This window comes from Pseudophryne corroboree, chromosome 1, assembly GCF_028390025.1.
Source record: "Pseudophryne corroboree isolate aPseCor3 chromosome 1, aPseCor3.hap2, whole genome shotgun sequence".
Lineage (NCBI taxonomy): Eukaryota > Metazoa > Chordata > Amphibia > Anura > Myobatrachidae > Pseudophryne > Pseudophryne corroboree.
The window spans coordinates 1,027,876,718-1,028,020,896 of NC_086444.1; the positions used below are offsets into that span (position 1 = coordinate 1,027,876,718).

At 46.0% G+C, this 144,179-nt stretch overlaps 1 protein-coding gene across 2 annotated transcripts; it reads right to left on the minus strand.

Annotated features, from left to right (window-relative positions):
- Positions 1-18,619: 18,619 nt before the first annotated feature.
- LOC134922766 (cytochrome P450 3A24-like) lies at positions 18,620-95,529 on the minus strand. Of its 2 annotated transcripts, XM_063920692.1 has the most exons (13): positions 95,250-95,528; positions 90,295-90,388; positions 74,136-74,188; positions 47,415-47,514; positions 47,132-47,245; positions 45,730-45,818; positions 44,346-44,494; positions 44,075-44,202; positions 40,232-40,319; positions 38,153-38,313; positions 37,305-37,531; positions 20,567-20,729; positions 18,620-19,335 (listed from the first exon to the last, which is right to left on the minus strand). In XM_063920692.1, the coding sequence occupies exons 1-13, from the start codon at positions 95,318-95,320 to the stop codon at positions 19,240-19,242; spliced, it is 1,533 nt and encodes a 510-aa protein (XP_063776762.1). In that variant the 5' UTR covers positions 95,321-95,528; the 3' UTR covers positions 18,620-19,239. The 2 variants fall into 2 exon arrangements, with proteins under 2 accessions (XP_063776762.1, XP_063776763.1); XM_063920693.1 differs by lacking the exon at positions 74,136-74,188 and having other exon boundaries at positions 95,250-95,529.
- Between the last annotated feature and the right edge of the window lie 48,650 nt (positions 95,530-144,179).

The following is a 144,179-nucleotide window of genomic DNA, read 5'->3' on the forward strand; positions in this document are numbered from 1 at the left end:
AAACTGGTGGTCACTTATCAGCAAAACTCTGCACTGTACTCCTAACAGCTGCTCCCCAATCCTCCCCACTAATAAGAAATAAAGTAAACCAATCAACTTCTACAATAAACGGAGAGGACGCCAGCCACGTCCTCTCCCTATCATCTCCAATGCACGAGTGAAAATGGCGGCGACGCGTGGCTGCTTATATAGAATCCGAATCTCGCGAGAATCCGACAGCGGGATGATGACGTTCGGGCGCACTCGGGTTAGCCGAGCAAGGCGGGAAGGTTCTAACCTGCCTCGGACCCGTGTGAAAAAGGTGAAGTTCGGGGGGGTTCGGTTTCGGAGAAACCGAACCCGCTCATCACTAATATACACAGACAAATAAGCCCGGCACTCCCTCTGGGTAATTCAGATTACTGGCTGCTTTTCTTTCTGTAGATCACTGAATAGCCTCATAATAGTAACGGGAATGGGCGGCACTCCACAGACTGTGACTGATTCAAAGCAAATCTCTTTATTGGTCCTACGTCATTTTGGGTGTTACCCCGTCGTCAAGCATTTAACAGTACAACACACAAATACCCGTATAAATACTAGAGATGAGCGGGTTCGGTTTCTCTGAATCCGAACCCGCACGAACTTCATGTTTTTTTCACGGGTCCGAGCAGACTCGAATCCTCCCGCCTTGCTCGGTTAACCCGAGCGCGCCCGAACGTCATCATGACGCTGTCGGATTCTCGCGAGACTCGGATTCTATATAAGGAGCCGCGCGTCGCCGCCATTTTCACACGTGCATTGAGATTGATAGGGAGAGGACGTGGCTGGCGTCCTCTCCATTTAGATTAGGGTTGAGAGAGAGAGAGAGAGATTGACCTGAGGCTGTGATACTGTAGAAGAGAGTGCAGAGTTTAGTGACTGACGACCACAGTGACCACCAGACAGTGCAGTTGTTTGTTTTATTTAATATATCCGTTCTCTGCCTGAAAAAAACGATACACACAGTGACTCAGTCACATACCATATCTGTGTGCACTGCTCAGCCCAGTGTGCTGCATCAATGTATATATATATCTGACTGTGCTCAGCTCACACAGCTTATAATTGTGGGGGAGACTGGGGAGCACTGCAGTGCCAGTTATAGGTTATAGCAGGAGCCAGGAGTACATAATATTATATTAAAATTAAACAGTGCACACTTTTGCTGCAGGAGTGCCACTGCCAGTGTGACTAGTGACCAGTGACCTGACCACCAGTATATATAATATTAGTAGTATACTATCTCTTTATCAACCAGTCTATATTAGCAGCAGACACAGTACAGTGCGGTAGTTCACGGCTGTGGCTACCTCTGTGTCGGCACTCGGCAGCCCGTCCATAATTGTATATACCACCTAACCGTGGTTTTTTTTTCTTTCTTTATAGTCATACTAGTTACGAGTATACTATCTCTTTATCAACCAGTCTATATTAGCAGCAGACACAGTACAGTGCGGTAGTTCACGGCTGTGGCTACCTCTGTGTCGGCACTCGGCAGCCCGTCCATAATTGTATATACCACCTAACCGTGGTTTTTTTTTCTTTCTTTATACATACATACTAGTTACGAGTATACTATCTCTTTATCAACCAGTCTATATATTAGCAGCAGACACAGTACAGTGCGGTAGTTCACGGCTGTGGCTACCTCTGTGTCGGCACTCGGCAGCCCGTCCATAATTGTATATACCACCTAACCGTGGTTTTTTTTTCTATCTTTATACATACATACTAGTTACGAGTATACTATCTCTTTATCAACCAGTCTATATATTAGCAGCAGACACAGTACAGTGCGGTAGTTCACGGCTGTGGCTACCTCTGTGTCGGCACTCGGCAGCCCGTCCATAATTGTATATACCACCTAACCGTGTTTTTTTTTTCTTTCTTTATACATACATACTAGTTACGAGTATACTATCTCTTTATCAACCAGTCTATATTAGCAGCAGACACAGTACAGTGCGGTAGTTCACGGCTGTTTGGGGAGGGTTTTTTGGAAGGGACATCCTGCGTGACACAAAACCCGAAAAATTTCCGGCGCTCATCTCTAATAAATACTAGAGATGTGCACCGGAAATTTTTTGGGTTTTGTGTTTTGGTTTTGGGTTCGGTTCCGCTGCCGTGTTTTGGGTTCGAACGCGTTTTGGCAAAACCTCACCGAATTTTTTTTGTCGGATTCGGGTGTGTTTTGGATTCGGATGTTTTTTTCAAAAAACTCTAAAAAACAGCTTAAATCATAGAATTTGGGGGTCATTTTGATCCCAAAGTATTATTAACCTCAATAACCATAATTTCCACTCATTTTCAGTCTATTCTGAACACCTCACACCTCACAATATTATTTTTAGTCCTAAAATTTGCACCGAGGTCGCTGGATGACTAAGCTCAGCGACCCAAGTGGCCGACACAAACACCTGGCCCATCTAGGAGTGGCACTGCAGTGTCACGCAGGATGGCCCTTCCAAAAAACACTCCCCAAACAGCACATGACGCAAAGAAAAAAAGAGGCGCAATGAGGTAGCTGTGTGACTAAGCTCAGCGACCCAAGTGGCCGACACAAACACCTGGCCCATCTAGGAGTGGCACTGCAGTGTCAGGCAGGGTGGCCCTTCCAAAAAATACTCCCCAAACAGCACATGACGCAAAGAAGAAAAAAAAGAGGCGCAATGAGGTAGCTGTGTGACTAAGCTCAGCGACCCTAGTGGCCGACACAAACACCTGGCCCATCTAGGAGTGGCACTGCAGTGTCAGGCAGGATGGCCCTTCCAAAAAACACTCCCCAAACAGCACATGACGCAAAGAAAAAAAGAGGCGCAATGAGGCAGCTGTGTGAGTAAGCTCAGCGACCCTAGTGGCCGACACAAACACCTGGCCCATCTAGGAGTGGCACTGCAGTGTCACGCAGGCTGGCCCTTCAAAAAACACTCCCAAACAGCACATGACGCAAAGAAAAATGAAAGAAAAAAGAGGTGCAAGATGGAATTGTCCTTGGGCCCTCCCACCCACCCTTATGTTGTATAAACAGAACATGCACACTTTAACCGACCCATCATTTCAGTGACAGGGTCTGCCACACGACTGTGACTGAAATGACGGGTTGGTTTGGACCCCCACCAAAAAAGAAGCAATTAATCTCTCCTTGCACAAACTGGCTCTACAGAGGCAAGATGTCCACCTCATCATCATCCTCCGATTCATCACCGTGTACATCCCCCTCCTCACAGATTATCAATTCGTCCCCACTGGAATCCACCATCACAGCTCCCTGTGTACTTTGTGGAGGCAATTGCTGCTGGTGAATGTCTCCATGGAGGAATTGATTATAATTCATTTTAATGAACATCATCTTCTCCACATTTTCTGGAAGTAACCTCATACGCCGATTGCTGACAAGGTGAGCAGCGGCACTAAACACTCTTTCGGAGTACACACTTGTGGGAGGGCGACTTAGGTAGAATAAAGCCAGTTTGTGCAAGGGCCTCGAAATTGCCTCTTTTTCCTGCCAGTATACGTACGGACTGTTTGACGTGCCTACTTGGATGCGGTCACTCATATAATCCTCCACCATTCTTTCAATGGGGAGAGAATCATATGCAGTGACAGTAGACGACATGTCCGTAATCGTTGGCAGGTCCTTCAGTCCGGACCAGATGTCAGCATCAGCAGTCGCTCCAGACTGCCCTGCATCACCGCCAGCGGGTGGGCTCGGAATTCTGAGCCTTTTCCTTGCACCCCCAGTTGCGGGAGAATGTGAAGGAGGAGATGTTGACAGGTCGCGTTCCGCTTGACTTGACAATTTTCTCACCAGCAGTTCTTTGAACCCCTGCAGACTTGTGTCTGCCGGAAAGAGAGATCCAAGGTAGGTTTTAAATCTAGGATCGAGCACGGTGGCCAAAATGTAGTGCTCTGATTTCAACAGATTGACCACCTGTGAATCCTTGTTAAGCGAATTAAGGGCTCCATCCACAAGTCCCACATGCCTAGCGGAATCGCTCTGTGTTAGCTCCTCCTTCAATGTCTCCAGCTTCTTCTGCAAAAGCCTGATGAGGGGAATGACCTGACTCAGGCTGGCAGTGTCTGAACTGACTTCACGTGTGGCAAGTTCAAAAGGTTGCAGAACCTTGCACAACGTTGAAATCATTCTCCACTGTGCTTGAGACAGGTGCATTCCACCTCCTATATCGTGCTCAGTTGTATAGGCTTGAATGGCCTTTTGCTGCTCCTCCAACCTCTGAAGCATATAGAGGGTTGAATTCCACCTCGTTACCACTTCTTGCTTCAGATGATGGCAGGGCAGGTTCAGGCGTTTTTGGTGTTGCTCCAGTCTACTGTACGTGGTGCCTGTACGCCGAAAGTGTCCCGCAATTCTTCTGGCCACCGACAGCATCTCTTGCACGCCCCTCTCATTTTTTAAATAATTCTGCACCACCAAATTCAAGGTATGTGCAAAACATGGGACGTGCTGGAATTTGCCCATATTTAATGCACACAATATTGCTGGCGTTGTCCGATGCCACAAATCCCCAGGAGAGTCCAATTGGGGTAAGCCATTCTGCGATGATCTTCCTCAGTTGCCGTAAGAGGTTTTTAGCTGTGTGCGTATTCTGGAAAGCGGTGATACAAAGCGTAGCCTGCCTAGGAAAGAGTTGGCGTTTGCGAGATGCTGCTACTGGTGCCGCCGCTGCTGTTCTTGCGGCGGGAGTCCATACATCTACCCAGTGGGCTGTTACAGTCATATAGTCCTCAGTCTGCCCTGCTCCACTTGTCCACATGTCCGTGGTTAAGTGGACATTGGGTACAACTGCATTTTTTAGGACACTGGTGAGTCTTTTTCTGAGGTCTGTGTACATTTTCGGTATCGCCTGCCTAGAGAAATGGAACCTAGATTGTATTTGGTACCGGGGACACAGTACCTCAAACAAGTCTATAGTTGGCTCTGCAGTAATGATGGATACCGGAACCACGGTTCTCACCGCCCAGGATGCCAAGGCCTCAGTTATCCGCTTTGCAGCAGGATGACTGCTGTGATATTTCATCTTCCTCGCAAAGGACTGTTGGACAGTCAATTGCTTGGTGGAAGTAGTAAAAGTGGTCTTACGACTTCCCCTCTGGGATGACCATCGACTCCCAGCAGCAACAACAGCAGCGCCAGCAGCAGTAGGCGTTACACGCAAGGATGCATCGGAGGAATCCCAGGCAGGAGAGGACTCGTCAGAATTGCCAGTGACATGGCCTGCAGGACTATTGGCATTCCTGGGGAAGGAGGAAATTGACACTGAGGGAGTTGGTGGGGTGGTTTGCGTGAGCTTGGTTACAAGAGGAAGGGATTTACTGGTCAGTGGACTGCTTCCGCTGTCGCCCAAAGTTTTTGAACTTGTCACTGACTTATGATGAATGCGCTGCAGGTGACGTATAAGGGAGGATGTTCCGAGGTGGTTAACGTCCTTACCCCTACTTATTACAGCTTGACAAAGGCAACACACGGCTTGACAAATGTTGTCCGCATTTCTGTTGAAATACTTCCACACCAAAGAGCTGAATTTTTGGGTATTTTCACCAGGCATGTCAATGGCCCTATTCCTTCCACGGACAACAGGTGTCTCCCCGGGTGCCTGACTTAAACAAACCACCTCACCATCAGAATCCTCCTTGTCAATTTCCTCCCCAGCGCCAGCAACACCCATATCCTCCTCATCCTGGTGTACTTCAACACTGACATCTTCAATCTGACTATCAGGAACTGGACTGCGGGTGCTCCTTCCAGCACTTGCAGGGGGCGTGCAAATGGTGGAAGGTGCATGCACTTCACGTCCAGTGTTGGGAAGGTCAGGCATCGCAAACGACACAATTGGACTCTCCTTGTGGATTTGTGATTTCGAAGAACGCACAGTTCTTTGCTGTGCTTTTGCCAGCTTGAGTCTTTTCATTTTTCTAGCGAGAGGCTGAGTGCTTCCATCCTCATGTGAAGCTGAACCACTAGCCATGAACATAGGCCAGGGCCTCAGCCGTTCCTTGCCACTCCGTGTGGTAAATGGCATATTGGCAAGTTTACGCTTCTCCTCCGACAATTTTATTTTAGATTTTTGAGTCCTTTTTTTACTGATATTTGGTGTTTTGGATTTTACATGCTCTGTACTATGACATTGGTCATCGGCCTTGGCAGACGACGTTGCTGGCATTTCATCGTCTCGGCCATGACTAGTGGCAGCAGCTTCAGCACGAGGTGGAAGTCGATCTTGATCTTTCCCTATTTTTGGAACCTCAACATTTTTGTTCTCCATATTTTAATAGGCACAACTAAAAGGCACCTCAGGTAAACAATGGAGATGGATGGATACTAGTATACTTATGGATTGACGAGCGACTGCCGACACAGAGGTAGCTACAGCCGTGGACTACCGTACTGCGTCTGCTGCTAATATAGACTGGATGATAATGATATAAAAAATATATATATATATCACTACTGCAGCCGGACAGGTATATATTATATAATGACGGACCTGCTGGACACTGTCAGCAGAATGCGTTTATAGAATAAAAACACCACACGACGAGTGTTTAACTTTTTCAGGCAGACAATCACAATATACTGGTGGTCAGTGGTCACTGGTCAGTCACACTGGCACTGGCAGTGGCACTCTGGCAGCAAAAGTGTGCACTGTTAAAATATGTACTCCTGCTATAACTGCTCCCCAGTCTCCCCCACAATTAAGCTGTGTGAGCAGTGAGCACTCAGCACAGTCAGATATACAGTATTACATAGATGATGCAGCACACTGATGGCACACTGAGGCTGAGCACAGATATGGTATGTGACTGTGTCACACTGTGTATCGTTTTTTTTCAGGCAGAGAACGGATTAATTAAACTGGTGGTCACTGGTCACACTATCAGCAAGTAGTAGTGGTCACTGGTCAGTCACACTGGCACTGGCAGTGGCACTCTGGCAGCAAAAGTGTGCACTGTTAAAATATGTACTCCTGCTATAACTGCTCCCCAGTCTCCCCCACAATTAAGCTGTGTGAGCAGTGAGCACTCAGCACAGTCAGATATACAGTATTACATAGATGATGCAGCACACTGAGGGCACACTGAGGCTGAGCACAGATATGGTATGTGACTGTGTCACACTGTGTATCGTTTTTTTTCAGGCAGAGAACGGATTAATTAAACTGGTGGTCACTGGTCACACTATCAGCAAGTAGTACTCCGTCCTAATATGCTCCCCAAAATTAGTAAATCAAGTGTCTCTACTCTCTACTACTCTCTAGTCTACTCTAAACGGAGAGGACGCCAGCCACGTCCTCTCCCTATCAATCTCAATGCACGTGTGAAAATGGCGGCGACGCGCGGCTCCTTATATAGAATCCGAGTCTCGCGATAGAATACGAGCCTCGCGAGAATCCGACAGCGGGATGATGACGTTCGGGCGCGCTCGGGTTAGCCGAGCAAGGCGGGAAGATCCGAGTCTGCCTCGGACCAGTGTAAAAAGCGTGAAGTTCGGGGGGTTCGGTTTCCGAGAAACCGAAACCGCTCATCTCTAATAAATACCTGGCTAACAAACAATCATTACATCAATTTGACTCACCTGTCCTGTGCTGCTTCTCCCGCCTAGCCCTCGCTCGTGTGACTGAGACTTCGGGAAAAGACGTCAGCAAAAAGCGTCGGATCACGTGTACCAATAGGAAGGCGCAACTAGCGTTGCTAGGCGACTATGAAAAACATACACAAAGAAAAAAATACACATAATGAAACCTTCCACCGAATAAGACATACAGTTACGTAAAAATAACCATGGAATATAACAACCTGAATAATAAGCTCACTTGTTTTAAAGTACATTCATTATTACGCTGTGTATTAATGCTGGCTCAGATGCTGATTATCAATATAAGCTGGTATATGCTATAAAAAGCATTGGAGACCAAGAGTTTCATCGAGACCCTTTGGGGATACTGTATTTAACGTATATATCCACATGCTTTCTCGCTGTAAGAGAATCTTGTTACAATCGCCACTCATATGTGATAGCGGTACACATACCTCCCAACATTGAATCCTGTGGAAGAGAGACATCAGCGCGGCAAAGCCGCGCACATTTTTGAAAAGGAGGTGTGGTCTGTGAAAAGGGGCATGGCTTCATGGGGTTGCCGCGATCACAAGCCACTCCCCCTGTTTTCATCACTGAGGGGGTATGCCCAGCGCTCTCTGAGCTGCTGGCATGCCCCCTCTCCCTCTGTCTTCAGTGAATAGACACTGTGTGCATGCACACAGCGTCTATTCACCGCTGCTCTGCTAAGCAGAGCAGCGGTGACGGGAGCCTCCCAACTGCCCCCCCCCCCTTTCCCCCCGTGGGACACTGTGGCCCGTGCGTGGGACAGCGGGACAGTACCCAAAAAACGGGACTGTCCCGCGAAAATCGGGACAGTTGGGAGGTATGGCGGTACATGATCTATTATTATTGCTCGCATGCTGGTGATATTGTATCTAGCTTGTAAGCAATGACATGCTACTGATTGTTTACTATTACCTTTCTCAAAAGCTTGTTTAATTAATTCTCGAAACTGCCTCTGCATTTTGCCCACATATGTTAAACCTCAAGGGCACTTTTGCATGTAAATTACATGCGTGTTGGTACAGTTGACTCTATGTTGTATTTTATAAGTTCTACCTGTATGGGAGCGGGTTGTAAAGGTGGTATTACATATGGAACAACCAAGGCATTGATAACAGCCTAAGTTAGGTCTCAGAAAATGTGTCTGTTGTTTCATTAAAGGAAATACATCCAATATAACTACCCTATCTGCTATGCTCTTGCCTTTAGTATAGCTTGGAAGTAAACAAGTGCCTTGTAAAGCTGGTAATTCACTGTCTGAGTTCACTATTGACCACAGCTTCTTGGATTGTTTGTAATGTCATCTATGGCTGTAGTGTACCTATTCACCCATGGAATACAAGGGATTACCCTTTTATGTTTAAAGCCACTGTATTAGTTTGTGTCAATAAGGATTCTCTGGTTTTACTCATTGCTTTTGCTTTACTTTTTAACAATTCCTTCCTGGGATATCCCCTGACCACAAACTTCTCCAGCATTAGATCTATAGCTGCCTCCACCTCCACTGTCTCAGAGGTAATCTGCTGTGCCCGAAAAAATTGTGAATACGGCAGACCCCTCCAAAGTGGTAGGGGATGGAAGCTGTCATGACTCAGTAAAGAATTCCTATCCGTAGTTTTGACATATAAGGCAGTTTTCACTTTGCCATTAAACACAGTAATAGCCACACCCAAAAAATGTATACTCCATTTGATAAGTAAACTTCACCACACTATCTGTTTAATTGTGATCATCAACCAATTGTTTCAAATCATCCTGAGGGCCCTGCCACACAATTAAGAGATCATCTATGTACCTCCTATAGATGTACATAGATGATCCTTTATGGGTATTGAACAACATGGTTTCCACCTTGTACATGAAGGCATTGGCGTACAATGGGGCCACCGGGGACCCCATCGCACAGCCAGTGTGCTGTAAGTACATGTGCCCATTAAAAACAAAATAATTGAGACTTTCAGTGGGCAGACCTCTCTGATGGCCACATTTTAATAGAGCTCATTGCTCCCCACTGAGACTGATGCTCTAAACTGCCTTTTAGCACCACATGTGAAGCCCCAATTCCACCTGGGCAAGTGTAAGAGATAGTGGTGGGTAAGCGGGTGGTGGTCCTAGCTCCCCACCTTACATACAGCACCAGAACTGAGGCGTTTGTTAAATGCCAGCTCTCCCATGGCCGCCATCTTAGGTCCTTACCCCGCTGATGCAACACTGCATCTGCTGGCCGCCGCAGTCTGTGGTCCCCTCCTCACCTACCTGCTCTCTCCCTCTACTCCGCTGCTGGGACCGCTACCCCCGGCTGCTGCCCCCAGCACTAGCAGCTGACGGCTTCTTGCAGTCTCCTGTGGCTGCCAGCTGGAGCCCTCCCTGCATGCTACATGTGCTTCACTGCGGAGATTGCTACCCCCGGCTGCTGCCCCCTGCCCTAGCGGCTGACGGCTACCCGTGGTCTCCTGTGGTAGCCGGCTGGAACCCTCCATGCACGCTACGTGTGCTTCACTGCGGAGATCGCTACCCCCGACTGCTGCCCCCTGCACTGGCAGCTAAAGGCTTATCACAATCCCCTGTGCCTGCAGGCTGGAGACCTCCTCACAGCACACACTGGACAGAGGCACTCGTCCTGTAGCCACACAGTGGAGCTCAGCCTACAGAGATCCTGGCCTCAGTGTGTCAACGATCAGCTAGTTGATCCACTTCCCACCTGCTGTTCCCTGCCACAGGAGCTTCCATACTGCAGCACCTCATCAATCCTGGGCCTTTCAATAAAGGGGATTTTACGATCTGTGCCCCCCCCTGTTCAGGTCAAACACTAGATTCATGAGTGCACTGATGTGGTACATACAATACTGTGACTGTCAGGCTCACAGTATATTCTAATTAATTTCCCCCATGCCACTTCTCTTTGATCAGCTTATCCCTGCTCCTTCAGTGCTTGGACAGAGTTGGTATTACCCTTCCTCACAAAACTGCACTGCCCATCCTTACTACTTGTTATTTGCTGCTTGGGACCTGTTTGAGTGTTTCTGTGGATGTTTTACTGCTTATAGCCGACATTGACTCTCCATTATACGTCTACTCCCCTTGCTGGTCGAGATCACATATTTCCAGCATTATACAGTTGTTTTCCACAGTCCCATAATCCACTGTTGTTTGGCATGTCTCCTGTTTACCTGCACCCCTCTGCATATGTGTGAATGGAGAAGTTTATTGCTAAAGCGCCAAAAGGGGGCAAAGTGCCCCTCACCCCAAACAGAGGGAAAAGAGAGCCACATCACCGATGACGGCGAGTCCACCAGCTTCCCTGGCTGGTGATGATGTCCTCCTTGGGGTATCTGATCCCGCTGTCTACAGCTCGACCTCGTGGCCAAGGCTCAGGAGATATCCGATTTGCTGTAACCTTTTTTAGATTAAAAGTTAGCAGGCATAAAAGATGCTATAGAATCTGCCCTTACACAATTGAAGGAGCATGATGCCCATTTTGATGAGGCAGAGCAACGTATCTCTAACGCGGAGGACGATTTCGTCAAGGCTATAGCCACTATTGCTTCTCAATCGGCCTTGATACAAGCTGTCCATGACAAATTGGATGACCTCGAAAACCGCAGTCGCCATAATAATTTGAGGCTCATTGGCTTACCTGAATCACTCAAACAACGTGATCTGCTGGACTTGGTGTCCATTTGGCTCCAGAAAGAACTGGGCTGCTTACCAGAGTCAGGCTTCATGCTGGTGGAATGTGCTCACCGCATTGGTCCCGATCACCTAACAAACCGCTGTAGAACCCATCTGGTTATCTTTAAATTACTCAACTACACTGACAAAATACGCCTATTGGATGCCTACAAGAAATCACAAGGTCTGCATTATCAAAGTGACAAACTTCTTTTCCAGGATGTCTCATACCAAGTGGCAATGAAGCGTAGGGAATTCTCCCCAGTCTGCAAAGTGTTATTCGATGCGGGAGTACGTTTTGCCTTGCTTTATCCTGCTAAATTGAGAGTGCAACACAATGGCAAGCAGTACTACTTTGATTCGGTGTCCCCGGCGAAATCGTTTGCTGCTTCCTTAATGGATCCGCATTACATCTCACAGGATGAAGCTGATTGACTCTAGAGTTCACCTGCAAGTATTTTGCTTTCCTCATGCAATAATGTATCTTTTCTTGATAACGTTATAGTTTTGTTTCTTTGATACTGATATGCATACTTATTTTGTTCCGTGTAGATTCTTAGATGTATTCATGTTTCTTCAGTGCCGATTGCTTCCTATGTTTTTTTTTTCTATGTTACTGGGCCTCCTGTGCCACTTTTTTTGTTTCCTCTCCCCTTTACTCGACTCCTATATGTTTCTAGTAAGAGCAATTGGCCCTTCGGGCCTTTTGCTTGGGCTTGAAATAACAGAAAAATGGACTGCACTGCATACCACACTTATTGTTTAAAGTTGTTATTGCTGTTACTGATTCTCTAGAGAGAACACACACTATGTTTGCTAATGGTGCCCCTACTAGCTGGGATAAGGAAACCCATTGTTTTTTCTTTGCTCATTTTCCATGATATGTTTCCAAAATCAGGTATAGGTTGACATGACTCTTTCACATTCTGTATCGTCCTCCACACAGAACAACATTAAGTTCTTGACATGGAATGTAGAGGGTCTTAACACATCGTTGAAATGCAGAAAAGTTTTACAGCATTTAAATAGATTTAAACCTGATGTGGCAGTGCTGCAGGAGACGCACTGGAGGGAATGGGACCCAAACACTTTACGGGACACGTGGTTTACTGATTATTTATCTGCTTTTTATCACTCTAAACATAGGGGTGTCCATCTCCTTATTAATAGGTCTTTACATTATACGGTTTTGGGCAAATTATGTGACTCTGAGGGTAGATTTTTGATTATGAAGTTATATCTAGAAGGGATAATATACATGATAGCCACCATTTATGCTCCCACAGGTCCCAATAATGAGTTCTATACCGATTTATATATTGGACTACAAGACTGGGCTGAGGGACATATTATACTGGAAGGGGATTTTAATACCACCCTTAACCTCCAGCTTGATAAATCCATGGTGTCTGCTCGTACTACTCCACCGTATGGCCTTCCCTACTTCTCTTCTCGTTGGATTTGTCTGATCCCTGGTGGTTTCAACACCTGGTGGACAGAAACTACACATTTTATTCTCATCCTCATCATACCTCCACTAGAATAGATTATTGGCTTATTCCCACTACTCTATTATCTAGGGTTTGCTGGTCCAAAATAGAAAATATTGCTATATCCGACCATGCCCCAACTTGGTTCCCCTAGATCACTCTCCTTTAATTGGAGATTCCTGTCTCACCTTGACGATTCCCCAGATTTTAAATTGGCGTTAGAACACCATTTCTTGAACTACGTTACTGATAATGCACAGCATGTAGAAGATATAAATCTATTTTGGGCCACATCGAAGCCAGTACTTCGTGGCCATGTTATATTATAGCGCTACGTCTGCAGGCTCTACTTCCAAAATTGTTACATCCCTCCCAGACAGGTTTTGTAAAAGGCAAGTCCTCAGTACACAACATCCTTTAAGTTGTGTCTGCTTTTACTTATTCCTTTTCTACTCCTTCGGGTAAATCTCTATTAGTTAGTTGTGACGCTGATAAAGAGTTTGATAGGGTATCTTGGACGCATTTGCTAAGGGTATTTTATTTATATAACTTTGGCACAGGATTTATTTCCTTCTTTTGTAGACTATATGACAGCCCCCCAAAGCATTCCTTACTATTAATGGTTTAAATACGGCTTGTTTTTCCCTTTTCCATGGTGCTCGACAGGGCTGTCCTCTCTCCCCTCTCCTTTATAATTTAGCCCTGGATCCACTGATTAGACGTTTTTACTTATATACCCCATGGCGAGGCGTGGTGCTCGGTACCAACACCTTAAAAGTCTCTGCATATGCAGATGATTTACTATCGTACTTTTCTAATCCACAGGAGGCATTTCCGTGTTTTTTGAGTCTCTTAAATGACTGAGAGCATCTCGGGATGCCTAATAAATAAATAAATAAATAAATCAAAGACTAAAGCTTTAGCCTTACATACAGGTACTTCTGAAGGTTGGTCCTCTAATTTCCCTTTTATTTGGGCTGACTCCTCATTGCAATATCTTGGCATTAATATCCCAGTGAACCCAGCTGAATTGTATAGGTTTAACTTCCCTAGGATGATAACGCGCACATTGTCAGACTTTCAATCTTGGTGTCATTTACCACTATCCTATATTGGTAGGTGCCACCTCATTAAGATGATTTCCTTCCCACGTTTATTGTACTTCATTCAAATGCTTCCCTTATTGCTGAAGGACTCAGATTTAAAAACACTCAACCAGGCAATTAGCACTTTTATTTGGGGTGGCAAAAAACCCAGGTTTTCTTTGTTTAAACTTTGTCAACCTGTCACTTCTGGTGGTATAAATTTACCTTGTATATGGAGTTACTCGTTAGCAGCAAACTACAGATATGTGGTAGATTGGATTGGTGCCACAAATGTGACTGTCCACTGGAGGAGCTTTAAGACATTACATTTAGCACATCTATGATCATTTTCTCAGACATGCGGGGAGACGCCCAGCACAGTGCTAGTCCGCCCCACATGTCTGTCTATGCCCTCCCTGCACGAGTACGAAAGTATCGCACAGCAGCGATGCCTTCGCACCCGATGAGTAGCTCCCTGCCTGCGCAGCTAGTGCTCATCCTAGCTGTGCACCCAGGTTGCTACCTGCTGCAACCTGGGTGCAGCGGCTGCATGTGGCATCATGCTGCCGCCGATGATGCTATTGCTATTGTCTGTGGGACACCAATTTGTTTTAACCACTTGCCTGGCATGGTCGCATCAGATGCGACCATGCCTGCAAGTGCTCTATCTGACCTGGTTGCACAGGATGCGACCAGTCAGATAAACAGTGTTAGCAGCGGCAGGGAAGAGAAACTTCCCTCCGCTGCGGCTGTCAGAGGGACCGGAAGGTCCCTCTGCCTCCCTGCACTCTCCCCGTGTGTCTGCCGTGCTGCCGATCACTGCTGATCAGTCAGCATGGCAGGATTTCCCCCTCCAGCGGCTGCAGACTATGGCAGCCGCTGGGGAGTGTAAATGAAACCTCCCAAGCCACCCCCAGACCCCCCTGTATACCTGGAGGCTGTCCCGGATTTCAAAATGAAAGCCACAATGTTCCCGATGTTCCAATGGTCGCGATGTTCCCGATCGATGTTTCAATGTTTGAAAAAATATTTTTAAAAGATGAAAATAAAAAAAACATGTTTTTTTTCCTCTTTTTTAACTAAAATCATTAGGGTTAAATTCATGTTCTTCACCTAATTCACTCATAAAAAACCTGACAATTTCGGAGCGGTTTTTGGCGAAATAAATTGTCAGTTAAGTGGTTAATGATATACAGCATAATTAAATGTTATGTTTTATCTTAACTAAACTTCACACGGTATTTACTGAACAAACAAGAGTGCCCCCACACAAGAGTCTTCTTTTTTCTCCCTATGTTGTATGCATACTTACCTCTGACTCTGAGCGCACCACCAAGTGGACTAACTAATGAATTCATGTTGTTTCCATATACACTGCTCAAAAAAATAAAGGGAACACTAAAATAACACATCCTAGATCTGAATGAATGAAATATTCTTATTAAATACTTTGTTCTTTACATAGTTGAATGTGCTGACAACAAAATCACACAAAAATTATCAATGGAAATCAAATTTATTAACCCATGGAGGTCTGGATTTGGAGTCACACTCAAAATTAAAGTGGAAAAACACACTACAGGCTGATCCAACTTTGATGTAATGTCCTTAAAACAAGTCAAAATGAGGCTCAGTAGTGTGTGTGGCCTCCACGTGCATGTATGACCTCCCTACAACGCCTGGGCATGCTCCTGATGAGGTGGCGGATGGTCTCCTGAGGGATCTCCTCCCAGACCTGGACTAAAGCATCCGCCAACTCCTGGACAGTCAGTGGTGCAACGTGGCGTTGGTGGATGGAGCGAGACATGATGTCCCAGATGTGCTCAATTGGATTCAGGTCTGGGGAACGGGCAGGCCAGTCCATAGCATCAATGCCTTCGTCTTGCAGGAACTGCTGACACACTCCAGCCACATGAGGTCTAGCATTGTCTTGCATTAGGAGGAACCCAGGGCCAACCGCACCAGCATATGGTCTCACAAGGGGTCTGAGGATCTCATCTTGGTACCTAATGGCAGTCAGGCTACCTCTGGCGAGCACATGGAGGTCTGTGCGGCCCCCCAAAGAAATGCCACCCCACACCATTACTGACCCACTGCCAAACCGGTCATGCTGGAGGATGTTGCAGGCAGCAGAATGTTCTCCTTGGCGTCTCCAGACTCTGTCAAATCTGTCACATGTGCTCAGTGAGAACCTGATTTCATCTGTGAAGAGCACAGGGCGCCAGTGGCGAATTTGCCAATCTTGGTGTTCTCTGGCAAATGCCAAACTCCCTGCACGGTGTTGGGCTGTAAGCACAACCCCCACCTGTGGATGTCGGGCCCTCATACCACCCTCATGGAGTCTGTTTCTGATTGTTTGAGTAGACACATGCACATTTGTGGCTAGCTGGAGGTCATTTTGCAGGGCTCTGGCAGTGCTCCTGTTCCTCCTTGCACAAAGGCGGAGGTAGCGGTCCTGCTGCTGGGTTGTTGCCCTCCTACGGCCTCCTCCACGTCTCCTGATGTACTGGCCTGTCTCCTGGTAGCGCCTCCATGCTCTGGACACTACACTGACAGACACAGCAAACCTTCTTGCCACAGCTCGCATTGATATGCCATCCTGGATGAGCTGCACTACCTGAGCCACTTGTGTGGGTTGTAGACTCCGTCTCATGCTACCACTAGAGTGAAAGCACCACCAGCTTTCAAAAGTGACCAAACCATCAGCCAGAAAGCATAGGAGCTGAGAAGTGGTCTGTGGTCACCACCTGCAGAACAACTCCTTTATTGGGGGTGTCTTGCTAATTGCTTATAATTTCCACCTGTTGTCTATTCCATTTGCACAACAGCATGTGAAATTGATTGTCAATCAGTGTTGCTTCCTAAGTGGACAGTTTGATTTCACAGAAGTGTGATTGACTTGGAGTTACATTGTGTTGTTTAAGTGTTCCCTTTATTTTTTTGAGCAGTTAAGTGTTCCCTTTATTTTTTTGAGCAGTGTATTATCCAATTTTGGTTGCTCTTTGACTACTTATAGTATCACAACTGGTGCCAAATCACCTTTGCCTCCTGTGATAGAGAAAAGGTGATAAGACTAGTGACTGCGGCTCCAATGAGAGAGACCTTGAGAACAAACCCAAGTTCTTTATCCATTACACACAAAGCGGTAGGTAGAAATGTAAATGTTCTGAGAAGCTTGTGCCTAGCCTGCTATTTAGGTTTTTGGGTATATCACTGTGAGAATTTTTGAGGTACTATCAGTTATAGTAAAAGGAGGAATGACACAATATATAATCTGTCAATAAATATTATACTAAGTTGTAATGATCAAACCCAGGTCCAACATTTCAGCTGATCGGTGCACCACTGTATTCATGGTCATTAGTCACAGACTTAAGTATAACTCCATTGTTGTTCACATATTTACATGAATACAGTAAATAACACTGTAAATGTCTGGTGTGAGTGTAGGGTAACTGGGGTTAAGTATTTTATCACTCAATAAGGATGTAGATAACAGTATATTGATTTTGGAGTCATGGTTATAAATCAAAGTGTTAAGTTAGAGATAATGTATTACTTGGAAAATACAAAATTGTGTTCATAGCCCTAGTCTATAATAATGTAAACATATTGTATGTAAGGGAAGTGTACTATTATTGAGAATAATTATTAGCTTAGTAATTAAAATAAATACAAGGAAAGAGTAAAGTGTGTTATGATTTAGGGGTATTTGATTGTTCTGATTATATCATAACTTTCACTTGTTCCCTAATTCCTTTAAATAAAATGTTAACCAAACCTCTAAATGGTTAATTCATGGGCATAGCTATAGTGGGTGCAGGGGGTGCCCTTTCTATGGGGCCAAGGTAATTTACCCAGATTTGTCCATTAGGCAATTGGCCCATTGCCCAGCCTGAAAAGGGGAACTAGTCAGCGCTAATATGTGTGGCGGTCTTTATCTCTCCTTTTCAGTAAAGCTCCATACTCATATGATCCATCTATCATGCTCTAGTTTAACCCTCATAGGCACAGTTGATCTAATCATTCATTTTGACACTGTCAGGCAATAGACTTCTCCTTGATTACAGCCTTTGTAATGTAAGTTGGAGACATAAATAGTAAGCAATGTGGCATAATATAAACTGGGGGCAGTACAATGTGGAATAATATGAACTGTAGGCACTTCAGTGTAAACTCGGGGTACTGTTTGGGATAATGTGTACTGGCAGCACTATGATGTGACATTCAGGGAAATGGATTCAGTATGATTTCCCAGCTGACGGGATGCCAGCTGAATGCCAGGATCCCGACAGCCGGTATATTAATTACATCCCGAGGAAATAGCTGCATTACAATGTGGCATAGTATGAATTGAGTGTAATGTGATCTTAGGCACTAGTATGGGGTATAAATTGAACTAGGGCACCACAGTGGGGCAATACATTAACTATGGCACCACTAAGGGGCATAAAATTAACAACCGATGTGGAGAGATGTGTCTCTATGCATTGCGATGGGGGTTCCTTCAAAATGTTGCTATGGGGCCTTCAAAGCTTTGGCTAAGCCACTGGGCTAATCACTTATTTCCAATCGACATTCAACCGATGGCTGCAGTGGCCAAAAGTAGTGTGCTAACCATGAATTTAAATTTTGCAATGTTAATGATACGAGTGTCCGTTCATATCTCAATTGACCTGAAGTTTTGATCACTTTATCTATCATTCAGAAATAAATACATAACACTTGAGTAAACAATGTATTCTTTATTTGTTTCCTTACATTGAACTGGGCTAAGACAATGTAGGTTCATACATGTGGTACACAGTTAGTTTCCTTCTAAACATACTGAATCATCAAAATTAGTTTGTGTAAAATTAAATACAACTGACCTAAACAATATTTTATTGTAGTGTTAATTACCACTACATAGCAATATGCTTGGTAGCGCTGTTTAACAACCTGTAGGTGTCACTGTTGCTGACTTTCAAGAGCTTTTATTTACTGTATTGCCAGATAACCACTCACCATATCAGATAATGTATTATATCAAAGCAACAGAATTAACCAAATCTGTATTGCAGAAGATCAGTATTTAATTTTAAACAACATATTGAACCATTTTTTCTTTTGATGACAGTTCTTCTTTAAAGCAAACAAATTCTTTATAATCCTAATATAGCTTTTATATAAACGTAAGCAGAATTCTAATTTGAGATTTGCAAAGCAGTTTTTTAGGCTTATGTAACCAATAACAACTGCTACTGTTACTTTTTGGTTCATGAGTGATAGTATGAACTACAATTTATTTGCTTTCCCCAAGGAAGTACATCAGATATCACAATGTCCAACCAGTGGTGGCTACCCCCATCTAGTCATCTGTCGTTTGGGTGTCTCTAGGCACTAGATTGAGCATAACAGGTTTTGTTGTCTTTAGGTAACCTCGTGTGTCAATTTCCAGTGGGATCTGTTAAATAAATGATAATGTTAGTATTTCAAATACATTGGATTCAACCAAAAAAAGTAGACAGTAATTTTTGTATGGTTGTTTTTAAAGTTTGGTTTAAATACATTATGTAGCATGACCTGTTCTAACGGGATGCAGTCATGTTACCGATGCTCGGGATCCTGGAGGTCAGCATGCCGGCACCGGGATCCCGAACGCTAAAAATGCCGGCAATCAGAATGCCGACCCACAGGGTCTATTCCCACTCTTGAGTGTCCACGAGACCCATAGATTGGGAATAGAACCTGTGGCGATGTTCTAACATGTACAAGCTGCTCCCAAACTTCCCAGTTATTTTTCTATCTTAATTAACTATGTTGAATTCATTAATTGATAAGAAAGATGTTTTAGTAATCAGATAATTAATTAAGAACAGGTACTTATGACTATTGCTGGAATGTTCGGGAGTAGAGCATTGTTTACCTCATGGAATGTGTCCCCACAGAGGCCCTGCCATCTTGTTGAAAAGTGGTGCTGATTATTTTAAATTTTGCAAATATGCATGCAAAAAATGTTCGAAGGCTGCACATTGCTAGTTGCTGATTCATCCGTATGAGGCCTATGTTGACTAATGCATAGAAAAGAACACAACATTTTTGGGATAGTCCCCTATCCTCAGGTGTAGAAGTAGGTAGTGTCTGAAAGTCATGTTGTTTTATGTGCTTGCATCACTCAACATATGGGGATTTATCAATCTTACATTTGTTCATCCAATCCCCCCTCCACCATTGTACATTGATGTAAAATAGAGAAATAGAGAACTTGTTAGCTGTAAACAAGGGACATAGTGGGGGTGGAACTACCGAAGCATATGCTCTGTACACCAGCAGGCGAGTTGAGTGCTACTCAGGCATCAGTCAATCTATTTTCCTGCTCGGTTGTGATTCTGACTCACACCTGAGCACATACAACTGCAGTGCTCAGAATTCTCATTTCCGCACTGAGCGCCCCCTTACTCCTCATTATTTTTCACCATTGGCTAATGATGCAGCATGACCCCCCCACCCCCCTCCCAGTAAGGAGGTCACTGTGATCCGAGCTTATCAATGACAGTCACTTATTTTAAGTATGTGATAGAGAAGGCGGCCATGTGTAGTCCTGAAGATATAATTCTATTCCGAAAATTGTGACCAGACCAAAAAGCTACATTGCTAAATGAACACGTTAGAAAAGTAGCTGCTGTGATTCTTACCGGAGTGTCTTTGCAAGTGCGGAAAGAGAAGTTCTGCAGCAGTAAGGTGAGGACTGATTTCATGTTGATCATAGCAAATCTCATCCCTATACAGTTACGTGGTCCAGTTCCAAAAGGAAGGAAAGTATATGAGTCTTGTACATCTCTATTCTCTTTACTGAACCTGTGAGTATAAAGGAACAATATTAGTTTTCTAGACTAGCAACAGTCATATACATGGCCATGATTTATTACAGGGAAATCTGGTGAGAGTGGCCCACTACTGATTCTCCGTTAAATGTATGGAATACTGGTCTTACATGTTTTATTACATCATATGTCATAAAAAGTTGATACAGTCCATTTATTATTACCGTATATACTCGAGTATAAGTCGACCCGAATATAAGCCGAGGCACCTAATTTTACCACAAAAACCTGGGAAAACGTATTGACTCGAGTATAAGCCTAGGGTGGGAAATGCAGCTCTAGCCGTACACAGCCCTCATACTGCCAGATATGCCCCCACAGTGCCAGATATGCCCTCATAGTGCCAGATATGCCCTCATACTGCCAGATATGCCCCCACAGTACCAGATATGCCCCCATAGTGCCAGATATGCCCCCACAGTGCCAGATATGCCCTCATACTGCCAGATATTGCCCCACAGTGCCAGATATGCCCTCATACTGCCAGATATTCCCCCACAGTACCAGATATGCCCCCACAATGCCAGATATGCCCTTATAGTGGCAGATATGCCCCCACAGTGCCAGATATGCCCTCATAGTGCCAGATATGCCCCCACAGTGCCAGATATGCCCTCATACTGCCAGATATGCATTCCCCCTCAGTGCCACATATGCCCCCCCCCCCACCCCCCCAAGTGCCAAATATGCTCCCCCAGTGCCTGGTATAACTTACCCTCCGCTGCTCCCGCGTTGTCTTGTGAAGGAGGGACATGGAGGGCACAGCGCGCGCCTCTCCTGTGTCCCTCCTGCGTCTCCGGCGGCCGCGGCGGGTCTGTTAAATTAAGTGCCGGTTCATGAGCCAATCAGAGCTCACGAACGGGTACTTCCTTTAATAGACCCGTCGCTGCCGCCGGAGAAGCAAGAGGGACACAGGAGAGGCGTGCGCTGTGCCCTCCGTGTCCCTCCTTCCCACTGCACTGCACTGCCACTGCACTGACTCGAGTATAAGCCGAGGTGGCTTTTTCAGCACAAAAAAAAGTGCTGAAAGAGTCGGCTTATACTCGAGTATATACGGTAAGCATATTTATATAGTGACAATATATTACACGGTGCTTTAGGGAGACTGTTTATTCATTCACATCAGTCCTAGCATGTCCCCCTACAACACATACGGACATGTTTCTGGACTTTTTAGAACGTACTTAAAAAATCCATTGCACTGTGCATAAATGTGTTGTAACCCTAAGAAGCCAGTCAGATTGTAACTCATTTATTCATTTTTTTAGTGTAGTTTATAAAACTACCTTCACAAATAAATAAGTCTCCTGTGTTTATCCCAATCCTAACTAAAAAAAACTGAATTCTTACCTAAACACTCTCTCAAACTACTACCCCATCTCTCAGCTCCCATGCCCCTCCAAGCTACTTCAGAGACTTGCCTACACACGCCTCACAAACTTTCTTAGATCACACAACTTATTGGACCCACTGCAGTCAGGCTTTCATTCTCGACACTCCACAGAGACATCACTGACTAAAGTAATGAATGATCTGGTCACTGCTAAGTCCAAAAGCCATTACTCACTTCATTTTCTTCTCCATCTCTCTGCTGCTTTTGACACACTTGACCTCTCCTCATACAAACACTACAATCCCTAGGTCTTCAGGACACAGTCCATTCTTGGTTCTCATCCTATTTATTCGCTCTTTCAGTGTCCACTTCTCTGAATCCACAGCCTCTTGGCTCCTTCTATTAGTAGGAGTATCACTGTTTTAGGTCATCTGCTTTTCTCAATTTATACCACATCTCTTGGTAAACTAATTAGCTTTTTCAGATTTCAGTATCATCTGTATGCGGATGATACTCTATAATATACATATCCTTCGCAGATTTGTCACCATCTGTATTGGCCCGTGTAACTAAATGCCTTTCTACCGTTTCCTCTTCCACCTCAAACTTTATATATCCAAAACCGAATCAATTATTTTTCCACCGATCAATAGTAGTTACCATCCTGATATCTCTATCACTGTTGCTAACTCAACAATCAATCCTACTACACAAGCTCACTGCCTGGGTATCATTCTTGACTCTAAACTGTCTTTTGTTCCCCATATGCAATCTGTCTCTAAATATTGCTACATGCATATAAAAAACATATCCAAAATATGACCATACCCTACATAAGACACTGCTAAAACTGTAATCTATGTTCTCATTATCTTCTGCACTGATTATAGTAATAGTCTTCTTACTGGTCTTACCAAAAATGAGACTCTCACTACTATAACTCATTCTGAATGCTGTTGCGAGCCTAATCTTCCTTGCTAGATGTTCATTGTCTGCAGATCCACTCTGTCAGTCCCTCCATTGGTCACCTGTATTCTATCGTATTCAATATAATATACATTTACTCACACACAAGGGCATTAACCAAACGACACCAACGTACATCTCTTCACTTATCTCTATATCTCTCAACCCGACCTCTTCGCTCTTCACATGATCTATGTCTCTCATCAACACTCATTTGAGTAACCTTCAGGATGCTCAGGATGTCTGTCAAAATCATGCTGCCGGGGCCAATAAAGCTGCATGCAAGGATGCAGTGACTGGCTTCAGCATGCCCAGAAAAATTGACGGTCATACCCCACTGTTTTTTTTAGAAATGCTCCCCCGTTGCCACTTCTAAAATAAAAAATGCCAGCAGCATGTCACTGTACTACGGCTTTTGGGGAACTGAGAGCGACATCACAGGACCTGTTCTGCACATGCACAGATCATGAAACATCAGAGATTTATGTAAATAGCATATATACGTCAATCTCTGAATCAGGGCCATAATGTAAGGCTGCTACTGGACCACGCGCTTAGTTGGTCCTTTAGTAGGAATAATAGTAAGTTTGTCACATACGGTACTCACCTCTGCCAGCTCTTGGAATGCATAATTCTAGAGCCATGACAGTCTGAATTATCTTGAATATAAGGGATGCAGTTCATTTGCCGCTTGTTGGGATCCCGGTGATCAGGATACCGATGCCGGAATCCTGACAACCGTCACTGCCGACAGCCGGAATCATGGCTCACAGGGGCTATTCCCACTCGTGGGTGTAACCCACTCACCACCCTGCCGGCATACTGGCGGCCCGGGATGCTGCTGTCTGTATACTCACAGCAGAATCCCATCTGCCGGTAAAGCATACTGAGCCCAATTATAAACATTACTGTTCAAAACTGTCAGAGAGAAGCAGATTGGGTATGCCATGGCTCTGTATAATCAGTTTTACTCTGACATGGTACCATGGAGACTTGTGCACTAGCAGGGATAACACCTCCCATATGACAGAAGCAACCTAAGTATGGAACCCTCTCAGTTAAACTGTTTATATATATTTCTCATACGTCCTAGAGGATGCTGGGGACACTATAAGAACTGTAGGGTATAGACGGGATCCGCAGGAGACATGGGCACTTTAAGACTTTGAAAGGGATGTGAACTGGCTCCTCCCTCTATGCCCCTCCTCCAGACTCCAGTTTAGAATCTGTGCCCAGGCAGACTGTATGCACACTGAGGAGCTCTACTGAGTTTCTCGGAAAAGACTTTATGTTAGGTTTTTTATTTTCAGGGAGCACTGCTGGCAACAGTCTCCCTGCATGGTGGGTCTTAGGGGAGAGAAGTCAGACCTACTTCTAGTGAGTTTAAAGGCTCTGCTTCTTGGCTACATCATTAGCTCCTGAGGGTTTGGAACACTAGGTACGCCTAGGGGTTCATTCCCAGAGCCCGCCGTCACCCCCTTTGCAGAGCCAGAAGTCAGAAGACAGGTGAGTAGAAGAAGATAGAAGACTTCAGTGATGGCTTCTGAGGTACCGCACAGCGATCGCGCTGCGCGCCATGCTCCCACACACAGCGGCACTACAGGGTGCAGGGCGCGGGGGGTGGGGGGATGCCCTGGGCAGCATAAAAATTCTCATTTGAGACTGGCACAGTGCGATTGGAGTGCCTAGGCACGAAATCCTTCCCCCCGCCAGTATAATTATTTTGAAAAATAGCGGGGCTGAAGCGAATCATGAAGGGGGCGGGGCTTAGCCCTCACAGCTCTCATCAGCACCATTTTCTCATCACAGAGCTGCAGAGACGCTGGTCCTTCCTCCCCACTGCTATACAAGTAACAGGGTTCAAAACGGGGGGGGGGGGGGCAGTTAATTTGGTGCTAAAACAAGTTATTATAAAAGCGCTGCAGGGTCTGAGGCATTATATTAAAGTTTCAGAACCGGGATAGGCGCTGGGTTGTGAGCTGGCAAACTCCTTCTGTGTTTCTCTGACAGGCTTTGCTGTGGGTCTGTCCCCTATTTGCCCAGTGTGTTTGTGGGTGGCGGTACACGTGTGTCAGCATGTCTGAGGCGGTGTGCTCTTCCCAGGAGGAGACTGTGTTAGGGGCAGAAACGGCTGTGGGAGTGACCCTGTCGGTACCGCTGGCTCCTGATTGGGTAAATGTGTTAAATGCTTTGAATGCTAATGTGGCTCTTATTAATAAGAGATTAGAGAAATCTGAGTCTCAGAACTAGGCATGGAAGAAATCTGTGGAGGAGGTGTTATCACAGGTTCAGACCCCCTCGGGGTCACATAAACGTTTGTTTGCTCAGTTGGCAGACACAGATACCGACACGGACACTGACTCCAGTGTCGACTATAGTGATACCAGATTAGACCCAAAATTGGCAAAGAGCATTCAGTACATGATTGTGGCAATAAAAGATGTGTTGCATATCACGAGGACCCTGCTGTTCCTGATACTAGGGTCTTTATGTATAAGGGAAAGAAACCTGAGGTAACGTTTACTCCCTCTCATGAACTGAATACCCTTTTTGAAAAAATGTGGGAAAATCCTGACAAAAAGTTTCTGATTCCCAAAAGGATTCAAATGGCGTATCCGTTCCCCTCTGGGGATAGAGAAAAGTGGGAGTCCCCTCCCATTGTGGACAAGGCTCTATCACGGTTGTCTAAAAAGGTGGCTTTACCGTCTCCTGACACGGCAGCCCTTAAGGATCCTGCGGATCGTAGACAGGGAAATACGTTAAAATCCATTATCGTCACCACAGGTATACTACTCAGACCAACTATTGCATCTGCGTGGGTGAGTAGTGCTATCGAAAAGTGGGCAGAACTTGTCATCTGATATAGATACCCTAGATAGGGATAGCATCCTTTTAACGCTGGGTTATATCAGGGACGCTGCAGCCTACCTAAAGGAAGCGGCAAGAGATATTGGCCTCTTGGGATCAAGGGCCAATGCCATGGCAGTCTCAGCTAAGAGTGCATTGTGGATTCATCAATGGAATGCTGATGCTTACTCTAAGAAAGCTATGGAGTCTCTACTGTATAAAGGTGGTGTATTGTTCGGTGAAGGTCTCGCTGATTTGGTATCTACGGCTACCGCGGGTAAGTCGTCATTTTTGCCTTATGTCCCTCCACAACAAAAGAAAGCTCACCACTTGCAGATGCAGTCCTTTCGGCCAAATAAATACAGAAAAGGCCGAGGTTATTCCTTCCTTGCTAATAGAGGAAGAGGAAAAGGTAAAAGATCTCTGGCCGTGGCAGGTTCCCAGGAGCAGAAGTCCTCCCCGGCTTCTGCCAAATCCACCGCATGACGCTGGGGCTCCTCTGCGGGAGTGTGCACCGGTGGGGGCATGTCTCAAGCTCTTCAGTCAATTCTGGGCTCATTCGGCCCTAGACCCATGGATTTTAGAAATAGTGTCCCAGGGGTACAAACTGGAGTTTCAAGACGTTCCCCCTCGACGTTTTTTCAAATCAGCCTTATCAGCTTCTCTTCCGAACAGGGAGGTAGTATGCGATGCAATACAAACGTTGTGTTTGCATCAAGTAATTGTCAGGGTTCCCCCGTCACAACAGGGAGAAGGCTTTTATTCAAGCCTGTTTGTGGTCCTGAAACCGGACGGCTCGGTCGGACCAATTCTGAACCTAAAGTCCCTCAATCTTTACCTAAGAAAATTCAAATTCAAGATGGAATCTCTCCGAGCAGTGATCTCCAGTCTGGAGGAAGGGGATTTCATGGTGTCGGTCAACATAAAGGATGCCTACTTACACGTCCCCATATATCCTCCGCATCAGGCTTACCTGAGGTTTGCTATTCAGGATTGTCATTACCAATTTCAGACGTTGCCGTTTGGTCTGTCCACGGCTCCGAGGATTTTCACCAAGGTAATGGCGGAAATGATGGTTCTCCTTCGCAAGCAAGGAATCACAATTATCCCTTACCTAGACGATCTCCTGATAAAGGCGAGATCCAAAGACAAGCTGGAGCAGGACATTGCGCTCTCCCTGACAGTTCTACAACAACATGGTTGGCTTCTAAACTTGCTGAAGTCACAGTTGAATCCGACGAAGCGGCTGTTGTTTTTGGGAATGATTCTGGACACGGAATTACAGAGAGTTTTTCTTCCAGAAGAGAAGGCTCTGGAAATTCAGAGTTTGGTCAAACAAATTCTGAAACCAGCGAGAGTATCAATTCATCAATGCACTCGAGTGTTGGGGAAGATGGTGGCGGCCCACGAGGCCATTCAGTTTGGCAGATTCCATGCCAGAGTGTTTCAGTGGGACCTCTTGGACAAGTGGTCCGGATCCCATCTGCACATGCACCGGAAAATAATCCTGTCCTCCAAGACCAGAATCTCACTCCTGTGGTGGCTGCACAGCTCTCACCTCCTAGAGGGATGCAGGTTCGGAATCCAGGACTGGATCCTAGTAACCACGGATGCGAGTCTCCGAGGCTGTGGAGCAGTCACACAGGGGGAAACCTTCCAGGGAAAATGGTCAAGCCAGGAAGTTTGTCTACACATAAACGTCCTGGAATTAAGGGCCATTTACAACGGCCTTCTTCAAGCGGAACGTCTTCTTTGCAACCTGCCCATCCTAATACAGTCGGACAATATAACAGCAGTAGCGCACATAAACCGCCAGGGTGGAACAAAGAGCAGGGCGGCAATGGAAGAGACCCCAAAAGTTCTCCGCTGGGTGGAAAGACATACAAGCGCTCTGTCAGCGATCTTCATTCCAGGAGTGGACAACTGGGAAGCAGACTTCCTCAGCAGACACGATCTCCATCCAGGAGAGTGGGTTCTTCATCAAGAGGTCTTCACAGAAGTGACAAGTCTTTGGGGAATTCCTCAAATAGACATGATGGCGTCTCGCCTAGACAAGAAACTTCAGATATTGTTCCAGGTCGAGGGACCCTCAAGCAATAGCACTGGACGCGCTGGTGACACCATGGGTGTTTCAATCGGGGTACGTGTTCCCTCCGCTTCCACTCATTCCAAAGGTGCTAAAGATCATAAGAAGAACAAAGGTACAGGCGATCCTCATTGTTCCGGACTGGCCAAGGAGGGCTTGGTATCCAGATCTTCAGGAATTACTCGTAAGAGATCCCTCGCCTCTTCCTCTACGAGAGGATCTGTTACAGCAGGGGCCATGCGTGTATCACGACTTACCGCGGCTATGTTTGATGTCTTTGCATTGAACGCCGGATCCTAGCCCGAAAGGGTATTCCCAGTGAAGTTATTCCCACACTTCTTCAGGCTAGAAAAGGAGTAACGTCTAAACATTATCACCTTATTTGGAGAAAATATGTGTCTTGGTGTGAATCTAAGAAGGCTCCTATGGAAGAATTTCAGCTAGGACGTTTTCTCCATTTCCTGCAAGCAGGTGTGGATGCGGGCCTAAAGTTAGGCTCGATTAAAGTACAAATTTCGGCCTTATTGGTTTTCTTTCAAAAACAATTGGACTCCCTTCCAGAAGTTCAGACTTTCGTGAAAGGAGTTTTGCACATCCAACCTCCATTTGTGCCCCCAGTGGCACCATGGGATCTTAACGTGGTGTTGCATTTCCTTCAATCACATTGGTTTGAACCTTTACAGAAGGTAGAGTTGAAATTTCTCACTTGGAAAGTGGTCATGCTATTGGCCTTAGCATCCGCAAGGCGGGTGTCTTAGTTAGCGGCTTTGTCTCACAAGAGTCCTTATTTAATCTTCCATGAAGATAGAGCAGAGTTGAGGACTCATCAACAATTTCTGCCGAAGGTGGTTTCATCGTTCCACATGAACCAGCCTATTGTGGTACCGGTGGCTACTGACGCCTTTGCGGAGTCAAAATCTCTCGATGTTGTCAGGGCCTTAAAAATTTATGTCACAAGAACGGCTCAACTTAGGAAAACGGAAGCTCTGTTTGTCCTGTATGCTGCCAACAAGATTGGGACGCCTGCTTCCAAGCAGACTATTGCGCGCTGGATCTGTAATACGATTCAGCAGGCTCATTCTACGGCTGGATTGCCGTTACCGAAATCAGTGAAAGCCCACTCTACCAGAAAGGTGGGCTCATCCTGGGCGGGTCTCGGCATTACAACTCTGCCGAGCAGCTGCTTGGTCGGGTTCAAACACTTTTGCAAAATTTTACAAGTTTGATACCCTGGCTGATAAGCACCTCATGTTTGGTCAATCGGTGCTGCAGAGTCATCCGCACTCTCCCGCCCGTTCTAGAGCTTTGGTATAAACCCCATGTTTCTTATGGTGTCCCCAGCATCCTCTAGGACGTATGAGAAAATAGAATTTTAATATCTACCGATAAATCCTTTTCTCTTAGTCAGTAGAGGATGCTGGGCGCCCGTCCCAGTGCGGACTCAATCTGCAGTTATTAGTTATGTTTACACACGGGTTGTGTTATGTTATAGTCAGCCTGTTGCTGACGTTGTTCATGCCGTTGACTGGAGTTCTGTTAAATGCCATGTTGTACGGCGTGTTGCGGTGTGAGCTGGTATGTGTCTCACCTTAGTTAACAATAAATCCTTTTCCTCTAAATGTCCGTCTCCCTGGGCACAGTTCCTATAACTGGAGTCTGGAGGAGGGGCATAGAGGGAGGAGCCAGTTCACAACCCTTTCAAAGTCTTAAAGTGCCCATGTCTCCTGCGGATCCTGTCTATACCCCATGGTTCTTATGGTGTCCCCAGCATCCTCTACGGACTAAGAGAAAAGGATTTACCGGTAGGTATTAAACTCCTATTTTATATATATATATATATATATATATATATATATAGTCAAGGAAATCCCTCCAGCAAACCGATACATTACCGGGTGGAAGAAAAGCAGGCGGCACTCCAAGGTCTTTCAAAATAAACTTTGTATTAAAGATTTACAGCATAATGCAGTGGCAACGTTTCAAGACCATGCTGGTCTTTTCGTCAGGCTGTGCATTTAGAAAACGAAAACAAATACAATTGGCAGAACAGTGATTAAAGTGCTTACCTGCCTTATATATCAGTGTGCATAACATGCGGTGTCTCGCGGAGTCCCGGGCCGTCGGCTTCTGGGTGCGTCAGTCCGTCGCTCCGTTCGTGACATCATGGTTGCTGGGCAACCCTGTGAAGCCTCGGGTCCCGTCGCGCCGGGAGAGCTCGCAGTGCTAGAAGGATAATTAAATTGTGAATTATTGGTGCAGTGACATAAAGTAATATGACAGTGGTGTATAATACTATGACAGTGATATATAATAATGTGAAGCATTGATATTAACCAAATAAACTGTGCTTTTAAAATCACAAGATTGTAGCTCTATCTGATTGGCTGGTAATTGCATGCAAATTAATTGAACTCTTAATGAAAACTGTTATGTATACTTCTAATTAATAATTATAATTATTTTAGTAATAGATGCATGCTAATATATTATATGATGAGCTGTTATCAAGTTAAAAAGGTGTTCCAGGTGAATTTTTCATTTAGTCCGTTTGGTGCAAGAGCTCCCAATAGGAATATCCATTTGGATTCACACTTGTTTAGTAGTTTCTGACGGTCTCCTCCTCTTGTCAATGGTGGAATATGGTCTATGATCTTACATCGAAGATCTGATAGATGGTGTCCCTGTTGACGATAATGCCTTGCTACAGGTTGGTCTATATTCTTTCCTTCCAATGCAGCCTTAACCGCTGATCTATGAAGAGCCATACGGTCACGTAGATTTCTTATAGTTTGTCCTACATAGATGAGTCCACAAGGACACGTGATGGTGTACACTATGAAGGCTGTGGTGCATGTTATCACGTGTTTTATTTTATATTCTTGTCCTGTTAGTTGGTTGACAAAAGAGTTTCCTGGTTCCATGTATTTGCAGGTAGTGCATGATATGCATTTATAACATCCTGGTTTTTTGGTCGTGCCAAAAAGTGTGGTATTTGATTTTGAAGTGACATAAGTTTTTACTAAGCGGTCCCGGATGCTTCTGCCTCTTCTATAACTGGGCATGATGCGAGTATTCTTAAAAATTGGTAGCTCATTGTCTCCTGTGACAATAGGCCACAGGGCTTTAGTTGCTTGTGGGATCACTACGCTGGCTGTGTTGAAGGTTGTCACAAATGGTATCTTGTTTTCAACTTCTTTTCTTTGTTTATTCTTGGGTTGCAACAGATGTTCTCGTGACATTCGCTGTACTTTGTTTTTTGTTTCTATTAATTCCTTGTGGTGGTACCCTCTAGAGGCAAATTTATCCACCATGGTTAACAAGGCTTGTTCTAAATCTTTTGGATCGCTTGAAATCCGGGCTGCTCTGATCATTTGTGAGCGTGGTAATCCTTTAATCAAGGCCGGTGGATGACAACTGCTGTGTAATAACATGGTGTTTCGGTCTGTACTTTTGGTGTATAGGGAAGTTTTCAGTGTTCCCTCCTTGATGCTTATAGTGACATCTAGGTAATTGATGCTAGATGTACTAACTTGATGTGTGAATTTTATTGGATGGTCCATTTGATTGATGTTAGAAATTAATGAAGTTAAGGTTGATAACGGACCTGTCCATATTATCAGCAGGTCATCAATATATCTAGTATATAATGATATATATTTTGAAATTTCTGGATCCGAGAAAAAGAAAATTTGTTCTTGCTGAAACATATATACGTTTGCAAATGACGGGGCCACATTGGACCCCATAGCGCAACCTTTGGTCTGAATGTAATATTGACCATTATGTAAGAAATAATTTTTAACCAGGGTGCTTTGCAGCAACTCTAAAAATAACGGAATGGGGATCTCTGTGAACTTATGTTTGTGTAGGAACAATTCCATGGCTATGAGTCCTTCTTGATGAGGGATCACCGTATATAGACTTTTTACGTCTAATGTACACAATATGGTGTTTTCTGGCAATTGCGTTAGGGATTGTAACTTTAGTAAAAGTTGTGTGGTGTCTTTCAAGAAGGTAGATTGTTTGGAGATCAGAGGTTGAATAAGGCCATCTAGGAATTTGGATACTGGCTGCAACAAAGACCCTCTGGCTGAGATAATGGGGCGTGGGGGTGGATTGTTCGCATCCTTGTGAAGTTTTGGTACTGTATATATTATAGGAGTGATGGGGTATTCTGTACTTAATGCAAAGTTTATTTTGAAAGACCTTGGAGTGCCGCCTGCTTTTCTTCCACCCGGTAATGTATCGGTTTGCTGGAGGGATTTCCTTGACTGTATGCACAAATAGGAGGGCACCCGGGCACAATCAAGTTTATCATCCAGAGTGCCGGATAAACACAATCCTATACAATTGAGGTACATGCCTGTACCCCTAAGGATCAAGGCACCGGAACAATATCAATTTTCCCGTTTTTCACACGGGTATATTACATTACAATATTTGGACATATACAATTGCTTTCAGTTTTTTCCGGCTTACCATCGATACCATCGGTAACTATTTCCAGGTGAATTTAATCATCCAGCAACAGGATCCACGTTTACAAAAAAAGATCCACTAATGGCTTACAGCGAGGTTAAATCATTTATAGACCTCAAATCACATTTGGATGAAACTCTGACACTCACACAGGAACATACAGACACCGTATTATTTGGTGCTGATCTACACCCTGTGCAAAATGCCCCTACAGTGGATGAAATATATAACACCATTTTGAAATTAAGAAACAAAGAAACTGACTATCTTCTACATGGGACATCGCTCTCCAATTATTTTAGAGCAAAAATGATACCACGGGGTTTTCGCATCAGAAACACCCCCACCATCGGCCGCAACAATGCAAGCTTTTGCCACAAATGGATATCCATATTAAATAAATGCAGCTTCGATCTTATGCTGCTCGTGATCGAGGAGTCGGGCAGAATCCTCAAAGAAACAAAAGAAAAACTGGACATCTCAACTACCACATACAAGCCAATACTAGATGATAAAAAACATCAAACCATGTGGGCCAAAATGGAGACCCAATGCAATAATTATAGACAAGAGCTCCTGAAATTTAAAAACAAAAAGCTCACTACTGTACAAACAGACTATGAAGAATTCAGAGTGTACAGATGGTTAAGTGGTACTGATTTCAACACAGGCCGCTCCAGATCTCGTTCAAAAGTATCGTGGAGAGATAAAAGAGATTCCAGAAACACTAATCTTCGACATCGCTCTCAATCAAACAGCGACAGCGACTTCCACATCAACGACTCTGATGACCCCACCAAAACTCCGGACATCCCTTTAGATCGGGCTTCAAGAACAAGGGCAGACCATCGGTCTACAGAAGAACCAGGAGAGGTGGTCAAAACCAAAGAATCTACCAAGCCGCCAATAAATACAAAAAAGAAGAAATAGTGTTTAACTTATCGTCTCATTCTTTAACTGCAGCACAATCAGCGGTCCTAAACAAAGGATTATCATTTATCCCCACGACATACCATAATCAATTGAATTGGAAAATAGATCTCTATGGACACCATAGGACGTTAAAAACTAAAGAATTCTTCCAACATCAGATCACTCCCACCCAAGTGGACCCCAAACAACAATTGATATATAAGAGATCTTCCTTTGATCCGGTTTCCAACAATCCCTCCTTAAAAACCTATAATAGACTCTTGGATGACTCAGTAAGCAAATATCAAGGGGCAAAACCTAAAATTTGCTCGAATCTTACCAAACAAGAACACCAGGCTCTCAAAGAACTGTCGGCCCTAAACAACATCACAATCCGCTCAGCGGACAAAGGAGGAGGCATTGTGCTGCAAGACACAGACATTTATATTAACAACATAGACAAGTTATTATTGGACACAAGCACTTACAGTAAATTGTCCAACAACCCGACTGAGAAGTATAAAACACAACTGGACGACATTTTAAAACAAGCCCACGATACACAACAAATCAACAACAGAACATTCAAAGCATTAAGTACAGAATACCCCATCACTCCTATAATATATACAGTACCAAAACTTCACAAGGATGCGAACAATCCACCCCCACGCCCCATTATCTCAGCCAGAGGGTCTTTGTTGCAGCCAGTATCCAAATTCCTAGATGGCCTTATTCAACCTCTGATCTCCAAACAATCTACCTTCTTGAAAGACACCACACAACTTTTACTAAAGTTACAATCCCTAACGCAATTGCCAGAAAACACCATATTGTGTACATTAGACGTAAAAAGTCTATATACGGTGATCCCTCATCAAGAAGGACTCATAGCCATGGAATTGTTCCTACACAAACATAAGTTCACAGAGATCCCCATTCCGTTATTTTTAGAGTTGCTGCAAAGCACCCTGGTTAAAAATTATTTCTTACATAATGGTCAATATTACATTCAGACCAAAGGTTGCGCTATGGGGTCCAATGTGGCCCCGTCATTTGCAAACGTATATATGTTTCAGCAAGAACAAATTTTCTTTTTCTCGGATCCAGAAATTTCAAAATATATATCATTATATACTAGATATATTGATGACCTGCTGATAATATGGACAGGTCCGTTATCAACCTTAACTTCATTAATTTCTAACATCAATCAAATGGACCATCCAATAAAATTCACACATCAAGTTAGTACATCTAGCATCAATTACCTAGATGTCACTATAAGCATCAAGGAGGGAACACTGAAAACTTCCCTATACACCAAAAGTACAGACCAAAACACCATGTTATTACACAGCAGTTGTCATCCACCGGCCTTGATTAAAGGATTACCACGCTCACAAATGATCAGAGCAGCCCGGATTTCAAGCGATCCAAAAGATTTAGAACAAGCCTTGTTAACCATGGTGGATAAATTTGCCTCTAGAGGGTACCACCACAAGGAATTAATAGAAACAAAAAACAAAGTACAGCGAATGTCACGAGAACATCTGTTGCAACCCAAGAATAAACAAAGAAAAGAAGTTAAAAACAAGATACCATTTGTGACAACCTTCAACACAGCCAGCGTAGTGATCCCACAAGCAACTAAAGCCCTGTGGCCTATTGTCACAGGAGACAATGAGCTACCAATTTTTAAGAATACTCGCATCATGCCCAGTTATAGAAGAGGCAGAAGCATCCGGGACCGCTTAGTAAAAACTTATGTCACTTCAAAATCAAATACCACACTTTTTGGCACGACCAAAAAACCAGGATGTTATAAATGCATATCATGCACTACCTGCAAATACATGGAACCAGGAAACTCTTTTGTCAACCAACTAACAGGACAAGAATATAAAATAAAACACGTGATAACATGCACCACAGCCTTCATAGTGTACACCATCACGTGTCCTTGTGGACTCATCTATGTAGGACAAACTATAAGAAATCTACGTGACCGTATGGCTCTTCATAGATCAGCGGTTAAGGCTGCATTGGAAGGAAAGAATATAGACCAACCTGTAGCAAGGCATTATCGTCAACAGGGACACCATCTATCAGATCTTCGATGTAAGATCATAGACCATATTCCACCATTGACAAGAGGAGGAGACCGTCAGAAACTACTAAACAAGTGTGAATCCAAATGGATATTCCTATTGGGAGCTCTTGCACCAAACGGACTAAATGAAAAATTCACCTGGAACACCTTTTTAACTTGATAACAGCTCATCATATAATATATTAGCATGCATCTATTACTAAAATAATTATAATTATTAATTAGAAGTATACATAACAGTTTTCATTAAGAGTTCAATTAATTTGCATGCAATTACCAGCCAATCAGATAGAGCTACAATCTTGTGATTTTAAAAGCACAGTTTATTTGGTTAATATCAATGCTTCACATTATTATATATCACTGTCATAGTATTATACACCACTGTCATATTACTTTATGTCACTGCACCAATAATTCACAATTTAATTATCCTTCTAGCACTGCGAGCTCTCCCGGCGCGACGGGACCCGAGGCTTCACAGGGTTGCCCAGCAACCATGATGTCACGAACGGAGCGACGGACTGACGCACCCAGAAGCCGACGGCCCGGGACTCCGCGAGACACCGCATGTTATGCACACTGATATATAAGGCAGGTAAGCACTTTAATCACTGTTCTGCCAATTGTATTTGTTTTCGTTTTCTAAATGCACAGCCTGACGAAAAGACCAGCATGGTCTTGAAACGTTGCCACTGCATTATGCTGTAAATCTTTAATACAAAGTTTATTTTGAAAGACCTTGGAGTGCCGCCTGCTTTTCTTCCACCCGGTAATGTATCGGTTTGCTGGAGGGATTTCCTTGACTGTATGCACAAATAGGAGGGCACCCGGGCACAATCAAGTTTATCATCCAGAGTGCCGGATAAACACAATCCTATATATATATATATATATATATATATATATATATATATATATATATATAGCAACAGAAGGACTGGCACTCCAAAGATATTCCTCAAAGTCCAAAACGCCCAGGTACCACATGTAGAAGAAATTCTATCCAAAGCAGCAAAACACGGCACTCATGAGACTTGAAAAACAAACAGCAGGTCTGGCTCAAGAAGAAAGCTGTCAGAGCAGCATACTTGACAAGTATGCTGCTCTGACAGCTTTCTTCTTGAGCCAGCCCTGCTGTTCGTTTTTCAAGTCCCATGAGTGCCGTGTTTTGCTGCTTCGGATATATATATATATATATATATATATATATAGTCAAAAAGGACGTGGCACTCACGGCAGGATACAAATGGTCAAACACTCATGTGTTGTTAGCTAACGACACATGAGTGTTTGACCATTTGTATCCTGCCGTGAGTGCCACGTCCTTTTTGACTATATTGCTTCTGCTTTACGAAGGCACCGGCGTTTGAATGATTCAGCTTTAGGAGTGCCTCACCATCCAATGTATATATATATATATATATATATTTGTATATCAATGCATTAGTTCTTGATTAAATATTATTATTATTATTATTATACTTTAATGTTATGGCACCACAAAGGGTCTACAGCGCCTCACAACAAGGTACATAACTGGGCAAAAGAAAACAAAACGTGACTTAAAGTACAAAACATTGCAGAACATGCACAAGCACATAAAGATTGCTGCAGCGGCAGTCATAAGACCCAAATCAGCATTGGGATGGTCAAACCCAGAGATTTTTGTGCCATTGTTGGTAGTGAGGAGGAGATGATGGTATAAGGGAGGGAAGGAAAAGCACATGAGGGAAGAGGGCCCTGCTCGTGAGAGCTTACTTATTTGTTAGTCACAATTACTCCTAAATAAATGACCCTCAATCTGTGATACCTTTCAGGTCTGAATTCCTCTGGATCTGGCCATATCTCCGGATCACGGTGTAGCACAAATGCTGGGATCACTACCACTACCCCTTCTGGGATAGTTACTCCATTGATCTCAGTTGTTTTCTTACAAACACGCTCAAGTCTCAAAGATGGAGGGTAGAGTCGCAAGGTTTCAGATATCACCATGTCAAGATACTCCATCTGCATCAGAGCCTCGTATGTTGGAGGAGCCTGTGGACAATAAGCACAATTATAGTATCATGGAACAAGCTTTTCATGTGATATATGGTATACTGGCCTAAATGTATTAAGCCTTATAAAGTAATAAGGTGGAGAAGGAAAAGGCATGATAAATGACCAGCCAACCAGCTCCTAACGGTCATTTTTCAAATACAGCCTGTGACATGGCAGATAGGAAGCTTATTGGCTGGTTATTTATCACTCCGTCTCCGCTTTATCACTTTTTATGGCTTAATACATTTGGGGCACTATTTGATATGATTTCCTTTCAAGCAATTTACTACTAGTTTGAGTTAGGTAGATACAAATATTCTATTGTACTATCTACTTTAATAGTAACAAAGCTATAGCTTATTTTTTAGCATCTTTCTTCAGAAGAAACTAAGTGCCTCTTGCCTTTTCCTGGGCAGCCTGTTTAATGGTATTAGGCTGAGCTCAAGAAAAGAGGGAGGAAGCCAACACCCTCATTTTAGCCAGCAAAGTGTTACTAGCTGAAGCAACAATGGTTCAGCAGCACTTTCCTCAGGGCATCACTAGGTTTGGAAGTGTTCCGAAATGGAATGCACAGTGGGAGCAGTTACAGTAGAAAACATCTACATTATAGGAAATTACCTTGTTTGGGAGAATGGTATCAATTTCCTCCTGAAGTTTAGTTTGAACATCAGGCTGAGTGGCCAGATGGTAAGACAGGAACATCAGCGTAGTGCTGGTTGTCTCGTAGCCAGCCATGATGAAGATAAGTCCCTGAGCCATAATCTCCGAGTCTGTCAGCGCTGTGCAAAAGATGAGACAGTTGGTTATAATGTTTCCTTATCTATGGTGATTAACAATAACTTTCTTGTTTTGTTTTCATTATGATTGTTTATGATATAGTACCATTATGATTTCTGGACCAATCGGGTAGTACAGGTGGTGTAATGGTTATCATTAATGCCTCACAGAGGTCATGGGTTTGATTGCCACCATGGCTGTAAATGTGTGGAGCTTGTATATTCTCCCTGTGCCTGCATGGGTCCTCCAGGGAACTGCGGTTTCCTCCCACAATCCAGAAATATACTGCTAGGTTAATTGGCTCCCGACAAAAAAAGAACCCTAGTGTATAAGTGTGTGCGTGTACATGTGTTAAGGGGAGACTAGATGGGCCAAGTGGTTCTTTTCTGCTGTCAAATTCTATGTTAATCCAAACGGATAAAAGCATATGACACAATTACAGAAGTACAACATTGTGTTAGTAAAAAAACAAACTGTAAATGGTAACTTGGTAACTTTAAGGTTTACTAACAAATAAGTGTCCAGTAATAACCAGACATGAGGAAAAATGAAAATAATAAAAAAAATACAAAAACATTATTGAGTTATTAATAACAATAATTATTATGTTCAATGGAAATAAATGCACCTCCATTTAACCAAAACATGTAGCATCCCTGTGTACATCATTTTGCAATAAGCTGTCATTATTTGGGAGCAGTGATCTCTGTTCCAGAAAGTAGGTCACGGTGCTCCTTGCCCGGTTGTTGGTAAGACGTAGTTCCTTGGCATTATCTTTTTGTCTATATATTTTATAAAATCAGGCTGCAAATCTCATCCATTATGCTGCTCTGATTGGGTCTGTCTCAGTGATAGGAGCAAACTAGAAAAGAAGCAATTTGCTCCAGTAACAATCCATGGGGCTAATTCAGACCTGATCGCTGCTGTGCGAAAGGATCAGGTATGCCCTGCATATACAGCAACGGGGATCGCCGGCCAGCGACAGGATGGTGCGAAAAATCTGAATGCACTGGTGATTGACAGGAAGAGGGCGTTTGTGGGTGGCAACTGATCGTTTTCACGGAGTGTCCGGAAAAACGCAGGAGGGACCAGGCATTTGGAGGGAGGGTTTCTGACGTTAGCTCCGGCCCCGATCATCGCACTGGAAGAGTAAGTCCTGTGCTGTGCAGAGACTGCACAAAATTAGTTTGTGCAGCTCTGCTCCACATCCGAACGCACACTTGCACAGCGAATTTCCTCTCCCACTGTAGGCGGCGACTACCTGATCGTAGGGATGCAAAAAACATACCCTAGTGATCAGGTCTGAATAACCCCCCATGTTGCAATGCAAGGGGTGCAAATACATAAGAGTTTTGCAAGCAGGTAACATACTGGGCAGCCTTGTTTTTACACTGGAATTTGGAATTAAGCTACTGTAGGACACGTAAATGCCCTTCCAAACTTAAAATCTATTCAATTTTTCCCATCACAAATGCAATATGATTTAAAATGGTGCAAATTGTTCCTTCTTTGTTCTTTTTTTATTTGCTCATAACTCTGTATAATGCTCAGTCTCTTTCTCTATAGATTATAGAAGGTGATATGTACTGTATAAAATCTTGGAGAGTGAAAAAGTTGAGAAGTTGCCCAAAGCAAGCAACCAACCAACCAACCAACCAACCAACCAACCAACCAACCAACCGCCTTCTGACTATCATGTCATAGAATGTGCAAGATAAAGTAAATTATAGAAGTTGGTTGGTTACTTTGGGCAACTTCTTCTTTATCTCTCTCCAAGGCTTGATGTGTCTCCTCTTAGAATCTTGTTTTCTATTGGAAGTGTTTTTCATAGGTGGACCTCAATTGTGATGTGATTGTCACTCTACAATAGCTGGAATATATCTCATGCTCTGAGCAGACTGTATAAATCAAGCTTTATACCTTTATAGTTATGACTCTCCTCCCCTGATGATGTATTTTTGTCTTTGGTTTGAGAATCCACCATAAGTTGTAGGAAATCTACCCGGTCCTAAAGAGTAAAATTGGTGAGGTGAGCAGAGATATACAGAAATATTATGTTTCACTTTGCAAGTCAATAAAGGCTATGACCACAATAAAAGCATGTATGTTCTTACAGCTTACAATCAACTTCAGAAAAATGTCTCAGACCATTCAAAACCTCTCAGTCTAAAGATTAAGGATTAGATGTCACAATGTAACAACGCATTCTGTGGTGTTATTTTACTGCCACCATGGCGGCAAACTGCTTTGGCTACTTACCAAGTGATGAATGTTCAGCTCTTGTCAAAAAAAGATAAAGACAGTGTCATGCTTTCTTACAGTCCCACGGAATTCAGCAACATCTCACTCATATGCATTACTCAGCACTATGCTGAGGCGATACAGAGGGAGACAGATCACTGGTGGATGTTTCATATATATTTGCAAATGTACAGTATGCGTCAAAGATTTCTGCTTGTACTACTACTTTTTTTTGTTCCCGTTGAGGGTTGCTGAGCCTATTTTGGCACGCTGCCTATTCTGACACTTTCTTAGACATAGTCACATTCCAAAATCAGTAATTTTGTTATGCAGTAACCAAATATGTTGCTTTTTTCTTCAGATTACTCTGATTTTCAGAAAAAAACTTTAGTCTGCCTACTAATATTGGATTGCAAGAAAGTGAACTAAAGGTTCTTATACAAACACTACAAACCTTAGGTCTTAAATACACAGCCCTTTTTTGGTTCCTAGCCTACCTATCTAATTGCTCCTTCAGTGTTCGCTTCTCTGAATCTACCTCCTCTTCGCTACCTCTATCAGTTGGAGTACCGCAAGGCTCAGTCTTAGGTCCTCTGCTTTTCTCAATCTATACCTCATCTCTTGGTAAACTAATCAGCTCTTTTGGATTTCAGTATTATCTGTACGCAGATGATACTTAAATCTACCTATCCTCCCCTGATTTGTCACCATCGGTATTGGGCTGTGTCACTGAATGCCTTTCTGCCATTTGATCTTGGATAACATCTCGCCACCTCAAACTTAATATTTCAAAAACAGTTAATTATATTTCCACCGGCCAATAGCAGGTACCAACCTGATATTCACTGTTGAAATCAACCCTACCCCACTAGCTCGCTGCCTAGGTGTCATCCTTGACTCTGATCTGTTCTTTGTTCCCCATATTCAATCTGTCTCAAAATCATCTTACATGCATCTAAAAAACATATCCAAAATACGACCATAACTTACACAAGACACTGCTAAAACTCTATTCCATGCTCTCATTATCTCCCACATTGATTATTGCAATAGTCTCCTAACTGGTCTTCCCAAAACAAGACTCTCACTACTGCAATCCATTCTGAATGCAGCTACAAGGCTAATCTTCCTTGCTAGATGTTCATCGTCTGCAGATCCACTCTGTCAGTTCCTCCATTGGTTACCTGTATTCTACCATATTCAATATAAAATACTTTTACTCACACACAAGGCCATTAACCAAACTACACCAACGTACATCACTTCACTTATCTCAAAATATCTCCCAACCCAACCTCTTTGCTCTTCACAAGATCTGCATCTCTCATCCACACTCAGTACTCGCTCCCACTCACGATTGCAGGACTTTCTACGGGCTTCACCCACTCTGTGGAATGCCCTAACACGCACAATAAGGCTCTCCTCTAGTCTCCAAACCTTCAAGCGTTCCCTGAAAACTCACCTCTTTAGGCAAGCATATCAAATTCCAGAACCACCCACATAACTTTCATAAACTTTCCTATCAAATTGCATGCACTCTGCACAGTCCACACATTTCCTCACATGTCTTCTCATTCTTTACTTTCCCTTCCTCTTGACCCCGGTTCATCATTGCTGTATGACCATATCATACAGCCCACCAAGAACCTTTGCAATCTGGTGGACAACTATGCAATAGATAGCACCTATCCTTGTGTATCCATGCCTGTTTCCCTATAGATTGTAAGCTTGCGAGCAGGGCCTTCCAACCCCTATGACTGTTTGTTATTACCCAGTTTTGTTATATCATTGTTATTTCCAATTGTAAAGCGCAACTGAATTTGCTGCGCTATATAAGAAACTGTTAAGAAATAAATAAAAAATTAAGGTAAAAGTTACTTATTACTTTTTTGTATATATAAAACCCACCAAAAATAATCCAAAACTATCAGTATTGCTCAAGTACAGTAATTTAGGACTAAAAACTTCATGATTATGGCGTTGGGACCAGTTGCATAGTTACATACATTTCTTAGCGAATAAGAAAAACAGTCTATCTTTATGTCTCAGGCTTTTGATTTGTACCGATTTGTGAAATTATTGTAGTATAGGGACCCACAAAGTATTGCTGCACTGGGGCCCTCTCATGGGATGTAGTCAGGATCCCAATGGTCACACTCCTGACAGCAGAATCCCGATGGTCACAACACCGACGGAGCCCTATAGTGAGTATTAGGGTTATGTTTAGGGATAGGCACTAGGGGGAGGGTTAGGCTGCCGGATGGGACAGTAAGTGTTAAGCTGAGAAAAGGAGCATTTAAGGTTAGGCTGAGGGAGGGGATAGTCAGAGTTAGGCTGTGGGAGGGGATGGTTGTTAGGCTGCGGGAGAAGATGGCTAGAGTTAGGCTGCGGAAGTGGTTTGTTAGGGTTAGGCTGAGGGAGGGTATGGTCAGGGCCGTCTTAACAGCAGTGTAGGCCCCTGGGCAAAGCAAAGCACTGGGGCCCCTACCCATCTTCCAGCGGTAGGAGCAGCGGGTGCTATCAGTGGCAGCTTTGATGTCCCGCGGGTGGTAGGGGGTGTTCTATCTTCTGCTCAGCATGTAGGACCTGGAGCAGTAATTTCTGCTAAATTACTCCTTACTGCACAGATGGGGTGGGAGGGAGAACACTAAACTGTAGAAGGGGGCATTGGGCTGAATGAAGGTGCCCCAGTACATGACTTCCAGGGTGGTAGGGGGGTGTTTTATACACAGGGGAGTGGTGGATAGTGGAGTGTGCTTAATATTCATAATTTTCCGGTGGGAGGGTAGCTTGCTTGACTGCAGATATCTTCCAGTTCCTGGAAATAGGTTTTTCAGAATTTAATGGGGTAAAACACTAGAGAGTCCCACCTTTCAGTAGGTACTGGAACTCAGGAGCCAGAGCAATCCACCAATGAAAATATGAAACTGCATATTAGGAGTGTGGAGCTGGAGCAGGGACCGGCTGCTGGAAGGCTGATATCTCTGCTTCTGGGCAAAGTAGAGACACGCTGCCAGTGTCCACTGACAGGGGAGAGTCTCAGCTTTTGGAATATACTTTCAGAAAGACTCTATATCAGACAAAACCCAAGATATCTGGCTGGGAAAATAAATGAACAGACTCGGATGGGGACCACTGCTTTGAAGTAAGATATCTCCGGTTCCCCATTGCCGATTTTAAAAAACCTGGTACCCCTGTAAAGAGGAGACCCTCAGCTTGGGGCCCTTATACTACTGGTGCACTTGGGCAAGAGCCCATTGAGCTCATACGAAAAGACAGCTCCTGGGTATGGTTAGGGTTAGGCTTCAGGAGGGGATGGTTAGGGTTAGGCTGCATGAGAGGATGGTTAGGTTTAGAATACTCACCGGGATCAGTCGGCATTCTGCCTGTCAGAATTTTGCTGCCGGGATTCTGACCATCGGGATCCTGGCCACCGGCATTTTATACCCAACCCCCTCTCATGGCTTGTTCCACTATCAGCCATCTACAACCCAAATAGTTCCCCAATAAACAGTCACTTACTGTGTGAATTCCTTTTTGCCGGCTTTTCTTAATGAGTTTAATGGCATCTTGGAAAAAGTTGAGAACACTCACAGGAAGAAAACAGAAATTCAGTCTGTTCAGGAGAGGAATAAGGAATGGACACAGGACTGTAAGAGAAACATAACAATTCTATAGTTAGGCAAAGACTTTATTTCAAGTGAAAAATCACCTCCTGCTACTGTGTAATTGTGAACACTAACTACAGATCCCAGTAAAGAAACATTTGCGAGTAGCTCACTCAATAACCTACGTGTCGTTAAGAACAGAGGATTGAAAAAGGAAAAGGTGAAAAGGTTCCTTGCATTGGTCACAAATGGATCATTGGGATTATTCAGTGAATCCACATTTACACTGAATGATGTGCTCAAAACAATATCCATGCTGTAGCTTCCAAAGATGCTGAGAAGATAAAATGATAAAATAGCAATAAATAAACTGAAGTAACAAAAAATATATATATTTCACTTAGGAGGGTATCCAATTACTCGCGGTCATTGACCGCAGGTAATTGTATCACCGGAGGCTATCCTGATAGCCCCGATGCGGTGCACTTCTCTTACCGATGCCGGCACTTATCACAGATTATGCTTCGGTTGCCTCAGGCACCCGAAGCATAATCAGCAATAAGCGCTCTCCCGGAGCAGCGAATAGTCCCAGATCTCATGTGTTTTTGCGCTATCGTGGGTTCATTTTCAGCCAATGAAAACGGCCTGTAAAAGGATACCGCGATAATAACCATCGGTCATTAATCGCGATATCTGGCCGTTTTAACACTTCATGACCCAGTCTGACACTAAATAGTGAAGTCATACAAATTCACTCAGCTAAAAAATATCACCTTGCTTACCCAATACTGTGATTGTGTACAACCTCACTTACCAAAAATAAGTAACCCCCTTGTTATTAGAGCTTCCGGGAGATTGTTTGAGCCCTGGAGGCTGGGACCATGTCCCACTGTGGGCTGTGTAAATTAAACTCTCTGTAGTTCCTAAGAAATGCTAATACTATGATAAATTATATATTTAAATAGTGAATTTGAATGCCATAGTTTATGATCAATTAGTTATGATGTCATAATTTTATTCATTAAACAAGTTATCATTGTGTGTTATAAGTAAATAATTACAATATTCGTGATGATAGAGATCTATCGTCTGTAGAAAGGATTTGCCTGCAGTTCAGTGGTCAGAGGGGTTAGGTTCAAAATTCTGGCTGTTGGGATAACGGCAGCCGTAATACCGACGGCGGAATCCCAACACCCATCAGAACACTAACGCCGGAATCCAGAAAACATAAGCATCCCGTCGCCGGAATCCCACCAGCCAGGAACCAGCCAGGATCCCAAAGGTAAGTATAGCCGTGAGGTATTGGTTAGGCTGCATAATCTGTGATAAGTGCCGGCATCGGTAAGAAAAGTGCACCGCATCAGGGCTATCAGGATAGCCCTCGGTGATACAATTACCTGCAGTTATCTTTAGCCGCCACCCGGGGTTGGAAGTTAGGTTTTGAGGTGTAGGGGGGTAAGTTAGAATGCTTAATTCCTCTCTCTTCAAAAGAGGATACAAACTAAAATGCTCTGCATCTGCGCATTTCACCACAGGAGGGGTGAAACTGTCAACAGACCACATACTTACTGCTTCATGTTTATAGACTCTTTGTTATCTACTTTCTTCCAAACATTTTTCACTAAAAGTTGTCCATAATTTTGTATTATTGGGAACATCTGAAAGCAAGACAATTTTTTGAAATTAGACTTTCCATAGCTCAAGTATGGAGCAAAACCAAAATGACAGGTTCATATCTGATTGCCTTAATTAATAAAGCTTACAAATCTTAATTTAATAAAATACAAAAAACCTCTTGTTCAGCAAATGCCACAAAAGGAATGAGAACTGTACATCCCAACATTAATAAAACAACATCTACAGATGTTATTTTATATAAAGCCATTTAATAAAATGTTCAATGTTAAGATGAAAACTATTTAAAATCTGTGCTATGTCATGAGAATAAGCGGCTGGTTCTGAGCTGGATGCAAAGAGGTTGTATTTGTGTGATGTCATGGAAGCCAGATTTGCCTTATGTTAGTCCCAGTTTCCATAGGACTACAGTGAGAATCTGTACAGCTGCAAGCGGGAAGCCAGTCCGCACACTGAGGGTCATTCAGATGTGGTTGGCGGTGCAGTGTCCTTAGCAAGGTACCAATTATTGGTACTTTGTGCATGTACAGGACCCGCTCTGTTCATGCTTGAATGGGTCCTGTGAAGACGGATGCAGGACAGCATCAGTCACTAACAGTCTGATGCCTTCTGGGGGTGGGGAGCGGACAACGATGGCCACCAGTTTTCCAAATGAACGCATGTCGCTGCTATTGCACAGGAGGGAAGAGGCCAGGATCTCCGCCAGAAGATGGAGATTTCTTGGCCTCTAGGTAGCAGCTGCAATGGCTGGCTTGTGGTGTCGAAGATGATCAGAGAAGGGGGAAGGGGCAATTCTTTTTCTGGCACAGGGCACCAAAAAGTCTAGTTGCAGCTCTGGAATGACCCCCACTGTTTTTCCATGTAAAGCTGTAATGATTAGGCACTTCACTTGCACATTTCCTATACTGGGTGCAAGCAATAAGTCAGAAACAGGCTTCCCTTTGCTGTACATGGATAGAGTAGAATGGAAATATACTGTAGCTACACTCCCACGAGATGGATCTCTTGCATGAGACTGCGGCAGAATCGCTTGGAGATGCGCAAAACCATGTAAATTTGCTTTTGCACATGTGCGTATGCATAGCTTTCTATTTGCGACGCTGAGAAGAGCTGCCTGACTCAGAAACAGGCCCTAAATCTACACTGACAAAGAAGCCCTCATTTGACTACATTATGTATAACTAGGACATATGTAGGCAACATGACTATATATAAACTGATTGATCAACATTGTCCTCCATCCCCAGATCCAGAGACTTTATGTTTTATTTATTTACTTATAATGCCATGAAAGGTGTGCTCTGTTACCCATATAGCTGATACACATATATATTACCTGCTTTATTTTACCACTGGTAAATGTAGGGGACAGCACAGTCCGTATCCTCTTCCACTGCTCATCTTCAGCAATCAACACTGAAGAATTTAGCGGTCCATTTAGTCCAAAATTCTAATAGAGGCCAAAAGTACAAGTCAGCATTATGTGATTGTACATCCAGACTGCAAATCAATGTGATCATGGGAGAAGCATGACATATGTAACATAGTATTTACACAGAAAATATAATGGTCACAGTCAAAGCAAAATACAGGTGTTGGGTTGAGGGACGGTCACTCACCCTTCTGTTAGTGAATAAGCTGTAGCATTCCTTAACTAGAATGCATTTAATGATTGCTGGATCCATAATAGCAAGAACTGGCTGTCTACCATCATAGAACCTGGACAAAAAAAGAAATCCTTAAGCACAAAAAAATGAATCTTTTATTACACATACAAAATACAAGAAAAATAAAGGCAAGCCAAAGTACTGGAATAATGCACAAGTTATTATCTGCATAATCCGTACTCATTTATGACAATTCAGTTATGACTCTGAATTATGTCTGCTTTTAAATGCCAAGTTAGGAACAACCCCCCTCCCCCAATAAAAAGCATGTAACTTTGCACTTATACTGTACCATGCTGCTTTTTTATGCATGAAGGATAAAGATTGGCTGCATGTATCCCACCAAACCCAGACAGTGCGCTAGGACACACCCCTCTCAAATCTAAATCTCTGCACATTTAAATCTGCCCCACATGCAGTGCAGCATGGTTATTCCAAAGTGCACAGTTACCTTCTCTATTATACTTTTGTTAGGAATTGTCTGTGTGTTTGTGTTGCCTTGCATTGTCTCATTCCTGCTTCTAGGGGTCTCACTTGCTGCCTTAGGTCTGAATGGCAGTTGCACACTCTGTCCCTGCAGGTTGATTACCTGATTGTGAGCAGCTGTGGCCAACACCTTGTGCTGCTATTTAGCTCCAGCTCACCAGCAGGGGCGGATCCAGAACAAAATGACAGGGGGGGCCCCACAATAGGGGAAGGAAGGGGGGGGGGGGGTTCGGCACATGTGCTCCTGTGAAAGAGGTGTGGCTTTGTAACAAGAGGTTCGGCCTCACAGAGAATGCCATACCCATGAGTCACGCCCTCGTTTTCTTCACGCTGGGGGCATGGAGTACAAGGACAGTGGGTAACAGGATGAGAGTGCGGGGACGGTGAGTGAGCTGGGGCAGGGACAGGCCTGGTAGGGGACAGGGCGAGTGTGCGGGGACAGGCCTGGTAGGGGACAGGGCGAGTGTGCGGGGACAGGCCTGGTAGGGGACAGGGCGAGTGTGCGGGGACAGGCCTGGTAGGGGACAGGTCTGGTAGGGGACAGGGCGAGTGTGCGGGGACAGACCTGGTAGGGGACAGGGTGTGTGTACAGGGACAGGTCTGGTAGGGGACAGGGCGAGTGTGCGGGGACAGACCTGGTAGGGGACAGGGTGTGCGTACAGGGACAGGCCTGGTAGGGGACAGGGTGAGTGTGTGGGGACAGGGCGAGTGTGCGGGGACAGGCCTGGTAGGGGACCTGCCACACACACACAGCCACAATTACATACATAGCCACACACATAAATAGCCACACACACAGTCACATATGCACATGCAATCTCATATACGCAGCCACATATGCACAGACACAGACACACATACAATACACAGTCACATATGCACGGACTGTCACATACAGTATACACACACAGTCACATACAGTTTACGTGTACACAGACAGCTGCATATGCACACACAGTCACATACTGTATACAGACAGCCAGATACAGTATACACAGACAGCCACATATGCACAGACAGCCATATACAGTACACACACACACACACACACACACACACACACACACACACACACACACACACACACACACACACACTTATACAGACAGCCATATACAGTACACACACACACACACACACACACACACACACACAGTCACATATACAGACAGCCATATACAGTATACAGTCACATAAGCACAACCAGCCACATATACACACACAGCACAATATACAAACAACCACATATGCACCCACACACATATACACACAAACACAGCCACAGAATGTTAAAACATTAATACACTATCCCCCCTTCCCACTGTATTTTGGGCCACATAGTTACACGCTCTCCCGCCCACCTGCACAATGACAGCCGCATCCTCCCTGCACTCCCGAGTCCCGCACGCACTGCACAGCGCAGACGGCTCCCCAGTCAGGCTCTGTGTTGCGGCCGGAAACCACGTGACATCCGCGGGACCGCGACCAGAGCACGGACTCTCAAAGTAGCTGAGTGGAATCTTCTAAATGACAGGGGGGGCACGTGCCTGGGTGGGTGCCCCCCCCCCCCCCCCCCCTGGATCCGCCACTGCTCACCAGCATTCATGTGCAGATCATTGTGGTTCCATGTGGATTGTGACTAGGCTCTCTCCAGTTATCCCGTCCTGCTTCTGCCATACCTGCATCTCTGAGACATTTCCTGGAGCCCGGTTTCACCTATGCCTTGTTATGAAACTTTTTGCCCTGCTGGAGCAATATCTGCATTCCGGAATTATTATTTGCAGTCTGTTTCCACCCCAGCCTGGTTGCTTCACTTTGGTATGTTATTTTCCCTCTGCTTTGTTTAAACCTGGATTTCTTCATGTTCATTTTCACCTCTGCAATTAATCTGGACTGTATCTAAATTCAAGCATAATCATACTCCCTGTTAAATATCAAGCCATTACTATTATCTGGGAATATTGCATTCTGTTCCATGTTTATCAAGAATCCATTCTCTGTATGCTGATATCTTACTGGTTCTTTCACTGCAATAAACCTTGTTTAAATTTCACCTGGCTTCAGCGGACCTCATTTCAGGTTCTTCCTGCATGTGCACACACAGAAGCTTAGTAGTCATAACAGAATGATCTGCCCAAATAAACCTGTGCAGGAGTTTGAGGTATAGCTGAATTTCATAAAATGGCTTCATTTAAAAAAAATTCCCTGCCTCTCGAGTTTATGCCGTTCGTGGGTTCTACATTGCTAGTGGATTTCAAAGAGAAACTGGAGAATATTCAAACCCTGTCTTCAGAGATACTGTCTGCTCTGCCTGAATACTCAATAAGATTACCAGTTCCCTTTAAGGAGACGCAGGGGAAAAGGGAAAAATATGAGTCTGGTGCTCTCAATTCTGGCAGCTGTTTTCCAATTCCAAGCAAAGGCAAGTTCTGGAGTTTTCCACGACCCAGCCTCTCTGAGGAAGAGAAAAGACAGAGAAGGGATAAAAAAAATTCTGTTTTTATTGCGGCAGGTCTGGACATTTTATTCAATTATGTCCTGCTCGCAAACCCAAAAAGGTCTTTCTTCAGTCTGCCAAAGCGCCTAATTCTGCTCAGTTATGTCATTGTGGCACTCAAATTTCAAAAGGAGGGGTGTCCGTCCCAGCGACCCCAGGAGGGGTGTCCGGCCCAGCGACCCCAGGAGGGGTGTCCAGCCCAGCGACCACAGGAGGGGAGTCCGGCCCCTGCTGCCCTTGCCTTGCCAGAGGTCCGAGAGGTGTCCGCCTTGCCAGAGGTCTGAGAGGTGTCCGCCTTGCCAGAGGTCCGAGAGGTGTCCGCCTTGCCAGAGGTCCGAGAAGTCTCTGCTGCCCTTGCCTCACGGCATGAGGTCTCTGCTGGCCTTGCCTCACGGCATGAGGACCTGTCTGCCCTTGCCTCACGGCATGAGGATGCTGTTTTTCCGTCTATCGGGCCAATAAGGACTGCCATGTCAATGGTCAGTCCAAATGTTATTTTGTCTTTCAGGGTCACTCAGTCATCCAAGTCTGCCATGCCAGAGGTCCGAGAGGTGTCCGCCTGGCCAGAGGTCCGAGAGGTGTCCGCCTGGCCAGAGGTCCGAGAGGTGTCCGCCTGGCCAGAGGTCCGAGAGGTATCCGCCTGGCCAGAGGTCCGAGAGGTGTCCGCCTGGCCAGAGGTCCGAGAGGTGTCCGCCTGGCCAGAGGTCCGAGAGGTGTCCGCCTGGCCAGAGGTCCGAGAGGTGTCCGCCTTGCCAGAGGTCCGAGAGGTCTCTGCTGCCCTTGCCTCACGGCATGAGGACCTGTCTGCCCTTGCCTCACGGCATGAGGATGCTGTGTTTCCGTCTATCGAGCGAATAAGGACTGCCATGTCAATGGTCAGTCCAAATGTTATTTTGTCTTTCAGGGTCACTCAGTCATCCAAGTCCGCCTGGCCAGAGGTCCGAGAGGTGTCCGCCTGGCCAGAGGTCCGAGAGGTGTCTGCCTGGCCAGAGGTCCGAGAGGTGTCCGCCTGGCCAGAGGTCCGAGAGGTGTCCGCCTGGCCAGAGGTCCGAGAGGTGTCCGCCTGGCCAGAGGTCCGAGAGGTGTCCGCCTGGCCAGAGGTCCGAGAGGTGTCCGCCTTGCCAGAGGTCCGAGAGGTGTCCGCCTTGCCAGAGGTCCGAGAGGTGTCCGCCTTGCCAAAGGGCGTGTCAAGGCCTGTCCAGCCCCAGGAGGGGGCTCTGCCTGTCCAGCCCCAGGAGGGGGCTCTGCCTGTCCAGCACCAGGAGGAGGCTCTGCCTGTCCAGCACCAGGAGGAGGCTTTGCCTGTCCAGCACCAGATAGAGGTGCCTGCCATGCCCGAGATCCAAGATTTGCCTGAGGTGTCTGCCCAGCCGGGGCCATCTGAGACTTCCCTGTCTAAGGTGCAAGAAGAGTCCATCTTGTCTGAGAGGCCACGGTTGTCTATCCTCCCTGATGTAACATCTAATTTGGAAAGCCGAGTCGTTGAGGAACTGCCTTACTTTTATGGAAATATCTCACTGTTTAGCTCTCTTCAAATATTATCTGAGTTTTGATGACTTGTCCCCTATTGATATCATTGCTAACATATGTATGAGGTTCAGAGGGAGGGCCTTGAAGTGGGTAAATGGTCTTATAGATGCGGAAGATCCAGTTTTACAAGATTTGCCCGCTTTCCTCAAGGCAGTGTCCGAAAGGTTCAGTCCACCAACTGTCCTCGCTCTCCTGGATGAATCTGTTAAAGTGTGCCCGTCTGAGAATCTGCCTTTGCAGTGTGGGCAGCACCCTCAGTTTTTGAGATCTGGGCACATGTCTTTAGGTGTTCACGCAGATTGCTCGTCAAGTTTGGCTTCTACAAATTTACCATCCGCTCTTGATAAGATCCAAGAAAATAAGAGGTCAGTTCTGCCGTTGGGTTGTGGCTCCGATTCTGAGAGCGAGCTTCTGGAGGATCCTAGACTCATAATTGATGAACCTGTATTGCCGAGTAGTGTCTTTGTGACACCTTCAAATAGGTCTAGGCAACCCAAAAAGAGGAGAGGAAAAAAGAAGAGAAGGTGAACTTTTAGGCGTCTGAAATCCGCCTGTTTAAGGGGGGGATAATGTTAGGAATGTCTGTGTGTTTGTGTTGCCTTGCATTGTCTCATTCCTGCCTCTAGGGGTCTCACTTGCTGCCTTAGGTCTGAATGGCAGTTGCACACTCTGTCCCTGCAGGTTGATTACCTGATTGTGAGCAGCTGTGGCCAACACCTTGTGCTGCTATTTAGATCCTGCTCACCAGCATTCATGTGCAGATCATTGTAGTTCCATGTGGATTGTGACTAGGCTCTCTCCAGTTCTCCTGTCCTGCTTCTGCCATACCTGCATCTCTGAGACATTTCCTGGAGCCTGGTTTCACCTATGCCTTGTTATGAAACTTCTTGCCCTGCTGGAGCAATATCTGCATTCCGGAATTATTATTTGCAGTCTGTTTCCACCCCAGCCTGGTTGCTTCACTTTGGTATGTTATTTTCCCTCTGCTTTGTTTAAACCTGGATTTCTTCATGTTCATTTTCACCTCTGCAATTAATCTGGACTGTATCTAAATTCAAGCATAATCATACTCCCTGTTAAATATCAAGCCATTACTATTATCTGGGAATATTGCATTCTGTTCCATGTTTATCAAGAATCCATTCTCTGTATGCTGATATCTTACTGGTTCTTTCACTGCAATAAACCTTGTTTAAATTTCACCTGGCTTCAGCTGACCTCATTTCAGGTTCTTCCTGCATGTGCACACACAGAAGCTTAGTAGTCATAACAACTTTGTTCCAAACTATGAATCAGCCCCTTGGTTGGGCCTCAATGATATAACAGGTTCTTAGTGTAAGGGTGTGTACACAGGGTGAGATAAATCTGTAAGATTTTGACTATATAGTCAAAATCTTATGAAAAGTTAGTGCATATCTCCTGGTGCTAGGCAGCTTACGATACAGATTCGATCCCGATGCGCGCTCCCGTGGGGTCGGTATCGTAAGGCTAGATAGACTGTGCAGGCAAGTCAATCTTGACTATCTAGTGTACAATCTAGTACAAAGTATAGTCAAAATTGGCACTTAGTCAAAATCATACATAGACATAATCTCAAGCACAGATAGTCAAAATCTGGGCTCTGGGGGAGTTCAAGGGAAATCGCATAGTCAAAATCAAACAAAGCAGGGATCTCACCGTGTGTACACACCTTAAGTGATAGACACACTTTAAATAGAAATAAAACACACTTTGAGGTTACACCACTTCATCTACCTATAACTACTATGAAATATACCCAGTTTCTGAATAAATAACTTGCTAAAAGTATCCAAAGAAAACACAATTTTTGTTTACAGTTAAATATAACGAATACATCAACAACTTTTCAAATAAGATAAAAGCATAAGATAACATTTATTATAAAAAAGAATATCACAACAATCACCAAACAATGGGCCTGATTCAGATTTGGAAGCATGGCAGAAAAAGCACGTACGTTTTGTATCTGAATGAAACAAACCATTTTGCAACGCAAGTGGAGGAAATACATTTATATTTTTTCTGTGCAGGGAAAATACTAGGTGCTTTTGCATGTTCCACACAAATGTTAGACAGCTTTATTTTAACACTGTAATTTACATTTCAGTTTGGAAGCACCCGACCAAAATCTAAATCTCTGCCCCACCTGCAGTTTTTGCTTTGCTTCCACATCTGAATAACCCCCAATCTTCTAAAGCCCAAACTGACTTAAATAGTAGCTGAGACACAACATGGATCTCCAAGAACAGGACCATCACACTCAGCCACAGGGGAAGGCGACTGAGACACTACATGGATCACCAGGTAACCGGGCCACTGCACTCAGTTGGAGGTAGGATCAGAAACCCAGTAAGAAAGAAAGAAATACAAACAGTGGCGTAACTACTGCCCCCGCAGCCCTCGCGGTGGCTTGGGGGCGAGGGGCTGCGGGGGCGCCACTGATTTAGCGCAGATTGACATGCGGACGAGCGTCCGCATGTCAATCTGCTCCTACTGTTGGAGGGACACAGAGGGCACGGAGGGCACAGCGCGCGCCTCTCCTGTGTCCCTCCTGCATCATCTCCGGCGGCCGCGGGTCTAATAGAGAAAGTGCCGGTTCGTGAGCCAATCAGAGTTCACGAACGGCACTTCGTTTATTAGACCCGCGGCCGCCGGAGATGATGCAGGAGGGACACAGGAGAGGCGCGCTGTGCCCTCCGTGTCCCTCCAACGGGGAGCGGTGGCGGAGGGGGCATATATGGCACTGGGGGGGAATATCTGGCACTGGGGGCATATGTGGCACTGGGGGGGGTGGGGAAATCTGGCACTTGGAGCATATCTGGCACTGGGGGGGTGCATATCTGGCACTGGGGGCATATGTGGCACTGGGGGGGGATCTGGCACTGGGAGCATATCTGGCACTGGGGGTGTGAATATCTGGCACTGGGGGCATATGTGGCACTGGGGGGCATGGGGGAATCTGGCACTGGGAGCATATCTGGCACTGGGAGGGGAATATGTGGCACTGGGGGCATATGTGGCACTGGGGGGAATATCTGCCACTGGAGGCATATGTGGCACTGGGGGGGGGGGAAATCTGGCACTGGGAGCATATCTGGCACTGGGGGGGAATATCTGGCACTGGGGGCATATGTGGCACTGGGGGGGGGGATATCTGGCACTGGGGTCATATGTGGCACTGAGGGGGAATATCTGGCACTGGGGGCATATGTGGCACTGGGGGGGTATATGTGTACCTGGCACATAGGGGGGGGCTATATTGTGCACTGGGGTCATGTGAGTACCTGGCACCGTGGGGTAATATCTGGCACTGGGGACATATGTGGCACTGGGAGCACAGCCCTAGCAACAAGCACTACCCCCTAGCAACGAGCATGACACCCAGTGCATGAAACCCCTGGCAACGAGCATGACACCCAGTGCATGAAACCCCTGGCAACGAGCATGACACCCAGTGCATGAAACCCCTGGCAACGAGCATGACACCCAGTGCATGATACCCCTGGCAACGAGCATGACACCCTGAGCATGAAAACCCCTGGCACCGTGCATGGAACCAAGAGCATGAAACCCCTAGCAACAAGCATGACACCCAGTGCATGAAACCCCTGGCAACGAGCATGACACCCAGTGCATGAAACCCCTGGCAACGAGCAGGTAATTTAAAAGTAATTAGAAGCCTTACTGTAGGACTTAATGTGTAATGGGCATTACGGTGTGTGGCATAATGTATCACGGACATTGCGTTGTGTGTCATAATGTGTCACAGGCATTACGGTGTGTGGCATACTATATCACGGGCATTGTGGTATGTGGTATAATGTCTCAGGGTCATTGCAGTGTGGCATAATGTATAACGGGCATTGCGGTGTGTGGCATAGGGTATAACGGGCATTGCGGTATGTGTCAGGCATTACGGTGTGTTGTATACTATATCACGGGCATTGTGGTATGTGGTATAATGTATCAGGGGCATTGCAGTGTGTAGCATAATGTATAACGGGCATTGCGATTCCTGTCATAATGTGTCAGGCATTACGGTGTGTTGTATACTATATCATGGGCATTGTGGTATGTGGTATAATGTATCAGGGGCATTGCAGTGTGTAGCATAATGTATAACGGGCATTGCGATTCCTGTCATAATGTGTCGGGGGCATTACGGTGTGTGGCATAATGTGTCGGGGGCATTATGGTGTGTGCATATCGTGTCATGTGCATTATTGTGTGTGGCATAATGTCTAAGGGCCATTGCAGTATGTGGCATAATGTATACTGGGCATTACTATAAGGAGGAAAAATTACAAATAATGTAAGGGGCATGAATCAGGATTATTTTTCTTTCCCGTGGTGGCTAACGTCTGGGCGTGCAGGTTGGAAAACTGGGGTATAACGTAGTCTTTTCATGCAATGCCACGCCCCTTTGTGAAGCCACGCCCATCCCAACGAAGCCACACACCCTATTTTGTGGCGCGCGCGCGCCACATTTATCCCTTTACTAGTGTCAATTATGGGGGATGGGGGGAATGCGCTCCATTATAACCAATGGTGGGAACTTTGTGTTCAGCGGTGAGGTTACTTTCGGTCAACCGCTGACCACAAAGTTCCCACCATTGGTTACAATGGAGCGCATAGGCGCTACATTGTAACACTGCCGGGTGCTGCCTGTCATACAGTACAGGAGCACACAGCCAATCAGGAGGGTGCCACAATGTGGCGCTCCCTGATTGGCTGATGGAACCCTCTTAGACATCAGTCAGAGGGGGTTTCTGGCATTCGGGGACAGGGGTCCCATGTGAAAACATGGGTCCCCTTTCAGTTCGTGGTCGGGCGTCCGTTTTTTTATTTTTACAAGTACGCGGATTACAAATGGATTACCCGAGGAGCCCTCTACACTGGATTTGGTGAGTATAATTTTTTCAACAGGTACACCATGGATTCTACACGGAGAAGAGGACCGACCCTCGTGTGAACATAAGGTAAGTATGTGTATATGGTGGTGTGTATGTATGTATTAAAGTTATACTTTCAAGGTGTGTGTGTTATGTCTTTATTGGGGTATTTTTTTAGTAGTAGTACTACAGGTACCAGCGGGCCCGGTTTACCTCCGCATGCTGGTAGCTTGTGGTTGCGGACTAAAAACAATATTCATCACTTTCAACAAAGGCTATCAGCCCCCCATCCGCAGCCCTTGGATGGGGGGAGACAGCCTCGGGCTTCACGCCTGGCCCTTGGGTGGCTGGAGGGGGGGGACCCCTTGATTGAAGGGGTTCCCACTCCTCCAGGGTACCCCGGCCAGGGGTGACTAGTTGGGTATTTAATGCCACGGCCGCAGGGCGCTGTATAAAAGTGACCCCCGGCTGTGGCATTATCTGTCCAGCTAGTGGAGCCCGGTGCTGGTTTCAAAAATACGGGGGACCCCTACGCTTTTTGCCCCCCGTATTTTTGGAACCAGGACCAGGCGCAGAGCCCGGTGCTGGTTGTTTAAATATGGGGGAACCCCTGTCAATTTTTCCCCCATATTTTTGCAACCAGGACCGGCTCAAAGAGCCCGAGGCTGGTTTGGCTTAGGAGGGGGGACCCCACGCAATTTATTTTTTAAAGTTTAAACATTTTTTTTTTTTTTTCTATAAGGTGCACAATGAAGCCCAGCACGGATCTCTCAGATCTGGCCGAGATTCATTGTATTAAAGTCGGCAGTGTTTTACAAGTCACTCACGTAAAACACTGCCTAAAAAAACGAATGACATCAACATCGGAAAAACCGAAAATGCAGAATACGACAGCTTAGTAAATTAGTCGTAATAAATTCAAAAAGTTGCATATTTACACTTTCGATGTCATTCGTGATTGAACTTTGACCTCAAACGGAAAAATACGAATGTTAGTAAATTTACCCCTTGGACTTAAAAGACCAGGGGACCGACAGGCACTGTGTCAAGCCGTAATCCGGTACGCAATATTATTCTTGCATGTGACGAAAACTATACTAAAGGATACTACACTATAGGCGCTCTGCTGTTTCTTCCTCTATTTACAGATTTCCTTTTGGGCTACGCATACCTAGTGGCACATTTTGAAGAATTGAGCAGCAACCCGATAAAACGGGGAGAGTGTGGACTGTTGGTTAATCAAACCTTGAACTAGTTGAAAAAACTTATTTACTGGACTGGTCATTTGACCAATTTATTTCTGACTGCAGGTTGCACTTTTACAGTGAGGTATTATGCATAAATTTGACAATCGCACTGATTCACTCATTTATAATATATATATATATATATATATATATATATATATATATACATATATACACACACACACACAGGTTGAGTATCCCTTATCCAAAATGCTTGGGACCAGAGGAATTTTGGATATCGTTTTTTTCCGTATTTTGGAATAATTGCATACCATAGTGAGATATTATGGTGATGGGACCTAAATCTAAGCACAGAATGCATTTATGTTACATATACACCTTATACACACATATATATATATATATATATATATATATATATATATATATATATATATATATATATATATATATATATATATATATATATATATATATATATATATATATATATATATATATGGGTTGGGTCTGATTTGCTGGCGGTCAGAATACCAATCGCGGCACTTGCCTTTCCCCAATATAAGAGTTCGGCACTCACGGGTCTTGTAACATTGGTGTAACCACTCACAAAGTTAGCATTTTGTATGTCCTCACAAAGTGTAATTAAATTCAAATAAAATGTTAACAGAGCTGGAATGCTAACTTTTTGAGCGGTTACACCAATGATACAAGACCCATGAGTGCTGAACTCTTTCTCTCTTCTACTTGAAAACCCTAGGCCGGCACCTGGGCACCTTACTGATTCTCTACTGGCGTGCCAGCCACCAGCGTTGTGTGTGTGTGTGTGTGTGTGTGTGTGTATATATATATATATATATATATATATATATATATAAATGCAGGAATGGTTGTGCAATCAATGTCCTTAAAACACACACACACACACACACACACACACACACACACAACGCTGGTGGCTGGCATGCCAGTAGAGAATCATTAAGGTGCCCAGGTGCCGACCTAGGGTTATATACACATATGGGTTGGGTCTGATATGCTGGCGGTCAGAATATCAATCGCGGCACTTACCTTTCCCCAATGCCCGCCTAACTCTTCCTTCCCACAGTCTAAAGCTAACCCTCCCCCACCCCTGCAGCCTAACCCTAATCCTCCCTGGGTGGTGCCAAAATCTAACCTCCCCTTCCTGCAGCCTAAACCTAATCCTCCACCTCCACCGCAGCCTAACCATAACCCTCCCCAGGGGTTCCTAAACCTAACCCCCCCTCCCCACAGACTAACCCTAACCTAGACCCCCCCCCCCCACCCCCTCTTCCTGCGACTTAACCCTCCGGTGGTCCGGCAAACATTCGTTGGGGATTCAAGCAACATCGGGATTCTGGCATCAGTGTTGACTGCTGGGATCCCGACCACCAGGATCCAGGCCTGATCCCATACATATGTGTATGTATGTATGTATGTATGTATGTCTGTACGTATGTGTGTGTATATATATATTAGTGATGTGCACCGGAAATTTTTCGGGTTTTGGGTTCGGTTCCGCGGCCGTGTTTTTGGTTCGAACGCGTTTTGGCAAAACCTCACCGAATTTTTTTGGTCGGATTCGGTTGTGTTTTGGATTCGGGTGTTTTTTTTTTAAAAAAACCCTAAAAAACAGCTTAAATTATAGAATATGGGGGTCATTTTGATCCCATAGTATTATTAACCTCAATAACCATAATTTCCACTCATTTCCAGTCTATTCTGAACACCTCACACCTCACAATATTATTTTTAGTCCTAAAATTTGCACCGAGGTCGCTGGATGGCTAAGCTAAGCGACACAAGTGGCCGACACAAACACCTGGCCCATCTAGGAGTGGCACTGCAGTGTCACGCAGGATGGCCCTTCAAAAAAATACTCCCCAAACAGCACATGACGCAAAGAAAAAAAGAGGCGCAATGAGGTAGCTGTGTGACGACTAAGCTAAGTGACCCTAGTGGCTGACACAAACACCTGGCCCATCTAGGAGTGGCACTGCAGTGTCAGGCAGGATGGCCCTTCCAAAAAATACTCCCCAAACAGCACATGACGCAAAGAAAAAAAGAGGCGCACTTGCAGGGGACGTGCAAATGGTGGAAGGCGCAAGCTCTTCCCATCCAGTGTTGGGAAGGTCAGGCATCGCAACCGACACAATTGGACTCTCCTTGGGGATTTGTGATTTCGAAGAACGCACAGTTCTTTGCTGTGCTTTTGCCGCAAGTCTTTTCTTTTTTCTAGCGAGAGGATGAGTGCTTCCATCCTCATGTGAAGCTGAACCACTAGCCATGAACATAGGCCAGGGCCTCAGCCGTTCCTTGCCACTCCGTGTCGTAAATGGCATATTGGCAAGTTTACGCTTCTCCTCAGACGCTTTTAATTTTGATTTTTGGGTCATTTTACTGATCTTTTGTGTTTTGGATTTTACATGCTCTGTACTATGACATTGGGCATCGGCCTTGGCAGACGACGTTGATGGCATTTCATCGTCTCGGTCATGACTAGTGGCAGCAGCTTCAGCACGAGGTGGAAGTGGATCTTGATCTTTCCCTATTTTTTTAACCTCCACATTTTTGTTCTCCATATTTTAATGCGCACAACTAAAAGCCACCACAGGTATACAATGTAGATGGATGGATAGTATAGTATTATATTACGTATGGACGACGAGTGCACTGACGACACAGAGGTAGGTACAGCCGTGGCCTACCGTACTGCTTATATATATAATATACTGTATAACGGACCTGGTGGACACTGTCAGCAGACTGCTAAACTAGTATGAAGGAAAAAAAAACCACCACAGGTATACAATGTAGATGGATGGATAGTATAGTATTTTATTACTTATGGACGACGAGTGCACTGACGACACAGAGGTAGGTACAGCCGTGGCCTACCGTACTGCTTATATATATAATATACTGTATAACGGACCTGGTGGACACTGTCAGCAGACTGCTAAACTAGTATGAAGGAAAAAAAACCCACCACAGGTATACAATGTAGATGGATGGATAGTATAGTATTATATTTTATAGTATTATATTACTTATGGACGACGAGTGCACTGACGACACAGAGGTAGGTACAGCCGTGGCCTACCGTACTGCTTATATATATAATATACTGTATATAACGGACCTGGTGGACACTGTCAGCAGACTGCTAAACTAGTATGAAGAAAAAAAAAACCACCACAGGTATACAATGTAGATGGATGGATAGTATAGTATTATATTACTTATGGACGACGAGTGCACTGACGACACAGAGGTAGGTACAGCCGTGGCCTACCGTACTGCTTATATATATATAATATACTGTATATAACGGACCTGGTGGACACTGTCAGCAGACTGCTAAACTAGTATGAAGGAAAAAAAAACCACCACAGGTATACAATGTAGATGGATGGATAGTATAGTATTATATTACTTATGGACGACGAGTGCACTGACGACACAGAGGTAGGTACAGCCGTGGCCTACCGTACTGCTATATATATATATATATATATATATATATATATATATATATAAAATATACTGTATAATAATAACGGACCTGGTGGACACTGTCAGCAGACTGCTAAACTAGTATGAAGAAAAAAAAAGCCACCACAGGAGTGTTTTTCAGGCAGACAAACGTATACTGGACTGGTGGTCACTGTCAGCAAAACTGTGCACTGTACTCCTGCTTTAACTGCTCCCCAGTCCCCACAATTAGGCAGTGTGAGCAGTGCACTCAGCACAGATATATCATGCAGCAGTGCAGCACACTGAGCACAGATATGGTGGAGCGTTTTTTTCAGGCAGAGAAACAAAGGATTAAACTCACTGGTGGTAAACCCTGCACTGTACTCCCTAACAGCTGCTCCCCGTCCCCAATCCTCCCCACAATTATAAGTCACTCAGTTTACTCTTTTCTTTTCTAATATAACGGAGAGGACGCCAGCCACGTCCTCTCCCTAACAATCTCAATGCACGTGTGAAAATGGCGGCGACGCGCGGCTCCTTATATAGAATCCGAATCTCGCGAGAATCCGACAGCGGGATGATGACGTTCGGGCGCGCTCGGGTTAACCGAGCAAGGCGGGAGGATCCGAGTCGCTCGGACCCGTGTAAAAAAAAGGTGAAGTTCGGGCGGGTTCGGATCCCGAGGATCCGAACCCGCTCATCACTAATATAATAAGAATTTACTTACCGATAATTCTATTTCTCGGAATCCGTAGTGGATGCTGGGGTTCCTGAAAGGACCATGGGGGATAGCGGCTCCGCAGGAGACAGGGCACAAAAAGTAAAGCTTTAGGATCAGGTGGTGTGCACTGGCTCCTCCCCCCCATAACCCTCCTTCAAGCCTCAGTTAGGTACTGTGCCCGGACGAGCGTACACAATAAGGAAGGATTTATGAATCCCGGGTAAGACTCATACCAGCCACACCAATCACACTGTACAACCTGTGATCTGAACCCAGTTAACAGTATGATAACAGCGGAGCCTCTGAAAAGATGGCTCACAACAATAATAACCCGATTTTTGTAACTATGTACAAGTAATGCAGATAATCCGCACTTGGGATGGGCGCCCAGCATCCACTACGGACTCCGAGAAATAGAATTATCGGTAAGTAAATTCTTATTTTCTCTATCGTCCTAGTGGATGCTGGGGTTCCTGAAAGGACCATGGGGATTATACCAAAGCTCCCAAACGGGCGGGAGAGTGCGGATGACTCTGCAGCACCGAATGAGAGAACTCCAGGTCCTCCTTAGCCAGGGTATCAAATTTGTAGGATTTTACAAACGTGTTTGCCCCTGACTAAATAGCCGCTCGGCAAAGTTGTAAAGCCGAGACCCCTCGGGCAGCCGCCCAAGATGAGCCCACCTTCCTTGTGGAATGGGCATTTACATATTTTGGCTGTGGCAGGCCTGCCACAGAATGTGCAAGCTGAATTGTATTACACATCCAACTAGCAAAAGTCTGCTTAAAAGCAAGAGCACCCAGTTTGTTGGGTGCATACAGGATAACAGCAAGTCAGTTTTCCTGACTCCAGCCGTCCTGGAACCTATATTTTCAGGGCCCTGACCACATCTAGCAACTTGGAGTCCTCCAAGTCCCTAGTAGGCGCAAGACACCACAATAAGCTGGTTCAGGTGAAACACTGACACCACCTTAGGGAGAGAACTGGGGACGAGTCCGCAGCTCTGCCCTGTCCGAATGGACAAACAGATATGGGCTTTTTGAGAAAAAAAACACCAATTTGACACTCGCCTGGTCCAGGCCAGGTCCAAGAGCATGTTCACTTTTCATGTGAGATGCTTCAAATCCACAGATTTGACTGGTTTTAAACCAATGTGTTTTGAGGAATCCCAGAACTACGTTGAGATCCCACAGTGCCACTGGAGGCACAAAAGGGGGTTGTATATGCAATACTCCCTTGACAAACTTCTGGACTTCAGGAACTGAAGCCAATTCTTTCTGGAAGAAAAATCGACAGGGCCGAAATTTGAACCTTAATGGACCCCAATTTGAGGCCCATAGACACTCCTGTTTGCAAGAAATGCAGGAATCGACCGAGTTGAAATTTCTTCGTGGGGCCTTCCTGGCCTCACAACACGCAACATATTTTCGCCACATGTGGTGATAATGTTGTGCGGTCACCTCCTTTCTGGCTTTGACCAGGGTAGGAATGACCTCTTCCTGAATGCCTTTTCCCTTAGGATCCGGCGTTCCACCGCCATGCCGTCAAACGCAGCTGCGGTAAGTCTTGGAACAGACATGGTACTTGCTGAAACAAGTCCCTTCTTAGCGGCAGAGGCCATAAGTCCTCTGTGAGCATCTCTTGAAGTTCCGGGTACCAAGTCCTTCTTGGCCAATCCGGAGCCATGAGTATAGTTCTTACTCCTCTACGTCTTATAATTCTCAGTACCTTAGGTATGAAAAGCAGAGGATGGAACACATACACCGACTGGTACACCCACGGTGTTACCAGAACGTCCACAGCTATTGCCTGAGGGTCTCTTAACCTGGCGCAATACCTGTCCCGTTTTTTTGTTCAGACGGGACGCCATCATGTCCACCTTTGGTAATTCCCAACGGTTTACAATTATGTGGAAAACTTCCCCATGAAGTTCCCACTCTGCCGGGTGGAGGTCGTGCCTACTGAGGAAGTCTGCTTCCCAGTTTCCATTCCCGGAATGAAACACTGCTGACAGTGCTATCACATGATTTTCCGCCCAGCGAAAAGTCCTTGCAGTTTTTGCCACTGCCCTCCTGCTTCTTGTGCCGCCCTGTCTATTTACGTGGGCGACTGCCGTGATGTTTTATCCCACTGGATCAATACCGGCTGACCTTGAAGCAGAGGTCTTGCTAAGCTTAGAGCATTATAAATTTACCCTTAGCTATATTTATGTGGAGAAAAATCTCCAGACTTGATCACACTCCCTGGAAATTTTTTCCTTGTGTGACTGCTCCCCAGCCTCTCGGGCTGGCCTCCGTGGTCACCAACATCCAAAACTGAATGCCGAATCTGCGGCCCTCTAGAAGATGAGCACTCTGTAACCACCACAGGAGAGACACCCTTGTCCTTGGATATAGGGTTATCCGCTGATGCATCTGAAGATGCGATCCGGACCATTTGTCCAGCAGATCCCACTGAAAAGTTCTTGCATGAAATCTGCCGACTGGAATTGCTTCGAAGGAAGTCACCATTTTTTTTACCATGGCCCTTGTGCAATGATGCACTGATTTTAGGAGGTTCCTGACTAGCTCGGATAACTCCCTGGCTTTCTCTTCCGGGAGAAACACCTTTTTCTGGACTGTGTCCAGAATCATCCCTAAGCACAGGAGACTTGTTGTCGGGATCAGCTGCGATTTTGGAATATTTAGAATCCACCCCTGCTGTTGTAACAGTATCCGAGATAGTGCTACTCCGACCTCCAACTGTTCCCTGGACTTTGCCCTTATCAGGAGATCGTCCAAGTAAGGGATAATTAAGACGCCTTTTCTTCGAAGAAGAACCATCATTTCGGCCATTACCTTGGTAAAGACCCGGGGTGCCGTAGACAATCCAAACGGCAGCGTCTGAAACTGATAGTGACAGTTCTGTACCACGAACCTGAGGTACCCTTAGTGATAAGGGCAAATTTGGGACATGGAGGTAAGCATCCCTGATGTCTCGGGACACCAGATAGTCCCCTTCTTCCCGGTTCGTTATCACTGCTCTGAGTGACTCCATCTTGATTTGAACCTTTGTAAGTGTTCAAATTTTTTTAGATTTAGAATAGGTCTCACCTAGCCTTCTGGCTTCAGTACCACAATATAGTGTGGAATAATACCCCCTTTTCTTGTTGTAGGAAGGGTAATTTAATTATCACCTGCTGGGAATACAGCTCGTGAATTTTTTCCCATACTGCCTCCTTGTCGGAGGGAGACCTTGGTAAAGCAGACTTCAGGAGCCTGCGCAGGGGAAACGTCTCGACATTCCAAACTGTACCCCTGGGATACTACTTGTAGGATCCAGGGGTCCTGTACGGTCTCAGCGTCATGCTGAGAGCTTGTCAGAAGCGGTGGAACGCTTCTGTTCCTGGGAATGGGCTGCCTGCTGCAGTCTTCTTCCCTTTCCTCTATCCCTGGGCAGATATGACTCTTATAGGGACGAAAGGACTGAAGCTGAAAAGACGGTGTCTTTTTCCGCAGAGATGTGACTTAGGGTAAAAACGGTGGATTTTCCAGCAGTTGCCGTGGCCACCAGGTCCGATGGACCGACCCCAAATAACTCCTCTTCCTTTATACGGCAATACACCTTTGTGCCGTTTGGAATCTGCATCACCTGACCACTGTCGTGTCCATAAACATCTTCTGGCAGATATGGACATCGCACTTACTCTTGATGCCAGAGTGCAAATATCCCTCTGTGCATCTCGCATATATAGAAATACATCCTTTAAATGCTCTATAGTTAATAAAATACTGTCCCTGTCAAGGGTATCAATATTTTTAGTCAGGGAATCCGACCAAGCCACCCCAGCTCTGCACATCCAGGCTGAGGCGATCGCTGGTCGCAGTATAACACCAGTATGTGTGTATATACTTTTTATGATATTTTTCAGCCTCCTGTCAGCTGGCTCCTTGAGGACGGCCCTATCTATAGACGGTACCGCCACTTGTTCTGATAAGCGTGTGAGCGCCTTATCCACCCTAAGGGGTGTTTCCCAACGCGCCCTAACTTCTGGCGGGAAAGGGTATACCGCCCATATTTTCTATCGGGAGGAACCCACGCATCATCACACACTTCATTTAATTTATCTGATTCAGGAAAAACTACGGTAGTTTTTTCACATCCCACATAATACCCTCTTTTGTGGTACTTGTAGTATCAGAAATATGTAACACCTCCTTCATTGCCCTTAACGTGTGGCCCTAATAAGGAATACGTTTGTTTATTCACCGTCGACACTGGATTCAGTGTCCCTGTCTGTGTCTGTGTCGACCGACTAAAGTAAACGGGCGTTTTAAAACCCCTGACGGTGTTTTTGAGACGTCTGGACCGGTACTAATTGTTTGTCGGCCGTCTCATGTCGTCAACCGACCTTGGCGCGTGTTGACATTATCACGTAATTCCCTAAATAAGCCATCCATTCCGGTGTCGACTCCCTAGAGAGTGACATCACCATTACAGGCAATTGCTCCGCCTCCTCACCAACATCGTCCTCATACATGTCGACACACACGTACCGACACACAGCACACACACAGGGAATGCTCTGATAGAAGACAGGACCTACTAGCCCTTTGGAGAGACAGAGGGAGAGTTTGCCAGCACACACCAAAAACGCTATAATTATATAGGGACAACCTTATATAAGTGTTTTCCCTTATAGCATCTTTTTTATATATTTCTAACGCCAAATTAGTGCCCCCCCTCTCTGTTTTAACCTTGTTTCTGTAGTGCAGTGCAGGGGAGAGCCTGGGAGCCTTCCCTCCAGCCTTTCTGTGAGGGAAAATGGCGCTGTGTGCTGAGGAGATAGGCCCCGCCCCTTTTTCGGCGGCCTCGTCTCCCGCTCTTAACGGATTCTGGCAGGGGTTAAATATCTCCATATAGCCCCCGGAGGCTATATGTGAGGTATTTTTAGCCAAAAAAGGTTTTCATTTGCCTCCCAGGGCGCCCCCCTCCCAGCGCCCTGCACCCTCAGTGACTGCCGTGTGAAGTGTGCTGAGAGGAAAATGGCGCACAGCTGCAGTGCTGTGCGCTACCTTAAGAAGACTGAGGAGTCTTCTGCCGCCGATTCTGGACCTCTTCTCGTTTCAGCATCTGCAAGGGGGCCGGCGGCGAGGCTCCGGTGACCATCCAGGCTGTACCTGTGATCGTCCCTCTGGAGCTAATGTCCAGTAGCCAAGAAGCCAATCCATCCTGCACGCAGGTGAGTTCACTTCTTCTCCCCTAAGTCCCTCGTTGCAGTGATCCTGTTGCCAGCAGGACTCACTGTAAAATAAAAAACCTAAGCTAAACTTTTCTAAGCAGCTCTTTAGGAGAGCCACCTAGATTGCACCCTTCTCGGCCGGGCACAAAAATCTAACTGAGGCTTGGAGGAGGGTCATGGGGGGGAGGAGCCAGTGCACACCACCTGATCCTAAAGCTTTACTTTTTGTGCCCTGTCTCCTGCGGAGCCGCTATCCCCCATGGTCCTTTCAGGAACCCCAGCATCCACTAGGACGATAGAGAAATATATATATATATATATATATATATGTGTGTGTGTGTGTGTATGTATATGTATATATATGTATATATGTATATGTGTGTGTGTTGTACTGAAGGTAACGGGCGGCACTCCATGGTTTTGCAAGAAATGAAGACAGCTACAACATTTCTTGCAAAACCGTGGAATGCTGCCCATTTCCCTCAGTACCTTGTATGGGAAGGCACCCGGGTATTATAACATTTACGGTATGTGGAGTGACATTCAAATTTTGTTTTGTTTATATATATATATATATATATATATATATATATATATATATATATATATATATATATATATAAAAACATAGAATTTGACGGCAGATAAGAACCACTTGGCCCATCTAGTCTGCCCCTTTTTTATCCTTTAGGTAATCTCAACCCTTTTTGAACCTTAATTCTTTGTAAGGATATTCATATGCCTATCCCAAGCATGTTTAAATTGCTCTACAGTCTTAGCCTCTACCACTTCTGATGGGAGGCTCTTCCACTTGTCCACTACCCTTTCTGTGAAGTAAGTTTTCCTTAAATTTCCCCTGAACCTGCCTCCCTCCAGTTTCAGTGTATGTCCTCGAGTTCTAATACTCCTCTTCCTTTGACGAATGTTTCCCTCCTGAACTTTGTTAAAACCCTTGGTATATTTGAAAGTTTCTATCATGTCCCCCCTTGCCCTCCTCTCCTCCAAACTATACATATTAAGATCTTTTAGCCTTTCCAAGTAAGTTTTGTGATGTAGGCCATGCACCATTTTAGTTGCCCTTCTTTGTACACTCTCTAATGTATTTATATCCTTCTGGAGATATGGTCTCCAGAACTGGGCACAGTATTCAAGATGCGGCCGTACCAATGACCTATACAGTGGCATTATCACTTCTTTTTTCCTGCTACTGATTCCTCTCCCTATGCAACCAAGCATCTGACTTGCCTTTCTCATTGCTTTGTTGCATTGCTTTCCTGCCTTTAAGTCACTTGAAATATTGACTCCTAAATTCCTTTCCTCCTCAGTAGTTTTCATTATAGTACCCTTGATACTATATTTAGACTTTGGGTTTTTGAGACCCAAGTGCATGATTTTGAATTTTTTAGCATTAAACTGTAGTTGCCACGTTCTTGACCATTTCTTAAGCCTAGCTAGGTCATCAATCATTTGTTTTACCCCTCCCGGTGTATCTACCCTGTTGCAAATCTTTGTATCAACTGCAAAAAGGCATACTTTCCCTTTAATACCATTTGCAATGTCACCAACAAAGTTATTAAAGAGAACTGGTCCAAGTACAGATCCCTGGGGTACTCCACTGGTAACATTTCCTTCCAAAGATTGCACTCCATTTACTACTACTGTCTGTTTCCTATCCTGCAACCAGGTTCTTATCCATTTAACTGTTTTGTAATCCACCCCGATTCTTTCAAGTTTATTTAGCAGTCTGCGATGTGGGACAGTGTCAAATGCCTTGCTAAAGTCTAGATATGCTACATCTACAGCTCCCCCTTGATCTATTATTTTCATCACAGAGTCAAAAAAGTCAATAAGATTTGTTTGGCATGATCTCCCACCAGTAAATCCATGCTATTTTGGATCCTGTAAGTTGTTTGATTTAAGATATTCCACTACTCACTCTTTTAATAGTTTTTCCATTACTTTCCCTACTACCGATGTAAGGCTTACTGGTCTGTAGTTACTTGCTTCTTCCTTGCTTCCACTTTTGTACAGTGGAACTACATTTGCTCTTTTCCAGTCCTCTGGAATGGCACCTGTATTTAGTGACTGGTTAAATAATTCTGTTAATGGTGCCACCAGCACATCTTTTAGCTCTTTTAGTATCCTTGGGTGTATCCCATCTGGCCCCATTGATTTTTCCACTTTCAGTTTTGAAAGTTCTGTTAAAACCTTCTCTTCTGTAAATGTAGTTTAATCTACCTTATTTTTATGAATGTCATTGCAGCTTAACTGTGGCCCCTTCCCTTCTCCTTCTGTAGTAAATATGGAGCAAAAATAATGATTTAGGTGATCTGCTATTGCCTTGTCTCCCTCCACCAAATTCTCACTCTCACACACGTGAGATGCGGCACTCTCGGCTGATTCAAATAAGACAATACCACGGATACCGTATCAACGTTTCAATTCAATACAAAGGATTTTCGTATCCTGATGACAATTCTGTTGAATTGAAACGTTGATACGGTATCCGTGGTATTGTGTCTTATTTGAATCAGCCGAGAGTGCAGCATCTCATGTGTATATATCATTGCTGTTCAGCCGATGAGGGTACCGGGCGACAAGATGCTGGTTATGTGAGTGCCGGTCCACAACTAATGTGTGTTTGTGTGTGTGTGTATATATATATATATATATATATATATATGTATATATATATATATATATATATATATATATATATAAAAACATATACACAATTCAGAGCCTAATTTCCAATTTAATGTATAACTTTAAATAAAAACATCAATATAGCCTAACTTACCAACCATACAGGGTGAGTGCTTGAATGTTGCTCTGTACCCTGCCCCAGCACAAATCCCCACGCAGCTGGAGAACTTCCTTCTTCCAGCCTGCGTGCTCAGCCAGTCACTGAGCCGCAGGCTGCAGCTTGACTTCCTGTTGGGCGGCTGAGCCGTTGCTCAGCATACTGCCCAGTCAGCTCTGCAGCCGCAGCGCTGGCGGCTGTGATGAGCGGCGGCTGGCGGGCTGGAGGCAGTGAGGAGGGGAGCACAGCGCACTGCCGCAGATCAGATCTGATTAGAAATCCGATCTCCAGCGGGGGGCCCTTTCAGTTAGGGGGGGCCCGGGGTACTTACCCCCGGAACCCCCCCCCCCCCCTTAATCCGGCTCTGGGCAGGGGGGGGTTTCTAGGTACTTGGAAACCCCCCCTGCATGCTAGGTGGTCTGTGTGTTTCCAGTCTAGAAAAAGGGGTGGGGCTTACCGGCGCTGAGGGGCGGGGCTATACAGGGCCATGGCCATGCTGCAGAGGAAGACAGAAAAAAGTGAAACTGCTACAGAATACAGAGGCGGCCAGCCAGATGGTGAGTTGAGGGAGAGTGAGTGAGAAAGTGTGTGTGTGTGTGTATCTACAGAATGTGTGTATTTGTACTGTATGTGTGTAATGTATGTACAGTATGTGTGTATATGTATGTATATGTGGTGTTTGTGTGACTGTGCAGCATAATGTGTGTAAGCGTCACTGCTACAGGGTGCGTTACTTGTGTAAGTGTCACTGGTACAGGGGGCGTTGCGTGTGTAAGCATCACTGCTGTAGGGGTTGTTACGTGTGTAAGCATCACTGGTACGGGGGGGCGTTATGTGTGTAAGCGTCACTGGTACAGGGGGTGTTATGTGTGTAAGCGTCACTGGTACATTGGGCGTTACGTGTTTAAGCGGTACTGATACAGGGAGCGTTACGTGTGTAAGCGGCACTGGTACAGGCGGTGTTATGTGTGTAAGCGTCACTGCTACAGGGGGCGTTACGTGTGTAAGCGGCACTGCTACAGGGTGCGTTACATGTGTAAGCGTCACTGGTACAGGGGGAGTTGCGTGTGTAAGCGTCACTGGTACAGGGGGTGTTGCGTGTGTAAGCGTCACTGCTGCAGGGGGCGTTGCGTGTGTAAGCATCACTGGTACAGGGGGCGTTATGTGTGTAAGCATCATTGGTACAGGGGGTGTTACGCGTGTAAGCGTCACTTGTACAGGGGACGTTATGTGTGTAAGCGTCAATGGTACAGGGGGCGTTACGTGTGTAAAAGTCACTGCTACGGGGGGCGTTACGTGTGTAAGCGTCACTGCTACGGGGGCGTTACATGTAAGCGTCGCTGGTACAGGGGGCATTACGTGTGTAAGCAGCACTGGTACAGGGGGCGTTACATGTGTAAGTGTCACTGCTGCAGGGGGATTTACGTGTGTAAGTGCCACTACTACAGGGGGAGTTGTGTATAAGTGGCACTACCACAGGGGAGGCGTTACATGTGTAAGTGGCACTACTACAAGGAGCATTATGTGTAAAAGCATTATGTGCAAAAGAAGCCCCCCTGCACACTATAATTAGGTAGTGAGGTGCTACTCTGCTTGAGACTTTATACAATATACAGAGGGAAAAAGATGCAGGTGCACTATCTCACACTAGCTCAACCTGTAATAACCAGAGGCATTTTGCATAATCCTGGCCAGGGCTATGAATTTACCCACCGCACCAAGGTAGCCTCTCATTGGGTAAATCCCTAACACTAACTACAGGGGTTCAGGTCCGGGGGGGCAGGACACTCCAAATCCACCCTTGCGGTGCCCTGGGGTATAACATTTTAGCCATCACTATGGTGTATTATTCTGTACATGTTTAAACAAGGAAGCGCAGAATTAAACATATAATTTTCTTTTATCATTTCGTATTTTTTGGAGTGTTGGATGAACATTCCTTTATGTGTTTTCCTGCTGCAAATCTTTGTTTTTAACAGCGCACATCTTTAACAACAAAAACCCTTTTGTATTTCATCATGTTGTGCCACGAAACTAGCTTCTGATACATAATTAATTATATAAGTAATACAGTAGTAGTTGTCAGAGGTGTAACTCCCAGAGGCAATGGAGACTCATGCCTAAGGGCTCTAAGCAGCGCCGTAACTACGTGTGTGCCAGGTGTGCCTGGCACACAGCGCAGTTGCCCTGAGGGCGCAACGGGCAACGGCTTGTAATGAGTCAAACTGACTCATTACAAGCCGCCTCTGCTGTGTGCGCCACGCCGGAGAAAAGCCGGAGGCAGAGGAGGAGAGCAGCAGCGCCGCAGGCAGCGGAGAAGGAGGAGGAGGGAGGGGGACTGGAGCCGCATCCCAGCATTCACAGGGAAGCGCATCCCAGCATTCACAGCAGCGCCGGGCAGCCAATGTGGATGGAGAGGGAACTGCTGCAGCGGCGCCACTACCATTTACATAGCGCTGCTGCGGCTCCAGTCTCCCTCCATCCTCCTCCTCCTCCCATGCCCGGGATCTGATCATCTGCCAGCACCGAGGAGCCTGACTGCCAGCGGGGAGAGATGGTAAGTATCTCTCTCTCTCTCTCTATTTCTCTATCCTGTCTGCCGCAATGTGTAAAAAGGGGGACGCTGTTTGCCGTAATGTGTAAAAAGGGGTACGCTGTCTGCCGTAATGTGTAAAAAGGGGACGGTGTCTGCCGTAATGTGTAAAAAGGCGGACGCTGTCTGCCATAATGTGTAAAAAGGGGGACGCTGTCTGCCGTAATGTGTAAAAAGGGGGACTCTGGCTGCCGTAATGTGTAAAAAGGGGGACGCTGACTGCCATAATGTGTAAAAAGGGGGATGCTGTCTGCCGTAATGTGTAAAATGGGGGATGCTGGCTGCCGTAATGTGTAAAAAGGGGACGCTGTCTGCCGCAATGTGTAAAAGGGGCTCTACCTTGTGTAGTGGCGCTACTGTGCAGCGTAATTTGAATAATGGAGACTACTCTGCACCGTAGTATGAATTTGTATTATTTTGTGGGCCATGCCCCTACCTTGTATGGGAGGGGGGCGCCAATGCAGTTTCTTGCACACAGCGCTAAAATGCCTAGTTACGGCACTGGCTCTAAGCCCTGAGGGGCACCTGCACTTACAGCAGCACCAGTGTGGCTCACAGCGGGTTCCAATTGTGACCACTGGTCTTCCAATGGAGATTTATTTCTTTATAGCACATTGCGCTTTACTTTTTTATACTAATCCTTAAATATTTTATTATTGTACAATGGGGGTCATTATGAGTTGTTCGCTCGCTTGCAGTTTTTAGCAGCCATGCAAACGCTATGCCACCGCCCACTGGGAGTGCATTTTAGCTTAGCAGAAGTGCGAACGAATGTATCGCAGAGCGGCTACAAAGTTTTTTGTGCAGTTTCAGAGTAGCTCAAAACCTACTCAGCGCTTGCGATCACTGCAGACTGTTCAGTTCCTGTTTTGACGTCACAAACCCACCCAGCGTTCGCCCAGCCACGCCTGCGTTTTTCCTGGCACGCCTGTGCTTTTCCGAACACTCCCTGAAACCAGTCAGTTGACACCCAGAAACGCCCACTTCATGTCAATCACTCTGCGGCCACCAGTGCGACTGAAATGCTTCGCTAGACCCTGTGCAAAACTACATCATTCGTTGTGCCCGTATGACGCGCGTGCGCATGGTGCCGCATACACATATGCAGAACTGCCATTTTTTTAGCCTGATCGCTGCGCTGCGAACAAATGCAGCTAGCGATCAACTTGGAATGACCCCCTATGAACAGAGAAATGAGCTTACCCCCAAATTCTTCCATATTTTTTGAAACATTCCATATCAAATTCAGAGAGGCCCTGGAAAGAACAAGTTTTAAATGAGTAACTGGTTAAAAAACAAAACAAAACAAAAAACAAACAAACAAATGACACACGGTTGAGTAATTCAAAATGGTTCAATCTATAAATTGATACCTATAGGGTCACTTTCAATTAGCTGTGAATATACTGAACAATTTGAAAGGACTTGGGGATTACCTATCAAACAATAATGTGATCCCCCCCCCCCCCCCCCCAACTCCCATGTTGCATGTCACGTGTTTATTGTCATGTGCAGAATAAAACACCTGTACTGTACTTGAGATTCTTTGCGGGTATAAAATATAATAAGGAAAGAGTAGATACTGTAGTACCAATAACAATGGTTAGAGAACACTATTGAAGGGATAGCTAAATCAACAGCGGCAGTAGCTTTGATCAAGGCAATAAGACAATAGTTGAACTGATGGTTATGCAGTATTTATTTACCTAATCCACTATACTGTATGTAAGTATATGTAATTTAACACATAACATAGAACATGACTAAATATTGCTTATATTGGTGAAAATTGCAAAACACAGCATCGAAGTTATGCTCACGGCCACCATGAGGAATTTCAGGCCCGTGATACTAGGTAATTAAAGGGAAGGGGGGGAGCTAATCACCCCTGGTTATGTTTTTTGTAATATCCCTGGCCATGTCCATGTGTGTAAATCCACCAAATTCTATTGAGTACTTCTGTTACTGTATTGTAATGCTAATATTTAAATAGTTTTGTCCTTGTAAAAAACCTTTAATATGAACTCTACATATATAGGGTATATGCACCAATAGTACCCTAACACTGGTAACCCATTATACTTTAACCCAGGAATCCAGGTTGCTTTGATTTAAAGTTCTGTCAAATATTGTACTTTATGGGCCTATATTTAGCACATCTACGATCAGTTTCACAGACATGTGTGGGGACGCCCATCACAGGGCTAGTCCGCCCCGCATATCTGGCTCAGCCCACTCCCCCCCCGCACAGGTACAAAATCAGCGCATGGCGGTGATGCTTTTGTACCTGAGGAGTAGCTCCCTACAGTGTCAGACTGGAGCGTGAAGGGCCCACCGGGGGTCTGCAGTGGTAGGGGCCCATGATTAGAGGTGTGGCCAGCCTCCAAAGGGGGTGTGGCCAGCCATCACTGAGGTTTGGCTAACCATTATAGAGTACCTGGTCTGGACTCCTTGATAATTTATATAGTAATTGATGCTAGTGCATGCATGATAATGTGCCAGATTAATGACAGCAATGCACTGTAGAGAATACATCATAATCCTGTGCAGTATAAGGTAACATATGTATAATATATAATTCAAGTGCACAGTCTAGAACCTGATCCCTAGAGGAGGAGGGCCCCCAGGCAGTGGGGCCTACCGGTGGTTTCCCCTGTACCCCTGTGGGCCAGTCCGAGCCTGGCTCCCTACCAGCACAGCTCCTCGTCACTTCCTTGGTCGCAGCGGTATTCCGACACTGGGAATGAGGACACACGGGTTAGGCTGCGGTGGGGGTTCGGTTTAGGCAGCGGGGACAAGAGGTTAGATTGAGGCACCTACGGGGGTGGTTAGGGTTAGGCAACAAGGGGGTGGTTAGGGTTGGGCTGTGGGTAGGGAGGGTTAAGGGGTTGGGGAGAGCAGAGAACACCCCTTACTCACCTCTATCGGCTTCTCAAACATCGGGATCTCAGCGTCGGTATTACGACCGCGGGGATCCCATGCACCAGCAAATCACACTGATCCCATAGGAACATAGGATTCCTGTAACCTCCTAGTCTGGTATATAATTATTATAATTATTATATCTGCTTCAGTTTATGGATGTAACAAGTAGTAACATGTTTCCTATATGAACATTACTGTTTAGACATTTTGTTGCATAATTCTCCCTGTTCCTACTACCCAATGACAGGTAATAAATACACTGTGCTAAGTACTGCAATCTATACAGAGAAGCTGAAATATTTTAAGCACTATGGGGGTCATTCTGACCTGATCGCTCGCTGCCGTTCATCGCAGCTCAGCGATCAGGTCAGAAGTGCACATGTGCCGGCGCCGCAGTGCGCCGGTGCATGCGTGACAGCCGACGGCTGTCATTCCCTAGCAATCGCCTCTCACTGATTGACAGGAGGAGGTGGTCTCTGGGTGGGAGGGGGGCGGTACGGCGCCATTTGGCTGCCATTTTGTGGGCGCAGTCTGGCCAACGCAGGTGGGGGGCGGGCTGCAGTGGCTGTGTGACATCACACGCAGCTGCTGCGACCAGGGCAGTGACGAGTAGCTCCCAGACAGCCGCAGGAGCTGCGCTGGTCGGGAGTTACTCTTAAAGTACAAAAGCCTGACATGCGGGGCGGACTAGTCCTGTGCTGGGCGTCCCCCGCATGTCAGTGTAAGTCATTGTAGCTGTGCTAAATTTAGCACAGCTACTATCAGGTCGGAATGACCCCCTTAGTTCTTGCACATCTGCTGTTCTTAAAGGTACTGTAATCCTGTACTAAGATAAAATCCTTCATTTATATTCAACACTTATGTGCTCAGGATGCGGTCAGTTTACCTACAATCAAAATCCCGACAGTTAAAATCCCAACAACCATTGACCAACAGTCAAAATCCTGACACGGTCAAAATACCAACATTTAAAATACAAACAATGTCAAAATGACAATATTTAAAATGTCGACAGATCAAAAAGTCGACATGAGTTTTTCTTGATATTTTTAATTGAAACCGACTTGTTTATACTTTACCATCCCAGTGGACCTGGAGGGGTAATATAGTAATGTGCCAAGAGCAGCAAGGCATCTTGCCCAAAGCATGGCGAGCACATTGAGCCATACGAGGGGACACAGTATACTTATATGGCGTCCATATCGACCTATGTCAACATACACACAAAAACAATGAAAAACGTGTGTCGACTTTTTGACCTGTCAACATTTTAAATGTCTGCATTTTGATCTTGTCGTATTTTAAATGTCGGCATATTGACCTTTTCGGTATTTTGACGTCGGTCAATTGTTGTCAGGATTTTGATTGTAGGTATTTCATATTAAACCCATGTGCTCATTGGCTAAAACCCAGTGCTGAAAATAGGGTGGTACGGGGTCATACGGAGTACTATTATGAAATATGGTCATACCACCAGCCCACCCCTGGGGCATGATTTATAAGGGGCATTTTTGTGTGTGGGACATAAAATGGTGTCAGTGGCATAATGTGTGTGGCATAATATGTAATAGGCATTATGGTGTGTGGTATAATATATAAGGCATTACGGTGTGTGGTATAATGTGTAATGGGCATTGCGGTGTTTGGCATAATGTGGCCATGCCCCTATTGTCATGTAGCCACTCCCTTAGTTTTGTGTAACTACGCCCCCTCATGACGCATGGCAATGCCCATTTTTTACTATCAGTACCACTAAGAAAAAATTTCTACTTGCACCATTGCTAAAACCTCCCACACTATTATGTCAAATGAAATTAGATAACACAAGTAAACCATTTTGCTTGGCAAATTAAAAACTTGTGTTAAAACAATATATTTTCTCTAACGTCCTAGTGGATGCTGGGGACTCCGTCAGGACCATGGGGATCAGCGGCTCCGCAGGAGACAGGGCACAAAAAGCAAGCTTTTAGGATCACATGGTGTGTACTGGCTCCTCCCCCTATGACCCTCCTCCAAGCCTCAGTTAGGTTTTTGTGCCCGTCCGAGCAGGGTGCAATCTAGGTGGCTCTCTTAAAGAGTTGCTTAGAAAAAGTTTTTAGGTTCTTTATTTTCAGTGAGTCCTGCTGGCAACAGGCTCACTGCTACGAGGGACTTAGGGGAGAGAAGTGAACTCACCTGCGTGCAGGATGGATTGGCTTCTTAGGCTACTGGACACCATTAGCTCCAGAGGGAGTCGGAACACAGGTCTCGCCCTGGGGTTCGTCCCGGAGCCGCGCCGCCGACCCCCCTTGCAGATGCTGAAGATTGAAGAGGTCCGGAACCAGGCGGCAGAAGACTTTCAGTCTTCATCAGGTAGCGCACAGCACTGCAGCTGTGCGCCATTGTTGTCAGCACACTTCACACAGCGGTCACGGAGGGTGCAGGGCGCGGGGCGCCCTGGGCAGCAATGTATAATACCTGTATGGCGAAAAATACATCACATATAGCCCTTGAGGCTATATGGATGTATTTAACCCCTGCCAGATATCAAACTCCGGAGAAGAAGCCCGCCGAAAAGGGGGCGGGGCCTATTCTCCTCAGCACACAGCGCCATTTTCCCTCACAGAAATGCTGGTGGGAAGGCTCCCATGCTCTCCCCTGCACTGCACTACAGAAACAGGGTTAAAAACAGAGAGGGGGGGGCACTGATTTGGCGATATGAATATATATTAAATGCTATAAGGGAGGAACACTTATATAAAGGTTGTCCCTGTATAATTATAGCGTTTTGGTGTGTGCTGGCAAACTCTCCCTCTGTCTCCCCAAAGGGCTAGTGGGTCCTGTCCTCTATCAGAGCATTCCCTATGTGTGTGCTGTATGTCGGTACGTGTGTGTCGACATGTATGAGGAAAATGTTGGTGAGGAGGCGGAGCAAATTGCCTGTAATGGTGATGTCACTCTCTAGGGAGTCGACACCGGAATGGATGGCTTATTTATGGAATTACGTGATAATGTCAACACGCTGCAAGCCGGTTGACGACATGAGACGGCCGGCGATCAAATTAGTACCTGTCCAGGCGTCTCAAACACCGTCAGGGGCTGTAAAACGCCCATTTACCTCAGTCGGTCGACACAGACCCAGACACGGACACTGATTTCAGTGTCGACGGTGAAAAAACAAACGTATTTTCCTTTAGGGCCACACGTTAAGGGCAATGAAGGAGGTGTTACATATTTCTGATACTACAAGTACCACAAAAAAGGGTATTATGTGGGATGTGAAAAAACTACCTGTAGTTTTTCCTGAATCAGATAAATTAAATGAAGTGTGTGATGATGCGTGGGTTTCCCCCGATAGAAAATTATTGGCGGTATACCCTTTCCCGCCAGAAGTTAGGGCGCGTTGGGAAACACCCCTTAGGGTGGATAAGGCGCTCACATGCTTATCAGAACAAGTGGCGGTACCATCTACAGATAGGGCCGTACTTAAGGAGCCAGCTGATAGGAGGCTGGAAAATATCCTAAAAAGTATACACACATGCTGGTGTTATACTGCGACCAGCGATCGCCTCAGCCTGGATGTGCAGAGCTGAGGTGGCTTGGTCGGATTCCCTGACTAAAAATATTGATACCCTTGACAGGGACAGTATTTTATTGACTATAGAGCATTTAAAGGATGCATTTCTATATATGCGAGATGCGCAGAGGGATATTTGCACTCTGGCATCAAGAGTAAATGCGATGTCCATATCTGCAAGAAGATGTTTATGGACACGACAGTGGTCAGGTGATGCAGATTCCAAACGGCACAAAGATGTATTGCCGTATAAAGGGGAGGAGTTATTTGGGGTCGGTCCATGGGACCTGGTGGCCACGGCAACTGCTGGAAAATCCACCGTTTTTTACCCTAAGTCACATCTCTGCAGAAAAAGACACCGTCTTTTCAGCCTCAGTCCTTTCGTCCCTATAAGAGTCATATCTGCCCAGGGATAGAGGAAAGGGAAGAAGACTGCAGCAGGCAGCCCATTCCCAGGAACAGAAGCCCTCCACCGCTTCTACCAAGTTCTCAGCATGACGCTAGGACCGTACAGGACCCCTGGATCCTACAAGTAGTATCCAAGGGGTACAGATTGGAATGTCGAGACGTTTCCCCCTCGCAGGTTCCTGTAGTCTGCTGTACCAATGTCTCCCTCCGACAGGGAGGCAGTATTGAAAACAATTCACAAGCTGTATTCCCAGCAGGTGATAATAAAATTACCCCTCCTACAACAGGGAAAGGGGTATTATTCCACACTATATTGTGGTACTGAAGCCAGAAGGCTAGGTGAGACCTATTCTAAATCTGAAATATTTGAACACTTACAAAGGTTCAAATCCAGATGGAGTCACTCAGAGCAGTGATAGCGAACCGGGAAGAAGGGGACTATATGGTGTCCCGGGACATCAGGGATGCTTACCTCCATGTTCCAAAAATTTGCCTTTCTCACCAAGGGTATCTCAGGTTCGTGGTACAGAACTGTCACTATCAGTTTCAAGACGATGCCGTTGGATTGTCCAAGGCACCCCGGGTCCTTACCAAGGTAATGACCGAAATGAGGATTCGTCTTCAAAGAAAATGGACGACCTCCTGATAAGAACAAGGTCCAGAGAACAGTTGGAGGTCGGAGTAGCACTATCTCAAGTAGTTCTACGACAACACGGGTGGATTCTAAATATTCCAAAACCGCAGTTGTTCCGACGACACGTCTGCTGGTCCTAGGGATGATTCTGGACACAGTCCAGAAAAAGGTGTTTCTCCCAGAGGAGAAAGCCAGGGAGTTATCCGAGCTAATCGGGATCCTCCTAAAACCAGGAAAAGTGTCAGTGCATCATTGCACAAGAATCCTGGTAAAAATGGTGGCTTATTACGAAGCGATTCCATTCGGCAGATTTCACGCAAGAACTCTTCAGTGGGATCTGCTGGACAAATGGTCCGGATCGCATCTTCAGATGCATCAGCGGATAACCCTATATCCAAGGACAAGGGTGTCTCTCCTGTGGTGATTACAGAGTGCTCATCTTCTAGAGGGCCGTAGATTCGGCATTCAGGATTGGATGCTGGTGACCACGGAGGCCAGCCTGAGAGGCTGGGGAGCAGTCACACAGGGAAAAAATTTCCAGGGAGTGTGATCAAGTCTGGAGAATTCTCTCCACATAAATATACTGGAGCTAAGAGCAAATTTATAATGCTCTAAACTTAGCAAGACCTCTGCTTCAAGGTCAGCCGGTATTGATCCAGTGGGATAACATCACGGCAGTCGCCCACGTAAACAGAAAGGGCGGCACAAGAAGCAGGAGGGCAGTGGCAAAACTGCAAGGATTTTTCGCTAGGCGGAAAATCATGTGATAGCACTGTCAGCAGTGTTCATTCCGGGAGTGGACGACTGGGAAGCAGACTTCCTCAGCAGGCACAACCTCCACCCGGGAGAGTGGGAACTTCATAGGGAAGTTTTCCGCATGATTGTGAACCGTTGGGAAAGACCAAAGGTGGACATGATGGCGTCCCGCCCGAACAAAAAACGGGACAGGTATTGCGCCAGGTCACGAGACCTTCAGGCGATAGCTGTGGATGTCCTGGTAACACCGTGGGTGTAACAGTCGGTGTATGTGTTCCCTCCTCTGCTTCTCATAACCAAGGTATTGAGAATTATAAGACGTAGAGGAGTAAGAACTATACTCGTGGCTCCGGATTGGCCAAGAGGGACTTGGTACCCGGAACTTCAAGAGATGCTCATAGAGGACTAATGGCCTCAGGAGCTAAGAAGGGACTTGCTTCAGCAAGTACCATGTCTGTTCCAAGACTTACCGCGGCTGCGTTTGACGGCATGGCGGTTGAACGCCGGATTCTAAGGGAAAAGGCATTCCGGAAGAGGTCATACCTACCCTGGTCAAAGCCAGGAAGGAGGTGACCACACAACGTTATCACCACATGTGGTGAAAATATGTTGCGTGGGTGAGGCCAGGAAGACCCCACGAAGAAATTTCAACTAGGTCGATTTCTGCACTTCCTGAAAACAGGAGTGTCTATGAGCCTCAAATTGGGGTCCATTAAGGTTCAAGTTTCGGCCCTGTAGATTTTCTTCCAGAAAGAATTGGCTTCAGTTCCTGAAGTCCAGACATTTGTCAAGGGAGTATTGCATATACAGCCCCTTTTGTGCCTCCAGTGGCACCGTGGGATCTCAAAGTAGTGTTGGGATTCCTCAAATCATATTGGTTTGAACCGCTCAAATCTGTGGATTTGAAATATCTTACATGGAAAGTGACCATGCTGTTGGCCCTGGCCTCGGCCAGGCGATTGTCAGAATTGGCGGCTTTGTCTTACAAAAGCCCATATTTGATTTTCCATTCGGACGGGGCAGAACTGGGACTCGTCCCCAGTTTCTTCCTAAGGTGGTGTCAGCGTTTCACCTGAAACAACCTATTGTGGTGCCTGCGGCTACTAGGGACTTGGAGGACTCCAAGTTGCTAGACGTTGTCAGGGCCCTGAAAATATATATATATATATATATATATATAATTCCAGGACGGCTGGAGTCAGAAAGTCTGACTTGCTGTTTATATTGTATGCACCCAAAAAGCTGGGTGCTCCTGCTTCTAAGCAGACTATTGCTCGTTGGATTTGTAGTACAATTCAACTTGCACATTCTGTGGCAGGCCTGCCACAGCCAAAATCTGTAAATGCCCATTCCACAAGGAAGGTGGGCTCATCTTGGGCGGCTGCCCGAGGGGTCTCGGCTTTACAACTTTGCCGAGCAGCTACGTGGTCAGGCGGGAACACGTTTGTAAAATTCTACAAATTTGATACCCTGGCTGAGGAGGACCTGGAGTTCTCTCATTCGGTGCTGCAGAGTCATCCGCACTCTCCCGCCCGTTTGGGAGCTTTGGTATAATCCCCATGGTCCTGGCGGAGTCCCCAGCATCCACTAGGACGTTAGAGAAAATAAGATTTTACTTACCGATAAATCTATTTCTCATAGTCCGTAGTGGATGCTGGGCGCCCATCCCAAGTGCGGATTGTCTGCATTACTTGTACATAATTATTGTTACAAAAATCGGGTTATTATTGTTGTGGGCCATCTTTTCAGAGGCTCCTTCGTTGTTATCATACTGTTAACTGGGTTCAAATCACAGGTTGTACGGTGTGATTGGTGTGGCTGGTATGAGTCTTACCCGGGATTCAAGATCCTTCCTTATTGTGTACGCTCGTCCGGGCACAGTACCTAACTGAGGCTTGGAGGAGGGTCATAGGGGGAGGAGCCAGTACACACCATGTGATCCTAAAAGCTTGCTTTTTGTGCCCTGTCTCCTGCGGAGCCGCTGATCCCCATGGTCCTGACGGAGTCCCCAGCATCCACTACGGACTATGAGAAATAGATTTATCGGTAAGTAAAATCTTATTTTTATTTACAAGCATCACATTCCAGCTATGTAATATTTCTTCACTCCAGCACCATATGTCATTGTTGTACATCCCTCTTATGAGCATTGGTGAGCAGGACTCCCTACACAATATCAACATAACACATATGGAAAGTGAATGTATTATGATTTTGTACAGTATATGAAAAAAAAAATTCCCTCAATGTCTTAATAATTTTAAAACGTGATCAAGAAATAGTTTCTAAGCAATAATTAGTCGGTCAATTTTTCTGCTGCGTTCTTTTCAGGTTAATCATTCTAACCTTAATCTGCTTGATCAGTATGTGTGATAGCTCCATTAAATTTGCTAATTCTCAGACTGCACAAGTCCTGTAGCTTTCCAATGGATGGGGAAAAACACTTATTAATTATCAGATCTTCTAGTATTACACATTATATTGTACATGTTATTGCAGTGGTTCTCGTACTTTTTTGAATCACGGTGCCCTAGAGTATCAGAATTTTTTCACGGCACCCCTAGGCCATAAGTTTCTTACTGAGAAATTTAGAATTAAATATTAAAATAAGAATTTACTTACCGATAATTCTATTTCTCATAGTCCGTAGTGGATGCTGGGAACTCCGTAAGGACCATGGGGAATAGCGGCTCCGCAGGAGACTGGGCACAAAAAGTAAAAGCTTTAGACTAGCTGGTGTGCACTGGCTCCTCCCCCTATGACCCTCCTCCAAGCCTCAGTTAAGATACTGTGCCCGGACCAGCGTACATAATAAGGAAGGATCTTGAATCCCGGTAAGACTCATACCAGCCACACCAATCACACCGTACAACTCGTTATCTGAACCCAGTTAACGGTATGATAACCGTAGGAGCCTCTGAAAAGATGGCTTCCAACAATAAACAACCCGATTTGTTTGTAACAATAACTATATACAAGTATTGCAGACAATCCGCACTTGGGATGGGCGCCCAGCATCCACTACGGACTATGAGAAATAGAATTATCGGTAAGTAAATTCTTATTTTCTCTGACGTCCTAGTGGATGCTGGGAACTCCGTAAGGACCATGGGGATTATACCAAAGCTCCCAAACGGGCGGGAGAGTGCGGATGACTCTGCAGCACCGAATGAGAGAACTCCAGGTCCTCCTCAGCCAGGGTATCAAATTTGTAGAATTTAGCAAACGTGTTTGCCCCTGACCAAGTAGCTGCTCGGCAAAGTTGTAAAGCCGAGACCCCTCGGGCAGCCGCCCAAGATGAGCCCACCTTCCTTGTGGAATGGGATTTTACAGATTTTGGCTGTGGCAGGCCTGCCACAGAATGTGCAAGTTGAATTGTACTACAAATCCAACGAGCAATCGTCTGCTTAGAAGCAGGAGCACCCAGCTTGTTGGGTGCATACAGTATAAACAGCGAGTCAGATTTTCTGACTCCAGCCGTCCTGGAAACATATATTTTCAGGGCCCTGACTACGTCCAGCAACTTGGAGTCCTCCAAGTCCCTAGTAGCCACAGGTACCACAATAGGTTGATTCATGTGAAACGCTGAAACCACCTTAGGGAGAAATTGAGGACGAGTCCTCAATTCCGCCCTATCCGAATGAAATATCAGGTAAGGGCTTTTATAGGATAAAGCCGCCAATTCTGATACGCGCCTGGCTGAAGCCAGGGCCAACAGCATTACCACTTTCCATGTGAGATATTTCAAATCCACTGTGGCAAGTGGTTCAAACCAATGTGATTTTAGGAACCCTAAAACTACATTGAGATCCCAAGGTGCCACTGGAAGCACAAAAGGAGGCTGTATATGCAGTACCCCTTTGACAAACGTCTGAACTTCAGGCACTGAAGCCAGTTCTTTCTGGAAGAAGATCGACAGGGCCGAAATTTGAACCTTAATGGATCCTAATTTTAGGCCCATAGACAATCCTGCTTGCAGGAAATGTAGGAAACGACCCAGTTGAAATTCCTCCGTAGGGGCCTTCTTGGCCTCACACCACGCAACATATTTTCGCCAAATGCGATGATAATGTTTTGCAGTTACATCCTTCCTGGCCTTGATCAGGGTAGGGATGACTTCATCTGGAATGCCTTTTTCTCAGTACTTTTGGTATGAGAGGTAGAGGAGGGAACACATATACCGACTGGAACACCCACGGAGTTACCAGAGCGTCCACCGCTATTGCCTGAGGGTCCCTTGACCTGGCGCAATATCTGTCCAGTTTCTTGTTGAGACGGGACGCCATCATGTCCACCTTTGGTTTTTCCCAACGGTTTACAATCACTTGGAAGACTTCTGGATGAAGTCCCCACTCCCCCGGGTGGAGGTCGTGTCTGCTGAGTAAGTCTGCTTCCCAGTTGTCCACTCCCGGAATGAACACTGCTGACAGTGCTATCACATGATTTTCCGCCCAGCGGAGAATCCTTGCAGCTTCTGCCATTGCCCTCCTGCTTCTTGTGCCGCCCTGTCTGTTTACGTGGGCGACAGCCGTGATGTTGTCCGACTGGATCAATACCGGTTGACCCTGAAGCAGAGGCCTTGCTTGACTTAGGGCATTGTAAATGGCCCTTAGCTCTAGGATATTTATGTGAAGAGACGTTTCCATGCTTGACCACAAGCCCTGGAAATTTCTTCCCTGTGTGACTGCTCCCCAGCCTCTCAGGCTGGCATCCGTGGTTACCAGCATCCAATCCTGAATGCCGAATCTGCGGCCCTCTAGAAGATGAGCCTTCTGTAACCACCACAGGAGAGATACCCTTGTCCTTGGAGATAGGGTTATCCGCTGATGCATCTGAAGATGCGATCCGGACCATTTGTCCAGCAGATCCCACTGAAAAGTTCTTGCATGGAATCTTCCGAATGGAATCGCTTCGTAAGAAGCCACCATTTTTCCCAGGACTCTCGTGCACTGATGCACTGACACTTGTCCTGGTTTTAGGAGGTTCCTGACTAGCTCGGATAACTCCCTGGCCTTCTCCTCCGGGAGAAACACCTTTTTCTGGACTGTGTCCAGAGTCATCCCTAGGAACAGTAGACGTGTTGTCGGAATCAGCTGTGATTTTGGGATATTTAGAATCCACCCGTGCTGACGTAGCACTACCTGAGATAGTGCTACTCCGACCTCTAACTGTTCCCTGGACCTTGCCCTTATCAGGAGATCGTCCAAGTAAGGGATAATTAATACGCCTTTTCTTCGAAGAAGAATCATCATTTCGGCCATTACCTTGGTAAAGACCCGTGGTGCCGTGGACAATCCAAACGGCAGCGTCTGAAACTGATAATGACAGTTTTGTATCACAAACCTGAGGTACCCTTGGTGAGAAGGGTAGATTGGGACATGGAGATAAGCATCCTTGATGTCTAGAGATACCATATAGTCCCCTTCTTCCAGGTTCGCTATCACTGCTCTGAGTGACTCCATCTTGAATTTGAACCTTTTTATGTAAGTGTTCAAAGATTTTAGATTTAAAATTGGTCTCACCGAGCCGTCCGGCTTCGGTACCACAAACAGCGTGGAATAATACCCCTTTCCCTGTTGTAGGAGGGGTACCTTGATTATCACCTGCTGGGAATACAGCTTGTGAATAGCTTCCAATACTGCCTCCCTGTCGGAGGGAGACGTTGGTAGAGCAGACTTCAGGAACCGACGAGGGGGAGACGTCTCGAATTCCAATTTGTACCCCTGTGATACTACCTGCAGGATCCAGGGGTCCACTTGCGAGTGAGCCCACTGCGCGCTGAAATTCTTGAGACGGCCCCCCACCGTGCCCGAGTCTGCTTGCAGAGCCCCAGCGTCATGCTGAGGACTTGGCAGAAGCGGGGGAGGGCTTCTGCTCCTGGGAAGAGGCTGCATGGTGCAGTCTTTTTCCCCTTCCTCTGCCCCGGGGCAGGAACGAGCGGCCTTTTTCCCTCTTGCCCTTATAGGGACGAAAGGACTGGGTTTGAAAAGACGGTGTCTTTTTCTGCTGAGAGGTGACCTGGGGTAAAAAGGTGGATTTTCCAGCCGTTGCTGTGGCCACCAGGTCCGATAGACCGACCCCAAATAACTCCTCCCCTTTATACAGCAATACTTCCATATGTCGTTTGGAATCCGCATCACCTGACCACTGTCGCGTCCATAACGTTCTTCTGGCAGAAATGGACATCGCACTTACTCTAGATGCCAGGGTGCAAATATCCCTCTGTGTATCTCGCATATATAGTAATGCATCCTTTAAATGCTCTATGGTTAATAATATACTGTCCCTATCCAGGGTATCAATATTTTCAGTCAGGGAATCCGACCAAGCCACTCCAGCGCTGCACATCCAGGCTGAGGCGATCGCTGGTCGCAGTATAACACCGGTATGTGTGTATATACCTTTTAAGATATTTTCCAGCCTTCTATCAGCTGGTTCCTTGAGAGCGGCCGTATCAGGAGACGGTAACGCCACTTGTTTTGATAAGCGTGTGAGCGCCTTATCTACCCTAGGGGGTGTTTCCCAACGTGCCCTAACCTCTGGCGGGAAAGGGTATAGTGCCAATAATTTATTAGAAATCAGCAGTTTTTTATCGGGGGAAACCCACGCTTTATCACACACCTCATTTAATTCATCTGACTCAGGAAAAACCACTGGTAGTTTTTTCACACCCCACATAATACCCTTTTTTGTGGTACTTGTAGTGTCAGAAATGTTCAATGCCTCCTTCATTGCCGTGATCATGTAACGTGTGGCCCTACTGGACATTACGTTTGTCTCGTCACCGTCGACACTGGATTCAGTATCCGTGTCAGGGTCTGTGTCGACCATCTGAGGTAACGGGCGTTTTAGCGCCCCTGACGGTGTCTGAGACGCCTGAACAGGCACTAATTGATTTGTCGGCTGTCTCATGTCGTCAACAGTTTTTTGCAAAGTGCTGACATTGTCACGTAATTCTTTAATTACTACCATCCAGTCAGGTGTCGACTCCCTAGGGGGTGACATCACTAACACAGGCAATTGCTCTGCTTCCACATCATTTTCCTCCTCATACATGTCGACACAATCGTACCGACACCCAGCACACACACAGGGAATGCTCTGATAGAAGACAGGACCCCACTAGCCCTTTGGGGAGACAGAGGGAGAGTTTGCCAGCACACACCAGAGCGCTATATATATATATACAGGGATAACCTTATATAAGTGTTACTCCCTGTTATAGCTGCTGTATTTATATATTAGCTGCCAATAGTGTCCCCCTCTCTGTTTTACCCTGTTTCTGTAGTGCAGGACTGCAGGGGAGAGTCAGGGAGCCGTCCTTCCAGCGGAGCTGTGAAAGAAAATGGCGCTTGTGTGCTGAGGAGAAAGGCTCCGCCCCCTTCACGGCGGCCTTTTCTCCCGCTTTTTTCAGGAAACTGGCAGGGGATAAATGCATCCATATAGCCCAGGAGCTATATGTGATGCATTTTTTTTTAGCCATATAAGGTTTTTATATCGTTTATATTGCGTCTCAGGGCGCTCCCCCCCAGCGCCCTGCACCCTCAGTGACCGGAGTGTGAAGTGTGCTGAGAGCAATGGCGCACAGCTGCAGTGCTGTGCGCTACCTTATTTGAAGACAGGAACGTCTTCTGCCGCCGCTTTCTCCGGACCTCTTCGCTCTTCTGGCTCTGTAAGGGGGCCGGCGGCGCGGCTCCGGGACCCATCCAGGCTGAACCTGTGATCGTCCCTCTGGAGCTAATGTCCAGTAGCCAAGAAGCCCAATCCACTCTGCAGTCAGGTGAGTTCGCTTCTTCTCCCCTTAGTCCCACGATGCAGTGAGCCTGTTGCCAGCAGGACTCACTGAAAATAAAAAACCTATTTAAACTTTTACTTCTAAGCAGCTCAGGAGAGCCACCTAGCTTGCACCCTTCTCGTTCGGGCACAAAAATCTAACTGAGGCTTGGAGGAGGGTCATAGGGGGAGGAGCCAGTGCACACCAGCTAGTCTAAAGCTTTTACTTTTTGTGCCCAGTCTCCTGCGGAGCCGCTATTCCCCATGGTCCTTACGGAGTTCCCAGCATCCACTAGGACGTCAGAGAAATTGTGTTTATTATAACTTTATATGTCATCCATAGGTTCCTTTATGTGGTGGGAGACGAGATTTGCTTCTGTTTGTCCACATATGTTATGTGGCAACAACCAGCACTGATTTTGCCTATTATATTGACCATAAATAATTAGAATTGGTCCTTGACCGCCAATCCAAGGCACCCCCTGCAAGTGTCCTGCAGCACCCCAGGGTGCCACTGTGCCACAGCACTGTGGGGCAGATGTATTAACCTGGAGAAGACATAAGGAAGTGATAAACCAGTGATAAATGCAGGGTGATAAACACACCAGCCAATCAGCTCCCATATGTAAATTAACAGTTAGGAGCTGATTGGCTGGTGCATTATCACCTTGCAATTAACACTGCTTTATCACTGTTTTATCACTTCCTTATGCCTTCTACAGGTTAATACATCTACCCCACAGTTTGAGAACTACTGTGTAATTGTATTTCCAAGAATTATTACATACTTTAATTGCTAGGCCACATATACTGGGTACAAGAGAAAACTTAATTGTTATTATTATTATTATTATTATTATTATCTGTGATTCAGTTTTAATGTCAGTCACAGTCTACTCTACTGCCTTAAATCTAAATCCATACCTTGGAATATACAAACAGAAACAACTGGATTCAGTAACAAGTGATAGTGTTGTCAAATAAACGATGCCAAGCACGGATCATTGCTGGTTCCTGCACTAGCCCTGCCCACTGTATACCTAACATTTTGAATATGCTGTAAAGGAGAGAGAATCAGAATGAGGGATTAAAGGGTGACGTCTAAATATGGCTCAGTACATGTTCATGACATTGTTGCATTGAAATATTTATTTTTTCATTATTAAACAGAGATACAGAATATATTGTTGCTTTTTAAATACTGATAAATAACATTGCGAACAAAATGACATGATATGTTCAATCAGACTATTCTTACTATCTAAATAGAAAAACTATGAAGCAATGTGATGAATAGTCATTATACTCACATTTCTGTTTTCCAGGAAAGTCCCAATAAATGGCAGTGGCTTAGGACCAGGTATTCCATGTTTTAGGAACACTCTGTAAGGTATCACAGCATAGCTGGAAAGAGCAGAAAACCATTGAGCTGTATGTATATGCGATGCTATAAATGTATTCTAATAATGCATATCTGATAATAAACAAAAATATGTATGATATATATATATATATGTATATAAAATCTAGCAATGTTACCAATAAGTGGGAAGCTATAACTATTATGTTAAATAAAATAAGAACTTCGCAATAGAAATTTGCAAATATTAGTAAATACGTGTATATGGGGTAGACTAACAGCGCCAATAATTACAGTAGATAAGTTTTCACAATATGTCAGCTGGTGACCCCCAGACTGACAGTCCCTGTGTGCCACTCCCTTAGATATAAGGGCGTCCGCTAACGCTTACATAAATCCTGCACTAGTACGAGTGCAGGGTGCAGAAAAGAGGTTGGAAGAAATGGGTAAGATCTAAGCGACCACTGGTGGCAGTAAATTCTATGGACTGCGAGATTATCTTAAGAAGATTTTGGGGTTTATTACAGAACAAGAAGTCATACAATGCAAAAATAGAGAATCGCGATTTAACAATAGTAACAAGGGCTAAAATTAGTATGCAATAAAAAAATCTCTATTTAATAAAATATTAGAAAAATATTAAAATCAATAAATATAAATCAATGTGTTCTAGCCCCTTGGACCCCTTGATGAAGTCAGACCAGACGAAACGCGTTGGTGGAATCCTGTTACTACTAAATCCTCAAGTTAAGCTACCTTTATCCAAATTGCTATGAGTGCAACAATTTATAGTTGTCCTCCCCCCTTCTTTCCTTTTTTCCCTTGATTCCTGTTCTATACATTTTATATCGAATTTTCATATGTTTTTTTATACCTTTTAACATATGAATTTCATACCCCTTTTTTAAACCCACCCCCCTCCCCCTATTTTATGTAAGGTGTAATTGCGTTTACTTTGTAGGTGTTCTGGCTAGAACACATTGATTTACATTTATTGATTTTAATATTTTTCTAATATTTTATTAAATAGAGATTTTTTATCGCATACTAATTTTAGCCCTTGTTACTATTGTTAAATCGCGATTCTCTATTTTTGCATTGTAGGACTTCTTGTTCTGTAATAAACCCCAAAATCTTCTTAAGATAATCTTGCAGTCCATAGAATTTACTGCCATCAGTGGTCGCTTAGATCTTACCCATTTCTTCCAACCTCATTAGTAAATACGTGTTTAGCTGTGATTATAGCTGATATTTGTTTCTGTTGCATTTAGTCTCCGTCTAATGCTGCCAACATACTGTGTAACTTTGATTGGCCAATTGACCTACAGTACCATGGATCTATGTATAGCTTATTATAACTAACCAGAATATTACCTAGATGAACAGTGTGTGATTTGGTATTGCCTGAACAAGTTTCTATAGTCTTTATGTATAAGTAGCAGAAATCAGGCCAGCAGAGTCTCCCCCTGATAAACTAAACTGATAATAGTAAAATGGGAGTTGTTTTTCCTGTCCCTCGGATCAAAAATATTAGATTTTTTGGAAAAGTTAAACTTGATGGATGTGAGTCAGTTTTCAGCATTACTAACATAAGCAATTATGTAACACGTCATAGGGGTTACATACAGAACAAGACTATAGAGGAGCCTATAGTACTAAGCCTTGAAGAGAGTTAAAGTGGAGGCAGATAAAGTACCAACCAATCAGCTCCTGTCATCTTTCATACACAGTCTGTAACAGGTGCTGATTGGCTGGTACTTTATCTCTCTCTCCTCTATCACTATCCAAGGCTTAGGGGTCTATTTACTAAGCCTTGGATGGAGATAAAGTACCAACTGACCAGATACTAAATCTCACTTTTCAAACCCACCGTGTGACATGGCAGTTAGATGTGGATTGGCTGATACTTTATCTCTGTCCACTTTATCTCCATCCAAGGCTTAGTAAATAGACCCTGTAGTACCTATACCCTAGTGTTTGGATAAAGGAAGAGCACAGCAGTATTAGTTACTATAACATAGGGGCCCATTTATCAATGAGTGATAAAACTCATTGTGTATGATAAAATTCATTGTTTATGATAAATGGTGCTTCAGCCAATCAGCTTCCAATTGTCATATTGCATACACGACAGTTAGGAGCTGGTTGGTTGGCAGGTCTGGTCAACCATTATGCCGGGTACGTGACTGAGTTAGGTGCCACAGTGAGGAGGGAGTGGGCAGCCTGGACAACACCCCCAGCCTACCCAGAAGCCGATGCTGCTTCCCTGGCTCTGGCGGCTCCCGCAGTGTTCCCTTCTCAGCAGCGGCTCCCTCTAGATGCCGGGTGGGCCAGCCATGTGGGGACATGCCAGGGATGTACTAGCCGTTGGTGCTTGGTCAGTGCGGCATAAACACCAGGGCACAGGAGGACTGGGGCTATAGAGGGGTAAGCAGGTATCATAAATGGGAAGATGTCGGGACGGGAGGAGGCTGCTGCGGAAGGTTTTAATAAGGGGATCCAGAGCACAGAGGCAGCATAAGACTGCCACGCTGATCTGAACTGGTTCAGCCTGGTGTTGGTTATTGGAAAATAGGGTGATTTTTCAAGTCCAGTCAGGGAGGTCCATGGCTAGTTATGTTTTGTTTTTTCTTAAATATAACTATTTAGCTGTCCTAGCCTGGTGGCTTTCACATGTGTCTTAGCTGCTGGCTTTCAGCAGTGTCTGAGTCGTAGGCCACTTTTTAGCAGCCACTGTCTTTTAGCAGTGGTTGTGTTATTGCATTGCGACTGTTGACATTTTGAATGTCTTCCTTTTGACCCTATCAATGTGTAGACAATCAAATGTTGACATGAAAAATATAGACATGCTTATGTTTTCAATGTTGACATTTTGACTGTCTATATTTTGATAGGATCATTACAAAGAAATTATTGGATAAGCGCTGATTGGCTGAGAGCCTGGGAAAAGCGCTGTCAGCCAATCAGCACTTCCTCTGTGGAGTAACCAGGAGTGATTCGGTCACTTCTCTGCTGCACACTGTGCACAGAACCTGTCCACCAGGATATTATTTTTTTTTACCAGGACTCGGGGATGTCTACATAGATGAAAATAAAATGAAAATGGCAGATATAACATGTGCAGAGAGATTAGATTTGGGTGGGGCGTGTTCAAACTGAAATCTAAATTGCAGTGTAAAAATAAAGCAGCCAGTATTTACCCTGCACAGAAACAAAATAACCCACCCAAATCTAACTCTCCCTACAAATGTTATATCTCCTCCCCCCCCCCCTGCAGTGCACATGGTTTTGCCCAATTGCTAACAAACTTGCTGCTACAATCAACTCAGAATTACTGTGTGTGTGTGTGTGTGTGTGTGTGTGTGTGTGTGTGTGTGTGTGTGTGTGTGTGTGTGTGTGTGTGTGTTAAATAAAGGTATAAAACATGGTGTGTGTGTGTGTGTCCTGTCTTTATTTTAATATTTTCTTTACAGGCAGACTACCGGTGTCAGCTGGCCATTAATGTGTGGGCATGCTGGCACTTGTAGTTCTACAAGTGCCATTATGGCCATTATGCTGGGGCAGGCTTGATTGGACTTGTAGGCCGCTTGAAGAACAATATTATTAAAACATTAATTACCATGTACCCCACACCAAACATCTACAGGAGCAGAGAATAGCTGGTTGTTCCTTAGAAAGGGTGACCCCATTTTATTTTTGGGGTCCTGACTTTCTGAGGAATTCCAGCCCTGGGTTGACAAGTTTGGGGCTGATTACTGTTATAGAAGGGAAACCATATACTATGTGTTTTCCTGCTATAACATTACCCCCAACAGTTCAGCATGGTGCTGGTTATTGGAAAATAGGGGTAACCCTTTTTCCAGTGCCAGACCAGGCTGAGAGAGTTGGGACTAGTTATGGATTTGGAAGGGAACCCCACATATACAGTAATTAGTTGTTCTTAACCTGGTGGATCTCAGTTTATTTCTAAGTTTCAATTGCAAAGATTTGTATTACTACTATAAGCTATCAAAAATAATGTATTGTTGCTATTTACTAAGAAGATATTGCCAGGGCAGCTGAGTGATACGATTGCCTAGTTATTATGCACGTGGGGTGAATGCCCACACTTGGTCTCTGGTTCAACTTCTTATTATGGTCACTTATACCTCTTTTAGACCAAATTTCGCGGGTCGCAGCCGGAAGCCTGTCACAGGTGCTATCTGGCTGTGAGCCGCGTCAGGTCCCTTTCACACCGCATCTGCCAATCCAGCTTATTGCCGGATTGGTGACATCGCTGATGATGCGGCGGGGGGCGGTGCTTGGAGATCACATGATTTTCAAACGCCGCCCGTACATTCACTGTAAACGGGAAGCCGGGTCGATATGACCGTTTATACAGCAGAGTTTGCCGGGTTGAACACGTGTTCAACCCTGCAAACTACCCGAGTTGGAATACCGGGTCACTCAATCTGGATTATTTAAACTCGGCCCTTTTACACCAACCAGCAACACGGGTTACGCACGTTCATGTGCAATAACCCGTGTTATATGCTGGCGGTGTAAGAGGGGTATTAGTGATTTTTAAAAGCATGGGAAACCATTGTTTCTACATCTGATGTTATCACTAGAGTAATACAATATTTCATTGTCTTCCAGAAGCATTTCTTAGAATGTCACGTGTTCAATTGCTTGTCTTTGCTGCACTGTATAAGGAGGGTTACAGTGACCTCTATTATGCTAAAAAATAATTAAAAGCCCATAGTGTTGAATAGTGGAATTCTGCAGCAAAACTGTATTTGAGCAAAATCATTATTGTAGAAGATCTGAACGTTTACAGTCTGTAAAGCAACAATACAAAATCATATCTCAGTGATAGACTATACAGAAGACAGACATGTGCAATATCAACCCAGATGCACTTACTAAGTGAATAGTGCCAGTAACAGGACTAGCAGAATCCATGTTTCCTTAGAGAAATCTGGGAGGAAATACATATTTCAGCTTCCTTGGTGGTTGTCCTCTCTTTATACCAGGTCCCTTCTTCTTCTCCTCTTCCTGCACTACTGGCTTGTCACACTCTGGCAGTTGTATTTATATTTCGTCCTTCCTTCTAGTGACGTGCTCTGTGGGTGGGATCCCAAAGCTGAAAAGCGAGCAGAAGGGAGACCAGAAACATAAATCATTGTGTAGATGGATCCTGTTCAATCAGTCCATGCAACTCCTCCCACTCTTATTCCCTCATTCAGCAATTACACTGCCAGCGTTTCCGGTAATTATATACTGTATATATATGGAGAGAGAGAGGGAGTTCAAGGTGCAGACTGCTCCCACACAAAGCATGCATGGCACTACTAAAATAATAAAGCAGAGTAACTTTACTTCAACGTTTCAGAGATATTGGGGGTAATTCCAAGTTGATCGCAGCAGGAAATTTTTTAGCAGTTGGGCAAAACCATGTGCACTGCAGGGGAGGCAGATATAACATGTGCAGAGAGAGATTAGATTTGGGTGTGGTGAGTTCAATCTGCAATCTAAATTGCAGTGTAAAAATAAAGCAGCCAGTATTTACCCTGCACAGAAACAAAATAACCCACCCAAATCTAACTCTCTCTGCAAATGTTATATCTGCCCCCCCCCCCCTGCAGTGCACATGGTTTTGCCCAACTGCTAAAAAATATCCTGCTGCAATCAACTTGGAATTACCCCCATTGTTTCCCTGTCTTTAGGAAGTACAAAAGAAAAAAACAAAGTGCACGAACTTATCTTATATCCCCACTAAACAAACAGTGCAGCCCGGGTATGGTTCATTAGGTCGACATGCATTAGGTCGACATACATTGGGTCGACCACATTAGGTCGATATGGTCATTAGTTTGACATGGTCATTAGGTCGACATGGAAAAAGGTCGACATGAGTTTTTTGACTGTTTTTGGTGTCGTTTTCTTTGTAAAGTGACGGGGAACCCCAATTAGTGCACCGTGTCCCCTCGCATCGCTTGCCTTGCTTCGGGCAAGGTGCCTCGCTCCGCTACCGCTGCGCTCGGCACAGGTTACCGTTCCCAATTGTAGTCCACGTGGATCGTAAAGTATGAAAAAGGTCAAAAAATGAAAAAATTGTGAAAAACTCATGTCAACCTTTTTCCATGTCGACCTAGTACATGTCGACCATAATGACCATGTTGATCTAATGACCATGTCGACCTAATGCATGTCGGCCAAATGTGGTTGACCCAATGTATGTCGACCTAATGACCGCCATCCGTGCAGCCCACTGCCAGCTCCAGAGTCAAGTTATGTGGTTCGGGACATGAGCGGCACACCACAATGTTACCCGCACCTCTTCTCGGCATTGTCATGTCAACGCTAGAAGCTCTCCTGCTACCAGACACTGAGGCTGGGGAAAAAAATAAACGTGCAAGGTGGATTAGTTATGATGGAGTAAAGGATATATAATGTAAGCATTTAAGTAAATATCAATTACTATATAATACTGCTCAAAAATGCATGAGTCGCAGCATTGTTATGCGTGGATGTCTGTCATTTAATTGGAGGGCAGAGAGGTAGCAAACCAATATAAAGAAATGGCCACAAATGTTAATACCAGGCAAGGCAATACAGTAACATATTAGACTACATCAGTGTCAAAGAAAGGCATTCCAGGTGATTATGTCATTCATTATCATTTATTGTAGTGATACAATGCTTAGTCTGTAGATCCAATAAGCTTCTTTTTTAGTTAATATTGTTAAGGCACTCCAGCACTATATCACCCCTTTCACACTGCCAATGCCGGATCCCACCCGGGAATTGGAAGCGGGTCCTTCCCGGGTGGGATCCGACATTGGCAGCTGCTGCAGGCTTTCCCGACCCGGCAATAATCCGGACGGGTTGCCATAGCAGCGGGGAGCGAAAATACCGGGTTAATTGTGCAGTGTGAAAGGGGTATCAGTGTGAGATCCCTAGAGCTGGTGAGAGGGTCTTCTGCCAATAACAGCCCCTCTCTGTTTCGTTAGTGCACAACACACACACCGGTACTTAGGGTTGCCTGGACGTAAACCTCTAGCAGTAGGGGCTCGCACAATAGGTTGGAGACCACAAGGTAATAAACCTAGGGGCATATTTACTAAAATAGGAGTTCTATTTAAGATGGGATGTTGCCCATAGCAACCAATCAGATTACAGGTATTGTCTTCTAGAAGGTGCTAGATAAATGAGAAGTAAAATCTGATTGGTTGCTATGGGCAACATCCCATCTTAAAAGAACTCCCATCTTAGTAAATTTACCCCCCGGAGTGTAGCAGCTGGCAAGGCAAGGGTTAATCGCAGGCAGACTAGATACAGGAATGATAACTGCAGACAGCCTTGACAACATATGGTAATGGATGATTGCAGGACCGGATATGCACAGGTTACAGGGATGATATAAACTACAAATCGCGTGTTGCAGGTGACAACATGGCATATGGTAAACTCCTTACCAGAGTGTGGATGTCTGGTTATCAAATAACTGCAGGTAACACAAGAAAGGCAACGGTAGCATCCTGTTATTTTGCAGAAAAGTAATACATACTGTCATCCGTAATGTCCGTGTGCACCAAAAATATTCTGAAGATTGCGAACCCTCCGATAACATGTCATTGGTCTGAGCTTTTACCATATTCACATGTGAAAAATTATTTTAATTTATTAATGTCCTCCTTAATTAAGGTGGAACATATGTTGCACATTCATAAGGTAATAAGCGTCACCACTGACACCATTATTGATTCTATATCTTGTATTGGGGAATTTTGGTGTTTATTCCCATCGGTGGATGTGGTGCAGCACTTTACCTTCTCATTGCGCAGAGAGAGGAGTGTATCTATAAACCTATTGAACCCTCTGCCATGTTGCATATTATGATCTTGGGGCATACTTTCCTATTTTAGAAACATAATTTCAGGGAGATTGTGAAAGTAACACCTATCAGTGCGGACATGTACTGCTACTGTACATCGGAGAGGCGTGTCATGAAAATGACTTACACCCAAATGTAAATCAGCCCCAAAGTTTTTAATATCTACTTGTTGAAGAAAGGACACTAATATTTTGCAGAATTTGTTTGTGTATTGTGTTTTAGAAGAGTTTCCATATACTGTACTGTAAGTGACCACAAGAAACTGTATTTAATATGCATGTAGCCATAGGGAGCATTGTGCCTTATATCCAATGCAGGGAAATGGCACTGATGATCCCATTTAAATGTATGTATCTTTGATTTCTTTTCTTACCCCAAGAATGTAACAGCTTTATAATGGGGGTAAGGTGCAATCAGGGAGATTGCTGGACTATTCATGGAGTGAGGGAGATTGCTACTATTTCAGGGAGTATCCTGCAGAATGAGGGAGAATAGGCAACTATGTCTTGGGGTAGAGTGGAGGAAGGGGCCCAAAGCATATTTTTCACCTGTGCCCAACCCCCCACAAGTTTCGCCACTGTGCAGATGAAGTATGTATAACTTTTCTACCAAAAAAACACAGGATGGTTCCATGATCTTTCTTATGTTATCTGCAGTCATTTGCTAACCGGACAGTCTTTCAGACATCCACACTCTGGTAAATTTACCATATGTCAAGTGGTCACCTGCAACACGCGATTTGTAGTTTATATAATCATATTGTTAGGGTCTCCTGCCCTGTGCTGCCACGTCATCATGGCAACCGGGAGACAAGTGCTAGCGGAGTAACCTGAGCGCAGCTGATACTCCGGTTCGGGTCTTTTGCTGTGCAGTGGTTACAGGCTCTGTGCACGGCAGGGGATCCGGTGCTGGTTTTTGTGCTCACAGTCTGTGAGGTCTGAGTGGGGCGTGGACAGCACCTGCTATATAAGGCCTCTTCTCAGGGTAAGCAGATGCTGCTGAATCTTTGTTGGTTAGTTAGTTCCTGAAAGTTAGCCAGTACTGTGTAGCTTTGTATTTGTTGTTGCTTACTGCAAATAGGCCTGGGGATTTGGTACTACACTCTGCCAATCCAGACCTAGCAGTAAGACTGGAGTCAGTCGTTTAACTTGCTGGGGTTCTTTTACTACTCTGTGAACTTAGCAAGTTTGCGGCTGTATTCTAAGACTTGCCTGCCTAAATCCTGTCTCACTGTGCAAGGTGTCAGGTGTCAGTTTAGTGGCAGTAAGCTGAACCTGTGCACTGCAAGTGAGAATTAGGATTGTGGAGACTCTCCTTGTGTCTATCATTCCATCTCTGACCAAGGAGTTTACTGCCACACCCGTTGGTAACCCTTTAGGGTTTTGCTGTTGCCCTTAGCAACAGCATTTCGGGTTCTCTACGTATTAAAACACAACATCTTGCTTTTCCCATCTGAGCATTACTAATACTAGGGAGACACCCAGTTCCTTAGCCTCTGGGCTTCTCTGTTCACTTTGTGTGTATTTTGTTACCCTATCACCTTCTGTGTACGTAATGTCATATTCCCCAGTCTGTCTGTGAGTTCATTTGTTTTGCATCCCTATCCGTTCAGACACCAGTACATTCCTGCAGGCACTGGTGTGCATAACAGTTCAGACACCAGTACATTCCTGCAGGCACTGGTGTGCATAACATATTCAGCAGCCAAATACTCCTGTTGAAATTTTGTGGGAATATGGAGCATACCCCTCAAAATACGTTGCAACAGGTGGTCGATCAGGTGCAGGTCCTGACTCGACAATTTAATGATTTGTCCATTAAAATGCACACCTCCCAGGCCGCTGGCAGAGCTCCCGCAGCAGCAGCACCTTCAGGGGTTAAGGAGCCGAAAGTAAATCTCCCGGATCGTTTTTCTGGAGATCGCTCGCAGTTCTTTTGTTTCAAGGAGAGCTGCAAGCTATACTTCCGGCTTAGGCCTCAGTCTTCTGGGTCGGAGATTCAGCGGGTGGGCATAGTGATTTCCTTGCTACAAGGAGACCCACAGGTCTGGGCATATGGGTTGCAGCCTGACTGTCCGTCGCTTAAAAGTGTTGATGCTTTTTTTACGGCACTGGGCATGTTGTATGATGACCCTGACAAGACGGCCTCAGCCGAGGCTCAGATTTCGATCCTTAAGCAAGGGCGAAGGCCAGTTGAGGTTTACTGTACGGAGTTTCGGAGGTTGGCCCATGATACCCAGTGGAATGACCCAGCCCTGAGACACCAGTACCGAAGAGGTCTTTCTAACCAGATAAAAGACCAACTGATACAATATCCCTTGTCTGATAGCTTGGATCAGCTCATGCAGTTATCCATCCGGGTGGATAGACGGCTGAGAGAGCGTAGGCTTGAATGGGAGACCGAGGTTTCCTTCTTTCCCAAGGGAACCTCAGACTCTGAGGAATTTTCCGAGGAGCCTATGCAGATTGGGGCTACCCGCCTCTCCTCGCGTGAGAAGACGCGGAGGAGACAGCAGGGGTTGTGTTTGTACTGTGGGAATAAAGGTCATGTGGTAGTATCATGCCCAGAAAAGCCGGAAAACTTCAGGGCCTGAGGGTGATGGGAAATATCCTGTCAGGCCAGAAGTCAGAATTTCCCAAGAAGACTTTTATCATTCCGGTGACCTTGAAGATCCTTGGTCAAACTGTCAAGACTGAGGCCTTTGTGGACAGTGGGGCCGACGGGGTTTTTATGGACCGCCAATTCGCCCTGAAACACCCTGTTCCCTTAGTACCCTTGGCATTGGAAATTGAGATTTGTGGGTTAAACGGGGAACCATTATCCCAAGGTAAAATTACCTCTTGCACTAGCCAGATTTCTTTGTTTATTGGAGCCACACACTCTGAAAAAATAAGATTTTACTTACCGATAAATCTATTTCTCGTAGTCCGTAGTGGATGCTGGGACTCCGTCAGGACCATGGGATTAGCGGCTCCGCAGGAGACAGGGCACAAAAATAAAAGCTTTAGGACTAAGTGGTGTGCACTGGCTCCTCCCCCTATGACCCTCCTCCAAGCCTCAGTTAGGATACTGTGCCCGGACGAGCGTACACAATAAGGAAGGATTTTGAATCCCGGGTAAGACTCATACCAGCCACACCAATCACACCGTACAACTTGTGATCTGAACCCAGTTAACAGTATGACAAACGTAGGAGCCTCTGAACAGACGGCTCACAACAATAACAACCCGATTTTTTTGTAACAATAACTATGTACAAGTATTGCAGACAATCCGCACTTGGGATGGGCGCCCAGCATCCACTACGGACTACGAGAAATAGATTTATCGGTAAGTAAAATCTTATTTTCTCTGACGTCCTAGTGGATGCTGGGACTCCGTCAGGACCATGGGGATTATACCAAAGCTCCCAAACGGGCGGGAGAGTGCGGATGACTCTGCAGCACCGAATGAGAGAACTCCAGGTCCTCTTTAGCCAGGGTATCAAATTTGTAGAATTTTACAAACGCGTTCTCCCCCGACCACGTAGCTGCTCGGCAGAGTTGTAATGCCGAGACCCCTCGGGCAGCCGCCCAAGATGAGCCCACCTTCCTTGTGGAATGGGCCTTGATAGATTTAGGCTGTGGCAGGCCTGCCACAGAATGTGCAAGTTGAATTGTGCTACAAATCCAACGAGCAATCGTCTGCTTAGAAGCAGGAGCACCCAGCTTGTTGGGTGCATACAGTATAAACAGCGAGTCAGATTTTCTGACTCCAGCCGTCCTTGAAATATATATTTTCAATGCCCTGACAACGTCCAGCAACTTGGAATCCTCCAAATCACTAGTAGCCGCAGGCACCACAATAGGCTGGTTCAGGTGAAACGCTGAAACCACCTTAGGCAGAAACTGAGGACGCGTCCGCAGTTCTGCCCTGTCCGAATGGAAAATCAGATATGGGCTTTTATACGATAAAGCCGCCAATTCTGACACTCTCCTGGCTGAAGCCAGGGCCAGTAGCATGGTTACTTTCCATGTAAGATATTTCAAATCCACCGATTTGAGTGGCTCAAACCAATGGGATTTGAAAAAATCCAAAACTACATTAAGATCCCACGGAGCCACTGGGGGCACAACCGGGGGCTGTATATGTAGTACTCCTTTTACAAAAGTCTGGACTTCAGGAACTGAAGCCAATTCTTTCTGGAAGAAAATCGACAGGGCCGAAATTTGAACCTTAATGGACCCTAATTTGAGGCCCATAGACAATCCTGTTTGCAGGAAATGTAGGAATCGACCCAGTTGAAATTCCTCCGTCGGGGCCTTCCTGGCCTCACACCACGCAACATATTTTCTCCAAATGCGGTGATAATGTTGTGCAGTCACCTCCTTCCTGGCTTTTACCAGGGTAGGGATGACCTCTTCCGGAATGCCTTTTTCCCTTAGAATTCGGCGTTCAAACGCCATGCCGTCAAACGCAGCCGCGGTAAGTCTTGGAATAGACACGGTCCCTGCTGAAGCAGGTCCCGTCTTAGAGGTAGAGGCCACGGATCTTCCGTGAGCATCTCCTGAAGTTCCGGGTACCAAGTTCTTCTTGGCCAATCCGGAGCCACGAGTATCGTTCTTACTCCCCTTTGCCGTATAATTCTCAGTACTTTTGGTATGAGAGGCAGAGGAGGAAACACATACACTGACTGGAACACCCACGGTGTTACCAGAGCGTCCACAGCTATTGCCTGAGGGTCTCTTGACCTGGCGCAATACCTGTCCAGTTTTTTGTTGAGGCGGGACGCCATCATATCCACCTTTGGTTTTTCCCAACGGTTCACAATCATGTGGAAGACTTCTGGATGAAGTCCCCACTCTCCCGGGTGTAGATCGTGTCTGCTGAGGAAGTCCGCTTCCCAGTTGTCCACTCCCGGAATGAACACTGCTGACAGTGCTATCACATGATCTTCCGCCCAGCGAAGAATCCTTGCAGCTTCTGCCATTGCCCTCCTGCTTCTTGTGCCGCCCTGTCTGTTTACGTGGGCGACTGCCGTGATGTTGTCCGACTGGATCAACACCGGCTGACCCTGAAGCAGTGGTTTTGCCAGGCTTAGAGCATTGTAAATCGCTCTTAGCTCCAGTATATTTATGTGAAGAGACATCTCCAGGCTTGACTACACTCCCTGGAAGTTTCTTCCCTGTGTGACCGCTCCCCAGCCTCTCAGACTGGCATCCGTGGTCACCAGGACCCAGTCCTGTATGCCGAATCTGCGGCCCTCTAACAGATGAGCACTCTGCAACCACCACAGAAGAGACACCCTTGTCCGTGGAGACAAAGTTATCCGCTGATGCATCTGCAGATGCGATCCGGACCATTTGTCCAGCAGATCCCACTGAAAAGTTCGTGCGTGGAATCTGCCGAATGGAATCGCTTCGTAAGAAGCCACCATTTTTCCCAGGACTCTTGTGCATTGATGCACAGACACTTTTCCTGGTTTTAGGAGGTTCCTGACAAGTTCGGATAACTCCCTGGCTTTCTCCTCCGGAAGAAACACCTTTTTCTGAACCGTGTCCAGAATCATTCCCAGGAACAGCAGACGTGTCGTCGGGGTCAATTGAGATTTTGGAAAATTCAGAATCCACCCGTGCTGTTGCAGCACTACTTGGGTTAGTGCTACTACGTCCCCCAGCTGTTCTCTGGACCTTGCCCTTATCAGGAGATCGTCCAAGTAAGGGATAATTAATACGCCTTTTCTTCGCAGAAGAAACATCATTTCGGCCATTACCTTGGTAAAGACCCGAGGTGCCGTGGACAATCCAAACGGCAGCGTCTGAAACTGATAATGACAGTTTTGCACCACGAACCTGAGGTACCCTTGATGTGAAGGGCAAATTGGGACATGCAGGTAAGCATCCTTGATGTCCAGGGACACCATAAAGTCCCCTTCTTCCAGATTCGCTATCACTGCTCTGAGTGACTCCATCTTGAACTTGAATTTTTGTATGTACAGGTTCAAAGATTTCAGATTTAGAATAGGTCTTACCGAGCCGTCCGGCTTCGGTACCACAAATAGTGTGGAATAATACCCCTTTCCCTGTTGTAGGAGGGGTACCTTGACTATCACCTGCTGAGAATACAGCTTGTGAATGGCTTCCAATACCGTCGCCCTGTCTGAGGGAGACGTTGGCAGAGCAGACTTTAGGAACCGGCGAGGGGGAGACTTCACGAATTCCAACCTGTAACCCTGAGATACTACCTGCAGGATCCAGGGGTCCACCTGTGAGTGAGCCCACTGTGCGCTGAAATTCTTGAGTCGACCCCCCACCGCCCCTGAGTCCGCTTGTAAAGCCCCAACGTCATGCTGAGGGCTTTGCAGAAGTCGGGGAGGGCTTCTGCTCCTGGGAGGGAGCTGCTTGGTGCACTCTCTTACCCTTTCCTTTGCCTCGGGGCAGATATGACTGTCCTTTTGCCCGCTTGTTCTTATAGGAACGAAAGGACTGCGGCTGAAAAGACGGTGTCTTTTTCTGTTGGGAGGGGACCTGAGGTAAAAAGGTGGATTTCCCGGCTGTTGCCGTGGCCACCAAATCCGATAGACCGACCCCAAATAATTCCTCCCCTTTATACGGCAATACTTCCATATGCCGTTTGGAATCCGCATCACCTGACCACTGTCGCGTCCATAAACTTCTTCTGGCAGATATGGACATCGCACTTACTCTCGATGCCAGAGTGCAAATATCCCTCTGAGCATCTCGCATATAAAGAAAAGCATCCTTTAATTGCTCTATAGTCAATAAAATACTGTCCCTATCCAGGGTATCAATATTTTCAGTCAGGGAATCCGACCAAACCACCCCAGCACTGCACATCCATGCAGAGGCGATGGCTGGTCGCAGTATAACACCAGTATGTGTTTTGATAAGCGTGTGAGTGCCTTATCCACCCTAGGGGGTGTTTCCCAGCGCGCCCTAACCTCTGGCGGGAAAGGATATAATGCCAATAACTTCTTTGAAATTAGCAGTTTTCTATCGGGGTTAACCCACGCTTCATCACACACTTCATTCAATTCCTCTGATTCAGGAAAAACTACAGGTAGTTTTTTCAGACCCCACATAATACCCCTTTTTGTGGTACTTGCAGTATCAGAGATATGCAAAGCCTCCTTCATTGCCGTGATCATATAACGTGTGGCCCTACTGGAAAATACGTTTGTTTCTTCACCGTCGACACTAGATTCGGTGTCCGTGTCTGGGTCTGTGTCGACCGACTGAGGTAAAGGGCGTTTTACAGCCCCTGACGGTGTCTGAGACGCCTGGACAGGTACTAACTGGTTTGCCGGCCGTCTCATGTCGTCAACTGATTTTTGTAACGTGCTGACATTATCACGTAATTCCATAAACAAAGCCATCCATTCCGGTGTCGACTCCCTAGGGGGTGACATCACCATTACCGGCAATTGCTCCGCCTCCACACCAACATCGTCCTCATACATGTCGACACACACGTACCGACACACAGCAGACACACAGGGAATGCTCTTATCGAAGACAGGACCCCACTAGCCCTTTGGGGAGACAGAGGGAGAGTTTGCCAGCACACACCCAAGCGCTATAAATATATAGGAACAACCCTACAGAAGTGTTGTTTCCTTTATAGCAGCTTAATATATCAATATCGCCAAAAAAGTGCCCCCCCTCTCTGTTTTTTTACCCTGTTTCTGTAGTGCAGTGCAGGGGAGAGTCCTGGGAGCCTTCCTCGCAGCGGAGCTGTGCAGGAAAATGGCGCTGTGTGCTGAGGAGATAGGCCCCGCCCCCTATTTCGGCGGGCTCTTCTCCCGGTGTTTGTGAGACCTGGCAGGGGTTAAATACATCCATATAGCCCCAGGGGCTATATGTGATGTATTTTTAGCCAGAACAAGGTATTATCATTGCTGCCCAGGGCGCCCAGCGCCCTGCACCCTCAGTGACCGCTGGTGTGAAGTGTGCTGACAACAATGGCGCACAGCTGCAGTGCTGTGCGCTACCTCATGAAGGCTGAAAAGTCTTCTGCCGCCGGTTTCTGGACCTCTTCACTTTTCGGCATCTGCAAGGGGGTCGGCGGCGCGGCTCCGGGACCGGACTCCATGGCTGGGCCTGTGTTCGATCCCTCTGGAGCTAATGGTGTCCAGTAGCCTAAGAAGCCAATCCATCCTGCACGCAGGTGAGTTCACTTCTTCTCCCCTAAGTCCCTCGTTGCAGTGAGCCTGTTGCCAGCAGGACTCACTGAAAATAAAAAACCTAATAACTTTTTCTAAGCAGCTCTTTAGGAGAGCCACCTAGATTGCACCCTGCTCGGACGGGCACAAAAACCTAACTGAGGCTTGGAGGAGGGTCATAGGGGGAGGAGCCAGTGCACACCACTTAGTCCTAAAGCTTTTATTTTTGTGCCCTGTCTCCTGCGGAGCCGCTAATCCCATGGTCCTGACGGAGTCCCAGCATCCACTAGGACGTCAGAGAAATTGTCCTTTTATGTGACTGTCTGTACTTTTGCCCCATTGGTGTTGGGGTTACCCTGGTTAAGGGCCCACAATCCTCAATTTGACTGGGTCTCTGGGGAGATTCTTAGTTGGGGTACTGATTGTTTCAGGAGTTGCTTGAGCCTTCCAGTCAGGCTCTCGCAGCTAAGTTTGCCAGGATTGCCAGGGTGTTATGCAGATTTTGCGGACGTGTTCTCCAAAAAAGTTGCAGAGGTACTACCTCCCCATCGCCTCTATGACTGTGCCATTGATTTGTTGCCAAATGCTAAGCTTCCCAAGAGCAGGTTGTACTCCCTGTCACGTCCTGAGACTCAGGCTATGGCAGAGTACATTCAGGAGAACTTGGCTAAGGGATTTATCAGACCTTCACAGTCTCCAGTTGGGTCGGGGTTCTTCTTCGTGGGTAAAAAGGACGGTTCGTTGCGACCCTGCATCGACTTCAGGGAATTGAACCGTATCACGATTAAAAACTCATACCCACTGCCTCTCATTTCGGTCTTGTTTGACCAGCTTCGTACTGCCACCATTTTTTCTAAGATTGACCTACGCGGGGCGTACAATCTAATCCGAATAAGAGAGGGGGATGAATGGAAGACTGCCTTTAATACCCACTCAGGGCATTATGAATATTTGGTGATGCCTTTTGGGCTCTGCAATGCCCCGGCAGTCTTCCAGGATTTCATGAACGATGTACTCAGGGAATATTTGGATAGATTCTTAGTTGTATACTTAGATGACATCCTAATCTTCTCCCATTCCCTGGAGGAACATCGGAAGCATGTACGCTTAGTCCTCCAGAAACTCAGAGACCACCGGCTTGGGGCGAAGCTGGAGAAGTGCGAATTTGAAGTTCAGCAAATCGCATTTCTAGGATATATTATCTCCCCAGAAGGTTTCCAAATGGAGGGTTCCAAGGTACAGGCAGTCCTGGATTGGGTGCAGCCCACTAGTTTGAAGGCGCTTCAGCGTTTCCTGGGCTTTGCAAATTTTTATAGACGATTTATCGCTGGATTTTCGTCTATAGTGGCGCCCTTGGTGGCACTCACTAAGAAAGGGGCAGATGTTGCTCACTGGTCTTGTGAGGCTAAAGCGGCTTTTGCCCGTCTCAAAAGGGCATTTGTCTCGGCTAAGGTGCTGCGACACCCAGATCCAGAGCGTCCTTTTGTGGTGGAGGTGGATGCCTCTGAGATGGGTATTGGGGCAGTGCTCTCTCAGATGGGAGTGTCTGATAATCGCCTTCATCCCTGTGCTTACTTTTCCCGTAAATTTTCACCAGCCGAGATGAATTATGACGTGGGTAACCGGGAATTGTTGGCTATTAAGGATGCACTCGAGGAGTGGAGACACTGGCTTGAGGGGGCTAAGTTTGTGGTCTCAATTCTCACCGACCATAAGAATCTGGCATATTTAGAGTCAGCGAAGCGTCTCAATGCCAGGCAGGCACGATGGGCTTTGTTTTTTGCTCGCTTTAATTTTTTGATAACATATCGCCCTGGGTCAAAAAACATCAAGGCTGATGCGCTCTCGCGGAGTTTTGCTCCAATCCAGGAGACCACCGAGGAGCCGTTGCCCATTGTGTCCCCATCATGTATTAAAGTGGGCATTACCCAGGACCTCTTGTCATTAGTCCTTAGAGCACAGGAGCAGGCTCCTCCAGACCTTCCGGTAGGTCTTTTGTTTGTGCCTCCTAGGTTAAGACAGCAAGTGTTCCTGGAATTCCATGCCAAGAAGTCGGCAGGTCACCCGGGTATTGCCAGAACTCGGGAGTTGCTATCTAGGGCGGTGTGGTGGCCCTCGGTGGCTAAGGATGTGGATCAGTGGGTTCGGGCATGTGACATCTGTGCCCGAAATAAGACTCCTAGAGGGGTTCCTGTTGGCCCATTACATCCACTCTCTATCCCATCTAAGCCATGGACCCACATTTCAATGGATTTTGTGGTGGACTTGCCCAAATCCTCGGGGATGACAGCTATCTGGGTTGTCGTTGACAGGTTTTCGAAGATGGCGCACTTCGTTCCACTGGTTGGGCTGCCATCGGCCAGACGCCTGTCTGAATTATTTATGCTGCATGTTGTGCGTCTCCACGGGTTGCCACTTGATGTGGTCTCTGACCGTGGATCCCAGTTTGTGGCCAAATTCTGGAGGGCATTTTGTTCCGATCTCCAGATTTCTGTCAGCTTGTCGTCAGGCTACCATCCGCAGTCTAATGGCCAGACTGAAAGGGTGAACCAGTCCTTGGAGCAGTTCCTCAGGTGTTATGTCTCCAAGTGTCAGACTGACTGGGTTGCTCATCTGTCCATGGCGGAGTTTGCCTATAACAACGCGGCTCACTCTGCTACAGGGATCTCTCCCTTCCTTTGTGTGTATGGGCATCATCCTAAGGCCAATTCTTTTGATCCCCTGGACTCCACGCCTGGTGGTTCCTCTGTGGTTTCGGTCCTTAGAGGTATTTGGAGGAAAGTGAAGAAAGCCCTTGTGTCTGTGTCATTAGTGACCAAAAGGGTTTTTGATAAGCGGAAAAGACCCTGCAGCTTCAAATTAGGAGACTTCTTCGTCTGGTTGTCTACCAAGAATTTGAAGTTGAGACAGCCATCTCATAAGTTAGGCCCCCGGTTCATCGGCCCTTATAAGATCACCAGGGTTATCAATCCGGTGGCATTTCAGTTAGATCTGGCCCGTTCTTTGGGTATCAATAAAACATTTCATTGTTCCCTTTTAAAACGGGCGATTAGTAATCCTTCTTCCAGTGGAAGACCTTCCCCTCTTCTAATACGTGGCCAGAGGGAGTTTGTTGTTGAAAGGATTCTTGACTCCAAGATGGTTCGGGGTCGGCTGTCGTTTTTGGTGCACTGGAAGGGGTATGGCCCGGAGGAGCGGTCGTGGATGCGCAGATGTGATCTTCATGCCCCCAGACTGATACGCTCTTTCTTCTCGCAGTTCCCCGATAAACCCGGTGGTAGGGGTTCTTTGACCCCTCGTCAGAGGGGGGGTACTGTTAGGGTCTCCTGCCCTGTGCTGCCACGTCATCATGGCAACCGGGAGACAAGTGCTAGCGGAGTAACCTGAGCGCAGCTGATACTCCGGTTCGGGTCTTTTGCTGTGCAGTGGTTACAGGCTCTGTGCACGGCAGGGGATCCAGTGCTGGTTTTTGTGCTCACAGTCTGTGAGGTCTGAGTGGGGCGTGGACAGCACCTGCTATATAAGACCTCTTCTCAGGGTAAGCAGATGCTGCTGAATCTTTGTTGGTTAGTTAGTTCCTGAAAGTTAGCCAGTACTGTGTAGCTTTGTATTTGTTGTTGCTTACTGCAAATAGGCCTGGGGATTTGGTACTACACTCTGCCAATCCAGACCTAGCAGTAAGACTGGAGTAAGTCGTTTAACTTGCTGGGGTTCTTTTGCTACTCTGTGAACTTAGCAAGTTTGCGGCTGTATTCTCAGATTTGCCTGCCTAAATCCTGTCTCACTGTGCAAGGTGTTCTGGTGTCAGTTTAGTGGCAGTAAGCTGAACCTGTGCACTGCAAGTGAGGATTAGGATTGTGGAGACTCTCCTTGTGTCTATCATTCCATCTCTGACCAAGGAGTTAACTGCCACACCCGTTGGTAACCCTTTAGGGTTTTGCTGTTGCCCTTAGCAACAGCATTTCGGGTTCTCTACGTATTAAAACACAACATCTTGCTTTTTCCATCTCAGCATTCCTAATACTAGGGAGTCACCCAGTTTCTTAGCCTCTGGGCTTCTCTGTTCACTTTGTGTTTATTTTGTTACCCTATCACCTTCTGTGTACGTAATGTCATATTCCCCAGTCTGTCTGTGAGTTCATTTGTTTTGCATCCCTATCCGTTCAGACACCAGTACATTCCTGCAGGCACTGGTGTGCATAACAGTTCAGACACCAGTACATTCCTGCAGGCACTGGTGTGCATAACACATATGCCCCTTTGAGTTATATTATGTCGTCTTGATGATAAGAGCATTTAAAGAACACATGGCATTACATCGGTCTGCCATAAAGGCAGCTATAGAATGGAAATCTATGGATCAACCTGAGGTCATCCGCGTACCTTTACCTGTCCGAGGCAGGGACTGACTGGCAATATTAACTAAAAAAGAAGCTTTTTGGATCTACAGACTAAACACTGTGGTGGAAATTTACTAAGGTCCCGATCCATTTGAGTTTGCTGTGTCATCTTGGGAATTTACTAAACACAAATTTCGGCAGTGTTGGGGCTATTCGTATTTAGATACACTGCCAACCACACAAATACGTATCAATAGACCATCGGTCAAACGAGGCTGTTATTTTATACAACAAGGGAATTTACTAAGAATTCGTATTCTCAACCGCTGCCGACAATAGCCAAACACTGCCGGGAAAGCATGGAATTCGTACAGAAATGGAGCTTTCAAATAAAACATCTTTTTGCTGGCGTGTTTTGATAGTCATGCACGGATCAGTGAGATCCATACATGCTTCCGTGTGTAAAAGTGTCTGAAAGAGTTAAAAAATACCCCCAAAAATTACGTGGGGTCCCCCCTCCTAAGCATAACCAGCCTTGGGCTCTTTGAGACAGTCCTGGTTGTTAAAATACAGGGGGAAAATTACGTAGGGTCCCCCAGTATTTATACAACCAGCACCAGGTTCTTGATCTGGTCCTGGTTCCAAAAATATGGGGAGAAAAAGAAGTAGGGGTCACTGCTGTCACTAGAGGTCCTTGCAGCCAATCAGGGAGTGCCACGTCATAGCGCTCTGCTGATTGGCTGCGCGCTCCTGGCCTGTCAATCAGGTGGAGCACATAGGCTATAATGGAGGATCGTGGTCCTCCATTATAGTCTATGGTGGGAAAATTGCAGTCTGCAGCTAACCGCGAGGTTAATTGAGGTCTCGCTTCAGGTCATTTGGGTAAAGGGGATCCATGTTTTAACATGGATCACCTTTAGTGGCGTGGGTCGGGTTTTTTTGTGTTTGTTATTTTTAATGCTCTGGATGCCTACATGGACAGAAGAGGACCGATCTTCACTCACATAGGTGAGTATTTTTTCTTTTTTTTACAGGTACCCCATGGAATTTACGTTGACAAGGGGACCGGTGGGCTCCGTGGGACACTAGGTAAGTATGTGTGAGTGTGTAAAGGGCCCCATACACTACAACGATATGTCTGAGACTGAAGTCGGAGGCGATTTCCCTTGAACTCTCCCGGGAGCTTCCCGGGAGTGGTTCCATATGATTCCATACGATTTGGTACATTTTGCATGCGATATATCTTATTCTTATGTGATCCCAGCCATGCCTGTGGGTACTGACATATCACGAGTGCAGCACTAACGATCTAGGGGAGCTGATTCGACCCTCACGAGAATGTGAATCGGATCGGAAACACATCCAAAATGCCTGATTCCACCCGATATATCGGCCTGAATGCCCAAAATTGGATGAAATCGGGCAGTATCGTTCTAGTGTATGGGGCCCTTAAGTGTGCATGTATGTGTAAATAAACTTGTACTATCACGGTGTGTGTGTTGTGATTTTTTGGGGGGGGACATTTTTGTTGTAGTGGAACTACAGGTAATAGTGGGCCTGTTAATTCCCCGCATGCTGGTACTTGTGGTTCTCCAAGTACCAGCTTGCGGGGAAGGTTTGATTGGACTTGTAGTTCTACAGCAAAAGACGATATTCTTTTTTTTTTTACACATTTTTGGCTATCAGCCCCTCACCCACCACCCAGGGGTGCTGGGGACAGCCTCGGGCTTCACCCCTGGCCCTTGGGTGCCTGGAGGGGGGTACCCATTGATTTAAGGGGTCCCCACTCCCCCAAGGAACCCCGGCCATGGGTGACTAGTTGGGGGGGTAATGCCACGGTCGCAGAGACCAACATAAATGTGTCCCCCAGCTGTGGCATTATGTCCCTGGCTAGTGGAGCCCGGTGCTGGTTTTTAAAATACGGGGGACCCCTACTTCTTTTGTCCCCCATATTTTTGGAACTAGGACCAGACCAAGAGACGGTGCTGGTTGTATAAATACCTACTCAATTTTCCCCCTGTATTTTAACAACCAGGACTGGCTCAAAGAGCCCGAAGCTGGTTATGCTTATGAGGGGGGACCCCACGCATTTTTTTTTAAATCATTTTCAACTCTTTCATGATACTGTACACAATGAATCCCTGCATGGATCTCACTGATCCAGCTGGGCTTCATTGTGTTAAGTCCGGCAGTGTTTTACTATTCTCTCCCATAAAACACTGCCGGTAATATGAATTTCTTCGACATAGGTTTTACTCGTATTGAAAAAACATGGTAGTTTAGTAAATTACCGTGTTTTTTTCTCAAAAAGTTGCAAACTCACACTGACGATTTCAGCCGAGATTGATCTAGGCTGAAATCGGCAGAAATACGAATCTTAGTAAATATATCTATCCCTGTATCTCTATTTGGTATGAATGAAAGAACCACCTGGAATTCCTTTCTTTGACACTGATGTATCCTAATTTGTTACTGTAGTGGCTTTGCCTGGTATTAGCATTGGTGGGCATTCCTTTATATCAGTTTGTTACCTCTTTGCCATCCATTTAAATGAAGGACAGCCAAAAGTAACAATGCTGCGGGTTATGCATTTTTGAATAGTTAAATGATTAGATTATATATCCTGTACTCCTTTGTAACTAATTCACCATGCATTTTTGTTTATTTTCCCAGCATCAGTGTCCAGAAGCAGGGGAGCGTCTAGCGTTGACATGACAACACTAGACGGGTGACGTCATTGTGTGGCACTGCTCATGTCCTGGACCACGTGACCTGACTCCAGAGCTGGAGGAGGGCTGCACCGTTTTGTCTGGTGGGGCTATAAGATAAGCTTCATGCACTTTATTTTTTTCTGATGTACTTCCTGAATAGGGGGAACGATATCCCTGAAACGTTGAAGTAAAGTTACTCTGCTTATTTATCAAGTAGTGCTCTGCATGCTTTCTGCGGGAGTGGTCTGCACCTTGAACTCTATTACTCCAACATCAAAGGCACACTGGGCATTGGACTTATTGATTGGAGTGCTGGACTGGTATGTATATTTTATATATATATATATATATATATATATATATATATATATATATAGCGAACCCCTTTGTCAAGGTGTGAATACACAAAGGGGCTGCGGGCCTCGAAACGTTGGAATTGTGATTTGCCTAATACACTTTGCTATTTTGCACTGAACAAGCCCTGGACTGACCCTGTATTTTGTTCGCTATAACCATACCAGAACGGAGGGCACCCAGGCCATTGAGCATATAGGACCAGGAGTGCCGGGCAGTACACTACGGTATATATATATATATATATATATATACTAGCTGAATACCCGTGCTTCGCTAAGGAATTTCAGGTATTTCCATGCGTATAACTTTCATTTCTCTAACGTCCTAGTGGATGCTGGGGACTCCGTAAGGACCATGGGGAACAGACGGGCTCCGCAGGAGACATGGGCACTTTAAGAAAGAATTTAGATTCTGGTGTGCTCTGGCTCCTCCCTCTATGTCCCTCCCCCAGACCTCAGTTTGAGACTGTGCCCGGACGAGCCAGTGGCGGATCTAGACTTAACTTTTGGGGGGGGGGGGGGTGTTAAGAATTATGACTCCTCCCCCTAATCATAGCCCCTCCCACTTAGTAATGCCCTTCCCGTTCGCTTCTAAAATTTCCTATTGTTGCCATTACTAATAAAATGTTGCCAGTTAGTGGAGAGAACCCTGCGCACTGGTGATACAGACTGGCGAATCGCCATTCCTTCCATCAGAGGTGGTAGAGGCTAAGACAGTAGGGCAATTTAAACATGCATGGGATAGACATAAGTATATTCTCACAAAGAAATAAGGATCAGATAAGGTTAGAGATAAAAATAATGTAAAAAAAAAAAAAGGGGCAGACTAGATGGGCCAAGTGGTTCTTATCTGCCGACAACTTCTGTTTCTACAGCACACAGAATGAGCCGAAATTCACATTATAGCACACTGTATGAGCTGAAATTCACATTATAGCACACAGAATGAGCCGAAATTCACATTATAGCACACAGAATGAGCCGAAATTCACATTGTAGCACACAGAATGAGCCGAAATTCACATTGTAGCACACTGAATGAGCTGAAATTCACATTGTGGCACACTGAATGAGCCAAAATTCACATTGTAGCACACAGAATGATCCGAAATTCACATTGTAGCACACTGAATGAACTGAAATTCACCTTGTGGCACACTGAATGAGCCGACATTCACATTGTAGCACACCGAATGAGCCGAAATTCACATTGTAGCACACTGAATGATCCGAAATTCACCTTATAGCACGCTGAATGAGCCGAAATTCACATTGTAGCACAGTGAATGATCCGAAATTCACCTTATAGCACGCAGAATGAGCCGAAATTCACATTATAGCACGCGGAATGAGCCAAAATTCACATTATAGCACGCGGAATGAGCCAAAATTCACATTATAGCACGCGGAATGAGCCAAAATTCACATTATAGCACGCGGAATGAGCCAAAATTCACATTATAGCACGCTGAATGAGCCAAAATTCACATTATAGCACGTTGAATGAGGCAAAATTCACATTATAGCACACTGAATGATCCGAAACTCACACTGTAGCACACACTGAATGAGGCAAAAATCAAATTGTAGCACAATGAATGATCCGAAATTCACCTTGTAGCACACTGACTGAGGCAAAATTCACATTATAGTACACTGTATGAGGCAAAATTAACGTTATAGCACACTGTATGAGGCAAAATTAACGTTATAGCACAATGTATGAGGCAAAATTAACGTTATAGCACACTGTATGAGGCAAAATTAACGTTATAGCACACTGTATGAGGCAAAATTAACGTTATAGCACAATGTATGAGACGAATGATGCAAAATGCACACTGAATGAGGCAAAATAATGCAGGGAGAAGAGAGAAAAACACACACACCTCTACACACACACACACCTCTACACACACACACACACACACACCTCTACACACCTCCTCATAGGTAGAGGCCTGGCCGGGTCCCGCCGCGGTATTGGGAACGGGTGGAGAGCGGTGCAGTGCGGCAGGGAACGTAGACAGAGAGAGAGCGTCTTGACGCGCGTACAGGGAGGAGGGGGCGTGCTCTGAACAGAGGCCGCTGTACGCACGTCAGGACGCTCCTCTCCTCCTCCGCAGCCGCGCTGCACCGCTCGTCAGACTCCAACCCGTTCCCAATACCACGAAGGGACCCGGCCTCCATCCCGCTGCCGGTATATGTAGGGGGGGCGTTCGCCCTAATCGCCCCCCGCTAAATCCGCCACTGGGACGAGCTGGGTGCTGTTCAGTGAGCTCTCCTGAGCTTGCTGTGAGAAAGTATTTTGTTAGGTTTTTTATTTTCAGGGAGCTCTGCTGGCAACAGACTCCCTGCATCGTGGGACAGAGGGGAGAGAAGCAGCCCTACTCTCTGAAGCTAGGTCCTGCTTCTTAGGCTACTGGACACCATTAGCTCCAGAGGGAACGTACACAGGATCTCACCCTCGTCGTCCGATCCCAGAGCCGCGCCGCCGTCGCCCTCGCAGAGCCGGAAGACAGAAGCCGGGAGAGTATGAGAAGCAAGAAGACTTCGAAATCGGCGGCAGAAGACTCCGTTCTTCACTGAGGTAACGCACAGCACTGCAGCTGTGCGCCATTGCTCCCACACACCTCACATACTCCGGTCACTATAAGGGTGCAGGGCACAGGGGGGGTGGGCGCCCTGGGCAGCGTATGGACCTCTTTTGGAAAAAGTACACATCTATACAGTTGGGCACTGTATATATGTATGAGCCCCCGCCAAGAAAATGTATATTTAAGCGGGACAGAAGCCTGCCGTCGAGGGGGCGGGGCTTCTTCCTCAGCACTCACCTGCGCCATTTTTTCTCCACAGCTCCGCTGAGAGGAAGCTCCCCAGGCTCTCCCCTGCAGATACACGGTAGAAGAGGGTAAAAAGAGAGGGGGGGCACATAATTATGCGCACAAATCAATATAAACAGCAGCTACTGGGTTAACATTAAGTTACTGTGTTATTCCTGGGTTTATAGCGCTGGGCTGTGTGCTGGCATACTCTCTCTCTGTCTCTCCAAAGGGCCTTGTGGGGGAATTGTCTTCAGATGAGCATTCCCTGAGGGTGTGGTGTGTCGGTACGTGTGTGTCGACATGTCTGAGGTAAAAGGCTCCCCTAAGGAGGAGATGGAGCAAATGTGTGTGTGAGTGGTGTCTCCGTCGACAACGCCGACACCTGTTTGGATATGTGAAATTAAGTGCTAAGGTAAATTTATTGCACAAAAGATTAGAGAACAGACAGGGAATCTACCCATGTCTGTCCCTATGTCGCAGAGACCTTCAGAGTCTCTCAATGATCACTATCCAAAATAATAGACACTGATATCGACACGGAGTCTGACTCCAGTGTCGACTACGATAATGCAAAGTTACAGCCAAAATGGCAGGAAAGTATTCAATATATGATTATTGTAATAAAAAATGTTTTGCATATCACTGATGACTCATCTGTCCCTGACACAAGGGTACACATGTTTAAGGGGAAGAAAGCTGAGGTAAATTTCCCTCCTCTCATGAAGAAAAAGAGCGGGAATCTCCAGACAAGAGACTGCAGTTTCCCACAAAGAATTCTCAGGGAGTATCCTTTCCCTACTAGGGCCAGGATACAATGGGAATCTTCCCCTAGGGTGTCACGTTTGCCCAAAAGGTAGCGCTGACTTAACAGCTATCCTCAGGGATCCAGCAGATAGCATGCAGTAAAAGTACTTTGAAGTCCATTTACACACATTCTGGTACACTACTCAGACCGGCGATTGTGTCGGCATGGGTTTATAGCGCTGTAGCAGCGTGGACAGATACCTTATCAGCAGAGATTGAGACCCTAGTATGTATATATATATATATATGTATATATATAGATATATATATAAAAGATGCTGTCTTAGATATATATATAAAACATGCCCAAAGAGACATTAGTCTACTGGGTTCTAGAGTCAACGCTATGTCGATTTCTGCTTGACGTGTCCTGTGGAACATGCAATGGACAGGTGATGCCGACTTAAGAGGCATATGGAAGGTTTACCTTACAAGGCTGAGGATTATGTGGAGAAGGGATCTCGGACCTGGGGGTAAATTTACTAAGGTCCCGATTTTGACCGAGATGCCGTTTTTTCTTCAAAGTGTCATCTCGGTAATTTACTAAACTCAAATCACGGCAGAGATGAGGGCATTCATATTTTTTTGGAAGTAGTTGTAAAAAAATACGAATGAATACACCATCGGTCAAAATACACCAGCAAATTAGTAGAACTCGGTCATTTACTAAAAAGTGCAAATCTCCAAAGAGGAAAACACTGCCGTGAAAAATTACAAATCGCAAAAAAGTGCTAAAAAAAAGCAGACCTGCTTTTTTGAGCCGTGATTGCATAGGCATGCAGGGATCCATGAGATCCGTGCATGTCTATCAGTGGGAAGGGGTGGGAAAGTGGTTATTTTCACACAAAAAAATGCGTGGGGTCCCCCCTCCTAAGCATAACCAGCCTCGGGCTCTTTGAGCCGATCCTGGTTGTAAAAATATGGGGGAAAAAATGACAGGGGTTCCCCCATATTTAAGCAACCAGCATCGGGCTCTGCGCCTGGTCCTGGTTCCAAAAATACGGGGGACAAAAAGAGTAGGGGTCCCCCGTATTTTTAAAACCAGCACCGGGCTCCACTAGCTGGACAGATAATGCCACAGCCGGGGGTCACTTTTATATAGTGCCCTGCGGCCGTGGCATCAAAAATCCAACTAGTCACCCCTGGCCGGGGTAACCTGGGGGAGTGGGGACCCCTTCAATCAAGGGGTCCCCCCCCCCAGCCACCCAAGGGCCAGGGGTGAAGCCCGAGGCTGTCCCCCCCCCCATCCAATGGGCTGCGGATGGGGGGGCTGATAGCCTTTGTTGTAAATGAAAAGACATTGTTTTTAGTAGCAGTACTACAAGTCCCAGCAAGCCTCCCCCGCATGCTGGTACTTGGAGAACCACAAGTACCAGCATGCGGCGGAAAAACGGGCCCGCTGGTACCTGTAGTACTATTACTAAAAAAATACCCAAATAAACACAAGACACACACACCTTGAAAGTAAAGATTTATTACATACATGCACACAAACATACATACATACTTACCTTATGTTCACACGCAGGTCGGTCCTCTTGTCCAGTAGAATCCATGGGGTACCTGTAGAAAAAATTATACTCACAAAATCCAGTGTAGATCGGTCCTCTTCAAATCCATTTGTAATCCAGGTACTTGATTAAAATAAAAAAACGGACACACGAGCCACGAACTGAAAGGGGCCCCATGTTTTCACATGGGCCCCCTTTCCCCGAATGCCAGAAACCCACTCTGACTGATGTCTAAGTGGGTTTCCTCAGCCAATCAGGGAGCGCCACGTTGTAGCACTCTCCTGATCGGCTGTGTGCTCCTGTACTGAGTGACAGGCGGCACACGGCAGTGTTACAATGTAGCGCCTATGCGCTCCATTGTAACCAATGGTGGGAACTTTCTGCCCTGCGGTTGACCTAAAGTGACGTCACCGCTGAGCAGAAAGTTCCCAGCATTGGTTACAATGGAGCGCATAGGCGCTACATTGTAACACTGCCGTGTGCCGCCTGTCATTCAGGACAGGAGCACACAGCCGATCAGGAGAGTGCTACAACGTGGCGCTCCCTGATTGGCTGAAGAAACCCACTTAGACAGAAGTCAGAGTGGGTTTCTGGCATTCGGGGAAAGGAGTCCCATGTGAAAACATGGGGCCCCTTTCAGTTCGTGGTCGGGACTCCGTTTTTTTATTTTCACAAGTACGTGGATTACAAATGGATTTGAAGAGGACCGATCTACACTGGATTTTGTGAGTATAATTTTTTCTACAGGTACCCCATGGATTCTACTGGACAAGAGGACCAACCTGCGTGTGAACATAAGGTAAGTATGTATGTATGTTTGTGTGCATGTATGTAATAAATCTTTACTTTCAAGGTGTGTGTGCCTTGTGTTTATTTGGGTATTTTTTTAGTAATAGTACTACAGGTACCAGCGGGCCCGTTTTTCCGCCGCATGATGGTACTTGTGGTTCTCCAAGTACCAGCATGCGGGGGAGGCTTGCTGGGACTTGTAGTACTGCTACTAAAAACAATATCTTTTCATTTACAACAAAGGCTATCAGCCCCCCCATCCGCAGCCCATTGGATGGGGGGGGGACAGCCTCGGGCTTCACCCCTGGCCCTTGGGTGGCTGGGGGGGGACCCCTTGATTGAAGGGGTCCCCACTCCCCCAGGGTACCCCGGCCAGGGGTGACTAGTTGGATTTTTGATGCCACGGCCGCAGGGCACTATATAAAAGTGACCCCCGGCTGTGGCATTATCTGTCCAGCTAGTGGAGCCCGGTGCTGGTTTTAAAAATACGGGGGACCCCTACTCTTTTTGTCCCCCGTATTTTTGGAACCAGGACCAGGCGCAGAGCCCGATGCTGGTTGCTTAAATATGGGGGAACCCCTGTCATTTCTTTCCCCATATTTCTGCAACCAGGATCGGCTCAAAGAGCCCGAGGCTGGTTATGCTTAGGAGGGGGGACCCCACGCAATTTTTTTTTTAATTTTACACTGTTTAATTTAAAAAAAATAAAATAAATGAACCCCAGCACGGATCACACAGATCCGGCCGAGATTCATTTTTAAAAAGTCGGCAGTGTTTTGCTAATCACTGCCGTAAAAATAGAAAAAAAAACACGAATGACATCGACATCGGAACAAAAGAAAAACCCGAATACGACAGCTTAGTAAATTAGTCGTAATCAATTCAAAAAGTTGCAGTTTTACACTTTCGATGTCATTCGTGATTGAACTTTGACCTTTTTCCGAAAATTACGAATGTTAGTAAATTTACCCCCTGGTCTCCACAGCTATGGCTGGTAATTCTGATCTTTTGCCTTATATTCCTGCACAGCCTAGGAAAGCACTATATTTAAAATGCAGTCCTTTCGATCACAAAGAAACAAGAAAGTCCGAGGTGCGTCCTTTCTTGCCAGAGGCAGGGGCAGAGGAAAGAAGCTGCACAACACAGCTAGTTCCCAGGAACAGAAGTCCTCCCCGGCCTCTACAAAATCCACTGCATGTCGCTGGGGCTCCACAGGCGGAGCTAGGCCCGGTGGGGGCACGTCTTCGAAATTTCAGCCACAAGTGGGTTCACTCCCTGTTGGATCCCTGGGCAATAGATATTGTGTCTCAGGGATACAAGCTGGACTTCGAGGAGATGCCCCCTCACCGACGGCCCTGCCGGCTTCCCCCCACGAGAGGGAAATAGTGTTAACTGCAATTCACAAATTGTATCTTCAACAGGTGGTGGTCAAGGTTCCCCTCCTTCAACAAGGAGGGGGTTATTATTCGACCATGTTGTAGTCCCGAAACCGGACGGTTCGGTCAGACCCATATTGAATTTAAAATCCCTGAACATATACCTGAAAAGGTTCAAGTTCAAGATGGAATCGCTGAGAGCGGTCGTCGCAAGCCTGGAAGGGGGGGATTTTATGGTGTCTCTGGACATAAAGGATGCATACCTTCATGTCCCCATTTATCCACCTCATCAGGCGTACCTCAGATTTGTGGTACAGGATTGTCATTACCAATTTCAGACGTTGCCGTTTGGTCTCTCCACTGCACAGAGAATATTTACCAAGGTAATGGCGGAAATGATGGTACTCCTGCGGAAGCAAGGGGTCGCAATTATCCCATACTTGGACGATCTCCTCATAAAAGCGGGATCAAGAGAGCAGTTGCTGATCAGCGTAGCACTTTCTCTGGAAGTGTAACGGCAACACGGCTGGATTCTAAATATTCCAAAGTCGCAGTTCGTTCCTACGGCTCGTCTGCCTTTCCTAGGCATGATTCTAGACACAGACCAGAAAAGGGTTTATCTCCCGATAGAGAGAGCTCAGGATCTCATGACACTGGTCAGGAACCTATTAAAACCAAAATAGGTGTCAGTGCACTCGAGTCCTGGGAAGGATGGTGGCATCATACGAGGCCATTCCCTTCGGCAGGTTCCATGCGAGGACCTTTCAATGGTACTTACTGGACAAGTGGTCCGGATCACATCTTCAGATGCATCGGTTAATCACCCTATCCCCCAGGGCCAGGGTGTCTCTCCTGTGGTGGCTGCAGAGTGCTCACCTTCTCAAGGGCCGCAGATTCGGCATTCAGGACTGGGTCCTGGTGACCACGGATGCAAGCCTCCGAGGGTGGGGAGCAGTCACACAGGGATGAAATTTCCAAGGTCTGTGGTCAAGTCAGGAGACTTGCCTTCACATCAACATCCTGGAACTAAGGGCCGTATACAACGCCCTACGTCAAGCGGAGACCCTGCTTCGCGACCAACCGGTTCTGATTCAGTCAGACACCATCACCGCAGTGGCTCATGTAAACCGACAAGGTGGCACAAGGAGCAGGGAAGCGATGGCGGAAGCCGCCAGAATTCTTCGCTGGGCGGAAAATCACGTAAGCGCACTGTCAGCAGTGTTCATCCCGGGACACGACCTCCACCCGGGAGAGTGGGGACTTCATCAGGAAGTCTTCGCACAGACTGCATGTCGGTGGGAACTGCCACAGGTGGACATGATGGCATCCCGCCTCAACAAAAAACTACAGAGGTATTGCGCCAGGTCAAGAGACCCTCAGGCGATAGCTGTAGACGCCCTGGTGACACCGTGGGTGTTCCAGTCTGTCTATGTATTTCCTCCTCTTCCTCTCATACCCAAGGTTCTGAGAATAATAAGAAAAAGAGGAGTGAGAACGATACTCATTGTTCCAGATTGGCCACGAAGGACTTGGTATCCAGATCTGCAAGAAATGCTCACAGAGGAACCGTGGCCTCTTCCTCCAAGACAGGACTGGTTGCAACAGGGGCCCTGTCTGTTCCAAGACTTACCGCGGCTGCGTTTGACGACATGGCGGTTGAACGCCGGATCCTAGCGGAGAAAGGCATTCCGGAGGAGGTCATTCCTACGCTGATAAAGGCTAGGAAGGACGTGACAGCTCAACATTATCACCGTATATGGCGAAAATATGTTGCTTGGTATGAGGCCAGGAATGCCCCTATGGAGAAATTCCAGCTGGGCCGTTTCCTTCACTTCCTACAGTCAGGAGTGAATTTGGGCTTTAAAATTGGGTTCCATTAAGGTCCAGATTTCGGCCCAATCCATTTTCTTTCAAAAGGAGTTGACTTCTCTAACTGACGTTCAGACGTTTGTAAAGGGAGTGCTGCATATTCAGCCCCCTTTTGTGCCTCCAGTGGCACCTTGGCATCTTAACGTGGTGTTGTGTTTCCTGAAATCCCACTGGTTTGAACCACTCAAAACGGTGGAGTTGAAATATCTCACGTGGAAGGTGGTCATGCTATTAGCCTTGGCTTCGGCTAGGCGTGTGTCAGAGTTGGCGGCTTTGTCACATAAAAGCCCCTATCTGGTTTTCCATGCGGATAGAGCAGAATTGCGGACCCGTCCACAATTTCTGCCGAAAATGGTTTCATCCTTTCATATAAACCAACCTATTGTGGTGCCTAGAAACATAGAAACATAGAATTTGTCGGCAGATAAGAACCACTTGGCCCATCTAGTCTGCCCCTTATTTTTTTTTATTTTTTTATATTATTTTTTAACACTAACCTTATTTGATCCTTATTTCTTTGTAAGGATATCCTTATGTCTATCCCATGCATGTTTAAATTGCTCTACTGTCTTAGCCTCTACCACCTCTGATGGGAGGCTATTCCACTTGTCCACTACCCTTTCTGTGAAATAATTTTTCCGCAAATTTCCCCTGAACCTCCCCCCCTCCAGTCTCAGTGCATGTCCTCGTGTCCTATTGCTTCTCTTCATTTGGAGAATGTTTCCCTCCTGGACTTTGTTAAAACCCTTCATATATTTGAAAGTTTCTATCATGTCCCCCCTTTCCCTTCTCTGCTCCAAACTATACATATTGAGATTTCTTAGTCTTTCTGGGTATGTTTTGTGATGTAGGCCATGCACCATTTTAGTTGCCCTCCTTTGTACAGTTTCTAATGTATTAATATCCTTTTGAAGATATGGCCTCCAGAACTGAATACAGTATTCTAGATGAGGCCGTACCAATGACCTATACAGTGGCATTATTACTTCTTTCTTTCTGCTGCTGATTCCCCTCCCAATGCAGCCAAGCATCTGACTAGCCTTCCTCATTGCCTTGTTACATTGCTTACCTGCTTTTAAGTCATCTGAAATAGTGACTCCTAGATCCCTTTCCTCCTCAGTAGTTTCCAGTATAGTGCCATTAATACTGTATTTAGCTTTAGGATTTTTGAGACCCAAGTGCATGATTTTGCATTTTTTGGCATTAAACTGTAATTGCCAGACTCTTGACCATTCCTCTAGTCTACCTAGATCCTCAATCATTTGTTTTACCCCACCTGGTGTGTCTACCCTGTTGCATACCTTTGTGTCATCTGCAAAAAGGCATACTTTCCCTTTAATGCCATTTGCAATGTCACCAATAAAGATATTAAAAAGCACTGGTCCAAGTACAGATCCCTGGGGTACTCCACTGGTAACATTTCCCTCCTGTGAATGCACTCCATTTACCACAACTCTCTGTTTTCTATCCTTCAACCAAGATCTTATCCATTCAATAATCCTAATATCCAATCCCAAACTTTCAAGTTTATTTAGCAATCTGCGATGTGGAACTGTGTCAAAAGCCTTACTAAAGTCTAGATAAGCTATATCCATGGCTCCACCTTTATCCATCACTTTAGTCACACAATCAAAAAAGTCAATAAGATTTGTTTGACATGATCTCCCCCCAGTGAATCCATGCTGTTTGGGATCCAGTAAATTGCCAGATTTGAGATAATCTACAACTCTTTCTTTTAAGAGTGTTTCCATCAATTTCCCTACTACTGATGTAAGACTCACTGGTCTGTAGTTGTTTGCCTCTTCCTTGCTTCCACTTTTGTGCAGTGGGACTACGTTTTCTCTTTTCCAGTCCCTGTGGCTACTACTGACTTGGAGGATTCCGAGTTGCTTGATGTGGTCAGGGCTTTGAAGGTTTATGTAGCCAGAACGGCTAGGGTCAGGAAAACAGAGTCTTTATTTATCCTGTATGCTTCCAACAAGCTTGGTGCTCCTGCTTCAAAGCAAACTATTGCTCGCTGGATCTGTAACACAATTCAGCAGGCTCATTCTGCGGCTGGATTGCCGCTGCCAAAATCAGTTAAGGCCCATTCAACTAGGAAGGTGGGCTCTTCTTGGGCGGCTGCCCGAGGGGTCTCGGCATTACAACTTTGCCGAGCGGCTACTTGGTCAGGTTCAAAGGTTTGCAAAGTTCTACAAGTTTGATACCCTGGCTGAGGAGGACCTTGTGTTTGCTCAATCGGTGCTGCAGAGTCATCCGCACTCTCCCGCCCGTTTGGGAGCTTTGGTATAATCCCCATGGTCCTTACGGAGTCCCGAGCATCCACTAGGACGTTAGAGAAAATAAGATTTTACTTACCGGTAAATCTATTTCTCGTAGTCCGTAGTGGATGCTGGGCGCCCATCCCAAGTGCGGACTTCTTCTGCAATGCTTGTATATAGTTATTGCTTCAATAAGGGTTATGTTATGGTTGCATCAGGGTTGGACCTGTTGCTCTGTTGTTGTTCATACTGTTGACTGGGTATGTTTATCTCAAGTTATACGGTGTGATTGGTGTGGCTGGTATGAATCTTGCCCTGGAATACCAAAATACTTTCCTTGTACTGTCAGCTCTTCCGGGCACAGTTTCTCTAACTGAGGTCTGGGGGAGGGACATAGAGGGAGGAGCCAGAGCACACCAGAATCTAAATTCTTTCTTAAAGTGCCCATGTCTCCTGCGGAGCCCGTCTGTTCCCCATGGTCCTTACGGAGTCCCCAGCATCCACTACGGACTACGAGAAATAGATTTACCGGTAAGTAAAATCTTATTTTTGAAGGACTTCCTGGTAAACTAGTTAGATTTACAACAGGACATGCTCCGCCTGCCGCTGCTAATCTTTGTCAGGCCGCATCTATGGGCGGACCTTCCCCAGATTGATGCTGTCAAAAGGCTGGCGCTGAGGAGAACAATCCACCTTCTTCTCTGCCGCGTCCCGCCTCTGATGCTGCCCTGCTCAGTGCTGTAAATGCTGGGACGACAGGCCAAGCTCCACCCACTGTAAGTTAAACATGCAAAGTTTCTTGGGACAGGCTGACTCTATTCGAAAGGGTCCTAGGTCTCCTTGCTTAGCTTCTCGCTCTTATTAGGGATCCTCCTTTGAGGTAAAAAGGTAAATATTTTTGTACAACACTTAAGGTCACTGGGAGAGCTGTCGGTACCCTTTACATAGCAGATAAGCAGTTGCTGACTATCAAGCTTTCCTTTAATGCATTTAAGAGTCAAAATATCTATGACTCCTTTCCTCCTATTGCTCTCTGAGAGGTTTGGCAATGTTTAGTTCAAGTGACAGGTTAACCTCTTGTAACCCTCCCCTATATTTAGCTGATGGGAAACTAACAATTGTGCCTCCACCCAACCTATTATTTTATTACTAGGCTGCCTGGGTAGTCTGATTTATTGCAGTGAATTATTATCTGTATTTAAATTACACTAATATACCTGCTCTTCTTTTATTTTTCAGCTCTCCGGGATCGACCTTCAGCGAGTCGGACAGATGGTAAGTATAACTCATATAAATTAGTATACAAATGTGACATTTATAACATTCACTAAATTTCCCCTTATACCTATACATATCTCTTTTTGCATGCAATGCAAAAAAAATATTAATAACCTTATTTAGTGAGTGACCCGGGTACTCTCAAACAGTAGCGGATCATGGTACGGGCACACGGTACTTTTGCCTGGGGCACCGCCTTCCGGAGGGCGCCGCCGCCATCTGGAGGGCGCCGCCGCAAAATCCGCTACTAGAGGTGCACCCCCTCCACCCGTGCCGGTACTGCTGTGCGGTGCGCGATGCACCGCACAGCATTGTGGGAGTGGCACTGAGACACTAGGGGTCATGATTGACCTCTAGTGTCTATGCGTTTCTATGGGAGAGACGTCATTACGTCTCTCCCATAGATCAGAGGAGCGGCGCCAGCGGCCAGAGACGGAGACAGAGAGCAGCGGGCAGCAGCGGTCTTGAATCTGGAACGGGGATGGTAAGTATTAATTTTTTTTATTTTTAAAAGCCACACAAACGGGGGAAATACTACTGGGGGCACAAACTGGGGCAATACAACTGGGGGCAATACTACTGGGGGCACAAACGGGGGCAGTACTATTGGGGGCACATTGACCACGCCCCGTTATGAAGCCACGTCCCTATTTTCGCCCGGGGCACCACAAGGGCTAGAACCGGCCCTGCTCTCAAACATAGATTGCGCAGTTGGGGCCCAGTTAGTCAGTAGCATATGCAAGAGTTGTATTCCAAGTCTGAAATAGTGTAAATCCCTTGAAGGAAAGTCTATAACTAATTACTCCATCCAATAAATAACACGGTCTTCTTTTTTTATTTCAAGTTATATTTGTTACCAATCAGTTGCAGTTACAATTCTAACTTTTGTGTATCAAAGTATGTAACTTTTTTGCATCCAGTGGGCTGAAAGTTTCTATATGACTTGTTTTGTATGAATCTGAATTATGCTCTCATCCTTCTAACGCTGGTTTGAATCAGACAAATAAGTCCTCCACTTTAGCTGCTTCCTAATTATGGGGGGTCATTCCGAGTTGATTGCTAGCGGAATTCATTCGCTGTGCAGCGATGAGGAAAAAAATGGCACTTCTGTGCATGCGTATGCGGCGCAATGCGCATGCGCGACGTATTATTACAACAAACGATGTAGTTTCACACAGGGTCTAGCGAAGCTTTTCAGTCGCACTGCTGGCCGCAGAATGATTGACATGAAGTGGGCGTTTCTGGGTGTCAACTGACCGTTTTCAGGGAGTGTTCGAAAAAATGCAGGCGTGCCAGGAAAAACGCAGGCGTGGCTGGGCGAACGCAGGGCTTGTTTGTGATGTCAAAACAGGAACTGAACAGTCTGAAGTGATCGCAAGCGCTTAGTAGGTTTTGAGCTTCTCAGAAACTGCACAAAAAAACCTTTGTAGCCACTCTGCGATCCTTTCGTTCGCACTTCTGCTAAGCTAAAATAAACTCCCAGTGGGAGGCGGCATAGCGTTTGCGCGGCTGCTAAAAACTGCTAGTGAGCGATCAACTCGGAATGACCACCCTAGTCCCTTCCACAGTCTCATTTATCACACTATATGTATATATATTGTGACAAGAACACTGGGATAGTGTTTGAGGGCAGGTATGTTTGCCCCAGGTTCTTGTCTTACATGTATTAGAAAAATGAAAACTTCTAGGAATATGTTTTGTTTTGTTAGAACCTTTTCAGTTTGTTGGAAAAGCTGGGTAAGGGCCCTGAAAGAGAGATGGGGCAAGTTCCAGACATTGGGCCCAGTTCGGGTCTTTGGCCTCACAGAAGGCTAATCAGGCTTTCAGCTGTGTAAGAGTGTTATAGAGCTGCTGGCCTGATTAGGGTGTGCAGACTGCCTGGGAAGACTGCAGGATCTCTGTGAGAGAAACATGCTTCCTGATACAAGTGAGCTATACAGTGTACTGGAGAACTCTGTGTTTTTTTTGTTTAGTGATAGTTAGGAACATCTTGTGTTTAGTTAGTGCCGGACACGCAAGGTATTTTCTTTTGCTGTTTGTTTTATTTTCTGTATAATAAAACTGGCTGGGGCCAGTTGTACCGGAAACTGGACTTGTGTGGTTCCTCAGCTGCTGCCATTTATCCCAGGAAATGGCACCTTGTACCCTTACAGTGTTACAACTTGGTGGAGAATGCGAGCACTCTGTTCTGCGCATAAGTGAAAGCAGCAGCTTTGTGAGGCCTGCAGAAAACGGTGGTTTATGCAGATACAGCCCAGTGTGAAGTTACTGAGACTCGCCCTGAGGATTTGATATATGTCCTGGGTGAAAGCAGCTACAAAGCCGCCTGAAAAGTCTGTCGACATGGAGGAACTGCTCAAAGCCTTGCTGCAAGCTACAGCGGCTCAGCAGGAGGCCAACAGACAGCAGCAGGTGGCAATGGAGGAAAATTGGAGACTACAGCGAGAGGCCTTAACAGAAGTGATGCAGAGCCTTGCAGCCCGGATTGGAGATATGGGCGTCAGTGCTCCGACCAGCTCTAGTTCTATACGGGCCAGTCACTTCCTGCAGAAAGTGACAGAGGCTGATGATGTGGAGGCCAACCTGACCACGTTTGAAAGGACTGCCGAACGTGAGAACTGGCCGAAAGCACAGTGGGCCAGTATGCTGGCACCTTTTCTGTCAGGTGAGCCCCAAAAAGCGTACTTTGATTTAAGCCCTGCTGAGGCTCGAGACTATGATAAACTAAAGACTGAGATCCTGACCCGCCTGGGAGTCACGCTGTCAGTACGAGCACAACGGGTGCACCGTTGGGTGTACGCCATGGAGAAGCCTCCTTGCTCCCAGATGCACGACCTTATTCAGCTAACAAAAAAATGGTTACAGCCAGAGACATTAACTGGTCCCCAGATGGTTGAAAGAGTCGTCATGGACCGCTACTTGAGATCTTTGCCCATGGTCCTGCGCAAGTGGGTGAGCCATGGGAACCCGGGTACTGCTGACCAATTAGTGGACATGATAGAGAGGTATTTGGCAGCAGAGGAACTACTGATGACCACCCAGCAACCCATAGATCCTCGACAGCACCCTTCAGTAAAGACTGGTAAGACTGTTCCGTGGGAAAACGTTGCTGGGCGGATAAGAGAATGCAAGGCTGGAGAGACTGTAAACACTGGCCCTGGAGACAGGCCAATGGGGCTAGAACGGTCTATGCTGCCCAAACGGGTTGATTATCGTGTGGTTAAATGTTTTAGGTGTGGTATGCCAGGTCATGTTATTGCCAATTGCCCAGTCACACAAGAACCCATGCAATGTTATGCTGCCTTTGAATGTCGCAGAATGTCTTTCTTTGCTAGGTTAGCCTGTACTGTGGTACCTTCACCTGAGCTGGAAAAACAAATGTGTGATGTGTTCTTAGAGGGTAACCGGGTAGAGGCATTGCTGGATTCAGGAAGTTTAGTTACCCTCATGAAAGCTGGGTTAGTGAACCCCTTAAAGGTCCAGCAAATACCTATTGGGGTAACTTGCATACATGGGGATACCCAACATTATGTCACTGCTGAAGTGAATATAGAAACTTGTTGTGGGTCAGCAATTGTTAAAGTAGGACTGGTCCCCACCTTGGTGCATGAGGCCATAATAGGGAGGGATTTTCCTCATTTTTGGAAACTGTGGGAATCACGGTTATCAACAGATGTGAGAAGTAAAGAGCCAGTTGATAATACCGGTGATTTTATGGATGTACGTGTGTCTTCGGAACATTCTGACCCTTTGCCTTTTGCTAGTTTGGCTGGGGAAGTGACAGATGGGGAGTCCAGTGAGGACCCTCTTGCTGGGAACAGAGACATAGTAGTTAGAACTGGAAGCGTGCCTGACCTGGAGGTAAAGAAGGATCTATCTGCGTCTGAACAGTTAAAGGATCCTACCTTAATAAAGGCTAGGGAGAATGTTAAGGTTGTTAATGGGGAACCTGTGGTACCAGGTGACAGGGTTACGTAACCCCACATGGCCATCTGTAATGAGCTCTTCTACCACATTGTCAAAAGGGGTGAGGATGTGGTGGAACAGCTGGTAGTTCCCCAGCCTCATCGAAGAACGGTACTAGATTTAGCTCATAGTCACGTTACCGCAGGACATTTAGGGGCAGAACAAACCACTGAAAGAGTTTTACAAAGGTTCTTTTGGCCAGGGGTTTATAAAGAAGTGTCTGAATATTGTTCTTCCTGTCCTGAATGCCAGTATCATGCCCCAAGACCCCATTTCAGGAGCCCACTAGTTCCCATGCCTATTATAGAGGTCCCGTTTGACAGAATAGCCATGGATCTCGTGGGGCCCTTGTTAAAGTCTGCTCGGGGCCATCAGTATATCCTGGTAATTATGGACTATGCCACTCGATATCCTGAGGCTGTCCCTTTACGCACTATCACAACCAAGGCAATAGCTAGGGAGCTGGTGCAGGTTTTTAGTAGAGTGGGAATACCAAAAGAAATTTTGACTGACCAAGGTACTCCATTTATGTCAAGGATCATGAAGGAATTGTGCAAATTATTTAAGGTCACTCACCTCTGGACGTCCATCTACCATCCCCAAACAGACGGGTTGGGGACAGGTTTAATAAAACATTAAAAAGTATGTTAAAAAAGGTTGTTAAGAGAGATGGGAAAAACTGGGATTGTTTGTTGCGCTACTTGTTAATGGCCATCAGAGAAGTTCCTCAGTCCTCTACGGGGTTTTCTCCATTTGATTTGTTGTATGGTAGACACCCCAGAGGGCTGTTGGACATTGCCAAAGAGACGTGGGAAAGACAGACCACTCCTTATAGAAGCGTTATTGAACATGTATCACAAATGCAGGATAGGATTGCAGCCGTTGTACCTATTGTCAGAGAGCACATGGAACAGGCCCAAAGTGCTCAACAGAGGGTATATAACCGGAGTGCCAAGATACAGGAATTTGCTCCTAGAGATAGAGTTCTTGTTTTGGTACAGACTGTGGAAAGCAAATTCCTAGCTAAATGGCAGGGTCCATTTGAGATTAGGGAAAAAGTGAATGAGGTTAATTACAAAGTATACCAGCCGGGAAAGAGAAAACCTGAACAAATCTACCATGTTAACTTAATCAAACCCTGGAAAGATAGGTTGTCTCTGTCAGCGGAGCCTTGCCCTTCGGTGTCTTCACCTCGGTTGCTTCCCGCAGTAAAGGTGTCAGAGACATTATCAGCTGACCAGAACAATCAGGTTAAAGAATTTCTCATCCAAAATAGGGAGATATTTTCAGAGCTGCCTGGCCGAACGACCATAATAAAACATGACATTGTCACAGAACCAGGGGTCAGGGTTCATTTAAAGCCATATAGGATTCCTGAAGCTCAGCGAGAAGCTGTTACTAAAGAAGTTAAAACCATGTTAGAACTTGGAGTCATAGAGGAATCTAACAGTGAGTGGTCCAGTCCCATAGTTCTCATCCCGAAGCCCGACGGTAGCATACGCTTCTGTAATGACTTTCGTAAGTTAAATGAGGTGTCCAAGTTTGACGCGTACCCCATGCCCCGTGTGGATGAGCTTATAGAAAGGCTGGGAACAGCCAGGTTTCTCAACACGTTGGACCTGACCAAAGGTTACTGGCAAATACCTTTATCTGATAGCGCAAAAAAAAAAGAGCCTTTTCGGTTCCGGAGGGGCTGTACCAGTATAAGATGTTACCCTTTGGGTTGCATGGGGCTCCAGCAACCTTTCAACGGGCGATGGATAAAATTTTGAGGCCCCATACAAAATATGCAGCTGCCTGTTTGGATGATGTGGTAATTCACAGTACAGACTGGGGGTCCCATTTGGTTAAAGTACAAGCAGTACTGGACTCAATCAGAGAGGCAGGGTTAACTGCTAACCCAAAGAAGTGCTGCCTCGCAATGGAGGAGGTCAAATACTTGGGCTTCACCATAGGCAGAGGTCTAATTAGGCCCCAATTGAATAAAATTGATGCTATTCAAAACTGGCCTCGTCCAGTGAATAAAAAACAGGTAAGGGCTTTTTTGGCAATAACTGGGTACTATAGACGGTTTATTCCCAATTTTGCGACCACAGCGGTGCCGTTGTCAGACCTTACCAAAGGAAAGCAGTCAAATATGGTGAAATGGAACCCTGATGCAGAAAAAGCGTTCCAAGCGTTAAAAGTGGCTTTGTGTTCACAACCGGTATTGATAACACCAGATTTTTCAAAAGAATTTGTGGTACAGACAGATGCCTCAGAGGTAGGGATAGGCGCTGTGCTGTCCCAAACCAGAGATGGGGACGAACACCCTATCATTTATTTGAGTAGGAAACTCAATGAGCATGAAAAAAGGTATGCCATTGTGGAAAAGGAGGCTTTGGCCATTAAGTGGGCACTAGATACCTTGAGATATTACCTCTTGGGTAGACAATTCAGACTAGTGACGGATCATGCCCCTTTAAAATGGATGTATGTAAATAGAGGCAAGAATGCTTGTGTAACTAGATGGTTTCTAGCGTTGCAGGATTTTAAGTTTATTGTCGAACATAGACTGGGTACACAATTGGCCAACGCAGATGCATTGTCCCGCATCTTCTGTTTGGGGACTACAAGTGTTCCGGCCCCTAGGTCGAAACAGGGGAGGGGGATATGTGACAAGAACACTGGGATAGTGTTTGAGGGCAGGTATGTTTGTCCCAGGTTCTTGTCTTACATGTATTAGAAAAATGAAAACTTCTAGGAATATGTTTTGTTTTGTTAGAACCTTTTCAGTTTGTTGGAAAAGCTGGGTAAGGGCCCTGAAAGAGAGATGGGGCAAGTTCCAGACATTGGGCCCAGTTCGGGTCTTTGGCCTCACAGAAGGCTAATCAGGCTTTCAGCTGTGTAAGAGTGTTATAGAGCTGCTGGCCTGATTAGGGTGTGCAGACTGCCTGGGAAGACTGCAGGATCTCTGTGAGAGAAACACGCTTCCTGATACAAGTGAGCTATACAGTATACTGGAGAACTCTGTGTTTTTTTGTTTAGTGATAGTTAGGAACATCTTGTGTTTAGTTAGTGCCGGACAGGCAAGGTATTTTCTTTTGCTGTTTGTTTTATTTTCTGTACAATAAAACTGGCTGGGGCCAGTTGTACCAGAAACTGGACTTGTGTTGTTCCTCAGCTGCTGCGTGCTGCCATATACCCCTGGAAACGGCACCTTGCACCCTTACAGTGTTACAACTTGGTGGGGAATGCGACCAGTCCGTTCTGCGCATAACTGAAAGCAGCAGCTTTATGAGGCCTGCAGAAAACTGTAGTTTATGCAGATACAGCCCAGTGTGAAGTTGCTGAGACTCACCCCTGAGGGTTTGATATATGTCCTGGGTGAAAGCAGCTACAATGCCGCCTGAAAAATCTGTCGACATGGAGGAACTGCTTAAAGCCTTGCTGCAAGCTACAGCGGCTCAGCAGGAGGCCAACAGACAGCAGCAGGTGGCAATGGAGGAAAATTGGAGACTACAGCAGGAGGCCAACAGACAGCAGCAGGTGGCAATGGAGGAAAATAGGAGACAACAGCAGGCAGCTGTTGACGAACTTTACAGGCAACAGCGTCAGGATAGAGAGGCCTTAACAGAAGTGGTGCAGAGCCTTGCAGCCCGGATTGGAGATGTGGCCGTCAGTGCTCCGACCAGCTCTAGTTCTATACGGGCCAGTCACTTCCTGCAGAAAGTGACAGAGGCTGATGATGTGGAGGCCTACCTGACCACGTTTGAAAGGACTGCCGAGCGTGAGAACTGGCCGAAAGCACAGTGGGCCAGTCTGCTGGCACCTTTCCTGTCAGGTGAGCCCCAAAAAGCGTACTTTGATTTAAGCCCTGCTGAAGCTCGGGGCTATGATAAATTAAAGACTGAGATCCTGACCCGCCTGGGAGTCACGCTGTCAGTACGAGCACAACGGGTGCACCGGTGGGTGTACGCCATGGAGAAGCCTCCTCGCTCCCAGATGCACGACCTTATTCAGCTAACAAAAAAATGGTTACAGCCAGAGACATTAACTGGTCCCCAGATGGTTGAAAGAGTCGTCATGGACCGCTACTTGAGATCTTTGCCCATGGTCCTGCGCAAGTGGGTGAGCCATAGAAACCCGGGTACTGCTGACCAATTAGTGGACATGGTAGAGAGGTATTTGGCAGCAGAGGAACTACGGATGACCACCCAGCAACCCATAGATCCTCGACAGCGCCCTTCAGTAAAGACTGGTAAGACTGTTCCTTGGGAAAATGTTGCTGGGCGGATAAGAGAACGCAAGGCTGGAGAGACTGTAAACACTGGCCCTGGAGACAGGCCAATGGGGCTAGAACGGTCTATGCTGCCCAAACGGGTTGATTATCGTGTGGTTAAATGTTTTAGGTGTGGTATGCCAGGTCATGTTATTGCCAATTGCCCAGTCACGCAAGAACCCATGCAATGTGATGCTGCCTTTGAATGTCGCAGAATGTCTTTCTTTGCTAGGTTAGTCTGTACTGTGGTACCTTCACCTGAGCTGGAAAAACAAATGTGTGATGTGTTCTTAGAGGGTAACCGGGTAGAGGCCTTGCTGGATTCAGGAAGTTTAGTTACCCTCATGAAAGCTGGGTTAGTGAACCCCTTAAAGGTCCAGCAAATACCTATTGGGGTAACTTGCATACATGGGGATACCCAACATTATGTCACTGCTGAAGTGAATATAGAAACTTGTTGTGGGTCAGCAATTGTTAAAGTAGGACTGGTCCCCACCTTGGTGCATGAGGCCATAATAGGGAGGGATTTTCCTCATTTTTGGAAACTGTGGGAATCACGGTTATCAACAGATGTGAGAAGTAAAGAGCCAGTTGATAATACCGGTGATTTTATGGATGTACGTGTGTCTTCGGAACATTCTGACCCTTTGCCTTTTGCTAGTTTGGCTGGGGAAGTGACAGATGGGGAGTCCAGTGAGGACCCTCTTGCTGGGAACAGAGACATAGTAGTTAGAACTGGAAGCGTGCCTGACCTGGAGGTAAAGAAGGATCTATTTGCGTCTGAACAGTTAAAGGATCCTACCTTAATAAAGGCTAGGGAGAATGTTAAGGTTGTTAATGGAGAACCTGTGGTACCAGGTGACAGGGTTACGTATCCCCACATGGCCATCTGTAATGAGCTCTTCTACCACATTGTCAAAAGGGGTGAGGATGTGGTGGAACAGCTGGTAGTTCCCCAGCCTCATCGAAGAACGGTAATAGATTTAGCTCATAGTCACGTTACCGCAGGACATTTAGGGGCAGAAAAAAACACTGAAAGATTTTACAAAGGTTTTTTTGGCCAGGGGTTTATAAAGAAGTGTCTGAATATTGTTCTTCCTGTCCTGAATGCCAGTATCATGCCCCTAGACCCCATTTCAGGAGCCCACTAGTCCCCATGCCTATTATAGAGGTCCCGTTTGACAGAATAGCCATGGATCTCGTGGGGCCCTTGTTAAAGTCTGCTCGGGGCCATCATTATATCCTGGTAATTATGGACTATGCCACTCGATATCCTGAGGCTGTCCCTTTACGCACTATCACAACCAAGGCAATAGCTAGGGAGCTGGTGCAGGTTTTTAGTAGAGTGGGAATACCAAAAGAAATTTTGACTGACCAAGGTACTCCATTTATGTCAAGGATCATGAAGGATTTGTGCAAATTATTTAAGGTCACTCACCTCAGGACGTCCATCTACCATCCCCAAACAGACGGGTTGGGGAAAGGTTTAATAAAACATTAAAAAGTATGTTAAAAAAGGTTGTTGAGAGAGATGGGAAAAACTGGGATTGTTTGTTGCCCTACTTGTTAATGGCCATCAGAGAAGTTCCTCAGTCCTCTACGGGGTTTTCTCCATTTGATTTGTTGTATGGTAGACACCCCAGAGGGCTGTTGGACATTGCCAAAGAGACGTGGGAAGGACAGCCCACTCCTTATAGAAGCGTTATTGAACATGTATCACAAATGCAGGATAGGATTGCAGCCGTGGTACCTATTGTCAGAGAGCACATGGAACAGGCCCAAAGTGCTCAACAGAGGGTATATAACCGGAGTGCCAAGATACGGTAATTTGCTCCTGGAGATAGAGTTCTTGTTTTGGTACCCACTGTGGAAAGCAAATTCCTAGCTAAATGGCAGGGTCCATTTGAGATTAGGGAAAAAGTGAATGAGGTTAATTACAAAGTATACCAGCCGGGAAAGAGAAAACCCGAACAAATCTACCATGTTAACTTAATCAAACCCTGGAAAGATAGGTTGTCTCTGTCAGCGGAGCCTTGCCCTTCGGTGTCTTCACCTCAGTTGCTTCCCGCAGTAAAGGTGTCAGAGACATTATCAGCTGACCAGAACAATCAGGTTAAAGCATTTCTCATCCAAAATAGGGTGATATTTTTAGAGCTGCCTGGCCGAACGACCATAATAAAACATGACATTGTCACAGAACCAGGGGTCAGGGTTCATTTAAAGCCATATAGGATTCCTGAAGCTCAGCGAGAAGCTGTTACTAAAGAAGTTAAAACCATGTTAGAACTTGGAGTCATAGAGGAATCTAACAGTGAGTGGTCCAGTCCCATAGTTCTCATCCCGAAGCCCGACGGTAGCATACGCTTCTGTAATGACTTTCGTAAGTTAAATGAGGTGTCCAAGTTTGACGCGTACCCCATGCCCCGTGTGGATGAGCTTATAGAAAGGCTGGGAACAGCCAGGTTTCTCACCACGTTGGATCTGACCAAAGGTTACTGGCAAATACCTTTATCTGATAGAGCAAAAGAAAAAAGAGCCTTTTCGGTTCCGGAGGGGCTGTACCAGTATAAGATGTTACCCTTTGGGTTGCATGGGGCTCCAGCAACCTTTCAACGGGCAATGGATAAAATTTTGAGGCCCCATACAAAATATGCAGCTGCCTATTTGGATGATGTGGTAATTCACAGTACAGACTGGGGGTCCCATTTGGTTAAAGTACAAGCAGTACTGGACTCAATCAGAGAGGCAGGGTTAACTGCTAACCCAAAGAAGTGCTGCCTCGCAATGGAGGAGGTCAAATACTTGGGCTTCACCATAGGCAGAGGTCTAATTAGGCCCCAATTGAATAAAATTGATGCTATTCAAAACTGGCCTCGTCCAGTGAATAAAAAACAGGTAAGGGCTTTTTTGGCAATAACTGGGTACTATAGACGGTTTATTCCCAATTTTGCGACCACAGCGGTGCCGTTGTCAGACCTTACCAAAGGAAAGCAGTCAAATATGGTGAAATGGAACCCTGATGCAGAAAAAGCGTTCCAAGCGTTAAAAGTGGCTTTGTGTTCACAACCGGTATTGATAACACCAGATTTTTCAAAAGAATTTGTGGTACAGACAGATGCCTCAGAGGTAGGGATAGGCGCTGTGCTGTCCCAAACCAGAGATGGGGACGAACACCCTATCATTTATTTGAGTAGGAAACTCAATGAGCATGAAAAAAGGTATGCCATTGTGGAAAAGGAGGCTTTGGCCATTAAGTGGGCACTAGATACCTTGAGATATTACCTCTTGGGTAGACAATTCAGACTAGTGACAGATCATGCCCCTTTAAAATGGATGTATGTAAATAGAGGCAAGAATGCTCGTGTAACTAGATGGTTTCTAGCGTTGCAGGATTTTAAGTTTACTGTCGAACATAGACCGGGTACACAATTGGCCAACGCAGATGCATTGTCCCGCATCTTCTGTTTGGGGGCTACAAGTGTTCCGGCCCCTAGGTCGAAACAGGGGAGGGGGATATGTGACAAGAACACTGGGATAGTGTTTGAGGGCAGGTATGTTTGTCCCAGGTTCTTGTCTTACATGTATTAGAAAAATGAAAACTTCTAGGAATATGTTTTGTTTGAACCTTTTCAGTTTGTTGGAAAAGCTGGGTAAGGGCCCTGAAAGAGAGATGGGGCAAGTTCCAGACATTGGGCCCAGTTCGGGTCTTTGGCCTCACAGAAGGCTAATCAGGCTTTCAGCTGTGTAAGAGTGTTATAGAGCTGCTGGCCTGATTAGGGTGTGCAGACTGCCTGGGAAGACTGCAGGATCTCTGTGAGAGAAACACGCTTCCTGATACAAGTGAGCTATACAGTATACTGGAGAACTCTGTGTTTTTTTGTTTAGTGATAGTTAGGAACATCTTGTGTTTAGTTAGTGCCGGACAGGCAAGGTATTTTCTTTTGCAGTTTGTTTTATTTTCTGTATAATAAAACTGGCTGGGGCCAGTTGTACCGGAAACTGGACTTGTGTTGTTCCTCAGCTGCTGCAGGCTGCCATTTATCCCAGGAAACGGCACCTTGTACCCTTACAGTGTTACAATATATATATATATATATATATATCTATATGTATATCCATAAAAAAACTAGCCGGCATTCAGAGACTTCAAGCAGCAAAACGGATTTAGTGCAAAAACTGCAGTGAAACAATCAACGTTTCGGGGTATTTAACCCCTTCATCAGGATAACAATACAGTGCAAAAACATCACCTTATACAGGTGCACTCACCCCCTGGTGTATTCCCCGTGCCTGGCTGCCGCTGGCTGCGCCGGTCCGGGCCCGTCATACGCCCACCCGGAGTGACCACTTCCGCCGGAAGTGACGTTGCGGGTCCCGGACGCGTTGCCCCGGTAACACTGTGCAAACAGAAAACCGTGATTAAGCACAGGCCCCCAGACGCACAGCAGAAAGAGAACATATGCAGTATAGCCTCATAAAGTTAGCAATAAAGCTCTTCCCCATAACAATGACCCTTATATTGACATAACATGTCATGTGTGCAAAAAACGTGCCACTCTAATAAAATCTCTAAAATCCAGTATAATATATATATATATATATATATAAAAAAAAAAAGTGAGAAAAATATGTGAATACCCATAATCCATGGGCTGGTACCTCCCCTTCCTAATATTTAAAAATATAAAAAATATATAGATAAATGCATATGTGTATCTACCCGACATACTTCTCCCCGTTGCTGTGCGTTCCGTGACCCATGCCTCTAAATGAACCTGACGAAATTACGTTTAAAAATATATCAGTGTACATAAGTCCATCTACTGCATACTCCCAGCTTAGTCTTTTATTAAGTCACAGGGGATCCCTATTATCATAAGAAATTACTCAGGCCCAATGATTCATTGAGCCCCTTTGGCCGTATTGTATCCAGCCTAAAAATCCATCGGGACTCCAATTGAAGTAACTTGAGTGACCTGTTCCATCCTCTGATGGATTCCGGAACATGGTCGATTACCCGGTATCTCAGGGTCGCCAAACCGTGTTTAAAATTTAAGAAATGACGTGCCACGGGTTGGTCACTAGCCCCGTGTTAATGGCAGCTCTAATGGCCTGTCTATGTTGCGCCATCCTTGTTTTAAACTGGCATTCCGTCTTTCCTATGTAATAAAGTCCACAAGGACATATAATTACATAGATGACGAATTTCGAGTGACATGATAAAGGCCAGTTAATGGTATATTTCTTGGCCAAGTGGGGGTGTGCAATCAAGTCACTGGTGGACATGTAGCTGCAAGTCGTACATCCAATGCACTTATAGCAGCCATTGGATCTACTTAAAAAATGCGATGGAACCTTTTTCTTAAATTTACTCAAATCAGTTTTTACCACCAGGTCTTTAATATTTTTGCCTCTCTTGTAACTTGGCATGATCCTGGTGTTTTTTAATGATTTGAGATCAGGGTCTGATGTGATCATGGGCCACAGAGTCTTGGCCTTCTTGCTTATGTGTCGACTATTTGTGTCGTAGGTATTGACCCAAGGGAGCCTATCCTTGCCCTTCTGGGGAGCTTCCATAACCAGCAAATTACCCCTCTCTTGGGACACCGCTTTAGCGCGGGCTGCTTTTAACAGGGACCTTGGATATCCCTTCTGTAGAAATCTCTCTTCCATGAGATCTAGTTGTTTATCCAGATCCTCAGCTAAGCTGGTGACTCTGCATGCCCTTAAGAACTGGGAATAGGGTAGCCCTTGGATGGTGGGAGTAGGATGGAAACTGCTGTAGCTCAAAATGGTGTTTCTATCAGTAGGTTTAGTGTATAAATTAGTAATGATGTCTCCATTTTGAATACTGATGGAGACATCCAGAAACTCAATCTGCGTGCGGCTACTCTTCAGGGTCAGCTTCATGGGACTGGTGGAGCTATTCTGCGTCCTGATTAATTCCAGGAGTATCTGCTCATCGCCTGTCCAAAATATCAATAGGTCATCTATCATCCGTTTTGCTGCTTGAAGTCTCTGAGTGCCGCCTCATTTTTTATGGATGAATATGGGGGTAACACCCTAGTGGAAGGCACCAGCAGCAAGTTAGCCCAGGGGGCGGACCGAGTGCCGGCGTTGTGTGTGTGATATATATATATATGTAGTAGATAAACTCCGGCACTCCAGTCCTCCCCCACAGGGTGTACCTTGCTCAGGTGCCTTCCCCAGGGAACCAGTCCCTGACATGTGCAAATTGAAGGAATCAGAGGCGGCACTCAGAGGCTTTAGAATCAGTGAAAAAAAACTTATATTTGTGAGGTCTACCTCACAAATATAAGTTTTTTTTCACTGATTCTAAAGCCTCTGAGTGCCGCTACTGATTCCTTCAATTTGTGTGTGTGTATATATATATATATATATATATATATATACTAGGTGCTTTATCGCGCCCTACGGGCGCTCTTCACACCGTCGCAAGGGGCTACACCCCCTTAACCCTTGCTTGCCTTTCTGGGGTTCAATATTTGTATTATATGGAGTATTACCTGCATTCCTTTGTTAGTGGTTAAATATTGCACAATGAAAGGGCGTGCGATGGTGAAGGAGGCGCAGCCCCTTGCGACGGCGTGAACAGCACCTGCAGGGCATGATGTACAGAATGTAGCGGGTGCGGGGGGGACTGCGGATGGGGGAGGGTGTCTGTAGATGCTGCGGGTGGAGGGGGGGGCGGAAGCGAGGTGGCCCAGATGGGGAAGGGTCGGGAGGTGCTGCGGGTGGGGGAGGGGCAGAGGAGTGGGGGCTGCAGATGGGGGAGGGGTCCAGAGGCACTGTAGGTGGGGGAGGGGCAGGGGTGCCACGGGTGGGAGAGGGGCAGGTGCGGGGATGTTGCGGATGGGTGAAGGGTTCCATAGGTGCTGTGGGATGGGAAGGGGCGGGGGTGCCGGGGGTGGGGTAGGGGGTCCGGAGGCGCCGTGGGTAGGGGAGGGGCAGGTACGGGTGGTGCGGCGGATGGGGGTCCGGAGGCACTGCAGGTGGTGGAGGGGCAGGTGCGGGGGTGCAATGGGTGGATGAGGGGGGGACCGCGGTTGGAGGAGGGTGTCTGCAGATGCTGCGGGTGGAGGGGGCAGGTGTGGGGGGAGACTTATATGGGGGGTGGATAGTGGAGGGGGTCTGGAGGTGCTGTGGGTGGTGGAGGAGCGGAGGAGTGGGAGCCGCGGGTGGTGTAGGGGGTCTGGAGGCACAGTGTGTGGGGGAGGAGTGGAGTGCCGCATGTGGTGGAGCGGAAGGTGCAGAGGTGTGGTGCATTGGGGTGGGGTCTGGAGGAGCTGCGGGTACTGTACCTGCCAAAAAGGTAGTTGTAGGGTATGCAGTAACAGGGCCAGGACAGGGGTGACGGGGTCAAAACAGGGGTGACGGGGCCAGGACAGGGGTGACAGGGTCAGAACAGGGGTGACGGGGCCAGGACAGGGGTGACGGGGCCAGGACAGGGGCGACGGGGCCAGGACAGGGGCGACGGGGCCAGGACAGAATTGACAGGGACAGGATAGGGGTGACAGGGCCAGGGTAGGGGCGGCAGGACCAGGACAGGGGTGACAGGGCGAGTATAGGGTTGACAGGGCAAGCACAGGGGTGACAGGGCCAGGATAGGGGTAACAGGGCAGGATAAGGGTGACAGGGCCAGAATAAGGGTGAAAGGGCCAGGATAAGGGTGACACGGCAAGGCCAGGGGTGACAGGGACATGACAGAACACAGGGCACGGGAGAGATTGGTATTAGGGACAGAACAGTGGTGACAGACAGATGTGTCTTAACGGAGTCACTGCTGCTGGCTGCTGCTGTTCCACTCCAACCTGTTGGGATCTGCTGCTGGTGGAGACTTGACATGGCTGATTCCCTCAGGCTGGAGTCCTGCTTCCTCTGCCCATCCGCATCCCTCCCCCCACTCCTCAGTCACACACCGCGGACCTCGCGCGGCTGCCGGGCACTGTGGTAAGGGGAGACTGGGAGTGACTGGTTAGCCCCCAGGAGATGCTGTGACTGGAGGGAGGAGGGGGTCATAGCATGCACGCGGCGCAGACCTCGCGGCTGCTGGGCACTGTGGTAAGGGGAGACTGGGAGTGACTGGTTAGCTCCCAGGAGACGCTGCGGCTGGAAGGAGGAGGGGGTCAGAGCCTGCAAGCAGCTCGGACTTCTGCAGCGCTACCCGCTGGCTAAAGTGTGAGAAGGAGCTGGGCGCACCTCACTGTATGCGGCAGCGCTGCAGCTAGCGGTGGGGTTGCCGGGGCTGGAGATAACAGAGGCAGTACGGAACCTGCACAGCGGCAGGTGCCCCACAAAACTGCAGCTAAGAAGTGTGGAGTGTGCCAGAAAGTGACGCTCCTCCGAGCCAGAGAGACCCTGCTGAGTATGCTGATGTGGGCGGTCAAGCACACAGTGAGCCGGGGGCCCGTCTGTATGTACGGCATACACCCTCACACACTCCCATACCTCCCAACTGTCCCGATTTTCGCTGGACAGTCCCATTTTTTGTAGAGATGAGCGGGTTCGGTTTCTCTGAATCCGAACCCGCCAGAACTTCATGTTTTTTTTCACGGGTCCGAGCGACTCGGATCTTCCCGCCTTGCTCGGTTAACCCGAGCGCGCCCGAACGTCATCATGACGCTGTCGGATTCTCGCGAGGCTCGGATTCTATCGCGAGACTCGGATTCTATATAAGGAGCCGCGCGTCGCCGCCATTTTCACACGTGCATTGAGATTGATAGGGAGAGGACGTGGCTGGCGTCCTCTCCATTTAGATTATAAGAGACTGAGAGAGATTTACTGGAGCTGACTAGGAGGAGTACTGTTACTGTAGAAGTGTAGAGACTGAGTGGAGAGAGTTTACTAGTGAGGACAGTGCAGTTTACTTTATAATCCGTTCTCTGCCTGAAAAAAGCGATACACAGCACACAGTGACTCAGTCACATACCATATCTGTGTGCACTGCTCAGGCTCAGGCCAGTGTGCTGCATCATCTATTATCTATATATAATATTATATATATCTGTCTGACTGCTCAGCTCACACAGCTTATAATTGTGGGGGAGACTGGGGAGCACTACTGCAGTGCCAGTTATAGGTTATAGCAGGAGCCAGGAGTACATAATATATTATATAGTGAGTGACCACCAGACACACAGTGCAGTTTATTTAATATATCCGTTCTCTGCCTGAAAAAAGCGATACACACAGTGACTCAGTCAGTCACATACCATATCTGTGTGCACTGCTCAGGCTCAGGCCAGTGTGCTGCATCATCTATATATATTATATATCTGTCTGACTGCTCAGCTCACACAGCTTATAATTGTGGGGGAGACTGGGGAGCACTACTGCAGTGCCAGTTATAGGTTATAGCAGGAGCCAGGAGTACATAATATTATATTAAAATTAAACAGTGCACACTTTTGCTGCAGGAGTGCCACTG

Bases quoted from the DNA above. Each gene is read 5' to 3' on its own strand.
- LOC134922766 (XM_063920692.1), bottom strand. From the start codon at position 95,320: ATGTATTTCCTCCCAGATTTCTCTAAGGAAACATGGATTCTGCTAGTC. The intron at 47,515-74,135 runs GTAAGCTCATTT...TTTTTTGTCCAG, and splicing joins AAATATGGAAGAATTTGGGG to GTTCTATGATGGTAGACAGC. The intron at 44,203-44,345 runs GTAGGTTATTGA...TTTCTCTTACAG, and splicing joins TCCTCTGTTCTTAACGACAC to TCCTGTGTCCATTCCTTATT.